Genomic DNA, 132,663 nt, shown 5'->3' with positions numbered 1-132,663 from the left:
AACAAATCAAAGCTTCTCCCTCTCTCCCTTCCTCTCTCTCTAAAAAAAAAAAAAAAAAAAAAAGCCTGACCAGGCAGTAGCGCAATAGATAGAGGAGCATCGGAGTGAAACGTAGTGGACCAAGGTTCAAAACCCTGAGGTCGCCGGCTTGAATGCGGGCTCATCTGGCTTGAGCAAGGGGTCACTGGCTTAAGCATGGGATCATAGACATGACCCCATGGTCCCTGGCTTGAGCCCAAAGGTCGCTGGCTTGAACCCCAAGATTGCTGGCTTGAACCCAAGGTCGCTGGCTTGAGCAAGGGGTCACTCGCTCTTCTGTAGCCCCCCAGTCAAGGCACATGTGAGAAATCAATCAATGAACAACTAAGGTGCCACAACAAAGAATTGATGCTGCTCATCTCTCTCTTCCTGTCTGTCTGTCCCTATTTGTCCCTCTCTCTGTCTCTGTCACACACACACACACACACACACACACACACACACACACACACACACACACACACAAAGACTGGTTCCTTCTGAGGCTGTGAGGGGCAGTTTGTTCCAGGCCTTTCCCCAGCTTCTGGTGGTTTGTTGACAATATTTGGCAATCCTGGCTTGTACTTCTCTGCCTTTATCTTTACATAGCATTCTTCCTGTGTGTCTCTGTGCCCAAATTTCCCCTTTTTATATGGACACCAGTCAGATTGGATTAGCTCACCCTGATTACCTCATCTTAGCTAATTAGGCGTGCAACAACCAGACTTCAAATAAGGCCACATTCTGAGGTACTAGGGGTTAGGATTTCAACATATGAATCCGCATGGGACATAAATCAACCCTACATCCCCCACCCACCCCTCCCACACCTCAAAATTCAGCTTCCTGATGCTGGGGCTGGTACTGTGCTGGCCACACTTCTTCATTGCCTACTGCTCCCTGCCAGGCTCTGCCAACAGAGGGCATTAGAGAGCAGCCGGGCTGAAGAGAATCTGCTGCCTGCTTCCCAGTGGCTGGCTGTTCCACTATCACAGGAAGGCTTCTTCACCATCTCAGCCACAGTTCCTTAGCATCAGCTAAAAACAGTTTGTATATTTTGCAGTCTTCGCAGAACCAGCACCTGTAACCCCTTTTAGAGACACCAGCATGAGCTGGCATGGGCCCCTCCTTAGAGGGATGGGTTTTAATTCCTGGGGACTGCTCCTTCAAGTTTGTTTTGTTTTGTTTATTGATTTTAGAGACAGAAAAGAGTGGGTGGAGACAGAGAGAGAAACATTGATCTATTGTTCCACCTATCCATGCACCCATTGGTTGACTCCTGTATGTGCCCTGACCAGGGATTGAACCTGCAACCTTGGTACATTGAGAAGGTACTCCAACCAGCTGAACTACCCGGCCAGAGCAAGCTTCTGTGTTTTAATAATTCCAATTTTTCCCTTTGGTCTCCCAGCCCTAAGACTGGTGGCTGTTTTGGGCATCTCTGGACTCCTCAGAAATTTTTTGTTTCACTTGGTTAGTTACCTACCCACCTAACTTTAAAGTGACAGTGTAGCTCTATACCTGTGTTAATTCTTTAGAGTAAATTCTCTCTGTTCAGGTAGCAGAGGTGGTTTCTGTAAGGTATTTTTCCCTGCTGAGGAAGAAGGAAGGGGCCTGAGCCACCAAGTATGGAATAATAAAAGGCTTTATTGAGTACAGAGCGCATCCCGTCCGATGAGGTTCCCTGGTCCCGGGGCACAGAGGCCAGGGAAGTCGCGCGGATGAAACCGGTGTGGGATATTTAAAGGGTCTCTAGGGTGGTCGAACTAGTATGACATGGTGAAATCTCACTGGCTGGCAGACGGTTGCTTTTTTTTTTTCTAAAGGGACTCCTGGGAAGTTTCTTTTGGCACGCTTGGCTGTGGGCAGTCCTAGCCAAAGTTCCCGGGTCTGGGTTCCCCACGTGGCCGTCCCCCATTGCCCACCACCCTACATTCCGATATTTTTGTGTTAATTAGGGGCACCACTTATTTGTATGGCTACTTCCTGCTGATTAGGGGCATCGTGGGGAGGGGGAGATCGGAAGGTGGTGGCTTTGAGGGGTGTCAGGAGGAACATCTGTTTGGCTGTGATTGGAGAAATTTTGTGGGTGCGGCCCTGTAAGGATAAAAAAAAAGAGGAGTAATAGGGGGATTTGCAGGGTCCAGCCTTTTGGTGAGCTGGAGATGGGTAGGGTCCAATGGTTCCGACTGCCAGTGGTCCTGCATGGAGGCAAGTTTGAGGCAAAACTGCATGTCAGGAGTGGTGTGCGAAGGGGAAAAGAAGGGGTCCCATCCACTCCCATAACCGAGACCCGTGAGGGAACTAGAGGTCTAGCAGGGGTCCCCAAACTTTTTACACAGGGGGCCAGTTCACTGTCCCTCAGACCGTTGGGAGGCCGCCACATACAGTGCTCCTCTCACTGACCACCAGTGAAAGAGGTGCCCCTTTCCGGAAGTGTGGCGGGAGCTGTATAAATGGTTTCAGGGGGACACATGCAGCCCGTGGGCCGTAGTTTGGGGATGCCTGGTCTAGAGTGTAATGGCAAAACAGAGATGGCAGCTCCCATGTCCACAAGAAATGAGATGGACTTACCTGTTCCTGCAACATTACCCTGGGTTTGGTGAGGATGATGGGGGTCTCCAAGTCCAGGCCGTGTCAGCCGTCCATGATGTCTAGGAGTTCAAATGATGGGCCTGTCTGGCTAGCTTGGCCTTCCCATTCTGGCGGCTTGTCCTCCACATAGAGATGCTGAAGAAAAGGCTGTTGCCCAAAGGGGCAATCACTCCGCCAGTGACCGGGCTACTTGCAGTCAGGGCAAGGTTCAGTGGGCAGCCGCAGGCAGGGACACTGTCAGGACCAGTGACTCTTTTTGCCATATTTAAAGCAAGCTGCTGGTGGGATTCCTCTTTGCGGCCTGGACTTGGGTCGGGCACCTCCTGTATCTTGCTCCTGTTGCTCTGCCGGCCTCAGGCTGCCACGAGAGCCTGGGTTTGGAGCGTTACCTTCTGCTGCATGAGGGACTGGCGAACAGCCTTGGCCTGTTTCTACTAGTTGAGACTATTAAAAACTTTAAATGCCATGCTCACAGGTTTCAGATAGGGGTTTGGGGGCTTGGAATAAGAGGAGGGGGGCTCGTGGGGAGCCCGGCACCCAGATGGAGCCAGAGGCAGGACAGGGCCAATGGCTGGCAAAGGGTGACTTGATGGAGGAGGGGCTTAAGAACATAGTGGAGAAGGGAGGGGGCCTCTGGCCAGCAGGGGAGGAGAAAGAGAGACTGGTATTTGCAGGTGAATGAGAAACAGGATCCTGCAAAGGGAGGGGGCTCTTGGGGGGGAGAGACCCAAGCGAAGAAGTCCGCAGAGGGACCAGAGAGGGGTCCTGAGAGGGGCGCCCCGGGGGTCAGGCAGGAGTGGGAGAGAGTTGGGGGTTGGGCAAAGGAGGAAAGATTTGGAGTGGAGGGTTTAGGTGAGGGTTCTCTGGCCAAAAAAAGGGTTGCATGGTGGAACAGGCAGCACCAAGATTAGGACGGGAGCGTGAATAACTAGAAGCCCTGAATGTAAGGGATCTCCAACCAGTTCCCAGTTCTTTTGGCGATAGTTAAATTGGTGAGGGTGTTAAAACCAAAAGTCTCTTCTGATAGATACGTGAATTTACCAGGAATTCTAAACTGCCCTCTTGATGTCCTGCTTATCTGTCAGACCTCACCCTTACTTACTAGATTATCGCCCCTAAGGCAGAGGAATTCCAAGAAGCTGGCAAGCTGCCCCAAGGAGGAGCATTTCCAGACATACCAGGACTTTTGATTCAACACCCACTTGCTCGAGATTCTCTTTTACCCTATAAAATTTGTCTCCTAGCTTGTACTGGTGCCCTTCTCCCCAGAGAAGTGCCCAGCAGGGTTCCTTTCTTCTTTCCAATAAAGCCTGTTACTCTGCTCTTTTAGGACTCCCATGGATTCCAACATTTGGTGCCAAAACCCAGGACAGGGTACTAACTGCCTGGATGATCCCTCTTCGCCATCCAAACTTACAACCAGGGAAGCAATGGGCAGCGGCAGCTCATCCCAGGCTTACTCCCTGATTCTGTTTTGGATGTGTAATTGTACAAACAGATTGATTGGACATGTAATTGTACAAACAAAACGTTGATTGGCTGGCAGTCTAACCCTGTCCTGAACCCCTGCTGGACCAGAAAGATAAGGAGTTTCTCCCTCCCCTTCTCCAGTTGGCTTCTCTTTTCCACAAAATTTTCTCTGGTCGGACGGTTTTCTCTGACACGCCTCACATTTTGAGGGGTTTGACTTTCAGTCTCAGTAGACTGCATGGAAGACTAGGCGCCTAGCCAAACCTCTCCACTCTCTCTCTCGGAGCTCCCTGACAGGTGGTGACGACCTCTATCAGGGACGTCCCCCCTAGAGGAGATTTTCTCCTCTTGTGACAGTGACAAAAGGCGAGGATGCCCCCTCTTGATCACCTGTCTCCACTATGGGCTCTTCAGAGTCTAAGCCTTCCAACCAGACCCCTCTAAGATGTCTCATAAAAAACCTCACTAGGTTGGGCCTCTATGACCTTAAGCCAAAAAAACTCATTTTCTTCTGTAACACAGCATGGCCCCAATACAAATTAGACAATGACTCCCATTGGCCTGAAAACGGGACATTCAATTACAACATACTAAGAAACCTAGATAATTTCGGCCACCTGATAGGGAGGGCATCATAAATTCCTTACGTGCAGGCTTCCTTTTACCTTCACTCCTGTCCTTAATTTCTGTGCCACCTATTCTACACACAGGCCATTTTTTTGGCCAAAGAAACCTCACCTAAAGCTTCTACTCCTAATATTTCCTTCTCCACGGACTCCCAACTCTCTCTCTCTTCTGCCTGACCCCCGGGGGCACCCCTCTCTCAGGACCCCTCTCTGGTCCCTCTGAAAATCTCTTTCACTTGAGTCTCTTCCCTCCATAAAGCCCCCTCCCCTCTCTTCTCTGAATCCTCTTTTTCATTCACCTGCAAATATCATTCTCTCTTTCTCCTCTCCTGCTGGAAAAAGAGACAGCTATGCCCTTCTCCCCCTCGTCCTCTCCCCTCTCTTCAGAGCTCCAAATCTTTTTTATTTTTTTTTCTGTATTTTTCTGAAGCTGGAAACAGGGAGGCAGTCAGACAGACTCCTGCATGCGCCCAACTGGGATCCAACTGGCATGCCCACCAGGGGGCGATGCTCTGCCCATCTGGGGTGTCGCTCTGCTGCAACCAGAGCCATTCTAGTGCCTGAGGCAGAAGCCACAGAGCCATCCTCAGTGCCCGGGCCAGCTTTGCTCCAATGGAGCCTTGACTGTGGGAGGGGAAGAGAGAGACAGAGAGGAAGGAGAGGGGGAGAGGTGGAGAAGCAAATGGGCGCCTCTCCTGTGTGCCCTGGCCAGGAATCGAACCTGGGACTCCTGCATGCCAGGCCGATGCTCTACCACTGAGCCAACCGGCCAGGGTAGAGCTCCAAATCTTTTTTACTCCTTTAACCACGTGGTGCCACCACTAGCACCTCAATCTTCTCCTTCTCCTGCAGATTCTGAACCTCCTTCTTTCCATCCAACTGCTCACACTGTCCATCCGTCTGCTTTCTCTCTTCCTCCCCTCTATGCTGGCAACTCCTTGCCATCTCGAAAAGCTTAAGAAAGCAGAGTTGTCTATTGAGCAGTGTGGGTGAGTAATCTGTTTTGTCTCTTTGTCTGTCAGAGAATATCTCTAGTATAATTTTATTTGAAACAAGTAAAGCACCCTCATTTAAATTCCTTAATTCAGCCTGACCTGTGGTGGCACAGTGGATAAAGTGTCAACTTGGAAACACTGAGGTTGCCAATTTGAAACCCTAAGCTTGCCTGGTCAAGGCACATATGGGAGTTGATGCTTCCTGCTTCTCCTTTCTGTCTGTCTGTCTGTCTGTCTCTCTCTCTCTCTAAAATGAATAAATAAAAAATATTTTTTAAAAAATTTCCTTAATTCATAACGTGTATCTGAAGTCTTTGTTTAACATGTAACTGTGTCTGTTTCTAAGGCCTTAAACCAATAATTATACTCCTCTTAAATCAAGGCTTACTCATCCCACCAGACTCTCCCTGCAATACCCCCATCCTTCCTGTTCAAAAACCTTCAAGAATGTATCACTTCATACAAGCCTTACACCTAATCAATGAGGCAGTAATTCCCCTCCATCCAGTAGTCCCTAATCTCTACAAGTTACTGTCACACATTCCCTCAAACACCACTCACTTCATGGTCCTAGACCTCAAGGATGCCTTCTTTACCATTCCCTGACCTTACTTTCTGTTTGCATTCACCTGTACTGACCCAGACACTAATGCAGCCCAGCAACTTACATGGACTGTCTTACCCCAGGGGTTCCAAAACAGCCCACACCTGTTTGGGCGGGTGCTAGCTCAGGATTTAGCAGCATGCAATCTCAAAACTAGTACTCTTTTACAATATGTAAATAACCTACTCCTCTGCAGCCCCTCCCTACCTGCCTCAAGGAGACACACCACCACCCTTCTTAACTTCCTCGCAGTAAAGGGATATCGTGTCTTCTCTGCTAAGGCTCAACTTCATTCTCAGTTCGTAGCCTATCTAGGCATCGCCTTGACCCCCACCACCTGAAGTCTTACCCTAAATCAAACTCAGTCTCCAACCACCTACCACTGCAGATCAAATCCTTTCTTTCCTTGGTCTAATAGGCTTCTTTAGACACTGGATTCCCAATTTTTCTCTCTTAGTCAAACCCCTCAGTGAAATCTGAGCATGGCTTTTAAGGTCTATAACGGCCAAGCGAGTAACAGAAAAGGCAAATAAGTCCCAAAAGAAGTCAGGAAATACCAGCTTTTGGCATACTCTCTTAAAAGGCTCCAGCACCCTGCCTGACCTGTGGTGGCGCAGTGGATAAAGCGTCAACCTGGAAATGCTGAGGTCGCCGGTTCGAAACCCTGGGCTTGCCTGGTCAAGGCACATATGGGAGTTGATGCTTCCTGCTCCTCCTCCCTTCTCTCTCTCTCGGTATTTCTCTCCTCTCTCTCTCTGTCTCTCTCCCTCTCTCTCTCCTTTCTAAAAAAACAAACAAACAAACAAAGAAAAAAAACATTAAAAAAAAAAAAAAAAGGCTCCAGCACCCTAAAGGGCTTCATAGGATTCCATCAGGGCCCTCCTCCAGAGTGGAAAGAAAGGTCATTGAACTGAAACCTGTGAGGCTTCCCAATCCCACTGGTTTACATGTCTTTGCTGTGGAAAGAGGGACATGAGAAGGTAAGCTGCCTCCTTGCTCCATGGAGGGAGGGCTCAGTCTCTTCTAGCCCTGCTCAAGCTACCTGTGACCTGACCTTGCCCAGCATGCTGGGAATTGCCACTGAAGGCCCAAGGACATCATTCACGAGCCTAAGGTATTTCTTCCAAGTAGCAGATAAGCTAATCTCATTTCTTGTAAACACAAGGGTCATGTACTATGCCTTGCCTGAATATTTTAGTTTTATTTATCCCTCGAAGATCACTACTGTGGGTATTGACAGTCTGAATTTGTTGCTTTATTTAATGTATAGTATCTCCTTTATTCCTCTTGTCTCAATGCCCCATGCCTATTGTAGGCTAGAACCTACTGCTAATTCCAGCTAGAAGCAGTGGTCACTATGACTTAAACTCTAACTAGAAATGTAACCACCTTTCCCCAAGTACTTGCAGGATTTATAGGTCACTCAGCAAACTGTTCAAAGACTGTCCAAAAGGTGCTTCCAGCATTACATCACCCAAGGACTGACTTTCATGTGGACAGGTCCATACACCGTGATCCTGACAACTCCCACTGCTGCTAAAGTAGAAAAACGGCATAACAACTATATGTGTCTCCCTACTAACTGGACAGAAACCTGTACCCTAATCTATCTCACCCCAAATATCAACCTAATCCCACCTCATGAGCCTCTTTCAATTCCTAGTACACTACCCATCAATCTAAGGACAAAACGAGCTGTACAGGTAATTCCTCTTCTTGCTGCTTTAGAAATCTCTACAAAAGTAGGTCTAGGGGCAGGGGGACTGACCACTTCCCTGTCTTATTCTTACTCTCTCTCTCTCTCTGAAGCCGAGAAAATTCATGAAAAACAAACCGAGTAATAGAATCAGTGGTTTCACACAAACTGGGTATCTTAACTATTGCCTTTCATTGGTCCACTCACTCTTCTATTTATTTTTCTAACTTTTGGACCCTGCCTCTTACGTTTGTTCACTAGTTTCTTACAGAACCGCATGCAGACCTTCGCCAATCAGAAAATTGGAAAAATCTACTTAACCCTACACACCAACCCTGAAACCTGTTCTCGCGAAACAGAAAAATCTGGAACTCTATAAATACATCTCTACTCCAAACAATGGTGGAAAAATCCCTTGTTCTCAATGCTAGCACCAATTATAGAGCCAATCCTAATTCTGTGCCTAATATTAATGCTTGCCTCTGTCTTGATCAAGTTCCTGCAGGCCCCAATGAGAGAAATCTCCAGGATGACCTACAATCAAATGCTTTTACAACCCCAACTCCAACTACCGGGGGGGGGAGTTCATGAAGGAGGCACCAATAGGGATAACAGCAGAAAGTAGCTCCAGAAAATGGCCAGTCTGAGACAAACCTTCTTCCTGAACCCCATACACTTTCCTTCCCCCCACCTCTTTTTCTTTTTATCATACCACAGAGTTGAGAAATGATAGATACGTGAATTTACCAGGAATTCTAAACTGCCCTCTTGATGTTCCGCTTATCTGTCAGACCTCACCCTTACTGGATGGACTATCGTCCCTGAGACAGAGGAATTCCAAGAAGCTGACAAGCTGCCCCAAGGAGGAGCATTCCATACATACCAGGACTTTTTTTTTTTTTTTCCTTTTCCTTTTTTCCGAAGCTGGAAAGGGGGAGGCAGTCAGACAGACTCCCGCATGCGCCCGACCGGGACCCACCCGGCACGCCCACCAGGGGGCAACGCTCCGCCCATCTGGGGCATCACTCTGTTGCGACCAGAGCCACTCCAGCGCCTGGGGCAGAGGCCAAGGAGCCATCCCCAGCGCCCAGGCCATCCTTTGCTCCAATGGAGCCTCGGCTGTGGGAGGGAAAGTGAGAGACAGAGAGGAAGGAGAGGGGGAGGGGTGGAGAAGCAGATGGGCACCTCTCCTGTGTGCCCTGGCCGGGAATCGAACCCGGAACTTCCACACACCAGGCCGACGCTCTACCGCTGAGCCAACTGGCCAGGGCCCATACCAGGACTTTTGATTCAACACCCACTTGCTCGAGATTCTCTTTTACCTTATAAAATTCATCCCCTAGCTTGTACTGGTGTCCTTCTCCCCAGAGACGTGCCCGGCAGGGTTCCTTTCTTCCTTTCAATAAAGCCTATTACTCTGGTCTTTTCGGACTCCCATGGATTTCAACACCTTCAGGAGGCTACCTGGTCCAATTATCCAGTGGGTTCTGTGGCCTGGCCACAGCAGAGAAAAAGAACAGTTTCTTCTTCATTACCGAGGGAGAGATTCTGGAAAAGGCAACTCCAGGAGTGTTTTTGGATTAGGTTTAGATTCCTGTGCCTCCATGGCCGCCCTCAGTCCTCAGAGTGGTCAGAGTTGAATATTGGCATCCTGCAACTCAAGCTCTGGCCACTGGATGGATAAAGTAAAGTGGTTGTGCTCAGGATGTCTTCACAGGTACACACACACTCGGAAAGGAAAGAAGTCCCTGACGCAGCTGCGGTTTTGGACAGGGAGTCTCGGAGGAAAAAACTGAGGAGAGGTTGGAGTCAGGGGACTTAATGCATCATGTGCCAAAGTAGGTGGTAGGTTGGAGGTCCTGGTTCTTTCTCGGAGGGGAAGGGAAGAGGAGCGGTCCTTGCGGACTTCAACACCTCCCAGGTTTTTGGCACCAAAATGTAAGGTATTTTTCCCCGCCAAGGAAGAAGGAAGGGGCCGGAGCCACAAAGTGTGGAATAATAAAAGGCTTCATTGAGTACAGAGCGCATCCCGTCCCACGAGGTTCCCTGGTCCCCGGGACACAGAGGCCAGGGAAGTTGTGCGGATGAAGTCGGTGTGGAATATTTAAAGGATCTCTAGGGTGGTCAAGCTAATATGATGTAGTGAAATCTCACTGGCTAGTGGACAGTCGCTTTTTTTTTTCCAAAGGGACTCCTGGGAAGTTTCTTTTGGCACGCTTGGCTGTGGGCAGTCCTAGCCTAAGTTCCCGGGTCTGGGTTCCCCACATGGCCGTCCCCCACTGCCCACCACCCTACAGTTTCCGCCTCCCAAATGGACACTTTCACACAATCCAACACCACAATTCCTGGTGTTCAGGCTCCAGTAACCACACCCCACTTCTTGGAATTGCCAGTAGCAGCATGGGGTTTGAGGGGCTGGAGAATCCTCCAAACTCTATTCTTGTCCCTGAGGTCTGAAAAGCACACTTTCCTCTCTAGGTCCAGCTACTTTATCGTCTCCCCCACCAACACCACCTGCCCTCCGGCTTCTACAGCCCCGACTGCATGCTATAGGAGCCTTGGCTGCAAACAAAAGTCTGAGCCTTTGTACCTTCAAAGTATCTGGAAAGTTCTGTGTTCAACTGTTACATCCTAGGAGACAGGCCACAGCAGATACAAAATAAATTTTACAAGTTTTATTGCAGACCTGCACAGGGACTGCAGGCAACCCATGCAAGGGAGCACTGCAGCCCCCCAAACCTGCACAGGGATGCAGGTAACCCACACAGGGGAACACTGCAGCCCCCCAAACCTGCGCAGGGACTGCAGGCAACCCACGCCTCCGAAGAGACTGGAGCACTGCAGCCAACCAAACCTGCGCAGCCAACAAACTGCGCAGGGACTGCAGTCCCCCAAACTGCACAGGGACTGCAGCTCCGAGCTTCTAAAATGGCTCCTTTTTATAGGGTGGCTATTTAGGATGAGCAAGCATCATACAGAAGCTGATGTGGCTGTTAGTTATTGGCTAGGGAGGTCGTGCGCAGTTACGGGGGGGGGGGGTATTACTCAGTGGAAAATTTCAAACATAAACTTCTGATAAGGGTCTCTGACTCAATGCAGGATGTTGCTGAACTCTTTGTTCTCAGTATCACAGGGACCTTGTACACTCTTGGCAGCCCCAGCATGTCAGTACTCCCTGAATCTAACATTCCCCCATCTCTTTTGGACATAAATCAAATCCTTGATTCTTCATCAGTGGGGAGAATGGTATAAGGCTAGGGCTCATGAGAATTTTCTACTTTAGCTGTAGCTATAAGCTAATTGGGTCAGGGGTCCTCCCTAGTATGTGCTGGCACGCTGATAGTGTGCCCTTAGTACTACAAGCTTTACGGACTAATTTCTTTCTGCCTTGCATTTTTCTTCTCTGTACTAACTTCTTACAACTTGCACAAACCTTCTGCAACTTACACAAACCTTCTGCAACTTACACAAACCTTCTGCAACTTACACAAACCTTCTGCAACTTACATAAACCTTCAACTTTTATGCACTTTCTTATCCAGAAATAACTGGCCTTCATAACAACTTGCTTTTCCTTTTCTTTTCAAAAGTACCTCTACACCTTATACCTTCTATTATTTTTTTTCTTTTCTTTTCTTTTCTGAAGCTGGAAACAGGGAGAGACAGTCAGACAGACTCCCACATGCGCCCGACCGGGATCCACCCGGCACGCCCACCAGGGGCGATGCTCTGCCCACCAGGGGGCGATGCTCTGCCCATCCTGGGCGTCGCCATGTTGCGACCAGAGCCACTCTAGCGCCTGAGGCAGAGGCCACAGAGCCATCCCCAGCGCCCGGGCCATCTTTGCTCCAATGGAGCCTTGGCTGCGGGAGGGGAAGAGAGAGACAGAGAGGAAAGCGCAGCGGGGGGGTGGAGAAGCAAATGGGCGCTTCTCCTGTGTGCCCTGGCTGGGAATCGAACCCGGGTCCTCCGCACGCTAGGCCGACGCTCTACCGCTGAGCCAACCGGCCAGGGCCACCTTCTATTATTAAAACCATACAATTCCTTTCTAATTTATCAGAATTCTTAATTCCTAAAAACCTTAACCTTCAGCAAAGACTAAGTTAGTACTAAGTAATCCTCTTTTAAAGATTGCTTTTTGGAGGTGTCCTTTTCCTAAGTAGCCTATTGGACACATGACCAATATTCATAGGTTATTCTATAGTGGTAACTATGAGCACATACATAACTTTCATTTACCTTGTAGCTTCTCTCTCAGCCAAGGGACTTACACCCCTTTCTGTATGACTCATAGCAGTACATGCATCAAACCTTAAGATGACTTACTTGGCTTTCCTTTACCTTAGTTTCCCTCCCTCCCCAAAGTCTCCATGCATGGACCAGTTAACTTCTGGTTTGTGGCTGAAGCAGGGCATGCTGTCCTTCTCAGGGTCAGCTTACAAGGGTTGGCAGGGTCAGTCTTCGCTGTCCACAAAGGTGTTTCTGCTGGGACTGCAAGCTTCAGCCGGCTGTGGTGGACCCAGGCGGGTATGCCTTCTACCTTGGCAGTAGTGGGAGTTGTCAGGATCATGGTGTCTGGACCCGTCTACGTGGGAGTCAGTCCTTGGGTGGTGTACTGCTAGAAGTGCCTCTTGGACAGTCTTTGAACAGTTTGCTGAGTAACCTATAAAACCTGCAAGTACAAACAGTCTCGAGACTCCAAAGGTTTCAAATCAGCCAAATTCTGTTTCAAACGGCAACTGCCGGAGGCTGGCCAGCTACCAACGTCTGCTGCAGCCCACTCCGTGAGGAGGGGTCTTACACGGCCAATCTCGCTGGGGGCCTCCATCTGTTACATCCTAGGAGACAGGCCACAGCAGATACAAAATAAATTTTACAAGTTTTATTGCAGACCTGCACAGGGACTGCAGGCAACCCATGCAAGGGAGCACTGCAGCCCCCCAAACCTGCACAGGGATGCAGGTAACCCACACAGGGGAACACTGCAGCCCCCCAAACCTGCGCAGGGACTGCAGGCAACCCACACCTCCGAAGAGACTGGAGCACTGCAGCCAACCAAACCTGCGCAGCCAACAAACTGCGCAGGGACTGCAGCCCCCCAAACCTGCACAGGGACTGCAGCTCCGAGCTTCTAAAATGGCTCCTTTTTATAGGGTGGCTATTTAGGATGAGCAAGCATCATACAGAAGCTGATGTGGTTGTTAGTCTTTGGCTAGGGAGGTCGTGCGCAGTTACGGGGGGGGGGGGGGTATTACTCAGTGGAAAATTTCAAACATAAACTTCTGATAAGGGTCTCTGACTCAATGCAGGATGTTGCTGAACTCTTTGTTCTCAGTATCACAGGGACCTTGTACACTCTTGGCAGCCCCAGCATGTCAGTACTCCCTGAATCTAACACAACCAGTACTAAGAACAACTGTTAGAGAAGCCAAAACCTGCCCTGGGGACAAGAAAGCTTGCCGCCCCTCTCTGCCGAAAGATGGAAAAATGCTTCCCAGTCTTTTGAGTCTCCTACCACATGAACAGTAAAGCAAAATGCAGTATCTAGAAAAATTATACTGCCACACCAAGAGGCTGAGAACTACCTAAATCATACTGACACACCCTTTAGCACACTGCTTTGGGGACCACAAATATGGGACAGTTTCTGCTCCAGAAACTCCAGGTCCTAGTTGAATGGGTACTTTTCCCCTCCTTTACACCTCCCCTCCCACCCTGTCAGCCCCACCTTGTCCTTTCTTCTGTATGAAAAAGGGGCTTTCAAGCTGAGGATTACAAAATCAGTTTGGTACATAACCATTAGCATGTTTAAAAAGATTTTATTTAGCCTGACCAGGCAGTGGTGCAGTGGATAGAGCATCGAACTGGAATGTGGAGGACCCAGGTTCGAGACCCAGAGGTCACTAGCTTGAGTGCAGGCTCATCTGGTTTGAGCAAAGCTCACCAGCTTGGACCCAAGGTCGCTGGCTCGTGCAAGGGGTTACTCGATCTGCTGAAGGCCCATGGTCAAGGCACATATGAGAGAGCAATCAATGAACAACTAAGGTGTCACAACGAAAAACTAATGATTGATGCGTCTCATCTCTCTCTGTTCCTGTCTGTCTGTACCTATCTATCCCTCTCTCTGACTCTCTCTGTCTCTGTAAAACAAAAAAAAACAAAAACAAATAAAAAACATACTAAAAAGATTTTATTTATTGATTTTTAAAGAGAGAAGATACAGAGAAGGGGGGGAGGAGCAGGAAGCGTCAACTCACAGTAGTTGCTTCTCCTATGTGCCTTGTCTGGGCAAGCCCTGGGTTTCAAACAGGCACATCAGCACTCCATCCAGTTTGAGGCTTTATCCACTGCACCACCACAGGTCAGGTAACAATTAGCAATTCAAAAAAATAACAAAATGAAATAGAGAATGTTGCAGTACAATATAAAATAAAATTTTTCCCAAACCTGGTCTAGGGCAAATATTTTTTTAGCTGATGTAATTCAGTCTCCTTCTGGAGAAAAAATAGCATTCATGGTTAAATGCTTAAGCAGGCCCTGGCCGGTTGGCTCAGTGGTAGAGCGTCAGCCTGGCGTGCAGAAGTCCCGGGTTCGATTCCCGGCCAGGGCACACAGGAGAAGCGCCCATTTGCTTCTCCACCCCTCCCCCTCTCCTTCCTCTCTGTCTCTCTCTTCCCCTCCTGCAGCTGAGGCTCCATTGGAGCAAGGATGGCCCGGGCGCTGGGGATGGCTCCTTGGCCTCTAACCCTTTGAGTAGTACAAACGTTCATATATGTCCTCATGCCTCCTGACCATCCAGAGTATGATCATACATGTGTAAGGCAACATGAAAAAAAGGCAATTATAGCCTGACCTGTGGTGGCGCAGTGGATAAAGCGTCGACCTGGAATGCTGAGGTCGCCGGTTCGAAACCTGCACTTGTCTGGTCAAGGCACATATGGGAGTTGATGCTTCCTGCTCCTCCCCCCTTTCTCTGTCTCAGTCTCTCTCCTCTCTAAAATGAATAAATTTTTTTTAAAAATTTTAAAAAAGGCAATTGTATGTGCTTCTTGTTTCTTTAAATTGGTTATCAAACAAACATGATTTTAAGTTAATAAAACTGGAACTGAAACTAATTTCATTTTTTGAAAAAATACTCCCAAGGGTCAACGAGCATGAAAAAAAACTCACTACTCGCCCTGGCCGGTTGGCTCAGTGGTAGAGCATCGGCCTGGCGTGTGGAAGTCTCGGGTTCGATTCCCGGCCAGGGCACACAGGAGAGGTGCCCATCTGCTTCTCCACCCCTCCCCCTTTCCTTCCTCTCTGTCTCTCTCTTCCCCTCCTGCAGCCGAGGCTCCATTGGAGCAAAAGATGGCCGGGCGCTGGGGATGGCTCCTTGGCCTCTGCCCCAGGCGCTAGAGTGGCTCTGATCCGGACATAGCGATGCCCCGGATGGGCAGAGCATCGCCCCCTGGTGGGCAGAGCGTCGCCCCTTGGTGGGCGTGCCGGGTGGATCCCGGTCGGGCGCATGCGGGAGTCTGTCTGACTGCCTCCCCGTTTCCAGCTTCAGAAAAATACAAAAAAAATAAAAAAACAAAACAAAAAAAGCCCTCACTACTCAAAGGGTTGATGGCATGAACAATTTTCCTGGGAAATTAGCAACCCTCCCATCCAGCTCTTTTTAGTTAGGAGCTCAGTCAAGTTTGGCCAAACAGTGTCTCTCTGACAGTTTCTTCCTATAAAATGACACTTCCAAAAGGAACCTCGAAACTGGCCCACCAGGGGCCTTCCTTTGCATGCAAGATTGTAGTAAGATTTTTCTTTTTTTTCTATTTTGGATTGTTATTTATTCATTTTAGACAAGGGAAAGAGAGAGAGAGAGAAGGGAGAAAAAGCAGGAAGCATCAATTCCCATTTGTGCCTTAACCACTAGGCAAGCCCGGGGTTTCCAACAGGCACTTCAGCATTCCAGGTCGATACTTTATCCACTGCACTACCACAGGTCAGGCAAGACTTTTCCATTTGCTCATAACTAACATGACAGAAGCATACAGTAAAAGTAGGTATGTTTCAGGAGAGCTGTTTTGGTAAAGCCTCGTCAGCCCTCAGGAGGCACAATCTCCAGAGTTATCACAGGATGCCCAGTCACCCACCAGAGGGAGGAGGGAAGTGGTTTTTGTCAGATTTGGGTTCTGAAAGATTCTGAGAGGGCATCTGCAGACAGCAAGGATTGAGGATTGGTTGCTGTCTCAGATAGGAGATTAGAAGCAGCAGGGATTAACTAGGAATTGGGTGCTGTCACGATGCAAGAGCAGTGGTGGGATTCAAACAATTTAACAACCGGTTCTCTGCCTTAATGATCGTTTTAAGTATAAAAAAAGATATACTGAAAGGTAGTTTACTATTTCATGCACTTAATACCTAAATAAGAACAATAAAAGAGATACACAAAACTAGATTATAAGAAAGTTTTAAAATATTAATGAAAAAATATTAAATAATGCCTGACAAAAAACAATAAAACTGTTATTTAAGATACTTCCATATTGCTTCTTTTTTTAAAAAATATTTATTTATTCATTTTAGAGAGGGAGAGAGGGAGAGAAAGAGAGAGAGAAGGGGGGAGGAGCAGGAACCATCAACTCCCATATGTGCCTTGACCAGGCAAGCCCAGGGCTTTGAACCGGTGACCTCAGCATTTTGGGTCACCGCTTTATCCTCTGCACCACCACAGGTCAGGCTTCTTGACTGGTGTCCTCACTTACAATTTTTTTCATCTATGGATAGAACGACTACTACATATTATGGGCGTCTAGAATACGCTGTTGTGCAGATGAAGGTTAAAAAGGAGTAAGGAATGGCCTGACCAGGCGGTGGTGCAGTGAATAGAGCAGTGGTAGGCAAACTCATTAGTCAGCAGAGCCAAATATCAACAGTACAACGATTAAAATTTCTTTTGAGAGCCAAAATTTTTTAACTTAAACTATGTAGGTAGGTACATTGTTATTAACTTAATTAGGGTATTACTAAGCTGGCCTTTGCTAAAAACGTCCTCAATCTGATTGAGGTACGTTCGCTGAGGTCGACCCCTTCCAACTCTCCCATTCACACTCGTCTTGTATACTTGTTTTGTCTATCTCCTTTCGTTCATCCTCTCTATATGTCCAAACCATCTCAACATGCCTTTCTCAATCCTCGACACTATATCTTCTTTCACTCCACAATGCTCCCTAAAATTAACTTAATAAACTTTACTTAAAGTTTTAAGTCTTAGGCCCTGGCCGGTTGGCTCAGTGGTAGAGAGTCGGCCTGGCATGCAGGAGTCCCGGGTTCGATTCCCGGCCAGGGCACACAGGAGAAGTGCCCATCTGCTTCTCCACCCCCCCCCCCTCCTTCCTCTCTGTCTCTCTCTTCCCCTCCCGCAGCCAAGGCTCCATTGGAGCAAAGATGGCCCAGGCGCTGGGGATAGCTCCATGGCTTCTGCCTCAGGCTCTAGAGCAGTGTTTCTCAACCTTTTTTGTGCCATGCCCCACCTTAACCTTTCTAAAATTTTTATGTCCCCTCCTATGTAACATACATAATTTTTAACATTAAAAAATTGATTTGTTCACTTAATAAACATAAATGATAGGTTCTAGGAAGAAATCACTATGAAATTGTTAACAAAACACAGTAAGTAAAATTTCAAAACATATAATGAAAAACAGAAATTTAAATTCCAAATAATTTTAATACAGATTTTTCTATATTAATTTATTATTTTAATTTAGTGTGATCCTTGTGCTTGATGCTTGCTGCACATTTTATATTAGGTTCCAATTTGGTTAGCTTTAGTCTCAAGTCTCCACGTTGTGTTATATCCAGCCGATTTCTTTTTTTTACCAGTAAATCATTTACAGCACTAAATCCACATTCAGCTAAAAATGAAGATGGAAACGGTAGCAATAGTTTTCTTGCACATTTGGTTAAATTTGGGTATTTGATTTCTGTTTCCTCACAAAGCCATGCCATCGCTCCTTTGATATTAAATAAAGCTTTAACTGACTCATCATTTTGCAATTCTGCGAGTTCTTCTTGATACTGTATATTTGATATATCAGACAAATCCACTAACATTGGCTGCATCATCCATGTTGAGAAATCAATTTGTTTTAAATCAGAAAATCTTTCTTTTAAATCAGCTGATAGAATATTCAAATTGTTAGATTCAAGGAGTACTGACATGCTGGGGCTGCCAAGAGTGTACAAGGTCCCTGTGACGCTGAGAACAAAGAGTTCAGCAACATCCTGCATTGAGTCAGAGACCCTTATCAGAAGTTTATGTTTGAAATTCTCCACTGAGTAATACCCCCCCCCCCCCGTAACTGCGCACGACCTCCCTAGCCAATGACTAACAGCCACATCAGCTTCTGTATGATGCTTGCTCATCCTAGACAGCCACCCTATAAAAAGGAGCCATTTTAGAAGCTCGGAGCTGCAGTCCCTGCGCAGGTTTGGGGGGCTGCAGTGCTCCAGTCTCTTCGGAGGCGTGGGTTGCCTGCAGTCCCTGCGCAGGTTTGGGGGGCTGCAGTGCTCCAGTCTCTTCGGAGGCGTGGGTTGCCTGCAGTCCCTGTGCAGGTTTGGGGGGCTGCAGTGTTCCCCTGTGTGGGTTGCCTGCAGTCCCTGTGCAGGTTTGGGGGGGCTGCAGTGCTCCCTTGTGTGGGTTGCCTGCAGTCCCTGCGCAGGTTTGGGGGGCTGCAGTGCTCCCTTGTGTGGGTTGCCTGCAGTCCCTGTGCAGGTTTGGGGGGCTGCAGTCCCTGCGCAGTTTGTTGGCTGCGCAGGTTTGGTTGGCTGCAGTGCTCCAGTCTCTTCGGAGGCGTGGGTTGCCTGCAGTCCCTGCGCAGGTTTGGGGGGCTGCAGTGTTCCCCTGTGTGGGTTACCTGCATCCCTGTGCAGGTTTGGGGGGCTGCAGTGCTCCCTTGCATGGGTTGCCTGCAGTCCCTGTGCAGGTCTGCAATAAAACTTGTAAAATTTATTTTGTGTCTGCTGTAGTCTCTCTCGCTGGGATGTAACAAAATGATTGACAATAACAAGTAAAGCGGTATCAGTTCACATTTTTGGAGCCAATGAAACTGTTTAAAGTTTTTGTTGTTAATATGTTTCTGACATAATTCAATATTGGTAATGAAACCAAATATCTTTGCTTTTGCATCGACAAGAGTTTCATTTGTTCCTTGAAGTTGCTTATTTAATATATTTAGTTTTTCAAAGATATCGGCTAAATAACTCACAAATGCTTTACCATCTATTGTTAACAGATATTTCATTTCAGGTTTGTCGTTTAAAAAATCACTAAGAGTATCAAACAGTTCCATAAATCTTTTCAAACAGTTTCCTTTAGATAGCCATCTTACTTCAGTATGAAGTAAAAGTCTCACATGGTCTTCATTTTGTTCTTCACAAAATAGCTTGAAAAGACGCTCACATTTGGCACTAGCTTTAATAGCATTAACACACTTTATTACTGTATGTAATACTTCATTCAGAACAGGCGAGATGTTTTTAGCTACCAAGTTTTCCCTATGAATAACACAATGCACAAGAATCATTTCTGGATTCACATCTTTCATCAATTTTAAGCAGCCATTTTTCTTGCCCATCATATTGGAAACACCATCTGCAGCACAAGATGTTATATTTTTAGTTGGTATATCATTGACATCTAAGTAGTTTTTTAGCTTATTATATATATCTTTGGAGGTAGTGGTGCTTTCTAATCTTTTACAGAACAACATTTCTTCAGCAAAATGTCCTTTATCAATATATCTTACGTAAGTTATCAATACTGCCTCACTGTCTCTCAAAGTTGATTCATCCATTTGCAAGGAAAATTTTCTTGTTTTCAGCTTTTCAATAAGTTGTTTTTCAATATCCTCACTCATTTCGTCTATTCTTCTGCTAACAGTATTGTCACTGAGTGGCATAGCTTTTACATCTTTGTCATCTTTTTCAAGAACCGTTTTAAGAAATGCTGATATTGACGGTTTTATTAAATTATCTCCTATAGTGTGATTTTCTCCAGTTTTAGCGATGAATAAAGAAATTTGATAACTAGCCTCAAGAACACGATTATTAGTTGAAGTATGAGCAGTAAATAAAGACTTTAATGTTGTTCTTTTTTCAAAATTTTTCTTTAAAGTTTTAAAGTAACTCAAATCTGAATTAATATGAGCACTATGTTTCGCCTTCAAATGCGCCTCAAGACGACCTCGTTTCATTGATTCGTTGGTCAAGCATTGCTGGCATAAAAGACAAAAAGGAATCCGCTCATCGTGAACAGCGGGTATGAACCCAAATTTTAAATATTCCTCCAAATATTGACGAGTTTTTTTCTTGCTTGCACCACTCATTTTACTATGGGCTATAAGAAATAAAAATAAGATCAATTAAAAACTAATATTAGGCCTGACCTGTGGTGGCGCAGTGGGATAAAGCGTCGACCTGGAACACTGAGGTCGCCGGTTCGAAACCTTGGGCTTGCCTGGTCAAGGCACATATGGGAGTTGATGCTTCCTGCTCCTCCCCCTTCTCTCTCTCTCTGTCTCTCTCTCTTACTCCTCTCTCTCTAAAAAATCAATCAATAAATAAAAAAACTAATATTAAAATATGTGTTAAAATATATTCAATGTGACATAGAGTAAACGTATACTAAAAATCCATATTTATTTAAATGTATATAACACATTTACTACACTACCACCGCAAATCAAAAGGTATCTATATTTTTTCCACTTGACAAAATTTTCTGGAAAGTTATGCTTCTAAAATTAAAATTGTCATGCATGCACTATTATAGCCCCAATAATATTTATAAAATATTAGTGCTTTCTAGCCCCGATGCAAGAAGTACTTAATAAAGAGTTTAATATTGATAAAAATAAAATCAAATACTTACCAATTATATCTATACAATATATATATGTATATTTATTAAATCAATGAGCTTTTACAACAGTTTTGACTGACACTTATTTCAAATTAACACCAACTGAATGATGTGAAACACTACAGAAGTTGCGATGGGCCAATTAGGTGAGAATAACTGCGTTGTTTAGCGAGTTTTTAAAACGTCTGGGGTTCCCCGCAGTAGACGGCACGCTCCGCGGTGAACCCAGGACGAAGTTTATTTGACGATGCCAATCACCCAGTTGATATTTTGGTCTCATCAAATGAAATTATACTTAATAATTATTTACCGCAATTATTTAAGAATTGCATTTTTTGTTAAATTTGGCACCAATATCTAGCATTGCATATAAATGGCCCGGGGCGAAAGAGTTAAAGTCGTGTCGAGTCCATTTTCAAATTGCCCCCCTTAACTATCGAATTGCCCCCCTGTGGGGCGTGGGCCCCACGTTGGGAAACACTGCTCTAGAGTGACTCTGGTTGCAACAGAGCAACGCCCCAGATGGGCAGAAAATCGCCCCCTGGTGGGCATGCCAGGTGGATCCCGGTCAGGCGCATGCGGGAGTCTGTCTGACTGCCTCCCCGTTTCCAACTTTGGAAAAATACCAAAAACCCCCAAACAAACCAAAAAAAAGTTTTAAGTCTTAAACTATAGGTACATTGAATAAAACTTGATATCATACTTAATAACGATATTATTTATTGATAAAATTAAATTGTAAGGTATCCATAAAATTAAATCATGACAATGACTGACAAACACTAATGTGAACAAGCCTTGCATCTCCTTGGAAAGTTTGGGTAAGTCAGGTTTGTATGTTTTTAATTTTAGGTATGATTCCAGGTTCTCATCAATAAGACGACTTCTCAACTTATTCTTGATAAGGTTCATGCTTGAAAATGATTGTTCGCATGGATATATAGACCCAAATAAGGAAAGAACAGCAAACGCTAGTTTTTTCAGCTGATTATATGAGTCAGGAATACTATTCCAGGTGTTAAAAAATCAACATATCTTCCTTCTCCAGGTCTTTCAAAGCAGACCACTTGTGCTGTGAACTAAGTTCACATTTGTTTTTCTCCAATATTGCTATATCAGCACAAAGACGTTCAAATTTCAAGCTCCACAATTCTTTGTTTTTTAAATCCAGCAATTGCATTTCAAAGTTGCAAATGTCAATATTAAAGGGAGAAAAATTGAATTCTGCTACAGGAGCATTAAGAGGTTTTTTAACAAAGGCTAAGTCAGTTTGCTGTTTCTGAATTCCTGAAACCTGTTGAGAAAAGCTTCCCTCATATTTAAAAGTAGGGTTTTTTGGGGTTTTGTTGTGTTTTTTTTACAGGGACAGAGAGAGAGTTAGAGAGAGGGATAGATAGGGACAGACAGACAGGAATGGAGAGAGATGAGAAGCATCAATCAGCAGTTTTTCTTTGCGACACCTTAGTTTAGGGGTCCCCAAACTTTTTTTTCCCCAAACTTTTTACACAGGGGGCCAGTTCACTGTCCCTCAGATCATTGGAGGGCCAGACTATAAAAAAAAAATCTATGAACAAGTCCCTAAGCATACTGCACATATCTTATTTTAAAGTAAAAAAACAAAACAGCAACAAATACAATATTTAAAATAAAGAACAAGTAAATTTAAATCAACAAACTGATCAGTATTTCAATGGGAACTATGCTCCTCTCACTGACCACCAATGAAAGAGGTGCCCCTTCCGGAAGTGTGGTAGGGGCCAGATAAATGGCCTTAGGTGGCCGTATGCAGCCCGCGGGCCGTAGTTTGGGGACCCCTGCCTTAGTTGCTCATTGATTGCTTTCTCATATGTGCCTTGACTGCGGGCCTTCAGCAGACCAAGCAATCCCTTGCTTGAGCCAGCGACCTTGGGTCCAAGCTGGTGAGCTTTTTGCTCAAACCAGATGAGCCCACGCTCAAGCTAGCGACCTCGGGGTCTCGAACCTGGGTCCTCCGCAACCCAGTCCAATGCTCCATCCACTGCACCACCGCCTGGTCAGGCTAAAAGTGTTGTTTTGAAATAGCAAGTGTCAATATCAGAATTATTTTCTTGGCGATGTTTCAACAAGCTCGGAAAGTGAATCAAAGTTTCTCTTTCAAAATCTTGAGCAAAAAGAGATAATTTGTTTTTGAATGAAATAAGTTCTTCTAACATTGAAAAAATGCTGTTTCCTTTCCCCTGTAGTTTACGATTAAGCTGATTTAGATGAGACGTAACGTCTACCACAAAATAATATTTTTTGATCCACTGATCGTTCATTAGTTCTGGATAGTGAACACCCTTCTCAAGGAGAAATGCTTTAATTTCTGTTAATAAAAGGAAGCAAAACATTTCAAAACGTTTCCTCTTGATAATCAATGTACCTTGTTATGCAGCAGAAGATCTGTGTATTCTCCATTTCAACTAAAAATCCTTTAAATTGGCAATAATTAAGAGCTTTAGCTATAATGGAGTTGATAATTTTAATCACCAATTCCATAACTGCACATTTCTTCTGGAAATGTCTGTGCACAAAGCGCTTCTTGATGAATGATGCAATGGTAAGTAAGTATCTTGTGATTAATTTTTTTTTTTAAATAGCAACAAACCCGTTTCTTACACCAATCATACTTTTTGCCTCCTCTGTTGAAATTGAGACAATTTTATCAAGTGGAATATGTTATTCCATACACTCAATTACAGCATTTGCTATATCCTTTCCACATTTTTTACCTTTGAGTGGCAATAATCCTAAAAGTTCTTCTTTAGGACCTGTAGATGAAATAAATCGTACAAAAAGCAAAACTTGCACTGTATCATTTATGTCACAAGACTTGTCAACTGCTATTGATAAAGTTGAAACCAGTTTAAGATCTTCAACTTGCTGGATGGTTATATTTGAAGACATTTTGATTGTTCTATCTTTCACTGTTTTAGCAGACAATGGTAACTCTAATTTTTTTTAGAATATTTGCCTTGTCCTTAAAATCCTGAAACAGCTCTTCGGATGCATTTATAAAACAACTTTTTATGTATTCATCGTCTGTATATGATTTTCCTCTCTTAGCAATCTCTTGACTAACCACAAACTTGCAATATTAACATTGTTGGAAGATTGCATCCAGTAATTAAATACAGAACTTGATTTTTCTTGACTCTTCTGAAGTTTCTCAACTGCTTTCTTCCTTGCATCCCCGACAGGATATTTAGTACTAAATGACATGTATTTAGATGTAAAGCATCTCTCCAAATTTGATTTCTTGTTATGGGCCAATTTTTCCTGACAAATAACACAGGTTGAAAGGCCATTTAAGTTTTGAATAAACGTGAAAGTCGAGGTCCATTCAACTTTAAATTCACGGTTTTCGTCTGCCATTTTTCTTTGTAGCCATGTCTGACAGGGCACCTAAAAAAATGTTTCTTTTTATAATAATAAAGCCACCAACACAAAATAATTACAATTCTTAAATTGATGACAAAAATACCTGTAGGATCTGCAGCTGGCTGGAAAAATACAGGTAACTTTATTCTTCGAATAGGAGGTACTTTTGTCACCCGTGCGCGGTTTGCAAACGCGGCCAGCACTAACCACTGCACATGAGACAGCTGACTGACTGGCTCACTCAACTCGTGCATGAATCGCGCATGCCTCCACCACACTGCGTGTCCTGCAGCCCGCCTGCGCTGTGTCTCCCGTCGCATGACAGACAGACAACCCCCACACGTACCTGCGCGCCCGCACGTGGTATTTTGTGGAAGAGCCACACTCAGGCCAAAGAGCCGTATGTGGCTCGCGAGCCGCAGTTTGCCGACCACTGGGATAGAGCATTGGCCTGGGATGCAGAGGACCTAGGTTTGAAACCCCGAGGTTGCTGGCTTGAGTGTGGGATCATGAGCCCAAGGTCGCTGCCTTGAAGCCCAGGTTGCTGGCTTGAGCCCAAGGTCACTGACTTGAGTAAGGGGTCACTGGCCCAGCTGGAACCCCCCTCCACCCTGTCAAGACACATATGAGAAAGCAATCAATAAACAACTAAGTGCCAAAATGAAGAATTGATGCTTCTCATCTCTCTCCTTTCTTGTCTATCTGTCCTTGTCTGTCCCTCTCTTTGTCTCTCTCTCACTAAAAAAAAAAAAAAAAGAGAGAGAGTAAGGAATGTAAATTTGTGATTTTCACATTGGGCAGCTGCCCAGGCACCTACCTTAGAGAGAACCTTGATCACAAGTGCCATTTTAACAACCTGCCGCAAACCAGCACGACTCATAATTGTCCAGGTCCAAGTCCTGAGGGAGAACAGTAGGGAATGAAGAAATAAACAGAGAGAGAAAAAGAATGAAATCAGAAGGTCTTCTGGTGGCTGATGATCTACCAAAAGGCACCTACACCCCTGGTGAGCTTTATTTTATAGTGCAGAGAGCAAAGTCATTTGCAAAACAAGCAAGTCTCTGATACAAAGTCACATATCAAGGTACTAGAAAGCCCGGCGGTCATACGAAATGACCGCTGTTCTAGATATTATAAATTGTAATTAAAATGATTTGTGCAAAGGTGTCTGCTAATTCAAACTGAATTACCCAGGGCAGGCGGCGAGGACGCCCCTTTGCTTAGTGCCCCACGGGGTTTCCCCCTTCTACTTGCTTAATTGCTTAAAGTAGAGTGCAATGAAGGAAACCACTGGCGGTACATTTCTTTTTTTTTTTTTTTTTTTTTTTTTTACAGAGACAGAGAGAGAAATAGACAGGGACAGACAAACAGGAACGGAGAGATGAGAAGTATCAATCATTAGTTTTTCATTGCGCATTGCGACACCTTAGTTGTTCATTGATTGCTTTCTCATATGTGCCTTGACCGCGGGCCTTCAGCAGACCGAGTAACCCCTTGCTTGAGCCAGCAACCTTGGGTCCAAGCTGGTGAGCTTTTGCTCAAACCAGATGAGCCCGCGCTCAAGCTGGCAACCTCGGGGTCTTGAACCCGGGTCCTCAGCATCCCAGTTCGACGCTCTATCCACCGCTTGGTCAGGCATGGCGGTACATTTCTTAAGAGCCACCACTAGCCTGACCAGACTGTGGCACAATGGATAGAGCATCAGACTGGGATGTGGAGGACCCAGGTTCGAGACCCCAAAGTTGCCAGCTTGAGCACGGGCTCATCTGGTTTGAGCAAGGCTCACCAGCTTGAGCCCAAGGTCGCTGGCTTGAGTAAGGGGTCACTCGGTCTGCTGTAGCCCCCTGGTCAAGGCACATATGAGAAAGCAATCAATGAACAACTAAAGTGCTACAACAAAGAATTGATGTTTCTCATCTCTCTCCCTTCCTGTCTGTCTGTCCCTCTCTCTGATTCTCTCTGTCTCTGTCACACAAAAACAAAAACAAGCAAACAAAAAAGAGCCACCCTAGCTCAATAAATAAAGGTGATTTAAATAATAAAATGTTAATCCACATGTCAAAGATCTCTTTGTACACAACATTTCTTGTGTAGATCTTTCCATCATTTTTAAGCTCGCCTTGCAGAGGACCATCAATTATTTTTAATTTTATGTCCGTTCTTTCACGAACTCTTGACCAGGCAACATAAAGTTGACCGTGTCCAAATGCAGGCTCAGGTAAAAAAATGCCAACACGCTTAAGCGTTTGGCCCTGAGACTTATTGATGGTCATAGCAAAGGCAAGTTTTACAGGAAATTGTCTACATCTCAATTGAAACAGCAACCCTGTTTGAGATGGAGCCAAATCAATTCTTGGCATGACATGTATTTCACCTTTAGAGGAGCCAGTCAAAGACTTAGCTATTATGACTGTCTTCTGAGGGATCAAGTATATATAATTGAGCAAACTTTCTTTTCCCGTCAGAAGGATGCAAAGTTCCAGTTTGATGGTAAACTTGACCATGAAGTCGAAAGCAATAAAGTCCTGGTCCAGGCAAGTCAATTGGTTTGTTTCTCATGGACGCAAAATCAAACGAATGGATCAAATGCTATCCATGTACTGTTTGCTATTTGGATGCTGATTAGTCAATAATTTATTCAAGAGTGGTGGATAATTCTCAATTAGTGGAACTACAATGTTTCCGTACTTGCAACATTGAGAAAATCTTTGTCGAATCGATTAGTTTCTAACTTGAAGTTTAAGGACTGACAGTGTTCACATTTAATATTCATGTTACCAGAGGAATGCTCAAAAATTAAAGTTTCTCCGTTTGAAACTGTTTTAATCCTTTTTGCGTTTCGGTCAGCATTACTCTGTCGTTTTTTTGCATTTCTCTCCTGCCTTTGTTCAAGGGACTCATGTTGTCGAGACAGGCTTTTTTGTCTTGCATCTGAGGCAAGCCTTGTTTCTCTATGCTCATCAGTCTCATTTTGCCGAGAAAGACGCATTTGCTCTGTGACTGAAGCAAGCCTTGTCTTTCTCTGCTCAGTGGTTTCTTTTTGTCGAGAAAGCCGTTTTTGTGCAGCTTTAGCTCCTTTTCTCTCCTCTTCAGTGCTGTATTTTCTAGGAGGCATTCTTAAAAGAAATTACATTAAGACATAGTTTTTATGTAAAACAGATGATTGCCAATGCAAACAAATGTTCACCTTCCCCCTGACCCGCTAAATTTGCGTTCAGCCATGGCAACTTCACCCCATTGGCTAGTACAGTTACGCAAGCAATCAATAAGCTATGGGCGACAAACAGACACTTAAGCCGCACATAATAAAGATAAACAGGAATCCTCTTAAGAGTGCACCATCCCCCACCATGCAACAACCCAGGGTGTGGGGAAGAGCTTGGCTTTCAGAGGGTGTGGGGAAGAGCTTAGTTTTAGACTAAACCCTAGACTGTAAGGACTTTGTCAGTCTCCCACAACAACCAGCTCACTGAACTCAACAAAAAATTAGGTATCGCTGACCTGTGGTGGCGCAGTGGATAGAATGTCAACCTGGAAATGCTGAGGTCACCAGTTCGAAACCCTGGGCTTGCCTGGTCAAGGCACATATGGGAGTTGATGCTTCCAGCTCCTCCCCCACTTCTCTCTCTCTGTCTCTCCTCTCTCTGTGTCTCCCTCCCCTCTCTAAAAAAAAAAAAAAAAATTAGGTATCAGGTTCGGCCAAATCAGTGCAAACTGGGAATCCCACCACTGGGAAAGTGGTGTAGCACTGGGGTACCACACTAATAGTTAGGAGTTGCAAAGCCTCTCTGGGGAGTCTCTGGTGAGAAAACAGCAGTGGCTAAGAGACTGGGTCATCATGACCTCTGCACATGACAACTGTTGCACATCTTTGGGAGAAAGCAGGCCTCCTGCTAAATTTGCTGCAGGCTTCACCTGCATCTCACCTCCCAGCCTCTTTCAGTTCCACTTATAAATATACATCTGAGTGTATTGGTTCTTTGTGTGTGTGTGTGAGAGAGAGAGAGAGAGAGACAGAGAGACAGAAGAGAGAAAAGTGCGAAGCATCAACTTGTACTTGAGTCACTTTAGTGTCTTGACTGATGGGGCTAAAGCCAAGCCAGTGACCCCTTGCTCAAGCCAACAACCTTGGGCTTCAAGCCAGTGATGATGGGGTCATGTCTGTGATCACTCAAGCTGGTGATCATGCTTTCAAGCCCGCGACCATGCTCTCAACTTGGGTGAGCCCATGTGCAGACCGGCAACCTCAAGGTTTTGAACCTGGACTTCAGTGTCCCAGGTTGATACTCTATTCACTGCACCACCACCTTATCAGGCATATTGGGTCTTGATATAAAATGTATTTCTTGATTTTTCTCTTGAAGCACCGCTATACTGTTGTAATGTAACCAGCGAGTTGGTTTCACAGAGACACCAAGGTAGGTTACAGAAGAAATTTTAGAAGGAGCTTTATTAAGCAGTTGGTGCGTGGGGTATATCAAACCCAAATCGTGTAGCCAGGAACACAGTTTTGAGGCTGTTTTTTTGTTTTGTTTTGGTTTTTGTTTTTTATAGAGGCAGAGCGAGAGTCAGAGAGAGGGATAAATAGGGACAGACAGACAGGAACGCAGAGAGATGAGAAGCATCAATCATCAATTTTTCGTTGTGACACCTTAGTTGTTCATTGATTGCTTTCTCATATGTGCCTTGACCACGGGTCTTCAACAGACCAAGTAACCCCTTGCTCAGCCAGCGACCTTGGGTCCTAGCTAGTGAGCTTTGCTCAAACCAGATGAGCCCACGCTCAAGCTGGCGACCTTGGGGTCTCGAACCTGGGTCCCCCGCATCCCAGTTTGATACTCCATCTACTGCGCCACCGCTTCGTCAGGCTTGAGGCTGCTTTTAAAGACAAAATCACATACTGATTGGGGGAAAAGGAGGAGGAGCATGGTACAAAAGTCATTAATCTTACTAACAAGCTCATTGAATTTTATTGTCTTGTTACAATGTTTACCTATAGGATCTATCAAAAGGAAAAACATTCCTACACACTAAGACCAGATAACACAATAGTGATAAATGTTTCACATACCTGGCAGACATTCCCAAACCTTCTAGGATTTACAACCTATCCCTGTCACCACAATCATGGGAAATGTTTAGTTTAGGATAAGGAGAGAAGCTAAATGAAGTTACTTTTGCTAAGAACGTTGGGGTTAGCTTATTATAAGGTGACCAATCGTCCTCCTTTAGGGAGGATAGTCCTTCTTTTGTAAGTTCTGTCCTCCCTCAAAAAGTGTCCTCCTACATTTCCTCCTTTTTGATATTAGAAGACTAATCTAATGTTCGTATTTGATCGGTGCAGAGTTGACCCATTGCATGTGATATGACGTATTTATATCTAAATGAGTACTTTTTTTACAGTTATTATTAAAAATTAATAGGCATGGCCCTGGCCGGTTGGCTCAGCGGTGGAGCGTCGGCCTGGCGTGCAGGGGACCCGGGTTCGGTTCCCAGCCAGGGCACATAGGAGAGGGGCCCATTTGCTTCTCCACCCCCCCTCCTTCCTCTCTGTCTCTCTCTTCCCCTCCCGCAGCCGAGGCTCCGTTGGGGCAAGGATGGCCCGGGCGCTGGGATGGCTCCTTGGCCTCTGCAGCGGGCGCTGGAGTGGCTCTGGTCGCGGCAGGGCGACGCCCCTGAGGGGCAGAGCATCGCCCCCTGGTGGGCGTGCCAGGTGGGTCCCGGTCGGGTGCATGCGGGAGTCTGACTGTCTCTCCCCGTTTCCAGCTTCGGAAAAGTACAAAAAAAAAAAAAAATTAATAGGCATGTAAGCATAATTATAATATAAAATATTACAAATGTTTTTTTAATTTTTTTAATTTGTTTATTTTTTTACAGAGACAGAGAGTGAGTCAGAGAGAGGGATAGACAGGGACAGACAGACAGGAACGGAGAGAGATGAGAAGCATCAATCATTAGTATTTTGCTGCACATTGCGACACCTTAGTTGTTCATTGATTGCTTTCTCATATGTGCCTTGACCGTAGCCTTCAGCAGACCGAGTAACCCCTTGCTGGAGCCAGTGACATTGGGTCCAAGCTGGTAAGCTTTGCTCAAGCCAGATGAGCCCGCGCTCAAGCTGGCGACCTCAGGGTCTCGAACCTGGGTCCTCTGCATTCCAGTCCAACGCTCTATCCACTGTGCCACCGCCTGGTCAGGCACAAATGTTTTTATTATGCATTTATCATATTATAGTGTATTACTGTTGCAATAAATAAAATGTGTCCTTTATTTATGATATTGTTTTCTTCAGTTTATTTTTGTACTTCTTTCACTGTAAAAAAGTTGGTCACCTTAAAGTCTAAAGTTAGTCCCTGCTTGCTTTACAAGTTTTGCACATACAAAGAATTTCAAAATGATGATTATGAGAAAGCATATAAAATGTCACAGAATACAGGGTTTTCATGCAAGGGGCGGGGCTCGTGATTCCTTTGTCTAGGTATATGTCCTTCTCGTGACTCCAGGATGGGAGAGTGAGTCAGGATTAGTGTAGGAATTTTTAATTAAGGTACATAAACATTGTTCCCTAAAGGTTTTTGAGAAAGGAGAAGAGGAAGGGGTTTTCAGATAGGTTCTATCTTCTTTGCTCTGTTTAGCAAGTGGCATCAGTCCTTCCAGAGAACTATAGGAAATAGTTAAACTATGACTAGCTGACTTTTGCCCCTGCAAGCTCTTCTTCTTGCATTCTTCTTGTTTTTTCTTCCTCAGAAAGGAGGGGTAAGAGGGCCTGACTCTTCCTTTTAAAATACTGTTAACAATTTTGCAGTTCCTTGGCACTTTATCACAATACGTGCTCTGCTGTAGGTGCTCCAGTCTCAAGGTTCTGATGGCAGCTGGGTCAGTGGTGAGTAGCCTTCATTTGCTCATAGTTGCAATGGGTTTGCCCCTTGTAAGTCCGGTGTCCGTGGCCATGCAAGTTCACATTGGATTCGAGCAGACAATAAAGAAATTGTGGAGCCAGAAAATGGTGGACCATTCCATTTATTAAAGTCTTGCGATAGTGGACTAGCAAGCAGGCAGGGAAAACTGCTTCCCTCTCTCTCTGAGCTCTCCAGAAAAACAGGCTAGAGGAAAAAATTTTCTCTGGCAAACAGTAGCAAACAATGGCTCATCCCAATGGTGGTGGGCAATCAGCAATTTGCAATCTACCACCCTAAGGGTAAGCACCCCCAGCCTTACATAGACTATACACACATGGTGCTTCTCCGTGCTCATGCACCAATCAGGCAAAATACAAGTGAACAAAACTAACACACTTTTTACACATTGTTTGCCCAACACCCCTCAATCCCAAACCTTTCCTCAATGGATTAACAAGAAAGCCAGTAACAGTGAAACTTAAGTGGGGAATGGAGTACAAAGGCTACCTAGTATCTGCAGATAGCTATATGAACACGTAGCTTGCAAACACAGAAGAATACATCGATGGAGCATTGTCTGGACACCTGGGTGAAGTATTTTTTTAAGACTTTATTTATTCATTTTAGAGAGGAGAGAGAGAAAGATACATAGATAGAGACAGAGAAAAAAGGGGGAGGAGCAGGGAGCATCAACTCCCATATGTGCCTTGACCAGACAAGCCTGGGGTTTAGAACTGGAGACCTCAGCATTCCAGGTTGATGCTTTATCCACTGCAACACCACAAGCCAGGCCTATGTGAAGTTTAATAAGTTATAATATATCTGGGGTGTTGAAGAAGAAAAAGAAGATCGGAAAATGCGAGAATAGTATCTTTTGTGGGAATTTTTCTTTTTTATATATATTTCTAGAGAATAAAAATTTGCTTTCCAAAAAAAATAATATAATAAAATAAAATGTATTTTTTACTGTGAACCAAAATTAAAAAAAATAAGACAATATCACAACTGGTAAACTGTGGCCCAACCTTTATGATATCTTGGCATGCATAGAAAATGATTATTTGTTCAACAACACAAATGATACTTGTCTGCTTACTGGTGCAAATAGATGAAGTTTCCTGGGAGTCTATAGGGTCCTGGGCCCTCTCACCTTGGACCCTACATGGCTGTCCTGGTGGGAGGCAGTAGCTCAGGCATACCCACACCCCTACTTAGCACACTGCTCAGGTCTGGAGAATAGGAACAGTTACAGTTCATGAAAAGGAGCCATTTCTGGAAACGGGCGGAGTCCATATGGACTAGAAGGCAGGGAAGGTCTGAGTTCTGAGACTTGGGCCCAGGCAGGGACGTAGTTCAACAGTGAACTGCCCTTCAACTGTTCAGTGTGAGTACTGGAAACCACTGGCCCCCTCTGCAGCCTGAGAGGAGCCCTGAAGATGTGTTTTTATAAAGTTCGCAAAAGTTGGAAGCAGCTAAGCCTGCTGTCTTTCTCCATTTTGACTTCCTCTTTATCACATTTCCCATCCTGTCAGGAGGCCTCAGTATGGCCACAGCACTGTGTGTGTATTCATGACTGTGTGTTTTAGTCTGTGTACCCTGAGAAAGAAGATACCTATTAAAAAGGGCTCTTTTAAACAGGAGAAGCCTGTTGTGCAAACTGCACTTCAGAGAGAAACCTGCACTGAAGTACCTGCCTGCACTATGTTTCTGCTATGTGAGCCAGCCCTTATAACAGAGGTTCTGGAGCCTGACCTGTGGTAGCAGAGTGGATAAAGCATTCATATGGAATGCTGCAGTGGCCAATTTGAAATCTCAGGCTTGCCCAGTCAAGGCTCGTACTAGAAGCAACTAGTACGAGTTGAAGCTTCCCACTCCTTCCCCCTCTTCTCTGATTCTCTCAAATCAATAAAATCTTTTTTTTTTTAGAGAGAGTCAGAGAGAGGGATAGATAGGGACAGACAGACAGGAATGGAGAGAGATGAGAAGCATCAATCATCAGTTTTTCGCTGCGACACCTTAGTTGTTCATTGATTGCTCTCTCATATGTGCCTTGACCAGGGGCCTTCAGCAGGCCAAGTAACCCCTTGCTCAAGCCAGCAACCATGGGTCCAAGCTGGTGAGCTTTTTGCTCAAGTTAGATGAGCCTGCGCTCAAGGTGGCGACCTCGGGGGTCTTCGAACCTGGGTCCTTCCGCATCCCAGTCCGCCGCTCTATCCACTGCACCACCGCCTGGTCAGGCTCAATAAAATCTTTTTAAAAAGTAAGCCCTGGCCGGTTGGCTCAGTGGTAGAGCGTCGGCCTGGCGTGCAGGAGTCCTGGGTTCGATTCCCGGCCAGGGCACACAGGAGAAGCACCCATCTGCTTCTCCACCCCTCCCCCTCTCCTTCCTCTCTGTCTCTCTCTTCCCCTCCCGCAGCCGAGGCTCCATTGGAACAAAAAGATGGCCCAGGCGCTGGGGATGGCTCCTTGGCCTCTGCCCCAGGCGCTAGAGTGGCTCTGGTCGCAACAGAGCGATGCCCCGGAGGGGCAGAGCATCGCCCCCTGGTGGGCAGAGCGTTGCCCCCTGGTGGGCGTGCCGGGTGGATCCCGGTCGGGTGCATGCGGGAGTCTGTCTGTCTCTCCCCTTTCTAGCTTCAGAAAAATACAAAAAAAAAAAAAAAAAGTAAATACAGAAGGTTCTGGCATCCTATTTTAACCAGTATGACTGAGGCTTTACCATCCAATCAAAGCTGCTTGCCTCCAGCAGCTTCTTCACCAACCAATTAGAGTGACTACATTCTGACCAATAAGGACAGTGCATTTTGGACCAATCAAACTGTGAAATTTGGAGTCCTTGTTTGTGTGAGGATGGGCCAATCAGGGACCAGAGGCAGGGACTTCTGTCTTTATAAGTCAGTTCCCCTCTAGCACTTCCCATTTCCAGTAAAGATTGCATTTTCCTGGGTGGAATGAAAACACCCAACACCTCTTACCAGAGGAGACCAGCTAAGGCTGGGTTCGGAAATCTATGGCTCGTGAGCCAGATGTGACTCTTTTGATGGCTGCATCTGGCTCGCAGGCAAATCTTTAATAAAAAAATAATAACGTTAAAAATATAAAACATTCTCATGTATTATAATCCATTCATTCCCTACTGCTCATGTTCATGGTTGTGGGTGGCTGGAGCCAATCACAGCTGTCCTCCAGGACAACACCAAATTTTTATTGGATAATGTGTAAGGTACACAGGTTGTTGTGAGGTCAGGAAGTAAACTTCCCTCCTTTTAATCAAGTAGTCAGCTAGCTAATTGCAGAAACCCTTTTGACGAAGAAGATGGCTAAAAGAAAAAAAGATGAGAAGTATCGTAGTTTTCAGCAGGAATGGACAGAGGAATTCACCTCTGTGGAGAGAGCAGGTTCTGCAGTGTGTCTAATATGCAATGATAAAATTGCATCGATGAAAAAGTCAAATATAAAGCAGCACTTCAACACACACCATACTACATTTGCATCAAAATATCCAGCAGGGGCCTGACCTGTGGTGGCGCAGTGAATAAAGTGTCGACCTGGATATGCTGAGGTCGCCGGTTCGAAACCCTGGGCTTGCCTGGTCAAGGCACATGTGGGAGTTGATGCTTCCAGCTCCTTCCCCCTTCTCTCTCTCTCTGTCTCTCTCTCTCCCTCTCTCTGTCTTCTCTAAAAATGAATAAGTAAAATAAAAAAAAATAAAAAAATATCCAGCGGGGGACAGCAGGAAGAAAGCATGTCAAGAGCTACTGTGCAGAGTGCAAGCTAGTCAGCAGCAACACCGTGTTTGGATCCAACAAGGCGACTGGAATTCGGCTAGCTTTGCTGGTGCTTTAGCAATTGTGAGAAATGGAAAGCCATTCACAGATGGGGAGTATGCCAAAACATTCATACTTGATGTTGCCAGTGAACTTTTTTTTTTTTCTCTGAAGCTGGAAACGGGGAGAGACAGTCAGACAGACTCCCGCATGCGCCCGACCGGGATCCACCCGGAACACCCACCAGGGGCGATGCTCTGCCCACCAGGGGGCGATGCTCTGCCATGACCAGAGCCACTCTAGCGCCTGGGGCAGAGGCCAAGGAGCCATCCCCAGTGCCTGGGCCATCTTTGCTCCAATGGAACCTCGCTGCGGGAGGGGAAGAGAGAGACAGAGAGGAAGGAGAGGGGGAGGGGTGGAGAAGCAGATGGGCGCTTCTCCTGTGTGCCCTGGCCGGGAATCAAACCCAGGACTTCTGCATGCCAGGCCGACGCTCTACCACTGAGCCAGCCAGCCAGGGCCGCCAGTGAACTTTTTGATGACTTTTCGGATAAAGACAAGATAATCAAACGAATAAAAGACATGCCTCTGTCAGCAAGAAATGTTCACGATCATACCATCATGATGGCAAATCAAATTGAGGCAACAGCCTGACCTGTGGTGGCGCAGTGGATAAAGCATCGAACTGGAACGCTGAGGTCACTGGTTCAAAACCCTGGGCTTGCCTGGTCAAGGCACATATGGGAATTGATGCTTCCTGCTCCTCCCTTCTCTCTCTCTCTCTCTCTCTCTCTCTCTCTCCCCTCTCTAAAATTAATAAATAAATAAAGTCTTTAAAAAAAATTGAGGCCCTGGCCGATTGGCTCAGTGGTAGAGCATTGGCCTGGCATGCAAGAGTCCTGGGTTCAATTCCCAGCCAGGGCACACAGGAGAAGTGCCCATCTGCTTCTCCATCCCTCCCCCTCTCCTTCCTCTCTATCTCTCTCTTCCCCTTCTGCAGCCAAGGCTCCATTGGAGCAAAGTTGACCCAGGTGCTGGGGATGGCTCCATGGCCTCTGCCTCAGGTGCTAGAATGGCTCTGGATGCAACAGAGCAACACCCCAGACAGGCAGAGCATCGCCCCCTGGTGGGCATGCCGGGTGGATCCCAGTTGGGCGCATGCGGGAGTGGCCGTTTCTGGCCTCGGAAAAATACAAAAAAAAAAAAATTGAGGCAACACAAGTGAACGACATAAATGCAGCACCATTCTTTTCTCTCCCTTTGGATGAGTCAACAGACGTAAGCCATTTATCCCAGTTCAGTGTGATTGCAAGGTATGCTGTCGGTGACACACTATGTGAGGAAAGTCTTGCTATTTTGCCTATGAAAGAGACAACAAGAGAGGAGGATTTATTCAACTCTTTCACTGAGTTCGCTAAAGAAAAAAATCTGCCCATGGATAAACATTTCGGTGTGTACTGATGGTGCTCCGTGCATGGTGGGGAAAAACAGAGAATTCATAGTGTTTCTTCATGAACATGAAAAGAGACCCATACTAAGTTTTCACTGCATCCTACATCAGGAGGTGCTTTGTGCTCAGATGTGTGGCAAGCAGCTTGGTGAGGTGATATTGCTGGTCATTCGGGTGGTCAACTTTATTATTGCCCGAGCTTTAAATGACCACCAGTTTAAAACACTGCTGGATGAAGTTGGGAATAATTATCCTGATCTGCTTCTGCACAGCAATGTGCATTGGTTGTCAAGAGGGAAGGTGCTCAGCTGTTTCACGGCTTGTGTGAGCAAAATCCGGACTTTTCTTGAAATGAAAAACATCGAGCATCCTGAGTTAGCTAACACTGAGTGGCTCCTGAAGTTCTACTATCTCGTGGACATGACTGAACATCTGAACCAGCTCAATGTGAAAATGCAAGGCATTGGAAATACAGTCTTATCCCTTCAACAAGCAGTTTGCATTTGAAAACAAGCTGGAACTCTTCATCGCCGACATTGAAACAGGTCATTTACTACACTTTGAAAAACTGGGAGAGTTTAAAGATGCATGTGTAGCATCTACCGGGTACAAGAACAAACGTCGGAGACTTTCAGGAGTATAGATGTAACTTTATTGGCCAGTTTTACCTGCGCAGGGGCAAATTCCCGAGGTGTCCAGAGCCACCGTGCTCACAAGGAGCTACAGATAGGAATCGTACCTAGCGCTCACAGCTAAATCTTTTTATAAGCTAAGCAAGCAAGCCTAATACAGCAGCAGATGTGGCGGTAACCTATTTGCTAAGGGGGCTACACATAGCATAGCAACAGGGGCTGGGGTCTAGCTCATTGGCGAATTCCAAACCTAAACTTCTGATAAGGGTCTTTTAACCAATAGAATGCAAACGTTTGTCTCTTTTTCTTTTTTTTTTTTTTCTTCTCTCTCAGCTTCCCAGAGTCCCTATCTGTCTCTGCTTCTTGAACGATCTTAGGCATGTTACTCCTAACAGAACAGAAGCAGGACCTACCTGTAACCCTTAAGTTCCCTGTTCCATTAGTTCCCTACTTATTTTCTAATCTTCTCTTGGTCCTTACATTCCCTACTCCTATTAGGGCATAAATCAAACCCTTGATTCTTCATCAGAAGGAAGGATGGTGTAGGTAGGCTGAGACAGAACTATCACTTTTACAGTCTCGATTCTTTCCTTAATAAATGTAAGGAGTTTATTAATAACTACAGGCCCAATAGTGAGAGCTAACAAAAGTATCAGTAATGGCCCAGCAATTGTAGATATAAGAGTGGTTAGCCAAGGGGAGGTTCTGAACATAGAGGCATACCATCCTGGGTTATCTTCTTCTAAGTTCATATTTTTTAATCTGTTTGCAAGTACCTTGATATTCTCTCTAATTACTCCAGAGTGGTTAGCATAAAAACAGCATTCTTCTCTTAGAGCAGCACACAGTCCTCCTTGCTCGAGGAGGAGGAGGTCTAGTCCTCTCCTATTCTGAAGGGCTACCTTGGCTAGGGAGTCTATTTGCTTCTCGAGGTATATTACCTGGTTTTGGAGAAGTGTAATATCTTTGGAGAATGTTTTGGATAGCTGTCTGAGGGTAAGTTCCCTTTGGATGAGGGATGCTGTCCCTACTGCTGCTGACCCTACAATTCCTATGGTAGCTATGATAGGGATAAGAAGTGGAGCTCATTTTTCCTGCCTCAGGGGAGCCACAAGGAATTCAGGATTTCCCCTATACAGATATACCTGTGGAATAATGTAAGCACTTACACAAAGTTCAGGATGAGTGGGGACTATACACTTGAAGATGCCTTGAGTACACACAAACCATAGTCCTTCAGGTGCCTTCGTCACTTTCAGGTCCTCTAGGGTGGCGAGTAGGGTTTCTTGGTTAAGGCAATAGTCACTGTAATTGGAATTACCTAAGGTGAAATTTGCTAAGAGGTAGCAGGTTCCTTTCCCATGGAACTCTGCTAAAGTGAGAGATCCTTCTGAGACACAATCTTTCATCTGATCCTGGTTCCGGTCCCTTGTAAGGGTTACTGTAGTAGGAGCCAGTTCCCCTTCCCTCAAGGAAGGGCTCCAAGCCCTACATAGAAAGAGAGTCTGGGACTAAGGCAAAGCCAACAAGATTCTGTAATTTCAGCCTGTGTCTTGTTAAAGAAGGGGAATACCTTATCCAATAAATCTAGGGCATACGTCTCTTGGTGGTATGGTCTTCCCAGTAACGGGCTGGGAGTGTAAAAAGGCAATTTATGGTCCTGCTCCTCTGGCTCTATTGGGAAAGAGTCTACAGTAGGAGTCGTGGTAGCTCCGCTCTGGTCTAGGCCTGTCTTACTGTCCGGGAGTTTTGGTGCTGCCTGAGTGTATGCTGCTGGGAGGCTGACAGGGGGCCTAGGTGGCAGCCCGTTCCCTACTCCTATTAGGAAAGGTCTGTTCTTTGTAGGAAGCTTTCTAATGGTGAAAAAGGTACCAGGATCATGTCTAGTTACATATAATCTTAGCCCCCAGGTTTTTCCTGAATTCCAACTTGGGTCTTTAGGCTTCTTAATAGTAATGATAGTAGGGTTACAATTATCTTTAGCACAGTCCTCATCCCAACCATCATTGGGCCTTCTTCCCCCTAATCTAGTTCCTAATCGAAAGAGACTTATGTCTGGGTCTGGTTTCGGTGGACTCCATTGAAATTCACTGACAAGTGTTTCACAACCCCACGCTTTACAAAAATAATCTGAGTGAGACCCGCAAATTCGGCGCTGTCCGGAAGGGGGTTCAGGGCAGGCATAGTGTGGAGTATACCATAAAGCCCTATTTTTAACATGAGGTGCACACTTACTACCTGCAGTGTATGAGCTAGGCCAGTTATCTAAGAGCGGGCTCCTGTCTGAATCAGAATGTCTCCAAGCTGCTGGTGAATCACAGAATTTTTCTTCAAAAAACTTTGATAAATCAGCTTGGAGTGTTATGGAGGTGCTACTATCCCAGGTGTTATTCTGTGCTATAACTGCGCCATCTGCTGTCCTGATTAAAACCCATTCCTGCAACTCTAGTCCCTTGCTGGGTAAATAATAAAAAGTCATCAGTCCTAAGTGGAGGAGAAGGTGAGCTTTAGAGGCTCTCCAGGGGTCTGTTTGACTTGCCATCTCCGGGATCCTTCGTCAGGTGGTTGGGCTGATTTCACGTGGGAGAGATGAATCCAATAGGGCTTTTCTGCTATCCGGACTACAGAAGGGGTACTGAGCAACACCTGGAATGGTCCTTGCCACCGCGCCTCTAGGTTCCCTCAATGGTGGTTGAGAACCCAAACCCACTGTCCAGGGTCCGGTGGCGACAACCTCTGGGCATTGTCTTCCAATGCTGCAGCTCTCTGTTCCCGCAGCTCCCTTACTTCTCTCCGAATCTGCTGCAATGCCTGTAGGGACTTGAGGAAAGTATGATTAGACATCTCTATTTCCTCTCTGGTGAGCTGGGGTACCATTGGAATGGGTTGTCCAAACATAAGCTCATAGGGGGTCCATTTATTAGTGTTAGGTGTACACCTAACCCGGAACAGGGCAAAAGGGAGTAACTCTACCCAGTTTTCGCTGGTCTCCTCTCTTAATTTAATTAGAGTTTCCTTTAATGTCCTATTCATTCGTTCTACTTGTCCTGAACTCTGAGGCCTGTAAATACAATGCAATTTCTAATCAATTCCTAGCCTCGTAGCTAATTCCTGGGAAATCTTAGAGATGAAAGCTGGTCCATTGTCAGATCCTATGGCTATAGGAATTCTATATCTAGGGATGATCTCTCTTAGCAGGATCTTGTAAACTGTGGAAGCAGTTTCACCCTTGGTGGGAAAGGCTTCCGTCTATCCTGTAAAAGTATCTATTAACACCAGTAGATACTTATATCCTGCCTTTCCTGGAGTCATTTCTGTGAAATCTATTTCCCATAACTCTCCTGGGCACTTTCCCCTATATCTAACTAAAGGGGGGAGCTTCTTGTTTATAGCAATGACCTTAGCACAAGCCTTACATCTAGAAACTATGGATTGCATGATATCCCTAAGCTGGGGTCCCCTGTAGTACTTCTTAATTAGTTGTTCTATCTTATTTTGCCCTAGGTGGGAACTTGCATGGACTTCCTTTGCAATCTCTCCTATAACTCCCTGGGGTAGGTAGAGTCTAGTGTCAGGTAGTTCTATCTACCCCTGCTTATTTCTTTTACCCCCTAATTGCTTTCCCTCTTGCTCTTCCTCAGGAGTATACTTAGGGTTGGGAGGCAGCACGGGTTGAGGCAAAAGCGGTAGAATGTCTGCAGTTCCTTCTTTTGCAGCTTCTCTGGCAACTATGTCAGCAAAACGGTTTCCTTGAATAATTGGAGAGTCCCCCTTTTGATGTCCTTTGCAATGAATTATGGCTACTTTAGAGGGAAGCCAAATGGCATCGAGCAGGGCTAAAATCTCAGTTTTATTCTTAATTTCTTTTCCCCCTGTCGTTAGCAAGCCTTGTTCTTTGTAAATGGCACCATGAATGTGAGCAATGGCAAAGGCGTACCTGCTGTCCGTGTAAATGTTGGCCACTTTGCCCTCAGCTATCTGGAGGGCCTATGTAAGTCTAATTAGCTCTGCTCGCTGTGCAGAAGTACCTTTTGGTAATGCTCTCTGCCATAAGACACTGTCCTGGGTAGTTACAACTGCTCCTGCATATCTTTGTCCATCTTGGACATAACTGCTTCTATAAGTGAACAGCGTGAGGTCTGCCTTCTCATAGGCCTGGTCCCTGAGTTCCGGTCTGGCCCCTGTGACAGTGTCCAATATCTGTCTGCAGTCATAGACCACTGATGGGTCTGGCAACGGTAGCAAGGTGGCAGGATTCAAGACTGCCGTCTTCAAGAACTGCACTGCTGGGGGATTCAATAACTGTGCTTGGTACTGTGTCAATCGAGCATTGGAGAGCCACCTATCCAGTGGGGCACACAGCACTTGTTCTAGATAGTGTTCTCCAATAACCTGGATGTCCTGACCTAATGTCAGTTTGTTGGCCTCCTTTTTTTTAAAAAAAAAATTTTTTATTTATTCTTTTTTTTTAGAGAGGAGAGGGAGAGAGAGAGAGAGACAGAGAGGAGAGACAGAGAAAGAGAAGGGGGGAGGAGCTGGAAGCATCAACTCTCATATGTGCCTTGACCAGGCAAGCCCAGGGTTTCAAGCCGGCAACCTCAGCATTTCCAGGTCGATGCTTTATCCACTGCGCCACCACAGGTCAGGCATTGGCCTCCTTAACTAGGATTGAGGTAGTAGCAAGTGCCCTTAAACAGGTTGGCCAGCCAGACGCTACGGGGTCTAGCTTCCTGGATAGGTATGCTACAGGCCTCTTCCATGGCCCAAGCTCTTGGCTGAGGATTCCCAAGGCTATCCCTCCCTTCTCAGCAATGTACAACTGGAAAGGTTTGGCCATATCTGGTAGGGCCAATGCTGGGGCAGCTACTAGGGCCTCCTTCAGTGCCTGGAAAGCCTTCCTTTCCTTGTCTGTCCAAATAAACTGTTCTTCTTTGCCCCATGTCAATTCGTGGAGGGGCCTGGCCAGCTCTGCAAATCCTAATATCCAGAGTCTGCAATATCCTACTGCTCCCAGAAATTCTCGCACTTGCCTTGTGTTAGTGGGTTCTGGGATCTGCAACACAGTTTGAATCCTTTGACTGGATAATGTCCTTTGTCCCCCTTGTAAGTTATATCCCAAGTAACTTACAGTTTGGGTGACAATCTGGGCCTTCTTGGCAGAGACTTGATACCCCATCTGCTGGAGATCCTGGAGTAGGTCTAAGGTGGCCGTCTTACATTGCTCTTCTTCGGCTGCAGCGATGAGGAGGTCATCCACATATTGGAGCAACACAGTTAAAGGGTGGGCAGCTCGAAACCCCTGCAAGTCCTTACACAAAGCTTCATTAAAGATAGTGGGAGAATTCTTAAACCCTTGAGGAAGCCTGGTCCATGTATACTGTCCCACTAGTCTATTTTCCGGATCATTCTATTCAAAAGCAAATATCTCCTGGCTCTTGGAGGCCAATGGAATGCAAAAGAAAGCATCCTTCAAATCCAGTACTGAATAATATGTACAAGTAGGGGGTAACGAACTTAGCAAAGTGTAGGGATTTGGCACCATTGGGTGAATAGTCTCTACCTGGGCGTTTACTTCTCGCAGATCTTGCACCGGGCGATAGTCCTGGGTCCCAGGCTTCTGGACTGGGAGCAAAGGTGTGTTCCAGGCTGACTGGCATTCCTGGAGGATACCTGCCGCTAGTAAGCGCTTCAGATGCTGTGCTATGCCCTGCTTAGCTCGTGCTGGTATGGGATATTGCCTTACCCGCACGGGGTTACCAGTGCTCAGCAACTGCACAATGACAGGTGGCTGATGAGCGGCTAAGCCTGGTGGGTTGGTTTCTGCCCACACCCCTGGCACCTTTTCCCGTATTTCCTCTGGGACCCCGATGACTTCATCCTTACCTTCCTGTAGGACTGCCATCAAGTATTCTTCAGATATGGGCACCGTTACCTCGAGACTGACTTTTTCCTTCCCCTCCAGGGAACTGCTGTCCTCTTGCTTAAAGGTTATCGTGGCTTGAAGTTTCTGCAAGAGATCTCGGCCCATGAGAGGATAAGGACAATCTGGAATGACTAGAAATGAGTGAGTAATAGTGCCTCTACCTAAATTTGTGATTCTTGCGGTGGTCCGTGGATAAGCTACTGCTTTTCCCGTTACCCCTATTATTTTTGTATTTTCTTTTTGTATGTGTCCTTGTGGCTTCTTTAAAACTGAATAGGTGGCTCCCATGTCAACCAGGAAGTCTATTGGCTTTCCTTCGACTGTTAGGGTGACCATGGGCTCCTGGGAGCCGACAGAAATGGAGCCCTGGCCCCGTCAGTCCAAGGTTTGGAGCAAGACCTCTGGATCTTGCTTTAGCTTCTGACTGTTAACCCGTAACTTTGGGCAATCTCTCCTCCAGTGTCCTTTCTCCTTGCAATAGGCACACTGGTCCTTGCCTGTTTGCTTCCGTGGTTGACCTTTCTCTTTGCCTTTTTGCTGCTCTCCTTTTCCCTTCTTCTCTGACTTATGAGCTGCAATGAGGATCTTGACAGCTGCTCTCCCTAGTTCTGAGTCATCCCTATTTATATATACTTTCTGAGCTATTTCAATTAGCTCACTTCTATTTTTCCCTTCAAATCCTTCTAATTTCTGAAGCTTCTTCCTAATGTCTGATGCAGCTTGCGTCACAAAAGCTATATTTACTAACCTGCGATTCTCCTCAGCTTCTGGATCTATAGGGGTATAAACCCGGTAGGCCTCTATTAGCCGCTCTAAAAATGCGGCGGGGGATTCTTCCCTTCCCTGGATAACCTCACTTACCTTACTGAAATTAGTGGGTCTCCTGGCTGCTGCTTTTAAACCCTGCAACAGAGCCCGGCGATACTGGAAGAGTGCTTCCCTTCCCCCTGAGGTATTCGGGTCCCAGGCTGGGGGCTGTTTGGGAAGGACATTCTCGGCTTCCCCATCCGTTCCCCCGTCCTCTAAAACTGCTTTTGCTGCTTCTCTCATTATTCTATTTCTTTCTTCTGTAGTAAAAAGAGTTTGTAAGACCTGTTGGCAGTCATCCCACGTTGGCTGGTGGGTCCTAAAAACTGTCTCAAGCAAGGATATTAGTCCCTGCGGTTTCTCAGAAAAAGGAGGATTTTCCCGCTTCCAATTGTACAAATCACTGGTGGAAAAAGGCACATAGATGAAGCGAGGGGGCACTCGTGGACCAGCATCTGGTGCCGGCGGCGCTTCCCGGAGCGGTAAAATGGCCGCGCTCCCCTTGGCACCTCCTGCAGAAGGAGGCAAAATGGCGGTGCCTCCTGCAGAAGGAGGCAAAATGGCGGTGCCTCCTGCAGGAGACAAAGGCAAGATGGCGGCATCTCCTACCGAAGGAGAAGGCGAATAAATCACCCTTCCTCGGGTGTGTGGTGGACTCAAAAATCTACTTACGTCCTGCTGCGTGGAATCAGGTCCTCCCTGCCGCCGATAGGGAGGAGGGAAATTTACTGGGTCTAAGGGATCCTCCAGTGGTTCAGGCAAGACAGGGTAAATTCTAGATGACGGTACAGTGGACTGTACCGGGGAATTGGTCTTCTCCTTTTCCTTCCCACTGCCTTTCCCTGCCCTCTGGTTACTTGCAGTAACACATATTGCCCTTCTCTCTCTCTTGCCATTCTTTATGTACTTTCTGATATACCCTGGCTTATCTGTGGTAATATCAACCCACACATCTATATACAAATATTGGTCTGGATGGGGCACCTGGTAGATAATAGCTCGGACAGCAAACACAATAGGAAGATCAAAAGTTCCCTCAGTGGGCCACCCTACGTTGAAGGCGGGCCATTCTGACTGACTCAAGGTCCGGAGGGTCTCTCAGTCCAGAGGTGGCCCTCCGTACCCCTGGGCTCTTTTCTGAAAATCAGAAAAGTTGTTTAGCAGGCACTCAAGTGGAGAACTGGGTACAGACTCTTGTTGTCCCATTCTTCTGTATCCCGCTTTGTCTGCTTCTAAACCTTCAAGAATTAACAAAACAATTATCAAAATACCCCAACCAATAAGCAAAAAAAGGCTAGAGTAAAAGATTGTCTCACACTCAATTCAGGCATTCACACACAGACAAAACGCAGCGCAGCGCGGCGCAGAAATTCCTAATGTGACCGGTCACTTCTAGAGTTAACTCCTAGAGTTAACAATTCCTTTCAGAAAACGGTGTCCCATTCTGAAAGCCCTGGGTAGGTTACCAGCGGCATCCCACCTACTACCTCAGGTTTATATGCTCCGGAGCTCAAAAACAAAACCAAATGAGGATCCTCAAAGAGTACTTACTCAACTCGAACTGTCCCTCTGGTCTCCGACCAAAAACTCCACCAAGGGAAATCCCGGGCGAGCCCCCAGAGATGTAGCATCCACCGGGTTCAAGAACAAACGTCGGAGACTTTCAGGAGTATAGATGTAACTTTATTGGCCAGTTTTACCTGCGCAGGGGCAAATTCCCGAGGTGTCCAGAAACACCGTGCTCACAAGGAGCTACAGATGGGAATCGCACCTAGCGCTCACAGCTAAATCTTTTTATAAGCTAAGCAAGCAAGCCTAATACAGCAGCAGATGTGGCGGTAACCTATTTGCTAAGGGGGCTGCACATAGCATAGCAACAGGGGCTGGGGTCTAGCTCATTGGCGAATTCCAAACCTAAACTTCTGATAAGGGTCTTTTAACCAATAGAATGCAAACGTTTGTCTCTTTTTCTTTTTTTTTTTTTCTTCTCTCTCAGCTTCCCAGAGTCCCTATCTGTCTCTGCTTCTTGAACGACCTTGGGCATGTTACTCCTAACAGAACAGGAGCAGGGCCTGCCTGTAACCCTTAAGTTCCCTGTTCCATTAGTGCCCTGCTTATTTTCTGATCTTCTCTTGGTCCTTACACATGCACAGCAAGTGACCCTGCTCAACATCATCTTGAGCTCCAGTAGCTAGCGAGCTTCCAATCTATCTCCTACAGTCATTCAAAGCGCGCTTTGGAGAGTTTCGTGAGTGCATCGTCTTTTTAAGTTTATCACCCATCCACATGAGTGTGCAGTGAACAGCGCTGACCTGAGTTACATCCCCAGTGTCTCCGTCAGAGATTTTTGAGCTACAAGCTGCTGACCTGAAGGCCTCAGACATGTGGGTGAATAAGTTCAAATCACTGAATGAAGATTTGGAAAGACTTGCATGACAGCAAGCCGAGTTGGCGAGCAAACACAAGTGGGGAGAAATGAAAAAACTTCAACCTGCAGACCAGCTGATTGTCAAAACTTGGAACGCACTTCCCATCACACACCACACACTGCAGCGTGTGAGTATTGCTGTACGGATAATGTTTGGCTCTATGTATGCATGTGAGTAGTCTTTCTCACATCTAAAGAACGTTAAGACCAACCTACGATCACGTTTAATGGATGGAAGTCTCAACGCCTGCATGAAGCTTAACCTCACCACCTATCAACCAGACTACAAAGCCATCAGCAAAACCGTGTAGCACCAGAAGTCGCATTAATAGTAAGAAGTACTTCATTCAACATTGGTTAGCAACGGCATAACAACATTTTTAAAAAGAATTCAGAGACTTATTGTACTTTAAAAGTGTTGGTCTTACATAAAATGCACACATTTACTTGTATTTAGTGGTAAACATATTGTATGACTCTCACGAAATTACATTTTAAAATATGTGGCGTTCACGGCTCTCTCAGTCAAAAAGGTTCCTGACCCCTGAGCTAGGGGCAAAGCACATCTATGCAGAACGTCTCTACCCAAGTGAAACAACTATGAGTTGATGCTTCTCATCTCTCTCCCTTCCTGTCTCTAAGAAAATGTCAAGTAGAGGGATCCTGAGGTTGGCCACTATGTGTCAGGAAATCACATTTGCCTCAAATGAAACTCTGCACTCTCAAGATTAATGATGCACTAGCACCTCCACGTGGGCAGTGAGACAGTCACATTCCCCCTTAAAGTTGTTGGAGGTGGAGGAGTTAACCTAACTACAGATGCCCAGTTCCAGCCACCCAGTGCTGAGTCACAAGCTAAAATGAGTCAGCTCTTTTGTAAGCTGCAGGCCCCACCCACATTGTGCCTCATTTCGTTCAATTGTTTTTATTTTTATTTTTTTGAGAGAGAGAAGAGAAAGGATATCAATTTGTTATTCTATTTGTTTATGCATTCATTGGTTATTTAATTTCGTTCAGTCTTGTTGAAATCTTCCAGTAAGGACCTTACAGGACGAGCTGGAACAGAATGCAAAGCTAGAACATTCTAGAGGGAGCAGCGCCACCTGGAGGCCTGCTGTGGTGGAGGCAGCGGTGAGGTGGGGGCGTATTGCACAAGGCAATGAATTTGGTGAGGGGTAATAGGGAGATTCTTACCGCCCACCAGTGAGGGTCTGGTTTTGATGTTATGAAGAGGATGGCAGTTTTCCCTGACTTCTCTGCCAGCCAGTCAGTCAGTCCAACAAGTCCTGGAACAGAGATTTGGTCTTGCACTTACATATGTAACCAAATCAGGGGTAAAGTCACATAGTAAATGCCTCATAATGTTTGTAGAAAAAGTAAAGATGCATGTTAGGTGACTGGGTAGCACCTCACACACCAGGTTAAGGTTACAGTCCCCATTCTGTGTGTCGTTTTTACAATTAATTTCCCTGGTGATGATCCCAACTGTTTATTCCCGTCCCTCTGAGGGACTACACGGGGAGTGCACCGGACATTAGTTATGCAAAGTAGTGAGTCAATCCAGCCCTATGGTTTGGAAAACTAGAAATTCCAGAATACACCCTCATTAGCATACGGAGAGGTTGAGAGAGCACTGCCTTATGGGATTGTAGTCTTCAACTTGTTTGTGATGCAGGCGAAACTAGGAGGGAGAGGGAGTAAACTCTTACCACGTGACACTCGGAATCAAGTGGTTGGGCCAGCCTCAACTCAAGAGCTATGATTGGCTGACTCTAAATACAAACGACGCCACAGAGGGCGGGCCAGAGAGGGGCGCAAGCGCACTGCGTTACGAGTCTCGGGACCCTTTTCCGAGAGATTATGGCGCTCAACAAGAATCACTCGGAGGGTGGCGGAGTGCTCGTCAACAACACGGAGAGGTGAAAATACTGCGGAAGGAACCTGGAGGACCAAAGGGAGGGCGTCAAGAGTGTGGGCAGTGGAGAATAAAACTGCAAGCAGGGGAAACTGATGGGGTGCGGCGTGGTGGGTCGGTAACGGTTGGGGGCGGGGCTGGAGGAAGGTGGGTGGATCGCGGGGGAGGGAACGGAATTCATGATCAGCTGTGGGATGGGGGCAGGGCGGCTGAATGGGGAATCGGTGGCTTGTAAGTGATGAAAAGCGCCTCACACAAAAATAATTGCGATTTATTGACTGTTTACTATGTTAGCTACGTGTCAGTGACTGCCCTTGTACTTTATTTAATACGTTATCATACACATTTTACTGTTTCTTTTTTTTAGTGTTTATCTTATTGATTTTTAGAGAGAGGAAGGGAGAGAAAGAGACAGGAACATTGATCTTTTCCTGTATGTGCCCTGACTGAAGATGGAACCTGCAGCCTCTGCACTTCAGGACGATGTACCAGCCATCCAAACTATCCAGCCAGGGCTATACACGTTTTACATGTAGCGAAACTTAGGCTCAGGTAGATTAGGTAACTTGCCTGAGGTCACCGAGCTGTAAGGAACAGATGGAATTGCAAGAAAGGAATCTTGACTCCAAAATAAATACTAGAGGTGAAACTACCAGTATATTCCAGAACTGCTCAAACAGGCAAGAGGTAAAATAAATAGAAAACGTTTGTCAAGTGTCTTAACACATCTCTTGGCATGTGGTCCATTCTTAAAAAGGCCTGTTTTTGCCTCTTTTTCTTGAATACCTGTTGGCATAGGTAACTTCCCAAAGCAGAGATATCCCAATTTCAAAATTTTTCTAACAACCCCCTTGTTGTTTTTTGTTTGTTTGTTTGTTTGTTTTGGGGGTTTTTTTTGTATTTTTCCGAAGCTGGAAACGGGGAGAGACAGACAGACTCCCGCATGCGCCCGACCTGGATCCACCTGGCACGCCCACCAGGGGGCGATGCTCTGCCCCTCCGGGGCGTCGCTCTGTTGCACCAGAGCCACTCTAGCGCCTGGGGCAGAGGCCAAGGAGCCATCCCCCGCGCCCGGGCCATCTTTGCTCCAATGGAGCCTCGCTGCGGGAGGGGAAGAGAGAGACAGAGAGGAAGGAGACGGGGAGGGGTGGAGAAGCAGATGGGCGCTTCTCCTGTGTGCCCTGGCTGGGCATCGAACCTGGGACCTCTTGCACGCCAGGCCGACGCTCTACCACTGAGCCAACCAGCCAGGGCCACAACCCCCTTGTTAATTCTGTCTCTCCTCTAATGTCTGGGTTCCTTGGATGGCTTCTCTGTCTCCTTGCTCTTTGGGCATTAAGACTAGATTAACCAGCCCTGGCCGGTTGGCTCAGCGGTAGAGCGTCGGCCTGGCGTGCGGGGGACCCAGGTTCGATTCCCGGCCAGGGCACATAAGAGAAGCGCCCATTTGCTTCTCCACCCCCCCCCCCTCCTTCCTCTCTGTCTCTCTCTTCCCCTCCCGCAGCCAAGGCTCCATTGGAGCAAAGATGGCCCGGGCGCTGGGGATGGCTCCCTGGCCTCTGCCCCAGGTGCTAGAGTGGCTCTGGTCGCGGCAGAGCGACGCCCTGGAGGGGCAGAGCATCGCCCCCTGGTGGGCAGAGCGTCGCCCCATGGTGGGCGTGCCGGGTGGATCCCGGTCGGGCGCATGCGGGAGTTTGTCTCTCCCCGTTTCCAGCTTCAGAAAAAAAAAAAAAAGACTAGATTAACCAGGAGAGGGCTGGATAGTTCAGTTGGTTAGAATGTCTGATACGCCAAAGTTGCGTATTAACAAGGTTGCATATTGCGGTTGGGTTCAAGCCTGGGTCAGGGCATATACAAGAATCATAAACACTGCCTGGTCAGGCAGTGGTGCAGTGGATAGAGTGTCATATGGAGACACAGGACCCAGGTTCGAAACCCCAGCATCGCCGGCTTGAGCACAGGCTCACTGGCTTAAGCAAGGGGTCACTCGCTCTGCCATAGACACCCCCCACCCCCACCCTCATCAAGGCACATAGGAGAAATCAATCAGTGAGCAACTAAGGTGCTGCAAGGAAGAATTGATGCTTATCTCCCTTCCTGTCTGTCTTTCCCTATCTGTTCCTCTCCCTGTCTCTCTCTCTCACACACAAAAAGGAATCATAGCCTGCCCTGTGGTGGCATAGTGGATAAAACCTCAACCTGGAATGCTGAGGTTGCCGGTTCAAACCCCTGGGCTTGCCTGGTCAAAGTACATATGAGAATTGATGATTCCTGCTCCTACCTCCCTTCTCTCTCTTTGTCTCTCTCCCCTCACTAAAATAAATAAGAAAAAAATCACAAACACAAATGGAACAACAAATTAATGTTTCTCTCTCTTTCTCTCTCTCTCTCTCCCCTCAAAAAATCAATTAGAAAGAAAGAAAGAATCAGACCAGGCATCCCTGGTTGATCTATGCTGAGCCTGAAGCTCTTGAAGACAGAAGGAGCTTAGGAGGAACCTGAGTTCCCAGAAGAGACTTAGTTGGATCAGAGCCTTGTAGCCAGCTAAACAGGGCCAACACCCAGACAAGGGCCTGTCACCGGAGAATGTTTGATGCGTCAGAGGAGAATGCCTAGAGTCCTATGACCTTAGAATGCTGATTTTCCCTCCATCTTACCTGCTCACAGTTTGCCAGACCATCCTGTTCCTGGTAATGACCTCTTTTCTCTGAGCTGTACTTCTCTTTGCTGGTACCAGTCATCTTCCCTCTTACCTATCTCCAGTGAAGAAAGTTGTGATATTGGGGAGGAAAAAGAGGACAAATGGGACCACATGAACTTAGACCAACCTTGTTATTTTATAATCAGAGAAACCTCACATGCTTCCATTTTGTAGCCTCTGTGTGTGAGCCAGTCCCTGGCCTAACAAACATTTTTTTTTTTTTTTTTTTTTTTTCTGAAGCTGGAAACGGGGAGAGACAGTCAGACAGACTCCTGCATGTGCCCGACCAGGATCCACCCGGCACGCCCACCAAGGGCGAGGCTCTGCCCACCAGGGGGCGATGCTCTGCCCCTCCCGGGCATCGCTCTGCCGCGACCAGAGCTACTCGAGCACCTGGGGCAGAGGCCAAGGAGCCATCCCCAGCGCCCGGACCATCTTTGCTCCAGTGGAGCCTTGGCTGCGGGAGGGGAAGAGAGAGACAGAGAGGAAGGAGAGGGGGAGGGGTGGAGAAGCAGATGGGCGCTTCTCCTGTGTGCCCTGGCTGGGAATCGAACCCGGGTCCCCCACACACCAGGCCGACGCTCTACCACTGAGCCAACCGGCCAGGGCCCTAACAAACATTTTTTATGCCATTTGGAAACATCTTCCAGGACTGTCTTTTTTTTTTTTTTTTTTTTGCATTTTTCTGAAGCTGGAAATGGGGAGAGACAGTCAGACAGACTCCCGCATGTGCCTGACCGGGATCCACCCGGCACGCCCACCAGGGGGGGGCGCTCTGCCCACCAGGGGGCGATGCTCTGCCCATCCGGGGCGTTGCCATATCGCGACCAGAGCCACTCTAGCGCCTGAGGCAGAGGCCACAGAGCCATCCCCAGCGCCGGGGCCATCTTTGCTCCAATGGAGCCTTGGCTGCGGGAGGGGAAGAGAGAGACAGAGAGGAAGGAGAGGGGGAGGGGTGGAGAAGCAGATGGGCGCTTCTCCTGTGTGCCCTGGCCAGGAATCAAACCCGGGACTCCTGCACGCCAGGCCGATGCTCTACCACTGAGCCAGCCGGCCAGGGCTATTTTTCTTGTTCTCTCAGTGAGACTTGTCTGAGACAATGTACCAGTATCTGTCCTCTTAGGCCTCCTACCTGGCTTAGGGCTCAGTGCTGCTAAATAGTGGTGTGCTTTATTTCAGAAAATGCCTCAGTCTCATTTCTGAAAAAATTGTATATGCAATAATTTAAATTTAAATTAGTGTTTAAAGCCTGGCTAGATAGCTTAGATGGTTGGAACATCATCCTAATACACAGAGCTTGCTGGTTCAGTACCTGGGTAGGGCACATAAAGAAACAGATTGGTGTTTCTGTCTCTTTCTCTCTCTCTCTCCCTTCCTCTCTCTCAAATCAATAAATAAATTAAAAAACATTTCTTTAAAGTTTAAATTAGTGTTTAAAATTTCATGTGGAAAGCCCTGGCCAGGTAGCTCAGTTGATTAGAGTGCCATTTGATACACCTAGGTTATGGGCTTGATCCCCTGTCTGGGCACATACAAGAATCAACCAATGAATGCACAAATAGATGGAAAAACAAATTGATCTCCCCCCACTTCCAAAATGAATTAAAAAATAATAATCATACATTTTCATTTTTGATATTTTTAAATTGATTTTAGGGAGAGAGAAATGTTGTTCCACTTATTTATGCACTCATTGGTTGATTCTTATATGTTTCCTGAGCAGGGATTGAACCCACAACCTTGGCGTTATTGGGATGATGCTCTTAGAGTCTAACCAACTGAGTTACCTGGCCGGGGCTTCCTTTTTTTTTTTTTTTTTTAAGATTTTATTTATTCATTTTAGAGAAGGGGGGAGAAAGAGAGAGAGAGAAAGAGAAGGGGAAGGAGCAGGAAGCATCAACTCCCATATGTGCCTTGACTGGGCAAGCCCAGGGTTTTGAACCAGCGACCTCAGCATTCCAGGTCGACACTTTATCCACTGTGCCACCACAGGTCAGGCGAGCTTCCATTTTTGATTTGAAAAAAACAACAAAAATTTTTCTCACTAAAAACAATTATAATAAAATTTCATGTGTAAAATAGTGAACCTTTTCAAGTCATGAATCCCTTTGAGAGTGATGAAAGGTATAGCTTTTCCCAGAATAATGCGCATACAGGATTATCTCAAGGGCTTCAGAGAATGACGTCCCTGCAGACTCAGCTTGAGTACCTGAAGGCACCCTGAAGTCAGCCCTTTTGTAATGTGTAGTCATGTCTTAGAATGTTTGTATGTTAAGATTAAAAAAATAAACCAACACTGACCTGTGGTGGCGCAGTGGATAAAACGTCGACCTGGAAATGCTGAGGTCGCCAGTTCGAAACCCTGGGCTTGCCTGGTCAAGGCACATATGGGAGTTGATGCTTCCAGCTCCTCCCCCCTTCTCTCTCTCTGTCTCTCTCTCTTTCTCCCTCTCTGTCTCTCTCCTCTCTAAAAATGAATAAATAAAATAAAATAAAAAAAGAACACTTAAAAAAAAAATAAACCAACAAAAACAAAACCTATCATAAAGCCTCAGAATAGAGTTAACTCAGATAATCTAACCCGATTTGATGGATAGTGGGGTCACCAGAGCCCTGGGGCTCTGCTGTTGTGCTGGCCACTTGGGCTCTATGACAGGTTTGGGGAAATTCTGTGGAACCTCAACTTGGTCGTCTCTTCCATCACTATAGTAATGGTTTCCTTGCAGCAGTGTTGAAACTATTACAGATGACATCCCAGGTACCTGCTTACCAGAAGGGTCCAGTCCCTGGGGTAACAGATCATGGCTGCAGATTGTCTCATCAGGGCCTTTTCTCTTTCTCATCATAGCATCCTCATGTCCTATGACCAGGTGGAACTTACATTCAGTGACATGAAGAATGTTCCAGAGGCCTTCAAAGGAACCAAGAAAGGCACTGTCTACCTTACCCCTTACCGGGTGAGTTGCATAGCACAAGGGTTGGTTTGGAGGCTTGTGGCTCCTGCAGACTGTTGTGAGTCTTAGGTCAGCCTCAGCTTATGAGTCTACTGGCCTCTGAACGAGGTGAATGTTAGTTCCTCACTCCATGTGTTTTTCTGCCACATGCCTCTGGGTTCTAGAACCACCAGGCTATTTGGGCAGCTAAATTGACCGCAGGGCAGTGAGTCCATGCAGGTTCTAGAGCTGTTGCTAAAAATCTCTGTATCTGGATGCAGCTGCTGGAATGACCTAGGCCTGGAGGAGAGAGGCTATTATTATTTTGATTTCTATAAGAGCAGCCTAGGAGGCTTTTGCACATCTAGAGTGATAAATGTGGTAAACAAGATACTACTAGCATGGCCGCAGCCTCTGCACTGGGCAGAGAGCCCGGCAAAACCCTGCAGAGTAAGAAATGCCAAACTGCACAATATGCCCTGCCTGCAAGTTACCCAGGCAGATACTGAGAGACTTCCAGAGAAATACAGATGGATATTCTTGGAAAAGAGTCTGTAGTTACCCAAAAGTTAGACTTAAATGGTTAGAAAAGGAGCATATCTTCAAGTATTAGTCACCAGGATTTAGTGGAGAAAGGAGAGGCTCAAACCCCATTTCTGGTGGTTCATATGGCATCTTTAGGCACTGAAGTTGTGAGTTTGAAACAAGATTCTCCAAGCACGGATGTAAGACTCTTGCTGTTTGGGCCCTGGTGGGTTGCTCAGTGGATAGAGCATCGTTCCCATGCGCTGAAGTTGGGGATTCAGTCCCTGGTCAGGGCACATATGAGAAGCAACCCATGAGTCCACAACTAAGTGGAACAATAAGTTGATGTCCCCCATCCCTCTTGCTGTTTGGACAGTGAGTCTGAGGGAAGGTTACAACAGCCACCTTGTCCTAGGCTTTACCATCCCCGCCACTCCTTCACTCGCAGTTCTGCAGAGCTCAGGCTAGACCTCTCCCTTCAGGAATCCTTCCCTGCCTTGCCCCTGTCTCTCTGCCCTAGCTTTGCAGGCCCTGTCACTTCTGTACTGCATCTGCTATCTCCTCACCACCACTTAAATCCTCACATGCTGTCTGTGAGTGGCACATTTGTCCTGTGAATACATGTGTCCAGTCTCTCCATGTCAGGACTTTTCTTAAAAGCTCTCTTTAGGAGCGGCTGGTGCAGAGTTCCGTGGCTGCTGGACTCTGACTTGAGCTGCCTGCCCAGTGCTGGTGTGGACTCATCACACACAGGAAGTGATGGCCCAGTGGGCCATGGTTTGGCTGGTGATGGTTCTCGTCTTCTCTTGTCGCAGGTCATCTTTCTGTCCAAGGGGAAGGATGCCATGCAGTCCTTCATGATGCCATTTTATCTGATGAAGGACTGTGAGATCAAGCAACCTGTGTTTGGTGCAAACTACATCAAGGGAACAGTGAAAGCAGAGGCAGGAGGTGGGTGACGGGGGCTTAGGGACATGGATGCGGTTTCCAGAGGGGTGCTCTGGAGCGCCTCTGATTGTTGCCTTGGAGATGTCCTCTTTGGTCCCTTATTATCTTAGCCTATCCTCTTCCTGGCTCTGAATCAGCTTCTAAAATTAAAAAATGGCAGTTCAGGCCCTGGCCGGTTGGCTCAGCGATAGAACATCAGCCCAGCGTGTGGAAGTCCCGGGTTTGATTCCTGGTCAGGGCACACAGGAGAAGCGCCAATCTGCTTCTCCACCCTTCCCCCTCTTCTTTCTCTCTACCTCTCTCTTCCCCTCCCGCAGCCAAGTCTCCATTGGAGCAAAGTTAGCCCAGGCGCTAAGGACGGCTCCATGGCCTCCACCTCAGGCACTAGAATGGCTCTGGCTGCAATGGAGCAACGCCCCAGATGGGCAGAGCATCGCCCCCTGGTGGGCATGCTGGGTAGATCCTTGTTGGGCACATGTGGGAGTCTGTCTGCCTCCTCGATTCTAACCAGAAAAATACAAAAATAAATAAATAAATAAAATGGAAGTTCACATCACCTTTGTAGAGAGTGAAATCAGCAAAATGCGTGCATGCTAAGTAAAAATACTTATGTGCTGGGGAATGGATTCAGATTTTAGGTGTGAAAGGGCTTTCCCTGGAACCAGGAGGAGCCAGCTGCCCCTCTGTGATGCCCAGGAGGTCCTGCTTGGTGGCAGGCTCTTTCACAGACACCAGTGAGCTCTGTGTCCAACTCACCTCCCCCGCCAAACACGCCAGGCTTACAGTTCTTGAGGAGCTCACAGTTCCCCTTTGGCAGAAGCCAGGGTAGAGGGGCCAGGGATCTATCCTTCAGCCCTCTCGGGTTAAGTTCTGCTCTGAACTTGACCGTCAGCGGTTGTTAACTGGATCTGCTCCTGGGAAGCTGCTTTAATGGGAGTGGGAGGCCCTAGGGCAGCTATACTTTCAGTGCTGAGTAGGAAGACAGGCTTGTTCCAAGAAGGAAGAGTCCCTAGTTCCAAGCAGTCATGGGCAGGAGGCATGCAGCCTACAGTGCTGGTGTGGAGGCAGCTGGTGGGGATGTTCAAGTCCTGATCAAATTGAGGCACTGGAGAGCTGGCCACATCCCCACAGGCCTCCAGGACATTGGACATGAACCTGAAAAGGACAAATAGCCATCTCTTCAGAGTGATTTATGTTCTTTTCTTGAACTGTTGCACTCTTTCTTAGGTGGCTGGGAAGGCTCTGCGTCGTACAAATTGACCTTTACGGCAGGGGGCGCCATCGAGTTTGGACAGCGGATGCTACAGGTGGCATCTCAAGGTATCAAGACTAAAAATTAGGGACCAAGGACACAGTGAAGTATGTGGTTTTTGTCCATTTGAGTTTACATTTTGTTTTGTTTCTAAGCACTCAAGAGACAGGTCTCTGGGCCCTGGGCTGACCAGGGCTGGGAGTTAGGAAGGAAGCCTCTAATTAACACCACTCTACCCTGGACCTTATCAGCTGGCTTTCCCCTGCCTGGGGCAGGTGTGGGACTTGTTGATGAAGCTCTGTGGACTCAAGAACATTTTGCTATGGCCTCATAAAAACAAAATGGCCAACAATTACGCTGCCCTTAGACAACCATTGTAAACCACTGAGAAATGTGTACAGCAGATATCCTCCCGTTGTCCCCGCCTTGCCCAGGCCCACTCTTGACCTCATCCCTGAGCCCTCCTCCTTCCCTCCATCCCCTATCAATTCCTTCCCCAGCTCTGACCTCTCCCTATCCTGACCCCTCACCTCGTTCTGACCAAGGCTAACGTCAGTGTGGGTGGGGAGTGGATAAGGCATGTCTGCTGGGCACATCCTAGGACCCTGAAGCTCCCCTCACAGGGGTGGGGCCACCCTCTCCCCAACTCCAAGGCCTGAGAAACTCACTTCTCTTTCCCCTGTACTTATAGCCTCCCGAGGCGAAGCCCCCATTGGAGCCTACGGGTACTCCTACCTGCCCAGCGGGGCCTATGTCTTTCCCCCGCCAGTCGCCAATGGAATGTACCCCTGCCCTCCTGGCTACCCCTACCCACCACTCCCACCTGGTGAGTGTCCTTTGCTGACCACCCCTCATCCCACCCACTAACCAGCCCCACCCAGGCCAGGGTGGTGTAAAGGGGAGACTTGTTCTATGACCTGCTTCAGGACTAACAGGAGTTGGAGAGGACTGGGCTTCTCACTGGGTTCCTGTCCCTCTCTTGCCAAGCAGAGTTCTATCCAGGACCTCCCATGATGGATGGGGCCATGGGCTATGTGCCGCCCCCACCACCACCCTACCCTGGCCCCATGGAACCACCAGTCAGTGGGCCTGATGTCCCCTCTACTCCTGCAGGTGAGGCCCCGGGCTGTTCAAGCAGCCCTGGGAGATCAGTCCTCCCCCATGGCTGCACAGAGAGTGTCAGAGAACGGCCAGAGGCTGGCTTGGAGCCCCAAATGGTGAATGACCCCTGGCCTAGGGCTATCCCATGGGGACTGGCAGTGCGATGGCCTCAGGGCAAAGAGCTAGATCCTTGCACTCTGCTCTTAGCTAGTTGTGTGCCCTGGGACCAGGAAAGTCTCCCTCTGTACCTCAGCTTTCTCAGCTATAAGCAGATGGTAATAGTACCACATAATGGGGTTGTGAGGAAATGTGAATGCTGTTTTATTATAGACCTGGTCCCAGCACCAGCTGCCCTGAGCGGCATGGGGTGGGGGTGGGGGGGTCATGGGGCTGAGAGCCACAGTAGGGGTGCCTGGAAGAGTGGGAGGCTTATCCCTCATGTGTTTGCTTTCATAGCTGAAGCCAAGGCTGCAGAAGCAGCTGCCAGTGCCTATTACAACCCGGGCAACCCACACAATGTCTATATGCCTACGGTGAGCAGGGTGGTCACAGTTGCCTGGGATTTAGGAGCGGGGAAGGCCTTGGCTTGTTTTGAACCTCTTATGGTAATCTTTCCTTTCTTCTTTCCATAGAACCAGCCTCCGCCACCTCCCTACTACCCCCCAGAAGATAAGAAGACCCAGTAGACCCCTCACCCCCTGCCTTCTGCCTGTCATTGCTCTTTCCTTCCCTTCCCCTTGGAGCCGAATCTGGGATGGGGGTGATGGAGGGGAGGCCTTGTTCTTCCTCCAGGTTTGATTATAAAACACCAGGAACTGGCATTGACATAAGGGAGCGGCTCCTTGACTCGGAGCTGTGCCTTCAGCTTCCCACACTGGCCCAGAGCTCACAGTGCTTGTGTTCGGCGTATTTCCCTCTCGGTATCTCTGGGGCTCTCCTCAGGAGCGCCAAGCATCCCCCGCGTTCCTGTCTTGCTCTAGTAGCTTCTACCCACAGAGGGACTCTCTGGCCACCTCCTCTGCCGCAGTCCAGCTCCCTTGTTTTGGTAGCCACTTTATCCTCAGCCTCCGGCCCTCCTGAGGGCCCTGTCAGCCCTGCTCTTGTTCCTGCACTCTGGTCTGGACCTAGCCGTGGAGGCCACCTTCCGCCAGACTGTCAGGTCACATTCCGTTTCCAGCCAGCATCCAGCCCCAGTCACACCTGCCTTCCCTTGCCCTGTCCTTGGTCATTCTGTTGCCACCACTGTGTGTCTTGGAGCTTTAACATGAGTTTCCAGGGGTGGATAACATCAGGACCAGGATGCTGAGGCTCAGGTAGGGAGCCCTCTGCTTCCCTGCTAGTGTTCCTGGAATTTGTTTCCTTTTGCCTTTTCTCTGCCATCTAGAAGGGGTTTCTGGAACTAGAGAACACATGTCCATTCCAGCATGCCACTTGGGGCTGCTAGATGGGCTGGAACAAAGGCCACTGACCCCGGGACCTGGCCTGGTTGCGTGCTGACCACAACCTTTAGGCAGTCTCCAGCCTGCCCCCTTTAAGCTCCCCTCCTAGTTAGTGATATGGCCCCTGGATGCACTCAGATTTGCTCTCATTTGCTCCTTGGACTGGCTGTGAAATGAGGAGATGGTTATTTAAAGAGAATTCCCTATTTATTTGACAAAAAAATCCAGTTAATATATTAATATGAAATAAACCCTGTTTGCACCTTGATATGTTTGCTGAAAATGTGAAGTAGTAAAAATGAAATAACTGGACTGTGTTTGTCTTTGTGGTGACCAAAATGAACCCTGGGAAGGAAAGCTATATGGCTGTTGAGGGCCCCATAGAGGCTCAGGAGACAGTGTTCCCTGCTTGTGTGAGTCCCTTGTTCTCATGGCCCATTTGGGCCCAGGAAGCTAAGGCCTCTCCTGTCTCTATTCCCTGGTGGTTACTCAGCACCTGTGCCCACCCACTGAGTCCCCTGGGGCATGGTGCAGCCCAGCAACTGCCCTGGATGGGAGGCTTTGGAGGCAGGGACAGGTTTGCTAATGTGTGCTCAGCACCTCATGGAAATGTGGCCCAGGCAGGCCCCAGACTTGGCCAGGAGGGGCATGTCTGGCTAGTGATGGGAGCACTTCTGAAGCTTGGCAAGGCTGGCCCCTGCAGGACGTGCTCCCTGCCACCCTCCTTGTGAACCTTAGTGCCCAGCAGGGGAGAGTAAGAAAGCCAAAGTCTGTGCCCAGATCTGCCCACCCACCTTGTCCTGGAGGAAGGCCCTGGGCATGGCATCAGCAGTTCTCAGATCTGAGAAAGCTGAACACTTTCTGAAAGTAAAGTGTCCACTTTCCTGCCTCTTTTGGAACAAGGTGCGCTCTCAACAGAGGCTGGGCACTGCCTCTCAGTCACCCTTCTCGCCAGCCCCGCTCAGGAACTGCTGGGGTTGGCTAAATCCCCTACAAGGACATTTGAAGGGAGCACCCTCCTGACTGTCCTTGTGGGGGCAGGGGCCATAGGGCTGTCCCTGCCTGGTGCAGCTTGGCCTCGTCACCTTGGTGGAATGTCACCTGTGGAGTAGAGCAGGCTGAGCAGTTGGCTATAAGCCTATGCCCTGCCCACTCCCAACTCAGGTTTGGGGCCCATGCAGGAAGTCTATGGGTGAGAAGCCACCCATCCAGGGTGACTTCCCTCAGTCCCTAGCCCAGGTCAGTACAGCACCTGGGATGGGGCAGGGCTAATGTCTGGCCTGCCTGACGTGCCCTGCTGGAGAGCACTAGATCCTCCCCAGAGCCTCTGTGGTAGGATGGGGTGAGGCAGGCCCGCCCACTGCATCTACTTCTGCCTCCAGCCTTGGAGAATTCCTCCCAGGATCCCTGCCAGGTCAGTGCAAGGAGGAAGGTGCAGAGGCCTGAGGGGACCTTTAAGGTGATGAAACCCTGACCTGACCCTCTCCCTACCCGCCCTCCTTTGCCCCTCCCCTGGCACAGGGTGGCAGCCCTGAACTCTTTGCATAATCCTGTGGCTTCACTATCTTCACCCGGCAGCAGCAGGCACAGCAGAGGGGAAGGGCAGAGCTGACCACCATGGCGACACTCAACCATACCCAGCAGCGCCCTCCCCTCTTGCGCCAGGCCATCAAGATAAGGCGCCGCAGGGTCCCAGAGCTGCAGGATCCCCTGCCCCAAACCACTCAGGAGGTAGGAGTGACCTCAGTGGGGAGAAGAGCTGGCCTGGGTGGGGCTCTGCAGTCTTAGCCAGGGCCTCACCTCTCTGGGGCTGGAGCTGAGGGTGTGGTCACCTCCCTTGCCTACCCTGTCCCCTGGGCAGAGCCTTCTGGGTCAGCAGAGCAGGGTGTTTTCTGGGCCACCCGTTGTCCTTAGGTCTGGGGTCTGAGGTCCCTCTCTCTGGTGGACCAGATTCCCACCCCACTCTGCTCTTCCAGCTCCAAAAGCACCATCTCGGTTAGGCAGGGAGTGCCCCTGCTGGGGCCAGACTGCTTGGGGACCAGCTGAGCAACCTCCAGCCTTGCTGATATGACCCCCCAGTCTCCCACCTCCGCTGCTGGGCCTCACTTCCGCCGCTGGGTGCGAGCGTGGCCCCGATAAGCAGTGCTGTTTCCTCTGGGGAAGTAAAGGAGGTGGGGGCCCCGGGTGCTGAGAGCATACGCTGCTGGGGCAGCTGAGCGCCAATGGAACTCACCAACCACAGGCCCGGGAATGAGGAAGGCAGCCCAGGGGTCAGAGCCCCAGGAGGCCTGCTGTGGGAACAGGTGTGCGGCACTGGTGGGGTTGGAGACGGGAGCCCCACAGCCCAGGGCCTGGGCCTGTTCTGTGAGGAGCCGTTCCTGCTGTCCAGGCCCAGGCCTCTTGGGCACTTTGTCTTTTCATCTTGCTCCCCAGATCGAGCCTCCATCCCACCAGTTCTCCCCTGAGGAGGTAAGAATCGGAGTGTTGGGGGCACAGAGAGGTGCTGGGAAGCAGCCCCATGTCCTCCCAAACAGCCCCCTGGGCTCCCGGCCAAGGCTGATGCCAACAGCCTCCTCTGCTCTCCTGCATGTGTGGCATGTGGTGTTGATGCCTAGGGATTGGTGGGGCTCAGAACTTTTGGTGGGTGGACAGGGACCCTGAGGTGACCCTGCTATGTCTCAGCGGGTCCTGCTCTATGAGGAAGCTCTCTACACCGTCCTGCACCGCCTGGGTAAGCCTGAGCCCAACCACGTGCAGGAGGCCTCTGAGCTGCTGCGATACCTGCAGGAGGTAAGCCCAGTCCCCATCCCGCCTGCCCCACCCTGTCCTGCACCTGGACTCAGGACTCCTAGCTCCCTCCCTGGCCACTCCCCCGGCCTTGCCCCAAGCCTCCCGCACTCCCACCCACCAGGCCTTCCACGTGGAACCCGAGGAGCATCAGCAGAGGCTACAGCAGGTCCAGGAGCTCCAGGTAACCCTGGCCCAGGGTCATCCTGGGCAAGGACAGGGACTGGGAAGCCCAGCTCCCTCTGGGACTCAGGTGCTCCCATCTCTCTCTCCAGAAGCCAATATTTTGTCTGAAGGCCACGGTGAAACAAGCCAAGGGCATTCTGGGCAAGGATGTCAGTGGTGAGTAGGTGGTGGGGAGCCTGAAGGCCTCCTTCCTGGCTCATTACTCTCCCATCACAACCTGTCCCAGCACTCATGGTGGGCGCTCCACTCTCCCGAATGGCCCCCAGGGCTGCCCCAGCACTGATGGCTCCTTGACTTAAGAGTCTAGGGTGGTGAGGGGCTCTGCTCTCGGGGTGGGGAGTGGTGAGGAACCCTCCCAAGGAGCCCAGCCAACACTCTGGCTGCCTTGTCCTCCCATCTTCCCCAGGATTCAGTGACCCCTACTGCCTGCTGGGCATCGAGCAGGGGGTGGGCATGCCTGCAGGCAGCCCTGGGTCACGGCGGCAGCAGAAGGCTGTGGTGAAGCACACCATTCCTGAGGAACAGACCCACCGCACCCAGGTCATCGCCCAGACACTCAACCCTGTCTGGGACGAGACCTTCATCCTGTACGTGGTCCTGTCCCAGCCCCCACTCAGTCTGGGGCTACTCTCCATAGTATGGGCCAGTGAGATCAGCAGGACTTCCTGGCTCGGGAAGGGGCCTGGCTTGACCAGAAGAGCAGCCTACTCCTGCAGCAGGAGAAATGGATAAGACTGCAGTGGCATAAATGCCATGTATGCTAGTGGGTGTGGAAGGTCAGCACAGCTAGGTTGATTTAGCCTTAACCTTAAATGATGAAGCCTTATTTAGGAGGGGTGTGTTGGGGAGGGGAGAGGAAGTTTAAAGAAAGGGGCTAAGCCTGACCAGGCAGTGGCACAGTGGATAGAGCGTCAGACTGGGATGCAGAGGACCCAGGTTCAAGACCCCAAGGTCGCCAGCTTAAGCGCGGACTCATCTGGTTTGAGCAAAAGCTCACCAGCTTGGACCTAAGGTCGCTGGCTCAAGCAAGAGATTACTCAGTCTGCTGTAGCCCCATGGTCAAGGCACGTATGAGAAAGCAATCAATGAACAACTAAGGTGTCGCAATGCTCAACAAAAAACTAATGATTGATGCTTCTCATCTCTCTTCGTTCCTGTCTGTCTGTCCCTGTCTATCCCTCTCTCTGACTCTCTCTCTGTCTCTGTAAAAAAAATATTTTAAAAAAGAAAGAAAGGGGCTAAGATTCCACAGTGGGTGATACTACTAGGGACGGCAGCTTTATGGGACAGGCAGTGGGCGGGGTCGCCTGTGGCCTGCACAGCGGTTCTGCCCTTCATGGCCTCAGCCATGCCTTTCTCCCTACAGGGAGTTTGAGGACATAAGCAACTCGAGCTTCCATCTGGACATGTGGTGAGGAAGGTGCCCTGCTGTGGCAGGTGGAAAAGACGAGCGACAAGGGGGTAGGGGTGAGGGTGTCAGATCCTCCAACCGAAGGGGTCAGGGGCTCCTAGGACCCCCTCTCTGCCTCCAGCTCAAACTGCTGCCCCACCAGGGACCTGGACACTGTGGAATCTGTCAGGCAGAAGCTTGGGGAGCTTACAGATCTGCATGGGCTGCGAAGGTGAGTGCCAGGGGCCCCCGGGGAAGGAGTCGGGGCTCCTTATACTCCCCCAACCACATGCATACTGGTTGCTGGGCTGCAGGTTCTGTCCTAGCCTCTGTGACCACAGGTGGGGTCACATGCCATCCTGACCACTTCAGGCTCTTGACCCATCTCCCTCCCTCATGTATCCTGCCTGGAACAGGATCTTTAAGGAGGCCCGGAAGGACAAAGGCCAGGATGACTTTCTAGGGAATGTAGTTCTGAGGCTACAGGTAAGTGGGCTGGGGAAAGAGGCCCAGGAGAGAGGCAGGAAGGGGGTTTGTGAGGGGTTTGGGGGAGTGGTTCCAGGTCTACACCAAGCTGAGCTTGGGGGTCTGCCGCCACACCTTCCTGTCCCCACTCATGGGCATGGGCATCTCCTGACTGCCTGGACTGCCAGGACCTGCACTGCCGGGAGGATCAGTGGTACCCTCTGGAGCCGTGCACTGAGACCTACCCAGACCGTGGTCAGTGCCACCTCCAGTTCCAGCTCATTCACAAGCGGGTAGGTCTGGGACCAGGGCCAAGGGCCTCCTGGTAGACCAGCTGGGTTGGACGAACCACAGCGGGCATGGGGTGCTCTGCTCACGGTCGCACTGGCCCGACTGCAGAGAGCCACGGCCGCCAGCCGCACCCAGCCCAGCTATACAGTGCATCTCCACCTGCTGCAGCAGTTCGTGTCCCACGAGGTCACCCAGCACCAGGTACTGCCCTTCCAGTGCTGGGCAGGGCCAGGGTCTGCCTGCCAGGCCCTGATACCTCTCTACTTGTACCCTCAGGCAGGGAGCACCTCCTGGGATGGGTCATTGAATCCCCAGGCTGCCACCATCTTATTTCTCCATGCCACACAGAAGGACCTGTCTGACTTCCACCAGTCCATGGCGTGAGTGCACCACTTTCTCCCTCCCTGCCTATCCCCATTGGGGTTGGCAGCCCAAAGTCTAACCCTTGAGAGATTTCTGTGTGGCCCAAACTGCGTTTTCAGTTTTGAGTCAGTTACAGTGAAAATCTGGAAAGTCCCCTACAAATTCATCCCCTGCTTCTCATCCAGTGTCAGAGCTGTCATTTGGCTGGGCTGCACTTGGTCAGAGCAGAGTAGCATGTCCTCCCCAGACTGTCACAGGCGCCATCAGGCCCACTTCACTCCCTGACATCACCTTAGTCCTTCTGGGCATTTGAGTTCGCTTCTCCTGCCCCAGACCCTAGTCCCACTTCTTAACACCATTGCCTTCCAATAGAATAAACAAAAAAAACAGTTTTTGTTTTATTAGCAACTTTTAGATACATATGCAAAAAATAGCCATTTGAAAGAAGCTTGAAATGGAAAGTCTGAAAGAGTCTGCCAAGAGAAGGGGCTAATATTAGAAAGCTGATTGGTAAAAAAAATAAAATAGAATAAACACCATTGTCTTCCAGTCAACAAATCTATGCACTGAGGTTATGGAATCTGTGTTGAGGGCCTGTCACATTCCCAGTGCCATAGCAGATTGTGGGACCTAAGAGGGGGCATGTGTGAGCTCACAGACATTTCAGTGCACGTGAGGAGTCAGAAGAGGGCACACTGGGTGCTGTTCTGGGCTGGGGCTAGACATTGGCATTTGGGTCAGGGGTAGGAAGAGGCAGCTCTAAGACTGTGAGCAGGTAGGTATTCCTGGACAGGTGAGGGATACAGGTGAGACTGGAGACTGGAACAGGCAGTAACAGGCTCCAATGGTGAGGGTCTAGTTCGCCCCACTCTACCCCACCCCTGGGGCCCAAGCTTGTCATGCAGGTGCTGCTATGTTCCAACAAGAACAGTAGTACCAAGGCTTGTCCTTGGGTGGCTCTCTCCCCACCCCCTCCTGCATCCTTTCACTCATGCCTGGTCTCAGCTCCACCGTCACCTCTGAGAAGTCTCCCCTGAACTGTCTGTCTCAAGGGAAGTTCCAGCCAGTGTTATCTGCATGTGCATGAATGCTCACATCACCAAATCTGATTTTCCAAAAGAAGCAAGAAAGCCTGAATTTTTAAGTCACAAATATCCTAATTTAAAAGATGGGTGATTAATTTACATGTTTGAAAAGCACTATTGGGCCAGACCTGCGATGGCGCAGTGGATAAAGAGTTGTCTCGAAACACTGAGGTCGCCAGTTTGAAACCCTGGGCTTCTCCGGTCAAGGCACATAATGGAAGCAACTACTACGAGTTGATGCTTCTCACTTCTCCCCTCTCTTTCTCTATCCTCTCTCTCTAAAAATAAATAAATAAATAAATAAATAAATAAATAAATAAATAAATAAATAAATCTAAAAAATAGAAAAGCACTATAGAAACAAAAATATCCTATGGGTTACTTTCAGTCTCTACGGGTCCATGGGTAACTCCAGGAAGCTTTGGGGCAGGGGGAAGCTCTGGCCCTCCCCGAAGCTGGGTGAGCAATGGGAAGGGAAGTGCCCAACGTGGCCAGGCTTCTGTCTGCCGCAGGCAGTGGCTGGCCTACAGTCGTGTCTACCAGAGCCTGGAGTTCCCCAGCAGCTGCCTCCTGCACCCCATCACCAGCATTGAGTACCAGTGGATCCAGGGCCGGCTCAAAGAGGAACAGGTGGGCTCGGGCAGGGCGACGGGAGCTGAGCAGGCAAGGCCCAGAGAGGGGGAGTGGCTGAGCCCCATCAGCAGGGCTGGCCTCACAGCATGTTCCTGGCCTGCAGTTAGAAGAGCTGACCACCTCATTCAGCTCCCTGCTGGCCTATGGCCTCTCCCTCATCCGGAGGTTCCGCACTGTCTTTCCCCTTTCCGTCTCCGACTCCCCAGCCCGGCTGCAGTCTCTCCTCAGGTCAGTGGGATCAGGGACAAGGGGACAGCTGGGGCACATAGAGGGGTGAGGAAGTTGCTGGAGGAGTGAGTGAGTATAGGGTAGCAAGTTGTCTGACTCCACAGGGTCCTGGTACAGATGTGCAAGATGAAAGCATTCAGAGAACTGTGCCCTGACAGTGCCCCACTGCCCCGCCTGGTGACTGAGGCACTGCGGGTATGGTACCCACCCTGGGGATGGAGAGGGCATGTGTCTGGGTCAAGCAACTGCTAACTGCCTCTTTGCCCATAGACTGGCACCGTTGAATGGTTCCACCTGAAGCAGCAACACCATCAGCCCATGGTGCAGGTGAGGGGCTGTGCAGGGTGGAAAGTAGGTCATCTGCTTCCCCCAGCCCTGCTCAGCTCACCTGTATCCCTGCCAGGGCATGCTGGAGGCCAGCAAGGCCTTGCTGAGCCTGGTACAGGACATCATTGGCGACCTGCACCAGTGCAAGCATATGTGGAACAAGATCTTTCACAAGTGAGCAGGTGGCTGGGTCAAGAGGGAGTTAGTTGGGCAGGGGCTCAGAATGGGGATCAGAGGGACCCCCAATGTGTGTCATGAGGTCACAGCCACTGCCTTTCCTACAGTGCTCTTAAGATCAACCTCTTCTCTATGGCTTTTCTGGAGCTTCAGTGGCTGGTGAGTCTCTCCCCATGTCTCTAGGCCTCTCTCTCCGCCCCTGCTCTGAAGCCCTGCCCACCACACCATCCCTTTACAGGTGGCCAAGCGGGTGCAGGACCACACAGCAGCAGCAGTGAGTGTCCCCATGTCCCCAGAGATGGGCGAGAGTCTGTTTCAGCTCTACATGAGCCTCAAGGATCTCTGCCAGCTGGGCCCAGTGCCCTCGGAGAGGTGAGCAGCAGGCAGGCTGTGGGTGGGCAGGGGACAGGAGAATCCAGAAGAGCCGGCAGCCTGCGCTGGCCCCGGCCTTCCCCCGGTTGAGTCCTGGCTTTCCCCAGAGACGGAGTCCTGGCGCTCGAGGGCTTCCATCACTGGTTCCAGCCGGCCATCCCCTCCTGGCTGCAGAAGACATATAGTGTCGCTCTTGCGCGGGTGCGGCGTGCTGTGCAGATGGACAAGGTGGGGGCGGGGCCGGGGCTGGGTTGGGACCTGGGCTGAGGTGGGGCCAGCTTTAGGGTGGGGCTTCAGGCTCTGCTGCGACTTGAGGATGTGCAGAAGCAGGTAACTGGCGAAAGCATGCTTGTAACCCTGGCTGGATAGCTCAGTTGGTTAGAACATTGTCCTGAAGTGCAGAGGTTATCGATTCGACCCCTGGTCAGAGCACAGATTGATGTTCCTATCTCTCTCTCCCTACTTCTCTCTCTAAATATCAATAAAATAAACATTAGAAAAAGAAAGAATGCTTTTAGGCTGGTTGTTTACAGACAGAGCCTTGCTTGCTCTCCTGTAGCCACTTGCTTGACTCTGTTTGCAGATGGCAGAAGCTCTGAATGCCTGCAGGAGGAGGGAGGAAAGTAGGGACATGAATTTGGCAAGTCCTGAGCCCTCCTTTCTGAGTGCTCTCCTGTCTCCCAGCTGGTGCCCCTGGGTGAACTGACCAAGCATAGCACATCAGCTGTGGATCTGTCTACCTGCTTCGCCCAGATCAGCCACACTGCCCGGCAGCTGGACTGGCCCGACCCAGAGGAGGCCTTCATGATCACTGTCAAGTTCGTGGAGGTGCTGCGTCTTCCACGTGCTCTTCCCCACCTAGGACAGCCTCATTCTCACCCTGCCCTGTTTCTCCCAAACAGCTTTCAAAGGCCTAGGTCCTAAATCCCCCAAGTCACTGACATTCCTGTGCCTTCACCATTAATCATCTCCCCACCCTAGGACACCTGTCGGCTGGCCCTGGTGTATTGCAGCCTAATAAAGGCCCGGGCTTGTGAGCTCGCTGCAGGCCAGAAGGACCAGGGCCAGGCTGCCAATATGGTAAGGGCCCAAGCTGGGGTTGGGCTGGGGTGGGGATACAGACTGCCCCACCTACCACTATTCAGGAAACTCTACATATCTGTGCTCATGCCTGCCCCCAGCTGTGCGTGGTGGTGAATGACATGGAGCAGCTGCGGCTGGTGATTGGCAGGCTGCCTACCCAGCTGGCATGGGAGGCACTGGAGCAGCGAGTGGGGGCTGTGCTGGAGCAAGGGCAGCTGCAGAACACACTGCATGCCCAGTTGCAGGGTGCTCTAGCAGGGCTAAGCCATGAGATTCGCACTGGAGTCCGCACCCTAGCTGAGCAGGTACCTTATCTGACCTGCAGTGACCTCGCCCCACCCATCCTCAGCCTGAAGCGCCCCCACCAGAACTTGCCCCAACCCTTTCCTGGATCTAAACTCAGGCCCTGGCCTTTCCCCTACTATTTTGTGTCCCCAGCTGGAGGTGGGCATTGCCAAGCACATCTGGAATCTGGTGGGTGTCAGGGAGTCCGTCCTGCTGGAGGATGTGAGTGCCCTTCCTGCTCGCTGACCTTTGCAAACTCTATGGGTCTAGGATTGCAAAGGGGCTGGGGAGGGGGGTGGTAGGAAGCCAAAGGTCATAGAGTGTCAGAGATAGTTAAATCCCTTAGACTTGGGCAAGGAACGTTCCTTCCCAGGTCTTGGTTTCTTCCTTGGATGCAAAAGGGGCAGGGTTGGGACAGTCCACGGGCTCTCCCACCATTGACTGTTAGTGTGGGGGCTGCAGTGGAGCAGGATTTGAACTCTGAGCCAAACAGACGTGGGCACCCATTTTTCTCGGCTGCCTACCAGCATAACTGCCCTATTCACACAAGCCAACTGACCTCAGTTTCCTCATCTGTCAGCAGAGATAGTAATGCATACCTTTGATGTTTTGGGAGGTAATTCATCAACTATTTAGGCACTCAGTTTGTCCTAGGCATTGATTTAAGTACAGGGGATATATATAGTGAACATCATGACAAAAATCCCTGCCTTTCTAGGGTTTACATTCTTGTGGGGGAGATGAAAGAAGAACTAAGTATATATAAAGAGGGCTGTGGCTGTAACTAAATAGGTGTGGTTACATATGCGAATATGGACACACACATGGAGCCTTAGATAATCCTAAGTGCTAAAGAGAAAAAACACAAAAGACATGGGAAGTGTCAGAGGGTTGTATTTTTAAAATATTTTTTTTAGATTTTATTCATTTTAGAGAGGAGAAAGAGAGAGGAGGAGGGAAGAAGCAGGAAGCATCAGCTCCCTTACGTGCCTTGACTAGACAAGCCCAGAGTTTCAAGGGGCAACCTCAGCTCTCCAGGCTAACCCTTTATCCACTGCGCCACCACAGGTCAGGCCAGAGGGCTGTATTTTTAGATAGTGGTCAGGGAAGGCCTTACTCAATGGGAGATAGCTGAGTCAAGACCTAGAGGAAGCAAGAGGAGCCAAGGGGCTTTCTAGGGGAGGGAACAGCAAGGGCCAAGGCCCTGAGGCGGGACCATTCCTAGCAGATTCAAAAGGCCAGTGTGACTAGAGCCAGCTGTGGGCAGGGCCAGCTCCTGCAGAAGTTCCAAATGCTGTACACAAAAGTTCCTAGTCCTGTTCCCTCTCCCTGGTCAGGCAAGGGAGCTGGGGTGGGAACTGAATGGACCAAAGCTGGATGTACTGCCCACCCCTCTCCCCAGGCCATTCTACCCCTGATGAAATTCCTGGAGGTGGAGCTCTGCTACATGAACACCAACTTGGTGCAGGAGAACTTCAACAGGTCTGTAACAGCTGCCTGGCCCTGTGGTGCCTACCGCTTCACCTCTCCTCCACCTGCCCCTCCCTCCTGGCATCCATTTGCAGGGGAGGATGTCACCAGCCTCTGCTTAAATGCTTGCTGCAGGGACAGGGAGTTGACTTACTACCTGCCTATCCTTTCTCCGTTAGCTCCAGGCCACCTTCCTGCTTTGCAGACTGCAGTCATACTCTTGTAACGTTACAGGCAACTGGTGTTCCTCTCCCAGGATTGAGAGGCACTTCTAGTTTGAGTCTTTCTTAAAGCAGGGGCTCAGCACACCAGACAGTAGGGAATGAGGTCAAGGGCATGGGATCGGGATGAGCTGGATTCAGACTCCAGCTTTACCACTGATTGGTGGATAGCCTTGAGCAGATTACTTAAGTTTTCTGTGTGGATGATCATAATTCTGGCCCCTCTTAAGGACTAAATGAGTCATGTGAAGTGCTAAGAGCAGTGCCTGCACAAAGGAAGTGGTCTGTGTACTGCAGTGATGATGACAGTCACAATGATGATAGGTCCTCTGGCCCTGAGGCGGCTGCTGGCCCCTCCCCCTAGAGCTCTGCTCTGATACTAATGATGCAGTGGGGCCCCATGAGAGCCACTTAGGCCACAGTATGCCAGTTGTTTGGCTCTGATTTTTACATAAAACAGAATTTGATCTCCACTAAGGTAGGAGCTTTCCTTTCTACTGTCTCGCCCTTATAACAGTGTCTGGTACATAATAAAACTGTTGAATCCACGTCATATTAGCCCGACTTCCCTACAGGGACCCTTTAAATATCTCCCACGTGGTTTAATCCTTGTGACTTCCCTGGCCTCCATCTTTCCTCGGGGCCAGGGAAGGGCGGGAGATGCGCTGTACTCAATAAAGCTTTTTGTTATTCCACAAAAAAAATAATAAATTAAAATAAAATAAAACTGTTGAATAAACTACTTTTTTTTTTTTTTTTTAATTTTTTGTATTTTTCTGAAGCTGGAAACGGGGAGGCAGTCAGACAGACTCCCGCATGCGCCCAACTGGGATCCACCCAGCACGCCCACCAGGGGGCGATTCTCTGCCCATCCTGGGCGTCACTCTGTTGCAACCAGAGCCATTCTAGCGCCTGGGGCAGAGGCCAAGGAGCCATCCCCAGTGCCCGGGCCATCTTTTGCCCCAATGGAGCCTCAGCTGCGGGAGGGGAAGAGAGAGACAGAGAGGAAGGAGAGGGGGAGGGGTGGAGAAGCAGATGGACGTCTCTCCTGTGTACCCTGGCCGGGCATCGAACCTGGGACTTCTGCACGCCAGGCCGACGCTCTACCACTGAGCCAAACGGCCAGGGCCCTAAGCTAACTACTTTTAATGTAAACCTTCCCCATTCTTTTATTATTAGTAGTAGCAGTAGTATTCACTTTAAAGGGAGAGAAAGAGAGAGAGAGAGAGAAAAGATTGGGGGAGGAACAGGAAGCATCAACTCCCGAATGTGCCTTGACCAGGCAAGCCCAAGGTCTTCAAACCGTTGACCTCAGCATTCCAGGTTGATGCTTTATCCACTGCACCACCACTGGTCAAGCAAACGTCTCCCCTTCTTTTATTATTTATTTATTTATTTTATTATTATTTTTTTGTATTTTTCCAAAGTTGGAAACGGGGAGGCAGTCAGACTCCCGCATGCGCCTGACCGGGATCCACCCGGCATGCCCACCAGGGGGCGATGCTCTGCCCATCTTGGGGTGTCGCTCTGCCGCAATCAGAGCCATTCTAGCACCTGAGGCAGAGGCCACAGAGCCATCCCCAGTGCCCGGGCCAACTTTGCTCCAATGGAGCCTTGGCTGCGGGAGGGGAAGAGAGAGACAGAGAGGAAGGAGAGGGGGAGGGGTGGAGAAGCAGATGGGCGCTTCTCCTGTGTGCCCTGGCCGGGAATCGAACCCGGGACTCCTGCACACCAGGCCGACACTCTACCACTGAGCCAACCGGCCAGGGCTTTTTTTTTTTTTTTTTTGTATTTTTTCAAAGTTGGAAATGGGGAGGCAGTCAGACAGACTCCCACATGCGCCCGGCAGGGATCCACCCGACATGCCCACCAGGGGGCGATGCTCTGCGCATCTGGGGTGTTGCTCTGTTGCAACCAGGGCCATTCTAGCGCCTGAGGCAGAGGCCATGGAGCCATCCTCAGCGCCTGGGCCAACTTTGCTCCAATGGAGCCTTGGCTGTGGGAGGGGAAGAGAGAGACAGAGAGGAAGGAGAGGGGGAGGGGTGAAGAAGCAGATGGGTGCTTCTCCTGTGTGCCCTGGCCGGGAATCGAACCCGGGACTCCTGCATGCCGGGCCAATGCTCTACCACTGAGCCAACTGGCCAGGACCATCCCCCATTCTTTTTTTTTTTTTTTTCCATCCCCCATTCTTAATTACACATTTTTTTTGTTGTTGTTCTTAACTGCCTGACTCCACTTTGATATGTGAAATTTCAGTCAATTCAGGTAGTTATTAGGCTTGTGGCTTGGTTGCTATTATTTTCTCCCAACAGGTAGATACTTATTCACGTGGTATGCTGAAATTCTATTCATTTTGGCTACTGCCATCCTTTTTTTTTTTTTCTTTTGTGTAAGAGAGAGACGGGTAGGAAGGGAGAGAGATGAGAAGCATCAATTATTTGTTGTGGCACCTTAGTTCATTGATTGCTTTCTCATTTGTGCATTGATGGGGGGGCTATAGCAGAGCAAGTGACCCCTTGTTCAAGCCAGCGACCTTGGGTTTCAAGCCAGCAACCATGGAGTCATGTCTATGATCCCACGTTCAAGCCAGCAACCCTGCACTCAAGCTGGATGAGCCAGCACTCAAGCTGGTGATCTTGGGGTTTTGAACCTAGGTCCTCTGTGTCCCAGCCTGATGTCAGGCTGGCCCCTGCCATTTTGACTCAGGATTCTGCCACTGGGGGACCAACCTCCCCCACACCTTGTTTGTTGGGGTTTGATAATTCTGAGAAGACATTCACTAGGTTGGGAGACATGTTAGATAGACTGGCCTTCTTTGTGCCCCCCTCCCTCCTTGCCCTTCTTCCCTCAGGAAATCAGCCCTTCTTCCCTATGCTGCCTGCCTGTGGCACTGGCCCCAGGCTCACTTGTGAAGCAGGTGGAGGGTTGGAGTGGGGAGTAGCTGTGGATGGGCCTGGGTCCTGTGAGGCCAACAGGACCCAGGCCCATCCTTTCTCAAAAATATCTATGCTTCTTCCTCTTCCATCTTCCTGTCCTATGTCTGGCATCCCTGGGCACCTCACCCCAGCCTTCTGACCCTGCTCTGGACCCACACACTCATGGTGCTGGTGGAGGTGGCTTCCTCCCAGCGAAGCTGCCCCCTGGCCTCTAGTAGGCTGAAAATTGTGCTGCAGGTAATAAAACCAGTGACAGCAATAATAACCTTGATGAGAGTGTGTGTGGGGTCACATCTGATGTCTGTCTATTCATCCTCTAGAACCTGGAGATTTGCTTCTATGCAGAGGGCTGTGGTCTGCCGCCTGAGGCCCTGCACACAGCTACTTTCAAGGTAGAGGACTTTTGGTGCATCTAGGGTAGGGGGATCCTGCCTTCCTGGGCTCACCTGTGTCCAGGACCAGCTTCATAATTACAGGACCGAGCACCAAATGAAAATGGGGTCCTCTTTTTCAACAATTATTTAAAATGCTAAGATAGCAACAGCAGAGCATTAACCCAAACATGATATTCTCAGCATGGTGGAGGTGGTGTTATGCAACCACATGGGTAGCACACCTGTGAAATCTGTACCTCTGGCTGCCTGCCAGGGCAGTGCTGGGGGAATGTTCCCCTGCTTGTGGTCCCAGAATGCCCAGAGCTTTCCCTGCCAAATCACTGTCTCCTTATTGGGCTGCAAGCTTCTGAAGGGCACCACTGGGGTGTGATTGTGACAGTTCAGGTGACTTCTCGGCTGGGCCTCGTTCTCAGGCTCTGCAGAGGAACTTGGAGCTGCAGGCAGCCTCCAGCCAGGAGCTCATTCAGAAGTATTTCTGTGCCCGCCTCCAGCAGCAGGTGAGGCTCCCATCCTCTGAGGCCCTCACTAAGCACACGTGGCCCCGCCTCACAAGCCTTGCTGCAGCTGAAGCTGCCTGTACGCCCCACTCCTAGGCAGAAACCACCTTTGAAGAGCTAGGAGCTGTAACAGTCAAGGCCTCCTACCACAACTCCGAGCAGAAGCTGCGTGTGGAACTGCTCAGTGCTTCCAGCCTGTTGCCCCTGGATTCCAATGGTGAGTGGAGGCTGCTCACTGGTCAGTCTCTGTCCCTGCCCTGCTCTCGGAGTCCCTGAGAGATCTGCTCGCCCAGTGGGAGCATTCTGCATTTTCTCTGGATTACCAGGAGAGAGCAGTGCTGCTGAGTGGGGCACAGCTGTAGGGAGTCAGGTTGGTTGGAGGGCTGGGATATTGTTAGCAATTGTCCCCTCCCTTCGCCATTTGCCAGGTTCCAGTGACCCCTTTGTCCAGCTGACCTTGGAGCCCAGGCACGAGTTCCCTGAGCTGGCTCCCCGGGAGACCCAAAAGCACAAGAAGGACCTTCACCCGCTGTTTGATGAGACCTTTGAATTGTGAGTGGGTCCTCATGCTTGCAGTGCTTCCCCAGCCCTGAACCTGCCTTAGGCCTGGTCCTCCTGGCTGGGGTCAGGAGACTCCCCTGAGACGAACTCACTTGGGTCCCAGGGAGGGGCACTTGGGACAAGGGTTTGCTGGTATAGGTCCCAAAGCTGGGAGGGGCAAGATGGTTGGGAGAAGACTCCTACATATGTTGCTTCCAGGAAAGGGTCCTGAACCAGAAGTCTTCTGTTCTCTAAGACAGGTGAGCCCGGGTACACTGGGCCCCCTGGTTTAAAGCATCAGCCCACAGTCAGAGCAGGCATCTTACCTCATAGCCCATACTTTGCAGTCCTTCCCCACTCCCCTATCCATCTGGGCATCATTCTCCCAGGCCTGGCCTGAGGACCCAGGAGGTGAACCCATGTGTGGGGGGTGGATGGCAGTGTGTGGGGCAAGCAGCTGAGCCCAACTCTTTCCCCGACCCAGCCTGGTGCCTGCTGAGTCGTGCCAGAAGGACTGGGCGTGTCTCCTGCTCACGGTGCTGGACTATGATACACTGGGGGCTGATGACCTGGAAGGGGAGGCCTTCCTGCCACTGTGCTCAGTGCATGGCCTGAACGAGACAGAGCCTGGGGAGGTGCCTCAGACACGCCTGCCCCTCACCTACCCTACAATCAACGGTAGGCCTGAGCACGCGGAGTGGCGGGGGGCAGCCCTGCACTGGGGATTTAAGGGAGGGGCAGCCTGTGAAGGTTCAGACAGGGGCCCCCAGAGAGGTGAAGTTGGGGGTCAGAGGAATCCCTCCTTAGAGGTAGAGCCAGCGTGGTGGCTTGTGTTGCTGAGATCTCTGGGTCTAATCAAGAAACCACTATAAGGCCCTGTCCGGTTGGCTCAGTGGTAGAGCGTCGGCCTGGTGTGCAGGAGTCCCGGGTTCAATTCCCGGCCAGGGCACACAGAAGAAGCGCCCATCTGCTTCTCCACCCCTCCCCCTCTCCTCCTCCCTCTCTCTTCCCCTCCCGCAGCCAAGGCTCCATTGGAGCAAAGGTGGCCCGGGCGCTGAGGATGGCTCTATGGCGCTAGAATGGCTCTGGTTGCAACAGAGCAACGCCCCCTGGTGGGCATGCCGGGTGGATCCCTGTCGGGCTCATGCGGGAGTCTGTCTGACTGCCTTCCCGTTTCCAACTTCAGAAAAATACAAAAAAAAAAAAAAAGAAACCACTATAATTTAAGCTAGTGTAGTATGACTTTCTCTGGTGGGGGAAGGTCACCAATTTTACCTGGGGAGAGGGGCCAATCTTGATAACAGGCATAGGTCATGTTTGTGCACTTATGAGCCAGTTCTGCATACGTGACGTATATTGACTTTTACAGCACCCCATGAAGCAGATACTATTATTGCTGTTTTACAGGTGAATAAACTAAGGAACAATTAGGTTCACTGGCTAGTTAAGATTCTTTTTTTTGTGTGGCAGAGACAGAGTCAGAGAGTGGGACAGATAGGGACAGACAGACAGGGAGATGAGAAACATCAATTCTTTGTTGCGGTTCCTTAGTTGTTCATTGATTGATATCTCATATGGGCCTTGACAGGGGGAGGGGTGGCTACAGCAGACCGAGTGACCCTTTGCTGGAGCCAGTGACCTTGGGCTCAAGCTGGTGACCTCGGGGTCTCGAACCTGGGTCCTCCACATCCCAGTCCAACACTTTATCCACTGCACCACTGCCTGGTCAGGCTCCTTTTTTTTTTTTTTTTTTTTTCAGAGAGAGAGAGACGGATAGACAGGGACAGACAGACAGGAACGGAGAGAGATGAGAAGCATCAATCATTAGTTTTTCATTGTGCGTTGCAACACCTTAGTTGTTCATTGACTGCTTTCTCATATGTGCCTTGACCACGGGCCTTCAGCAGACCGAGCAACCCCTTGCTGGAGCCAGCAACCTTGGGTGCAAGCTGGTGGGCTTTTTGCTCAAACCAGATGAGCCCGGGCTCAATCTGGCGACCTCGAGGTCTCGAACCTGGGTCCTCTGCATCCCAGTCCAATGCTCTATCCACTGCGCCACCGCCTGGTCAGGCTTTTAAAAAAAAAATTTTTTTTTTTCTTAAGTGAGAAGTGGGGAGGCAGAGAGACAGACTTCCACAAGTGCCTGATGAGGATCCACCTGGCCTTCCCACCAGGGGTTGATGCTCTGCCCATCTGGGTCATCGCTCCTTTGCAACCGGAGCCATCCTCAGTGCCTGGGCCAACTTTGCTCCAATGGAGCCTTGGCTGTGGGAGGGGAGAGGAGGGGAAGAGAGAGAAAAAGGAGAGGGGGAGGGGTAGAGAAGTAGATGGGTGCTTCTCTTGTGTGCCCTAGCCAGGAATCAAACCTGGTACTTCCACACACCGGGCCAAAGCTCTACCACTGAGCCAACCAGCCAGAGCTGCTAAGATTCTTATATATATTAAAAGGCAATAATAGTCATGCCTGACTAGGCAGTGGCACAGTGGGTAGAGTGTCGGACTGGGACACAGATGACCTGGGTTCGAAACCCCAAGGTCGCCAGCTTGAGTGTGGGATCATAGACATGACCCTATGGTCGCTGGTTTGAGCAACGGGTCACTAGCTCTGCCTTAGCCCCCAGTCAAGGAACATATGAAAGTAATCATTGCCACAATGAAGAATTGATGCTTATCTCTCTCCCTTCCTGTCCCCATCTGTCCCTCTGTCAAAAAAAAAAAAAAAAAGTAATAGTCGCCACCTGAAGCACATCTTGGCCTGGAGGCAGTGAGAGTGTCTCTAGGCTTGTCCGTCAGGCTGTCTTGTGGGCGTGGCTGGTGTGGATCCATCACTAGTTCCCAGGTTGGCTGCAGACTGCAGAATGGGCAGTGCTGTCCCTCTACTACTCAGGCACTGACTCTCCCCCACAATCTGACCCCCAAACACCTCTCTTCACAGAGGACCCAATCCTGCAGCTGCTGGAGAGCCGGAAGGGTGACCATGAGGCCCAGGTGTTTGTGAAGCTGCGGCGTCAGCGAGCCAAGCAGGCCTCCCAGCATGCCCCTCAGCCAGGACGACAGCAGTGGAGGTTGGGGATGGGGTTGGGTCCTTGATAGGGACAGGCTTTGCTGGGAGGTCTAGGTCTTCCCTACCACGGTGCAGCCCTCCAGCCTGGCAAAACACTTGGAAGGGCCCTGCCACATCTGGGAGCCCCAGCATGCAGATGGCCCAGAGTACAGATCCTCTCTGGTTTCCTGCCAGAGCAGGATCCCAAAGTGATGGGGGCACGATTAGCAGTAATTATATTCCCTCCTCCCTTCCTCCAGGCTTGGCCTAGAATTCTCTGTCAAATCCCAGCACCTGGGGGAGGACAGGCAGCTGCCTGCATCTCCTGCCTTTTCTCCTCTCTGGGTAAAGCTCTTCTGGCAAAGCTGGGTCTCAGCCTTCTGTCCCCCAGCATACCTATTCCAGCCACTGGGGTAGGGGCCAGGCTCCCTCAGGCCTCTTCAGCACCTCCAGCCTCCTGGGGAAGAGTGGACCCTGACAAAGATGAGGCTGCAGCTGCCCTGGGTGGGGGGTTAGCTATAATGAAGGGAGCCCAGAGTCAGGGACCTTCTGGCTCTGCTAGGTGAGAGCTGGCAGGCAATAGGACTGGCATGGAGGGGCAAAAGCAGAAAGGACAGCTTGGCCAACCATATCTACTGAGGACAACTCCTGGAGCCAGTACCTGCCATCTAGAAACTTTCTTAGCAAAAATAAAAAAATATATAACCCATTGTCCTCTTAGAAAATACTGTTGGCCTGAAGTGGGGTCCAGACCAGTCAGGTCATGCAAACCCCTTCCTAACCAGCCCTGATCCTTACTCCCCCATGTTAGAGCAGGACGGAAGGTTTGGGAGTAACTGATACAGAAGCAGGTGCTGGGGCAGTTGGTATTACTAGTATGTGGCCCAAGGGCTTTGAACAAAACCCTACCGGGCACATCCATTTCTGTGGTTGCTGCCTAGCACTGGAACCCCAGAAGGAGCATCATGAGTGGGGAGCCTTGCAGGGAATTAGGCTGAGGCTAAGTGGCTGCTCTAAACAGCAGGGCTTAGAGTGGGGTCCCAGCCCTGCCTAGGGGGCAGTGACCTGTGTGGTGGGAGTCAGAGCCTGGGGCCCAGTTATAGCTATGTGACCTTTGTCACTTAACCTCTCTGAGCCTGCACATACATGATTAGGGGAGGTCTGAGATAGCTACATACTCCCTTTCAGCTCTGAGCCCGAGACCCACACAGGAGCCCATTAGCTGTGTTTTTTCACAGCCACCTAATAGGCCAGCTGAGAGCAGGGGAAGGGATGCTGGCTCAAAGGCTGAGACCCTCAGCCCTCAGCACAGGGTGGAAAGCAGGACACCTCCTCTGGAGCCCGTGTTTCTCTAATGTTTTTATGAAAAGACACTAGGGGCCCTGCTGTCTTGGAAAAAAACAACCAGTGGCCACTGTCAACATAGCCCTAAAGAAATGAGTCGTGGAGCTGGGAGGTCTCCACTTCAACCAGAGCAGGCTTGGCACAGAGTACTCGAGCCCAGAGAGCCCTTAGGCCTCTGCAGCTGCCAGCCACAGCCTGGGGGTGGGGGCATGAACTATTTCCTTGGCTGGAGCCTCAGCTGGGACAGCTGAGCAGGCCCAGCTCATTGTCAGAGACCTCACCTGAGGCCGCGCTCCACTCCATGCAAACAAGCTACCACTGCAAGTTTATATTTTATTTCCAATAGATTTGGAGCTTTGTTGATTTTTGCATTTTTGTAAAAAAAAGTTTTCACTTAATTCATTGAAAGCCCTCCTCCTCGTGCTGAGCCCAAAGGGGCTGGGGCCAAACCCTTTGCAGCTCTCTTGCCCCCACCCCAGGCACCCTGCGCTGGGAGTGGGTGGCTTCCTTGTACCCACTCCGCCCTCCCACCCTGCTGCATTTCTCTGTACAGAACAATTTTTAAAATGGAAGCTAAGACACACTATACATTGGACAGGCACGCACACACATGCACACAGGCGTCTGCTCCGAGCAGGGGCAGGACGTCAGCTGCACTCAGAGAGCACCAAGGAATGCATACGCAGCCCCTCCTGCCGAGGAGGGCAGGGCTTAAGCCCCCCTGGTCCTCACAGTCTACAGCTCCTCCCTACCAATTGCCCTGCTAGCTGCCAGAGGGAGGGGGTGAAGAGCAAGAGGGTGGGGAGACTGCTGAAGGCAGCTGGGAGTAATGGAGAAGGCAGTGCCAGCCTGGTAGGTGGCCCTGGGGCCAGGAAGGCTGCTCTGGGACCCAGGGGAAAGGACTGAGGCAAACTCCCTGTCTCTGGAACCTGGTAGACTCCCAGGCCTTGCCCCTCGAGGGGACTTCAAGGGCCCAGGGTTGGGAACAGGGCTACTTGGGCTCGCCAGCCCCGCACTAAACACACATTTGGTAAACTTAGGAGCTAGGCTGGCCTGGACCTCCAGCACACCCTCTCAGACCTCACAGCCAGGTACCAGGTCTGCCTGGAGCCTCCACAACTGTGGCTCTCGCCCTGGCCTGGGGAGGTGGGGTGAACAGGGCCTACCCTGAAGGCTTATGCCCTACCCATGGCCTCTCCTAGCTTCCCATGCTTCCCTGCTCAAGCCCCAAGAAGTTAAAAATCATTAGTTCCTACATAAAAAAGAGACAGATATAGATTTCCTGTCAAAAGGCTGGTGGGAGAGGAAAGTGGAAAAGGGAGGGAGTGCACAGGGGGAGGACTGCAAAATAGTTTTTTTTTCTTTTAAAAAGTGCTTGGTTAATCTGTTTTAAAGTGTGTGTCTATATCTATATACAGATATACACACACTGTTCACACACTGGCTGCCCACACATACCTGCATACATACAGAAATGTATACATATACATAATCATATACATACACATATACATACATACATACATACATACATATATATATATACACTTTTAAAAGTTCTAGGTGGGAAGATGTGAGCCAGGCTGGGCTGGGCCTGCAAGGTCACGACTGGAGGGTGTGAGTGTGGCCCGGCTGGCAGACAGGGCACTCACTGCCCTTGGCACACAGCTCGCACAGGACAGTGTGTTGGCACGGCAGCACTGCTCGGGTCTGCTCCTGACACTTAAGGCATTTCACCGACTGCATGTGGAACACGGCCTGCGGGGAAATTGACACTGGTCACTGACCTGGTCTCCAAGGCTGGCATGGCCCTGGGTCAGAAAAGTCCCTCAACTCTTACTTTAGCCCCCCTGGGATGAGGAAACGGAAGTACAGAGCTCAAGGGTCATGCTCGCAGACCCCAGCTGACAAGTGAGAGAGCAAGATTAGATTCAGGCCGATGACCTCAAACCTCCCAATTTCTGCTTTAGGCTTTGGCTGTGGGGAGTCAGAGCCCGAGGGAGGGAAGAGCCAGGCTGCTCAGCAGCCCCCATCCTGAGGGTTTTTCCTCACACTGATCTTGTAGTGACCCTAGGTCACCAAATGAGAACAGTGGGGCCTGGAGAGGGTAGTGGGATGCCTGAGGTTACATGGCCACATGTGGGTCTTTGCTGCCAAAGGCCTATCAAGGAAAGAATTCCTCCTTCTGTGTGAGGCTCCCCTGGGCTTCCAGCAGGGCATCTAGGAATGCAGAAAGAGTAGCCCTGGGGACTAACCATTCTGGTATGTCTGTTGGTTCACACAGAGCTCAAAGGTGGAAAAGTAGGATGTGACTTAGGGCCCAGGCATACTAATACAGCTCAGGTTGGTGCCTATCCTTAAATATGCTGGGGTGGGCATGGACCCACCTCCCACTTTCTCATCTTCCCAAGTGAGCAACATTTTCTTCCTAGCTCCCCTCCAGCAGGCCAGCATCTTGTGTTGGCCCAGCTGCTGGGCAGAGGCTCTCAGGAGGGTGGCCATCCCTGGAGCAGTATGGACCAGCCAGAGTCCAAACACTGGATATGGCTACTTCTACCCCTACCCAGTGCTCCCCTAACCTCCTGCGCTGACCTTGTCCACTTGCTCCAGGCGGGCCCGCAGCTGCTTTTGGAGGGAGTAGAGGGTGGAGAGTGAGAGGGCCTCCAGGTCTGAGAAGGTGGGCAGGGCCTGTGGGTCGGGCCCTGAGTGCAGTTGCTCCAGCTCCTCCTGCAGCTTCTTCACCTGCACCTCTAGCGCGTCCCGTTGCTCGCGGGCCAGTTCGCACTCAGCACTTGCCATGCTGGCCCGCTCACCAGCTTCCTCTGCCTCCTTCTTCCAGGCATCACAAGCCTGTGGGCCAAACACGCACCAACTCATCACAATGGCCCTGGCCCCCTGCCCCCACCCCCTGAAAGTGTATATCTGGGAGCCTGTATAAGCCACTGTGGCTGCAGGACCTGCTGGGAGCTGGGTCAGCTGTCTGGGGAGGGGCAGGGAGGAAGCCTGCAGAGAAGAAAGGTCTCAGGACCTGCGAGACCCTCTGTGAGCAGCGAAGGGGGCTGGGCCAGCACAGCTATCCCTGAACAGAGGGCTCGTCTCAGAACCTGAGCCCTGGAGAGCCAGGGCTTCTTGGAAGAGGCAAGCAGTGCTCTGGGACCAGATCACATAAACAGCTCATAGAGTTCCAGGTCTGGGACCCCAGTCACCCCAAGAGCCTGATAGGGGGAAAGAGAATACAACTGAGTTTCTGCTGTTTGCCAGGATCCCTGGCCTCCTCCACCCCCTGTGCCCTGTGTAAAAGGGGCATGAGCTCTGGGGAGGGTGGGCGTGGGGGTTCAGTACCTGCTTGGCCTGCTTCCAGGACTCTTCCCACTGCTTGATGGTGCCATTTGCTTCATCTAGCTCTTGTCGGAGCCGGGCCAGCTCAGCAGCCCCAGGCCCTGACAGGAAGGCAGGAGAAGTGCCTGGGGAGAAGCTTCCAGAGGCAAAGTGCTCCCAGATGCTGCTGTTCATCCCGTTCAGACCTGCACCAGGAAGGGGAGGAAGGTCAGCACTCTGGAAGGCCCTGCCCAGGGCTTCCAGGGGTTACTGTGCCAGGCTCAAGCAGTGTAGGGCCTGAGAATCTGGCAGGGACATGTAGTTGCTGCAGCTGAATGAGACCTATTATGGTGCCACCTGCTACCTATCAGCTGCCATTTAAATTTAAAGCCTCAATATCCTCCTCTGTAAAATGGGGTAATTCAGACTTATGGAGTGCTGTAAAGAGAGCAGTCTGTGAAGGTAATTTGTGATAGTGACTTTAGGCTAGAAAGAAGGGAGCCTTCTTGCCTGACCTGTGGTGGCACAGTGGATAAAGTGTCGACCTGGAAGTGCTGAGGTCGCCGGTTCGAAACCCTGGGCTTGCCTGGTCAAGGCACATATGGGAGTTGATGCTTCCAGCTCCTCCCCCCTTCTCTCTCTCTGTCTCTCTCTCTCCTCTCTAAAAATAAATTAAAAAAATTTTTTTTTTAAAAAGTACGGAGCCTTCTTGGTGTGGGGCTTAAGAGTTGGTTCAGGAGAAAAGACAGACCAGCGTAGCCCAATAACAGCAGAGCTGGAGCAGAAAGAGCTCTGGGAGCCCAGGTCCAATCTTCTGTGTTACGACAGGAAGTGGCTGAGCCAGTACAATTAAGCTGTCTGACTCCCACGGCCTCCTCTTGCTAGTCCTCTACATTGCACGCTCATGCACCCCCCACTCACTCATCCACCAGACATTTGCTGACACCCTGTGTGCCCCTGCTCTGTGGCTCTCAGGGCAACCTGTCTTCCAGAGCAGAACCGTATCCACCTCTGGGCTCATTCTGCCCACTATATTGTTCTAGTGTTTTCTTTCTGGCTTCCTTTCCCACTAATCCAGCCAGGATGTTCCAGAACCAAAAGGATTTAAGACAGCGTTGCCTAAACAACACCAGTGCACCCAACAATATGATGGACATGGTCCTGTGTGGAGATCCTGTGGTGTGTGCCGCCTTTGAGCCCATCTGCCCTGGCCCGGGGGGGGGGGGGGGGGGGGACCCAGGATCCCTGTACTGACACTGTCCCAGCAGCAAAATCTGCCTGCACACCTCTACTCCACACTTGGGTGGCATCTGCTCTCTTGGGGAGGAGCCACTCCTGAGAGGTCCCTCTATTATTCTGAACCCTAGCCCCAGCCCTCTGACCCCACACAACAGTTCTAAGTATGATCTAATGTCTGTTCCCACTGCCTTCCCCAGAGATGATGGCACCAGGCCAGCAGGAATTACTGAGCTCACGTTGTACCTATAAAATTGCTCAATAACCACATGGGGAAGGAATGGATGTGTGGCCAGGAAGCAGAACTACTGGCCTCCAGAATATGGAACAAGCCTGATAAATATAAGACTAAGCATCTGAAGCTGACAGCATCAACACAGAACAGAAAAGACACCTTGTAAACTGGAAAGTGCTCGGGGATGTAAAGGATAGCACAGGGAATGTAGTCAGTAATACTGTAATAACCACCTGACCAGGTGGTGGCGCAGTGGATAGAGCGTTGAACTGGGATGCGGAGGACCCAGGTTCGAGACCCCGAGGTCGCCAGCTTGAGCGTGGATTCATCTGGTTTGAGCAAAAAGCTCACCAGCTTGGACCCAAGGTCGCTGGCTCGAGCAAGGGGTTACTTGGTCTGCTGAAGGTCTATGGTCAAGGCACATATGAAGAAGCAATCAATGAACAACTAAGGTGTCGCAATGAAAAACTGATGATTGATGCTTCTCATCTCTCTCCATTCCTGTCTGTCTGTCCCTATCTATCCCTCTCTCTGACTCCTCTCTGTCCCTGAAAAAAAAAAATACTGTAATAACTAGGTATGCCGCCAATACTTTGTAAAGTATAGGGTTCTCTAATCACTATGATATGCTGTACACCTGAAACTAATACAAAATATCAAATGTAAATTGTATTTGAAAAATATAAAGAGAGAGAGTGAGAGAAAGAAAAGGAAGAAAAAAAAAAAAAGAAAGAAGGAAAGAAAAAAAGAAAGCAAAGGTGTGAAGAAATCACCATGCTGCCCTAATATATGGAGATTAGGGAAGGTCCCAAACCTGGCCCAAGGGCGGATTGATGGCTCAATGTGACCAATGCCCTCTGGGGAGGGGATTTTTGAGCTTCTTGATTAGCTGCAGGGGGCAGGGAAGTTAAGAGCAGCTACTGTTTACAGAGAGGAAGCAGGTTGGGTGCTGTGCTGTTTTACTGTTACCTTGGTGAATATTCACACCAGCCCCGGCATACAAGAGATGAGAACCCTGCACATGGTAGCTACCAGATCCTGCAGGTCTGCACACCACGCCTCTAACCACTATGGCTTGACCTGCCCTCCAGAACTCCCAGTCCAGCCAACAGCCTCAGGGCTGGAGCTGGGTCTCCCTGGTGCCTCTGCCCACTAGGAAGGCTACCCTGAGCTCAGGCTGAGATGTTCAGACCTCTCCTTTGACCTCCTGTGAATTTGGCTGTTGCAATCCACCCCTGGGAGCTCTGGGTACATGAGCAGAACCAGGTCCTGACAGCTCTAAGCCATTACTTACTGCGCACTAGCCCTGTCTTCTTTCTTGCTTCATTTAAGCCTCACAACCACCTTATGACGTGGGTGCAGCCATTATTCCCACTTTATAGCAGAAGAAACTAAGACAGAAAGGCTGTCATTTGTCCAGGATCACACAGTTGAGGGAATTGTGAGACAGGGACCTGATTCACCTCCAGCCCCAGAACCCCTGCTCTAACCTCTGCTCTGCACTGCCTCTAGCCATGGACACAAAGCCCAAAAGACACTTTCCAAAAGGCCAGGTCTCAGTGGATAAAGCATCGATCTGGAACACTGAGGTCGCCAGTTCAAAATCCTGGGCTTGCCTGGTCAAGGCACATATTGGAGTTGATGCTTCCTGCTCCTCCCCCCTTCTTTCTCTCTCCTCTCTAAAATGAATAAAAAAAAAAAAAGTCTCAAAAGCCCCAGTCTCAAGTGAGCCACATCTCTTCTTACCCAAAGATCCATGTGATGCTGAGGTTCCCAAAAACGTGTTTTCTGCCTGGCTCAGGTGGCCCTGGGGCTGTTGCAGGAAATGTGAGGAGAGACTAACAGGAGGGGATGGGGATGCTGAGTGGAAGGAGGCAGAGCTGCCCAAGGAGCCAGGGATGTTCACGGGTGCAGAGCTCTGCAGCAAACTGCCACCTGCAAGAGAGGCCCAGGAAAACAGGCCAAGTGAGGGCAGGGTGCCACGTGGGGCCACACCAAACAGGGGTCTGCTCTGTCTGCCCAGCCCAGGCCAGGCAGACCCCTAGGAGCCCTCCCACCACACCTGGCCCACCCATAGCCCAGTACCGATGGTGATGTTGCCCGGGTGAGGCACTGTGCTGTTATCGAAAGTCTTCTCTAGGGCAGCCACCCCAAACTCATTCAGGTCCAGGTCATCCAGGGCAGACTCTAATGATAGAGCAGTCACAGGGTCTGAGCCTCCCAGCCTCCCAAGGGGCATGCAGTCCAAAGCTCCAGGCCTTGCCTCTTAGACCAACCTGTCCTTGACTACCTCACTGCCCACCCTGCCTCATCTGCCTGCCTCCTCCCTTTAGTCTCTGCCTGTGCTGGGGCTGCTTCTCTGACACAGTGACCCCTAATGCTGTCTGCCTAGCCAAGTCCAACTCAAATGTCTCTTTCTGAAGCCGCCTTTGATACCCCCAGGGGAAATCAAGTCCTAGTCCAGGGTTCCTGCCTTGGACAGAGGCACTGTCTCCTGATGTTATGATTCGTATGTCTCCCTCCAGGAGCTCACTAAAGCCAGGCTTGGCTCTGGGCCTTCAGTGGCTGATGCACACTGCCCTCTGCGGAACTGGACCATGAGGTGGGAACAGTGTCCCTCCCTGAAGTCAAGAGCATGTTTGCAACCCCAGTCTTTGCACTAGGGCCTGGCACAAAGTTGTGCCTATAAATGACTGCTAAAAGAGAAAAGCAGTGACTTCTAATGACCAGGACAGCTGTGCAGGTTGTTAACTGCACCAGGAAACCTAGTTGAGGGAATGGATGCAAACTGAAGGATGTTCTGTCGTGGAATGATAGTGACTTGCCCAGGGGAAGAGGCATCTCTAATTTAATATAAGGGATAGTCTTGGCCCTACACCTTGGGTTTGTTTCCTCTTTAGCTCAAAGACCCAGAGTGCTACCCTGACTCCCCTCAGTCAGATGTCTAAAGTAACCAGCATGCTGGTTTGAGTCTCACTCCCAAGACCTAGTGTCTCTGACTCCAGACCCAGTCCTGGACTTGGCAACAGAAATGACCTAATTACCTATGACCGACTCTACCGTGTCGCTGGTGGGATAGAAGGGCAGAGCATTTGCATTCATGCCAGGAACGCTGCTGGAGCCCGCGGGGCTAGGGGGGGTAGCTGCCAGGCTGGAGGTGATACTAGAAGAGATGCTTGAAGTCAGGGGGCTGCCCACGGGGAGGATGCCCAGCATGTCCTGCAACGAGAGAGTGAGGAGAGGCCATGGGATGCCCGCCCAGGAGGCCATGGCCAGAGGCTAGAGAAGGAAACTGGGTGGGGTAGAAGGAAATGGGCATTACAGCCCCCTTGCTCTGATGGGGCCCCACCCTCTCAACACCTAATCAAGAAGCTGGAGTTGGAGGGGTGTGGCTTGGAGGCAGCAAGGCCCACCCAACCCTACAATCCTGCATAGGGGAAGGCAGAAGTGAGGTCAGTGCCTGGCACCATATAGACACTCAATATTTTCTTTACTGACATTTAATGAGAGTCTAGGAGGTGAGGGGCTCCAGGGCCTGACCCCATCCTCTCTGGATTGGGGCTAGGGCCCACTTTCGTCCTGCCCTCTGCTTTGTACCTCCCACTCTCTGCAGCCTCCTGGGGCTATAGACCTGTCCTGTCCACAGCAGGTGCTAGAAGCAGGCTGAGAGTTCAGTACCTGTTTGGGCTGAAGCAGAGACTGCTCTTGACTCCTGGGCTCTAGCGAGTGGGGTTTTAACTTGGCCTGAGAGAGAAAGGTCAGAGTGCAGATGAATGTGGTACAAGCCCAGGAGTCCCCCCAAGTATCATCAACCTGCCATGGCTCACCGAGGCTGCAGGTACCAGGGCCAGGTTGAGGGCAAAGACCTGTAACCCCCTTATACCCCGCTCTCCCTCTACACTCTTAAGCCTTTCCCTACCCTAGGAGTCAAAGGGGGTGCTCCTCTCCTCCCAGGTGACTCCAAGCCTCAAAGTTCAGTTATGAACTGCTTCTGTCATGCTCCCCAAGGCCCTGCCATGTCAAGGCAGCATCGGGCAGAAGACCCAGGCTGCATCCCTGTTCCTCTATTAGCAGCTCTGTGACACTGGGAAGGGTGCTCAGTCTCTCTAGCCTTCCTGTCTTCATCTGTAAAACAGGACAGCCTTACTCACTCTGCTCAGGCTTGAGGAGGCTGAGGACAGAGCTTCCTAGCTCCAGATTATGCTACCCATTCCAGGGCACCCCTCCACGGAGAAGGCTAACCTCTCTGGGCTGACCTTCTCATCCCTTACCTGGCATTTGAAATTTTTCAGGAACTCAGCTCCCACCTGGTCTTCCCTCTCGAAGCCAGGAGCCTTCTTATAGCTGCCAGGGGCGAGGCCAGACTCCCCAGGGAAGACAGTGCCTTCCAGGTTTGAGGGCTTCCTCATGGAGCCCGGGGGGGAGCCACAGAGATTAGATGGGCTGCTGAGGCTGCTGTTTCTACAAAGGAGCTGCAGAGAAGGGAGTGGGCTGGTGGGTAAAATGTAGGCTGGGGCACAGGGCCTGACCCCATCAGAATGCCCTCCAGCCCCTCCTCAAAGGGAGCTTCTTCAGCAGGGGGCTCACTTCCATTTCCATCTACCAATGGAAAGCAACCCCCACCCACGAGACCCAGAACCTCATGAGGGAACAGTGTGTGTGTGTGTGTGTGTGTGTGTGTGTGTGTGTGAGAGAGAGAGAGAGAGAGAGAGAGACACACACACACACACACACACACACACACACACACAGAAGGCTCTGTTCTACCAACTCTACCCAGGCTTACTAACACACGCTCTGGGAAACACTAACCCCTACCCACCACCCACTTTTGATAGAGAAAAGAACCCCAGGGCAGAAAGGAAAGAACCCCAAGGCCTACTCCACAAGCACAGGCTGAGGGGGTGGAGTGGGGAGCATGAGAGGCAGGTGCTGGCTCCTAGGTAGGTGTGGTGCCCACCCACCCCCTGGACAGGCACGTACGGCGCTGAGGTCAGGGGCATGCGGGCTGGAGGGGCTCACGGGCACTGAGTCTCCAGCAGCAGATGGCATGTACAAGACAGGTCCCGGCTGAGTGGGACTAGACATAGCTGAGGAAGGCTGCAGGTCATCATTGAGGGGTGGCTCTGCAAGAGACAGCGTCAGGGTGTCAGCAGACTCCTGAGCCAGAAGTGCATCTGGGTCTCTTTCAAAGGACTATGCATCCCCTGTACATAGAGGGAAGGGTCCTACCTTATTTCTATTAATACCATGTGCTAAGCACTTACTAGGTGCCAGGCAAGTTGTATTAATTGTGAATCTTCACAATGACTGTAAGACATAAGTAATATTATGGTCTATACAGATAAAGAAACTGAGGCTCAGAGAGGCAAGGTCAAGACTCCCAAGGTGATAGAGCTAGGAAACAAGAGCTGGGATGAGAACCTCAATTTGTAAGACTCCAAAGCCTGAGCCATAAATCAGGTCTCTGTGCTGCCCCCATTGGTGGCCCCAGTGCCCAAGGCTAAGGCCCACCTCTGTGCTAAGAATATGCATCCCCCTCCCAAGGCTGTGAGTGTATTTTTCACTCCAATCCCCGAGAGAAGGTGTGAGCTGGGGAAGAGGTGAAAGACAGCCAGCATGGGGACTCAGGTGGTCACAGGTTGTAACTTGAGCTCCGTCTGAGACTGGCAGTAGTGGTCCGGAGTGCAGTGTGGAGAGCTGAGCTGCCCTGTCTGATGCGGTGGCCCAGAGCCACATGTGGCTGGTAAACACTTGGAACATGGGTGCTCTGAACTGAAATGTGCAGCAACCATTCAAATACATACTTCCAATGACAGTTTGAAAAAAATAGTAAGATATCTTGATGATTTTCTTACATGGATTATTTTTGAAATGATATTTTATAATGGATTAAATAAAAATATAGTGTTCAAATTAATTTAACCTGTTTCTTTTGCTTCATTTAGAATATCTAAAATGACGTAAGGGAGTTGCATGATATCTTGATAGGACAGCTCTGCTCTGGGCAGGGCTCAGCAGCACAGAATGCCATGTTCAATTAGTGATGCCTGCCACCTGTGTGGCATGGGATGGTTCCTGAGATCTGCCTTGTAGACTCTGGGAGGGTGCCTCCCCCTGCCTGAGCCTGAGCAGCATGGGGTGAGGGGAGGGTAAAGAGGACACTGCCTCAGGCCAATGAGAGCAGCTTACGTTCTACGTGGGCAAAGGCGCAGAAAGGTCCTCGGGGACAGCTGCCCGATTGTTGCATGTCGTTGCACTTGGTGGATTTATAGATCTGGAGGGACAGGGCAGAGTAGAGGTGGGTCAGGCATGGGCAGAGAGGGACAGGCAGGAATGGGTGCCTTAGCGTACTAATCTCTCTTCTCCTCCCCATTCCACACCATTTCCAGTTCTCCCTACCAACTTCCTTAGTCAAACCCCTGAATCAGACACTGCCGTCCCATTCTGAGGACACCCTTCCTTGTGGAGTCAAAGAACCAACTAGCCCTGATCAACTTCTCAAAGGGATCTTGTCCATGCTGCTCTTCACTCAGGGTCTTGGTGACCTCCAAATGTGCCTCTGGGCATTAGGAGAGCCAAGATTATAGGTAGTACCTGCTCACTCCAAGGCCTGCTCGGTTGAAATTTAGGTTGGGACCTATACTGGGTCTAACTTTCCACCCTGCTGTCCATAGCCCACAAAAGGTGGTCTCTGTCCATGTGTCTATCTTAGGTGTCCTGGTCTCCATGGGATGAGGGGAAGGGGCAGCATGTGCCTCTATGTACCTTACACAAGATCTTGACATACTGATATGGCTCAGGGCTACACCAAGGGGCCAGTGGGCTGGGGAATTGCATTAAGGAGGCTGCTTGTTACCCTAAACTCTGGTCTGGAACAAGGTACCTGTTTGGGGCTTTCTTATTTTTTTATCCAGATGTCACTGGATTAAGCACCAGTTCAGTGATGCAAAACCCAGAATGAAAAACAAACAAACAAACAAAAAACCCAGAATGGGCAGGGCATCAGGCCCAGCCATGCCCTTTCTGTTAGGAGGCCTGGGGAAACAGACTGGGAACAGAAGGCTACTTGGTGAATGTGGGCTCTGAACAAGGGATGTTGCCAAATTAAGGGGCAAGTCTCCTTTAGGTACTGCCAGTTGGGAGCTTGTGGCTTCAAATTCCTCTCCTAGGGTGGGCCCTGCCTTGCTTCCCAAAGAGACTGCGGACATTCACTTGCCCCTGAAAGGACCGGCCCGCCTCCCAGGCTCACCTCCGGGTGGAACTGCTGCTCCGTGCGGGTGTGGCAGTACTGGCAGACATCCCCATTCTCACACTTGCCAGGGTCTCCCCACTCATCCCCGTGTTTCACGTTTGGACACGGAGACGACCTGGTCCAATGAGAGGATGAGGTCACATGGATGCTAGAGGGAGAGGCCAGGATCTGGGGAATGCCACTACAGCCCTGCCCCACAGAGCCAGAGGCAGGCTCTGCTGCTTTGCCCAGCTCTGCTCCCTCAGCCATAGCCTCCTACCAAGTACTATGCAGCCCAAGGACAGCCAGGCTGTAGCCACCACACACTTTCTATGCCATGGCGTGGCCCTAGCAGATGCCCCTCTGAGTCAGAATTGAAGGGCATCAAAGATGGCTGCACCCCAGCCCCTCCTCATTTCATGAGTGGAGGATCCAGGCAGGCTTCTCATTTTTTTGCTACTCTGACTATTCCTCCTTGTACCTGGGCCTCCCTGCTTTCTGAGAGCAGTGGAAGCAGACCCAGCTGTGCTCCCATCCCTGCCACCCTTCCCTCCCCTGGCTGCCCTGCTTGGGCCAAAGGACCTGTATTTGTGTTTCCGGGGGCTCCGCCGCCGGTCCTTGCTGTTGTGGTAGTATGGACAGGCATAACCCTGGCGGCACAGCCGTGGGGGCTTCTTGCACGGCTCCGTCTTATAGTTCCCCAGCACATAAGCGGTCTCTGCTCAGGGGCCAGAGGAAGAGGTCAGGTGGGGAGGAGAAAGGGGGAAGGAGAAGCCACTGGAAAGGGGTCAAGGAGCTAAGGTATGAGCAAGGCACCCTTTCATGGGCCAGAACTGAGATGACCCAGGACAGAGATGAGGTGAATGTTCTCCTTCACTGGGGATACTCACAGTTCACAAGGTGAGAAGGACACCCTTAGGAGCTTCAAGACTACATGTACTTACATACAAGCACAAGTATGTATGTGTGAAAGCCCCGTGAGAAATCTGGGGTGCATCTAGAATGATGGTTAACAGGACAAGGCGTGCCTGGGGAAATTCCCCTGGATGTGCCCCCAAATGACCAATGACAGGGCTGTGTATGGCTGGATGTAAGGTGGGATGAGGGCCGAGCACCTCCCAGAAGTGGTGTTGAGCCAAGTCCTTAGGACACCTATGGGCAGAAGAGTGAGGACAAATGTCTGGTGGGAGGGGCCTGGCCATTTGTGTGGCCACCGTTACCTTGCCACCGTGGCTCTTCACTGAGGATTTTTTCTATCATGGCATGGCTTACGGCCCCCGTGGATTGACCCTCTATGCTTCCTTCCACTGTGGTCTGGCCATTCTGCAAGGCTTCCATGGCCTGGAGCTCCCTGGGAGGAGAGAACAAGACAGAGAGAGCGGGGAAGGGGCATGAGGGGGAAGGAACCAGAGTGCCAGCCCTGCACTCTTAGCTGTGGTACTCGTGTCAGAAGCCAGGCCACCACCCCAGCCCAAGCCTTCAGTCCAGAGTGGTATCCAGCCCACCTGATGTCATAGACAGGGGAGCGGAGGTCATGAGGCCCATGGGCAAAAGCGCAGTGCAGGCCGTTTTTGGTGCAGTTGCCTTTTGAGTCTGTCTCGTGGATGCAGATGCCAGTTTTGTAGTAGCGCAGGTGGTACCTGCGTTCAGTGTCCCCTGTGGTCCTGTGCAGGAATGGGCACCTGAAACGGGGCAGGGGGGGGTCACTAATCTGTGCCCCCGGCAGCCTGGGCTACCAGTCCCCACCCTTTCCTTACGACTGGACAGTGCATTAGTGGTAGGTCAGGGAGGCCAGCAGTGATAAACCCTGCTGCAGTAACAGAACCACCCCCCATTGCCAGTCTGGTGCTGTAGCCTGAAGGAGACCCGAGAGGGCCTGGTATCCCCCCTCTAGCCTGCTCAGCAAGTCCTCTTGAAGGCTGCCCAGAAGAAAAGCTCTGGGGGGTGGGGCGTGTAGGGGCAGTGTTCCTGGGAGAAGAAATGCTGCCTAGCTCAGGGGTTCTCAGAGGAGTAAAAGGTCTTGTGCCCTAAATGCATCATTAGGCTGGGAAAAAGGTCAGCAAGCCTTGACCTTTGCGAGAGAGAGCAGCTGCAGAAGCTACCTCTACAAGGTTGAAACAAATGACAAACAGGGTAAATAAATGTTCCTTTTCAGTGATGTTCCCTGGTTTGCCACCTCCTTGTCATTTGTGTTGCTTCTTTAGAGAGCATTGTGGTAAAATTTCTAGGGTCAGCACAGTGGAAAACTGGAGAGGCTCCTTCTCTGGAAGGAACTGTATGAGATAAGATAGGTGATGGCAGGCTGCAGAGGATCCTAGGTACCTGCAGGGGACCATGACAGAGGCCCAGGGAGCCACTTTGGTTCAGATATGACCCTTATGCTTAGCAGAAGAAAGTCCTGTGCATGGTTTCCCACAAGTGGAAAGGAGAAGCCCCCCACTTCCCGAGGCTGGCAGGATCTGAGCTCAGGTCCAGACCACAGGAAGGAGGGCCAAGCTGCAGCATGCCCCCAAAAGCAGCCTTGGGCTGGTTTCTCAGACTCTGCCTGGCCTATTCTGAGGCATCTGACCCAGAAGACGTGGGCTCCTCTGAGGGCAGGCTGGGGGGCACTCACTCGTCGCCCTCTGGGCAGAGGCCTGTGGCCTCGTCGTACTTGGTGCAGTAGACGTCAGGGCTGTAGTTGAACGTGCCGTCCCGACGGCGGACAGACCGGCGTCGTCGCTGGTTCACAAAGTGCCAGTGGAAGCAGGTGTAGGGCCGATGCTGAGTGCATTTGTGTTGCACAAAGAGCGGGCACTGCTCTGTGCGGAATTCCTTCAGGTACCTGCAGGGACAGCCCCCACATAAGGTGGGCCAGGAGCAAAGAGTGAAGCCCCTGTTTTCCAGCAAGAAGTTGGCCATCAAGTCCCCTGAGGGTGCTAGCTTCATGGGGCCACCAGAAGAGGTCCAGAGAAAAGGCTGGACCTCAGCATGTGGATCTCTCCCAATGCCCAGGTACTAAGCCAGCCTGAAGGAAAGAAACCATAAACCCCCAAGGGCCTCAGCTGTCAGCTGTCTGCCATGGTAACCAGTGGAGAGTTTCATCAGTGGCTGGTTCTCTGAGCCCTCCCTGAGGTTTCCCAGCAGAGGGCTGCAAACAAGAGCATAAGGAATCTTCCTCAAACTTCCCGGGGGTTCTCTGCTGCCCAGATCTGCCTGCCAATTCCTGGAGGCCTCACCTGTCCCACGAGCTGTGCTGGGCTCCAGGCTGACAGCCAGGGAGGCTGCTGCTGCTTGGAACTGAAAGCCCAGGTACAAAGCATCCCTTTTGACTACTGACTCAAATTACTGTCCTGTCTACCTACCTCCTCCCAGAGGCATTTCCTAGCACTACCCAGGTTAAGAAAATCTCTCAGCCCTGCCTGTCCATAGTCATGTCACAAATGACTAACTTGGGGACTGGGGGCTCTGTCTGTCCTTTTGGCCTCCTCCCAAACTTTCTCTGTCTTCATTGTTCTGCATGTAATAGCCAAGACATCCCCAAAGCTCCTCTCCCATACATCATCCAGTGGAGGGCCTCAGATTCACTTACCCCCTTACAAAAACACTCTGTCCTTGTTTACTCTATGTTGTCAGGTAGAGGGGTTTCTTAGATTTGCCCCCCACCCTCACCCCAAAGGGAACAGGCAGCAATGCAGTTCCCTGCCCATTCCCTCAAACCCTACACAGGCAACAAACAGTTTGATAGCATCTGATGCCAACAAGGAGGAGGATGCTTCTAGAAGTTGCATAAAGCTGTGTGCAAAAGGAAGTATAGAAGGACAAACAACCTGACCTGAAGCAACGGTCCAGGCTTAGAGCAGCGCCTAGAGCTGGAGGACATGGGACAAAGGCCAGAGAATCTAGCTCATGTCTGGCTCGTGCCAGGATACTTGAAGCCTTACTAGTCTTCACTTACTAGTTAAGTTTTCAGAGTCCTGCTGTTCATCAGGTCATATTTACTGAGCACCTACTAGGTACAGGCATGGTAGTGGGGAATGAGGACACTGACAAAGCAGGTCCTTGTCCTTAGAAAGCCCATTTCCATGGGAGAGACACCAGTAACAGATGGAATCAATCAAGTGTGGGAAAAGTTATGAAGGAGGCTTGCTCAGGGCTCTTTGGAAAGCCAGAGCAGGATCCTTGAGACAGAGGTATGGGAAAGGGAAGGGGAGGTGCTAGTTAGTGGGTGAAGAATGTGAAAAAAATGGAGTACATCTGGGTCTATGAGCTCCAAGTACCCCTGCAGGATGGCAGTGGGGTAGGAGAGAAACCAGAAAGGGGCAATGAGATGCAAGAGGATCCAAATTTCAGGGACATCATCGCCAGGTCCCAGGTACATTCTGAGACACTGGCAGAAACCTGGAAAATTCCCGAGGGCCTGATGCTCTCCTGTCCCCTTTGGCACTAGGACAAAAGGTCCTTCCTTCATCCCGTCTCCTTCTCTGTCTGCTTAGATGGAAAGTTACAACTCATGCTCTACACAGGTACCAAACCCTGGCACTGAGTCGGGACACCCATCCCCCAAAGCACGCTGACCCCTCCTGGGCAGGACATACTTACTCTTCCTGACTCTGGCACCCACTGAAAGACTAACTCAGGAGGAAACAGGTAGAAAATAAGAGAGGAGGAAGCTGAGCCCAGGACCAACAGCAGAGAACGAAGAATGGTAAGGATTATAAGATTACACACCAAACATCAGGTAAACTGGAATTTTAGGCAGACCAAAGATTTTGTGGGACATAACAAAAAATTATTCCTTGTTTATCTAAAATTCCAATCTAACTGGCATCCTGTATTTCTGGCAACCCTAACAGTGGTGCCTGTCTGCTTGGTGTCAGTGCCTCAGTGAACACCCAGGGAGGCAGTCAGGTAAAGAATTTACGATGCGGTCATTCTGACTTTATCCTGTCAGAGAAAGAGAGGTCCTGGTGAGCCTGCTTCTTTAGGGCAGCCATGTCCATAGTACCATAATGCCAGGGCTCCACAAGGCCAGCCAGCAAGGGTGCCACAGAGCATACAGAGGCAACATATTATGTCATTTTAAGCCTCTACATTTCTACTCCCACTGAGATAGGTCAGGTTCCTTTTTTTTTTTTTTTTTTTTTTTTTACAGAGACAGAGAGAGAGTCAGAGAGAGGGATAGACAGGGACAGACAGACAGGAACAGAGAGAGACGAGAGGCATCAATCATCAGTTTTTCGTTGTGACACCTTAGTTGTTCATTGATTGCTTTCTCATATGACCGTGGGGCTACAGCAGACCAAGTAACCCCTTGCTCGAGCCAGCGACCTTGGGTCCAAGCTGGTGAATTTTTTGCTCAAACCAGATGAGCCTGCACTCAAGCTGGTGACCTCGGGGTCTCGAACCTGGGTCCTCCGCATCCCAGTCCAACGCTCTAACCACTGCGCCACCACCTTGTCAGGTGGTCAAGTTCCTTTTAATAAACTGGTCTCACTTTGGGCCTCTCCTGTCTAGTTCATCCTGCATAGTGCTCTTTTCCCTAGAGTCCAAATTTAATCCTCACTTTACTAAAAGCCTTCAGGTTCCCCCAGTAGCCACTGATAACCACCATTCGGCTAACATTCCAGGCCCTAAACACAACTGGCCTGGGTTGTGTTTTCCGCCTTATTTTACTGAATTCCTCTCCATTCTGGCTGGTAAAAGTGGAGTCCTTGCAAATAGAGCTTTGACTTCCGTCCTGCCTTTGCTCATGTCCCCTTCCTTATTTGCAGAAATCTTCAAGGCCGAAGTCAATGGTAATGAATCTTCTGATGCCACCTCTATGAAGCCTTTTTTTCTTTTTTTTTTGTATTTTTCTTTTTTGTTGTTGGTTTTTTTTTTCTGAAGCTGGAAATGGGGAGGCAGTCAGACTCCCGCATGTGCCCGACCGAGATCCACCCGGCACGCCCACCAGGGGCGTCGCTCTGTCGCAACCAGAGCCACTCTAGTGCCTGGGGCAGAGGCCAAGGAGCCATCCCCAGCGCCCGGGCCATCTTTTGCTCCAATGGAGCCTCAGCTGCAGGAGGGGAAGAGAGAGACAGAGAGGAAGGAGAGGGGGAGGGGTGGAGAAGCAGATGGGTGCTTCTCCTGTGTGCCCTGGCCGGGAATCGAACCCGAGACTTCCGCACGCCAGGCCGACGCTCTACCACTGAGCCAACCAGCCAGGGCCTGTATTTTTCTGAAGTTGGAAACAGGGAGGCAGTCAGACGGACTCCCGCATGCGCCCGACCGAGATCCACCCGGCATGCCCACCGGGGGGCGATGCTCTGTTGCAACCAGAGCCATTCTAGCACCTGAGGCAGAGGCCACAGAGCCATCCTCAGTGCCTGGGCCAACTTTTGCTCCAATGGAGCCTTGGCTGCAGGAGGGGAAGAGAGAGACAGAGAGGAAGGAGAGGGGAAGGGGTGGAGAAGCAGATGGGCACTTCTCCTGTGTGCCCTGGCCGGGAATCGAACCCGGGACTCCTGCACGCCAGGCCGACGCTCTACCACTGAGCCAATCAGCCAGGGCCCAGAAGCCTTTCTTAATTGACCTGTTCCTTCCCCTCCTGCCATTATCACCAGCTCTAAGTTTCTGCAGCACCTTTTTTTTTTTAGAGTTAGAGAGAGGGATAGACAGGGACAGACAGACAGCAATGAGAAATGAGAAGCATCAATCATTAGTTTTTCGTTGAGCATTGCAACACCTTAATTGTTCATTGATTGCTTTCTCATATGTGCTTTTACCACGGGCCTTCAGCAGATCGAGTAACCCCTTGCTCGAGTCAGCGACCTTGGGCTCAAGCTGGTGAGCTTTTGCTCAAACCAGATGAGCCCGCGCTCAAGCTGGCAACCTCGGGGTCTCGAACCTGGCTCTTCCGCATCCCAATCCAACACTCTATCCACTGCACCACTGCACCACTGCCCGGTCAGGCAGCACTTTCAACATTTCTTATACCCCTTATTCTGCATTGCATATTAATAATGTGTATATTTTTCTCTACTACTAGATTATAAAGTCCTTGATAGCAAGTTTGGAGGAACTCAATACAGTGACAAGCTTTGCTGAATGACTATAACGAGAAATAAAAATGTCTCAGCAAGGGCAAAGTCCACAAAACAACACCAATAGTTTCATGATGCTACCAGCAGGACAGAGCATTGACAGCTGAAAGCCTAATCCTATTCCCTTGTGAAAAGCATTACAGTGCAGGGAAGTTGTAACTCAGCAGGTAGGGCAGACTGTCCTGCAGAAAAGCACTTCAGGAAAAAAGGGGCTGATGTTTGAATCTTGGAAGCAGAGAGCCCACTTTCAACCAATTACAATGAGATAAAAGAAATTTTTAACCTTTTGCTTAAAGTTATTAATGGAAGTTAACATCCACTACCTAGGAACCAAAATATTGGGTCAGAATTTCCCATTCTCCCTCTCCCCCTCCAACCTTGTGTTAATGGGCAAAGCAGTGCCCAGAAGGCAAGGGGAATACCACTTAGAAATCACTCTTACACTGGCTGGGTAGCTCAGTTGGTTAGAGCATCACCCTGATACACCAAGGTTGCAGGTTTAATCCTCAGTCAAGGCACATACAAGAATCAACAAAGGAATAAATGGAACAATAAATCAGTTTTCTCTTTTACTCAAAAACCAATTAAAAAAATTTAAAAAGAGCCTGACCTGTGGTGGCGCAGTGGATAGAGTGTCGACCTGGGAATGCTGAGGTCGCCGGTTCAAAACCCTGGGCTTGCCTGGTCAAGGCACATATGGAAGTTGATGCTTTCTGCTCCTCCCCCTTCTCTCTCTCTCTCTCTCTCTCTCTCTCTCTCTCTCAAAAAACTAAATAAAGTTAAAAATAAAAAATTTAAAAAGAAACCACTCTTTTGTACTTTCATGGGTTGAAATGAAACAAATTTTCGCTAAAAATGCACAACTGTCTCCATTAAACTCTAATCCATCTTTTCATTTTAAAGGTTTGAAAACACAAGACTGAAGAAACTAAATAGACTGTTCAACCAGCTCTGAGGAAAACCCATGATGTCCTGAGGTCTAATCAAGGAGGAAAGACTCACCAACTACCACCTCCCTGAGGAGGGCAAAGGGTTCAGGGCCATAGGACTAAATTCTTCACACTCTTACCTTCCAGGAATACACCCTCGCATCCAAGGATAAAAGCTAATGAACCTAGATGACCTCAAATCAAGAGGACTCAAGTGACCTATTGTGGCCACGAGTCAAGAAACCACTCAGGCCCTGAGTACATAAGGTATCTGATCTGTGAGAGAAAACCACACCTCTGACCAGTATAAGGGCTCCAGAAAGCTGGGAGGACACTGTGACTGTTCAGAAACTTGCCTTGACTGAGGAGCAGTGAGTGCCTTTCTGCTTGCCCCACTAAGTGCTGGCTTTAAATCAAAACCATCTTTCACTCTTTTCTAGAACATCACATTATCCTATTAATGGTTTATTTATAAATGTGAAAGATTATGAAAATTACATGCCCATTTAAAGGACAAAATCACCTTGCATCCTATCATTAAAAACATAAACCTTTTGGTAAATTGTCTCCCAGTATTTTTACACAGATAGGATCATAATGTACCATACATAGTGCTAAACTGCTTTACAAAAACTATTAATACTGTCCTCTGAAAAAAAAATTTTTTTTAATTCTTTTTATTTATTTATTTATTTATTCATTTTAGAGGGGGGGAGAGAGAGAGAAAGAGAGAGAGAGAGAAGGGGGAGGAGCAGGAAGCATCAACTCCCGTATGTGCCTTGACCAGGCAAGCCAGGGTTTTGAACCCGCAACCTCAGTGTTTCCAGGTTGACGCCTTATCCACTGCGCCACCACAGGTCAGGCTGTCCTCTGAAAATTTTAAAAATCAAATACAGGCAAGGTCACTGGTTAGATACCCTGGGCTTGCCTGGTGAAAACACATATGAGAAGCAACTACAAGCTGATGCTTCCTGCTCCCCACCACCACCTTTCTCTCTCTCTCTCAAATCAATAATTTTTGTTTTCAGTGAGAGGAGGGGAGGCAGAGAGATAGACTCCCGCACCCCAACTGGGATCCACCACCCAGCAAGCCCACTAGAAGGCTATGCTCTGCCCATCTGGGCGTTGCTCTGTTGCTCAGCAACAGAGCTATTTTAGTGCCTGAGGCAAGGCCATGGAGCCATCCTCAGTGCCCAAGGCCAACTTGTTCCAACCGAGCCACTGCTTCGGAAGGGGGGGGGTAGGAGGGGTAGAGAGAGAGAGAAAGAGAAAAGTGAAACAGGAAGGGGTGGAGAAGCAGATGTGTGCTTTTCCTGTGTGCCCTGACCAGGAATCAAACCCAGGAAATCCACATGCCGGGCTGACCCTCTACCACTAAGCAAACCAGCCAGGGCCAATAAAATCTGACCAGGTTTGAAACCTGAGGTTGCCAGCTTGAGCACAGGTTCATCCAGCTTGAGCTCATGTTCACCAGCTTGAGTGTGGGGTCACTGAATAAAGCATGGAATCATAGACATGATCCCATGGTCCTTGGCTTGAGCCCAAAGGTCACTGGCTTAAAGCCTAAGGTGGCTGGCTTGAGCAAGGGATCACTTGCTTTGCTGTAGTTCCCCCTCCCAGAACAAACAACTAAGGTGCCACAACAAAGAATTGATGCTTCTCATCTCTCTCCTTCTGTCTGTCCCTCCCTCTCTCTGTCTCACAAAAAACAACAATAGAAAAACTAGATGCTTGTATCTGATTTTTTTTTTAAGATTTTTAAACCTTTTTTAAAAAATTAATTGATTTATTTATTTTTACAGGGACAGAGAGAGTCAGATAGAGGGATAGATAGGGACAGACAGACAGGAAGGGAGAGAGATGAGAAGCATCAATTTTTCATTGCGACACCTTAGTTGTTCATTGATTGCTTTCTCATATGTGCCATGACCGTGGGCCTTCAGCAGACCGAGTAACCCCTTGCTCAAGCCAGCGACCTTGAGTCCAAGCTGGTGAGCCCATGTTCAAGCCAGATGAGCCCGCGCTCAAGCTGGCAATCTTGGGGTCTCGAACCTGGGTCCTTCTGCATCCCAGTCCGACACTCAATCCACTGCGTCACTGCCTGGTCAGGCCAGGCGTTCAGTTTTTAAAAAATCAAATAATAGGCCCTGGCCGGTTGGCTCAGTGGTAGAGCGTCAGCCTGGCATGCAGAAGTCCCGAATTCGATTCCCGGTCAGGGCACACAGGAGAAGCACCCATCTGCTTCTCCAACCCTCCCCCTCTCCTTCCTCTCTGTCTCTCTCTTCCCCTCCTGCAGCGAGGCTCCATTGGAGCAAAGATGGCCCGGGCGCTGGGGATGGCTCCTTGGCCTCTGCCCCAGGCGCTGGAGTGGCTCTGGTCACAACAGAGCGACGCCCCGAAGGGGCAGAGCGTCGCCCCCTGGTGGGCGTGCCGGGTGGATCTCAGTTGGGCGCATGTGGGAGTCTGTCTGACTGTCTCTCCCCGTTTCCAGCTTCAGAAAAATACAAAAAAAAAAAAAAAAAAAAATCAAATAATACTTTCAGCCTAACTGGGCAGTGGCGCAGTGGATAGAGCATCGGACTGGGATGCGGAGGACCCAGGTTCAAGACCCTGAGGTTGCCAGTTTGAGTGCTGGCTCATCTGGTTTGAGCAAAGCTCGCCAGCTTGGACCCAGGGTCACTGGCTCGAGCAAGGAGTTACTCTCTCTGCTGTAGCCCCCTGGTCGGGGCACATATGAGGAAGCAATCGGTGAACAACTAAGGTGTAGCAGCGAAAAACTGGTGATTGATGCTTCTTATCTCTCTCCATTCCTGTCTGTCTGTCCCTGTCCCTCTCTCTGACTCTGTCTCTGTAAAAAATAAAAAATAAATAAAAACAATACTTTCAACATTTATTGAATTATCTTTATTTTATGAAATTCTAAAAAGCTAGCAAAGGCCCTGGCCAGGTAACTAAGTTGGTTGGAGCCTCATCCCAATATACCAAGGTTATGGGGTTGATCCCTGGTCAGGACACATATGACAATCAACCAATGAATACATAAATAAGTGGAATAGCAAACTGATGTTTCTCTCTCTCTCTTTTTTTTTTTTTGGTGACAAAGACAGAGAGAGACAAAGACAGGGACAGATAGGGACAGACAGGAAGGGAAAGAGATGAGAAGCATCAATTCTTTGTTGTGGCACCTCAGTTGCTATTTGATTGCTTTCTCATATGTGCCTTGACCAGGAGGCTACAGCAGACCAAATATCCCTTTACTCAAGCCAATGACCTTGGACTAAAGCTGGTGAGCTTTGCTCAAACCAGATGAGCCCGTGCTCAAGCCGGTGACCTCGGGGTTTTGAACCTGGATCCTCCGCCTCCCAGTCTAATGCTCTATCCACTGCGCCAATGCCTTGTCAGGCTCTTTCTCTTTCTAAAATCAATCTAAAAAAAAAAAAAAAAAAATCAATCTACAAATAATTTAAAAAAAAATTTTTTTTTTAAACAGCAAAAATTAGGCTACTTGGAATTGGAGTGCCTGCCCCACTAAACCAACAGTGATGATACAGAAAGGATTAACAATAAATTCTATTTTTTGTGTTGTTATATTTTTGTATTTTTCTTAAGTGAGAAGCAGGGAGGCAGAGACAGACTCTCACATGCACCCGACTGGGATCCACCTGGCAAGCCCACTAGGGGGCAATGCTCTGCCCACCTGGGGCCATTGCTAACCAGAGCCATTCTAGTGCTTGAGGCGGAGGCCACCAAGCTGTCAGTCCTCAGTGCCTGGGCCAACTTTGCTCCAGTAGAGCCTTGGCTGTGGGAGGGGAAGAGAGAGATAGAGAGGAAAAAGAGGGGGAAGAGTGGAGAAGCAGATGGGCACTTCTCCTGTGTGCCCTGGCCGGGAATCAAACTCGGGACTCCACATGCAGGGCTGACGTTCTGCTGAGCCAACCGGCTAGATTCTCATTTTTATTTTTCAATATTTATTTTAGTGATTTTAGAAAGAAAGGGAAAGAGCAGGAGAGAGACAAGAACATCTGTTCCTATATGTGCCCTTACTGGGGATTGAACGGGCAACCTCTGTGCGTTGGGACAATGTTGTAGCCAACCGAGCTATCCGACCAGGGCTGAGAATAAATTATTTTCAACTTCAAGGAGACTAAGAAGATTAAGAATAGTAAATTAGCCTGTCTAGGTGGTGGTGCAATGAAGTGTTAGCCTGGGACACTGAGGACCCAGGTTCGAAACCCCGATGTCATCAGCTTGAGTGAAGTGTCGCTGGCCTGAATATGGGATCATAGACATGACCTCATGGTCGCTGGCTAGAGCCCATGGATGCTGGCTTGAGCAAGGGGTCATTGCCTCAGCTGGAGCACCCCTCTTCAAGGCACATATGAGAAAATAATGAATTAACAACAAAGGGCCTGACCAGGTGGTGGCGCAGTGGATAGAGCGTCGGACTGGGATGCGAAGGACCCAGGTTCGAGACCCCGAGGTCGCCAGATTGAGCGTGGGCTCATCTGGTTTGAGCAAAGCTCACCAGCTTGGACCCAAGGTCGCTGGCTTGAGCAAGGGATTACTCAGTCTGCTGTAGCCCCATGGTTAAGGCACATATGAGAAAGCAATCAATGAACAACTAAGGTGTCCCAACGAAAAACTAATAATTGATGCTTCTCATCTCTCTCTGTTCCTGTCTGTTTTGTCCCTATCTATCCCTCTCTGACTCTCACTCTGTCCCTAACAAAAAAAACAAAAAACGAAGGTGCCGCAACGAAGAACTGATGGTTCTCAGCTCTCTTCCTTCATGTCTGTCTCTCTCTCACCACGGGATAGCTTGGTTGGTTAGAGCTTTGTCCCAAAACATAGAGGTTACTGGTTTGATCTCCAGTCAGGGCATATACAGGAAGAGATAGATGTTCCTGTCTCTCTCTCCTGCTCTCTAGAAATAAACTAAAAAAATAATAATAATAAAAATTTTTTTAAAATACTAAATTACGAGGCCCTGGCTGGTTGGCTCAGCGGTAGAGCGTCGGCCTGGCGTGCGGGGGACCCGGGTTTGATTCCCGGCCAGGGCACATAGGAGAAGCGCCCATTTGCTTCTCCACCCCCCCTCCTTCCTCTCTGTCTCTCTCTTCCCCTCCCGCAGCCAAGGCTCCATTGGAGCAAAGATGGCCCATGCGCTGGGGATGGCTCCTTGGCCTCTGCCCCAGGCACTGGAGCGGCTCTGGTCGCGGCAGAGCAACGCCCCAGAGGGGCAGAGCATCGCCCCCTGGTGGGCAGAGCGTAGCCCCTGGTGGGTGTGTCGGGTGGATCCCGGTCGGGCGCATGCGGGAGTCTGTCTGACTGTCTCTCCCCGTTTCCAGCTTCAGAAAAATACAAAAAAAAAATAATAATAATAAAAATAATAATAAAATGAATAAATAAAACAAAAAATACTAAATTACTTATCCAAGTGAGTGTAATATATATAACTATATATATAATATGCACATATTTTAAAATTTGTTTAAAATGTTTTCTATTTTTTTTTATTTTTTATTTATTCATTTTTTAGAGAGGAAAGGGAGAGACAGAGAGAGAGAGGAGAGACAGAGAGAGAGAGGAGAGACAGAGAGAGAGAAGGTGGGGAGGAGCTGGAAGCATCAACTCCCATATGTGCCTTGACCAGGCAAGCCCAGGGTTTTGAACCGGCGACTTCAACATTTCCAGGTCGACACTTTATCCACTGCGCCACCACAGGGCAGGCAAAATTTTTTCTCTTTTTTGGCGAGCTTTAGGTAAATTAATCACAGTTCTAAATTCAGTTTTTGACTTTAATTAAGACACACACATTCTGTTTTGACATCAAACATAACCCAGAAACCACACAATTTTGTAAAAATAACACCGCTGGAACTTGCCAAAAAATAACTTTAAAAAGGGCCCTGGCCGGTTGGCTCACTGGTAGAGCGTCGGCCTGGCGTGCAGAAGTCCCGGTTCAATTCCCAGCCAGGGCACACAGGAGAAGCGCCCATCTGCTTCTCCACCCCTCCCCCTCTCCTTCCTCTCTGTCTCTCTCTTCCCCTCCTGCAGCTGAGGCTCCATTGGAGCAAAGATGGCCCAGGCGCTGGGGATGGCTCCTTGGCCTCTGCCCCAGGCGCTAGAGTGGCTCTGGTCGCAACAGAGCGACACCCCGGAGGGGCAGAGCATCGCCCCCTGGAGGGCAGAGCGTTGCCCCCTGGTGGGCGTGCCGGGTGGATCCAGGTCGGGTGCATGCGGGGAGTCTGTCTGACTGTCTCTCCCTGTTTCCAGCTTCAGAAAAATACACACACACACACAAAAAAAGGCAAGGCCAGGCCTGACCAGGTGGTGGTGCAGTAGACAGAGTATCGGAATGGGATGCCGAGGACCCAGGTTCGAGACCCCGAGGTCGCCAGCTTGCTCATCTGGTTTGAGCAAAAAGCTCACCAGCTTGGACCCAAGGTTGCTGCCTCGAGTAAGGGGTTTACTTGGTCTGCTGAAGGCCCGCAGTCAAGGCATTTATGAGAAAGCAATCAATGAACAACTAAGGTGTCGCAACAAAAAACTAATGATTGATGCTTCTCATCTCTCCGTTCCTGTCTGTCCTTGTCTATCCCTCTCTCTCTCTTTCTCTGTAAAAAAAAAAAAAAAAAGCCTGACCAGGCGGTGGCGCAGTGCATAGAGTGTCGGACTGGGATGCGGAAGACCCGGGTTCGAGACCCCAGGGTTGCCAGCTTGAGCGCAGGCTCATCTGGCTTGAGTAAAAGCTCACCAGCTTGGACCCAAGGTCGCTGGCTCGAGCAAGGGGTTGCTCGGTCTGCTGAAGGCCCACGGTCAAGGCACATATGAGAAAGCAATCAATGAACAACTAAGGTCTTGCAACAAAAAACTGATAATTGATGCTTCTCATCTCTCTCCATTCCTGTCTGTCTGTCCCCATCTATCCCCCTCTCTCTCTGACTCTCTCTCTGTGTCTCTGTAAAAAATAAATAAATAAGTTAAAAAAAAAAAAAAGACAGGCTTTAAGCCTATAAACTGGCTTTTAGCCAAAGAGCAGCTGTGATAAGGCCAGAATGAACCCCCTAAAGAACACTGAAACTATCCTAAAACAGAGATACATATACAGAATCTCACACAGGTACCATAGGCACTTAGGTAAGAAAATGTTTTAGGATTGGGGAGCCACCCACTGGCAAATGATTTCACCCACTCTTCATTGTGAGAGGTCTGACAACTGAGAGCTATCTTCGCCCCAAGAACTAAGGAGAATCATGAATGCTACAATGTTTTTTTTAGCTGTAGAGATAGAGATAGAAAGGGACAGACAGGGAGAGAGATGAGAAGCATCAAATCTTAGCTGTAGCACCTTAGTCGTTCATTGATTACTTTCCCATATGTACCTTGACAGGGGGACTCCAGCTGAGCCAGTGACCCCTGCTCAAACCAGCAACCTTGGGCTCAAGCCAGCGACCCTGAGCTTCAAGCCAGAGACCTTTTGGCTCAAGCCAGTGACCATGGGATCATGGCTATGATCTCTTGCTCAAGCCAGCAACCTTGGGCTCAAGCCAGCAACCTTGGGGCTCAAGCCAGCGACTATGGGGTCATGTCTATGATCCTATGCTCAAGCTAACGACCCGCACTCAAGCTGGTGAGCCCATGTTTAAGTCGGCAATCTCGGGGTTTTGAACTTGGGTCCTCTGCATCCTAGGCTGTTGTTCTATCCACTGTGTCACTGCCTGGTCAGGCATGAATGCTACAATGTTGATGTATAACTAAGTCCTATGTGTCTGTCCCTAGTTCCTTCTTTCTATAATTGTTCCCTTGCCCTAAGGATCCCAGAACTGGTAAAACTGAGGAGAGAAAAGTTCATGTAAGCCTCACTCTTGCCACTGACTTTGGAGACTATCTGAGGAGTAAACCCTGGTTCATTATTCCCTAAATTAGATAACATCTTGACTTTAATTCAAAGTTTTTTTGGACACAGATGGAGTGAAAAACTTCCAATTTGATGAACATTTTAGTATTACATTTAAATCGATGTGTTATTTTGCACAGTTTTCTGTACAACAAATTCTTTGGTCCTAAGAAAGTGGATTCATTTACAGTACAAATCCATTGTGTAAGATACAGGTAGTCTGGTGGAGGCTATACAAGAAATGACGACTGAAGTAAAATTCAAACGGATGCAAAAGAGAGGAGAGTGCTCTGAGGACAACCCTAACCCATATGTGACTTATGAACTAAAGAGTTTACTCCCATGTGGTGTCAAAGAAGGCATCTATCTGTTTAGGGCTGCTGAAGGAAGTAGCAATGCAACTGAAACTTGGGCCTTTTTCAGATACTGGTAAGAATAGTACTTATATTGTGCTAAGTTCCAGGCATGGTTTTAAGCATTTTGCATATATTACTCACTTATTCCTCATAATGACTTCACGGGACAGGTACTATTGCTATCCTCCAGAAACTAACACACACTGAGGAAAGTCACTTGCCCAAGGTCCCCTAGCTAGTAAATAGAAGAGCTGGTCTTTAAACCCAGACAGTCTGGCCTCTGAGTCAGTACTCTTAAACATCACACTATTAACTATGCTTCTCTTAACTGAGCTAAAGGGAAAACAAGAGTAGCAGCAAATAAGCATAAATGACCCGGAAAGCTGTTCAAAATATGTCAGCGAGTTTTTGACAGGGCATAATTATAATTACAGTACCATAAGTTACTAAAAACAGAAATGTTGGCCCTGGCCGGATGGCTCAGTGGTAGAGCGTCGGCCTGGCGTGCAGGAGTCCCGGGTTCAATTCCCAGCCAGGGCACACAGGAGAAGCACCCATCTGCTTCTCCACCCCTCCCCCTCTCCTTCCTCTCTGTCTCTCTCTTCCCCTCCCGCAGCCAAGGCTCCATTGGAGCAAAGTTGGCCCGGGCACTGGGGATGGCTCTATGGCCTCTGCCTCAGGTGCTAGAATGGCTCTGGTCGCAACAGAGCAACGCCCCAGATGGGCAGAACATCGCCCCCTCGTGGGCGTGCCGGGTGGATCCCGGTCAGGTGCATGCAGGAGTCTGTCTGACTGCCTCCCTGTTTCCAGCTTCAAAAAAATACAAAAAAAACCCAAAACAAAACAAAACAAAAAACCCCAGAAATGTTCATTTTAACATGCTCTACTCATTTTAGATGAGTAGATACTGATTATAAAGGACTCCCAGTTCAATAGAAAATTTAAGGTTTTTTTTTTTAACTTTTTAAAAAAGATTTTATTTATTCATTTTAGAGAGAGGAGAGAAAGAGAGAGAGAGAGAGAGAGAGAGAGAGAAGGTGGGGAGGAGGAGCAGGAAGCATCAACTCCCATTATGTGCCTTGACCAGGCAAGCCCAGGGTTTTGAACCGGCGACTTCAGTGTTCCAGGTTGACACTTTATCCACTGCGCCACCACAGGTTAGGCCTCAAACTACAAATTGGTTTTTTGTTTTTGTTTTTGTTTTTTGTATTTTTCTGAAGCGACAGTCAGAGAGACAGTCAGACAGACTGTCGCATGCGCCCGACCGGGATCCACCCAGCACGCCCACCAGGGGCGAGGCTCTGCCCACCAGGGGGCGATGCTCTGCCCCTCCGGGGCGTCGCTCTGCCGCGACCAGAGCCACTCTAGCGCCTGGTGCAGAGGCCAAGGAGCCATCCCCAGTGCCTGGGCCATCTTTGCTCCAATGGAGCCTTGGCTGCGGGAGGGGAAGAGAGAGATAGAGAGGAAGGGGGGGGGGTGGAGAAGCAAATGGGCGCTTCTCCTATGTGCCCTGGCTGGGAATCGAACCCGGGTCCCCCGCACGCCAGGCCGACGCTCTACCGCTGAGCCAACTGGCCAGGGCCAAAATTGTTTTTTTTTTAATAAGAAAATACAGCCTGGCCGGGTGGTGGTGCAGTGGATAGAGCGTCGGACTGGGATGCCGAGGACCCGGGATCGAGACCCTGGGGTCGCCAGCATGAGCGCGGGCTCATCTGGTTTGAGCCAAGACTCACCAGCTTGGACCCAGGGTCGCTGGCTCAAGCAAGGGGTTACTCGGTCTGCTGAGGGCCCGCGGTCAAGGCACATATGAGAAACCAATCAATGAACAACTGGGGTGTCACAATGCGCAACAAAAAACTGATGATTGATGCTTCTCATCTCTCTGTTCCTGTCTGTCTGTCCCTGTCTATCCCTCTCTCTGTCTCTGTAAAAAAAAAACAAAAAAAAAAGAAAAGAAAATACAGCCTGACTAGGCAGTGGCACAGTAGATAGAGTGTTAGACTGTGATGCGGAGGACCCAGGTTCGAGACCTCCGAGGTCATCAGCTTGAGCAAGAGGTCACTCAGTTTGCTGTAGCCCCATGGTCAAGGCACATATCAGAAAACAATCAATGAACAACTAAAGTGCCACAACGAAAAATTGATGCTTCTCATCTCTCCCCCTTCCTGTCTGTCTGTCCCTATCTATCCCTCTCTTTGACTCTTTGTCTGTCAAAAAAAGAAAAAAAATACAAGTACAGGTTTCTAATTCATCTAATGTTCTTATGTTCGGATAGATGTGATTTACACAAATTCTAAAGTGGCAGGCTAACAAATGTCTGGCACCTCTTAGCAGTAAAAGTGGTATCAAAATGCTAAAGTAATGTTCTTACCAAAATTAATAAAAACTGGCCTGACCTGTGGTGGTGCAATGGATAAAGCATCAACCTGGAACGGTGAGGTTGCTGGTTCAAAACCCTGGACTTGCCTGGTCAAGGCACATATGGGAGTTGATGCTTCCTGCTCCCCCTCCCTTTCTCTCTTTCTCTTTCTCTCCTCTCTAAAATGAATAAATAAAACCATTTTAAAAAAATTAATAAAAACGTAGATACTATTTAAAAGTTTTAAGTAATAAAAAAAACGCCAAAAGTTTTTATCAACCTCTTCTTTTCTAAGCAATGGAGTTAGTTTTGTGAATGGGCCAAAATTTCACAGGAGGGTGGGAACATGGGCCTTTCCCTCCTCATTATAAGTCATTCTATTAGGACTTATGGTGGCCATATGGTGTTTCAAGTACTAATAGGAAACAAATGAGTCAACTTAAGAATACAAAAAGCAAATTGTGATGTAAAGGATAAGGAAAGGGAGAAAACATTTCAATAAGCTCAGATATGACAGGATGATACTGTCACAGGCCTTAGTATCTTATCTCCTAAATAAATTGAGCCACCAACAGGAAAAAGGTCACCTCACAGAGAACACTATGAGATTTCTTTTTTTTTTTTTTTTCTTTTTTTTTGTATTTTTCTTAAGCTGGAAACGGGGAGAGACAGTCAGATAGACTCCCGCATGCGTCTGATCGGGATCCACCTGGCACGCCCACCAGGGGCGATGCTCTGCCCACCAGGGGGCGATGCTCTGCCCCTCCGGGGCATTGCTCTGTCGCGACCAGAGCCACTCTAGCGCCTGGGCAGAGGCCAAGGAGCCATCCCCAGCGCCCGGGCCATCTTTGCTCCAATGGAGCCTTGCTGAGGGGGAGGGGAAGAGAGAGACAGAGAGGAAGGAGATGGGGAGGGGTGGAGAAGCAGATGGGCGCTTCTCCTGTGTGCCCTGGCCGGGAATCGAACCCGGGACTTCTGCATGCCAGGCCGACGCTCTACCACTGAGCCAACCGGCCAGGGCCACTATGAGATTTCTTAAGTTGCTAGACTCCTTTCCATCTCCTCCTCCTCAGCTTTTGATACTGCTGTCAAATTCTACACACTGGCAAAGAAAAAAGGGGTGCAAGTTGAGGGATTTTATAGAGAAATAATAAAAAATTTGTTGTGATTATCTGAACTAAAATATTACAGCCACTATCATTTTAAATGCCTAAAACACATGGCCTGTCCCTAAATGCCCATGTGAACATTAAAACAATCATCATAATACCTGAAGAATGGAATCTATTACATTTTAGCAGAAGAGCAACCTTCTCTTTTACTTCCCACGCACATTAGGAAATAAAAACAATTCATTTTACAAAGGCTTTGGGGAAAATATGCTTGTTCCTTACAATGGCGGTCAACTCACAGACAATTTAAAGTACAACTACCAACAACCAGGAGTCTCAAACTTGCTGAGTATTCAATTTCAAAAGCATCTCCTCAGACTTACAACATGGGTGCTTTCATTCAAATGGATACACACGGACTAAACCATTGAGCTAGCTGGGAAAAGGCTAGCTTTCCATAAACTGCAGGCTTTCCCACACTGAATGATGCTGCCAAACCCCGAGGGCCCATGTGCTTTAGTAGTACGGACTCACATGCATTGATTATTTAAAACCTCTTTCTTAAAATATGGAGATGTAATTTACATAACATAAAAACTCAGCATTTTAAAGTGTACATTACTGTGTTTTTTAGTTTATTTACCATGTTATGTCCCAGAACATTTCCATCACCCCATAAATATCCCCCATACCTATTATCATATGCACTGATATTACTCAAAGTTTCTCTATAGACCTGTTATCCATGTGGGTATTTAAGATGGTTGGTTGAGTGAATCTATAGAGTATCTCTACAGTAAGAAAACAAGAAAAGTGCACTGTCCAGAAGGATACTAAACCCAAATTCTTGGCATTTTTAGCACTTAGGCTAATGTAATTTACACACACACACACACACACAAAGAATGGCAGAAAAACTGACATTCAATATCCATCTTCACATAACACATCCGTGTGCCCTAAATTTAACCAAGATGTTAAAAGAAGACAATTGACTAAGATTAATCATAGCTGTCCATAGTTGCAACTTCAAACTCCGGAAGATGAAACAAAAACAAAAACAAAAACAAAAAAAAGGATAATAAAATAAAAAATAAAAACAGATCAAAATACAGAAGTTGCATATGTGGGAAAACCTCCTTTGGTATCAAGTATAGCTGGATTAAAAAAAAAGGCAACAACAAATGAAAAACAATCATTAAGCAAATAATGCCCCATTTAAAAAAATAATGCCTAAACCAATCCACTATTCAAGTAATGTAGCTATAAATGCAAACTTACTTTTATCACTCTTCTGACCTACAGTCTCTCCTAATGAGAACAATAACTTTTAGGCAAAGGTCAGGCAGAAAAAGCCTGCAGCTGTGTGGTGCAGGGCTCTCATTACCTAAGCGAGCTCATGGCTTCTAAGACACACAGGAAGGAGACCTCACCTTCAGGCATCAGGGTGTTGAAAGCGGGAGGAAGTAGGTCCACGAGGGTGTCTTGCTTTTGTGCACTTATCTGGGGTGCTATTTCCAGAGAAGGAGTTCCTTTATAGAGTGTGCCCAAGATGGATTTCTCTAAGTTGCTCTCAGAGTTGTCCAGCTGCCCTCACCAATAAGTCACAGTCTTTGTAGGTTGATAGAAACCACCAGTCAAAGCAGATGCATATGGATTGTGGGGAAGCCTTCTTTAGTATCTAACATAGCTGGATTAAAACAAAAAAACTTAACCATTAAGCAAATCTTCACTTTAATCATTAATTTAGGTGAGATAGAAATATTAACTAGGTGCTAAGCTAGTTAGCATGGGCACTTAACACTTATAAATAGAGATTTTGTGGGCTTGACTACAGACCACAATGTCCTAATTATGGTTTTGCAAGAAATTAGTTCTACTTAATTAGTAAACAAGATCCAAATATATTTATCGGTAATTTAACTCATTCTTGCTGAGGTTGCTAAGCAATGCATCCAGTGACTTCTGCTGTGCAACAAGTTGTACTCTACCAACGTATTTACAATTTTATTGCAATTTACAAAAATGATTTAAAAACATATTCATTTCCTGGATTTTCTAAAACACAATCAGATGCAATCAAGCTAAGTTCATGACACTTATATAATGCAGAAACTAATAAATTTGCCTCAAAATAGTTAGTTATGGAAGTAGAGCTACATTATCCTTGTTTAAAGATGCCCAGAAAACAGTCCTAAATTACAATGACACCTGGCTATATGAAGCTATAAAATATTTATTCTCTTTCTACCTGTAAGAAATCACTCAGTGGCCAAGAAACTACAAGAAACCTTCATGGAACTCGAATTTCACTTTCCTTTAACACAGGGCATTAAGAAGTTTGAGAATTAACTGTAGGTAAAGGAATCTAAACATGGTTTAATGTCTTTGCAGCTCTTATAGTCAAAATAATATAATTGTTAAACAGTAAAAAGCCCCAAATTAGCTAAATTTTGTAGATATATTTCAGGATGTAATTGCTCCAAAATTTCCCATTCTTAAATCTGTTTTTATAAAACTCATCTAATATATAAGATGGCCTTGTTCTGAATAAACCTGGATGAAATTTAGTCTTTATGAAGTAAAAAGACAAATTACCTAACAAGAGGTCACATGGTTCTTGTATTGGAAGAGTACCAATACATGCATATTATCATCTTAGAATGCTAATCACATACTTGGAATTCCTCAACAGAGGAAATTCTGCTAAAACCATTTTCTAAAAAAGTCGGATTCCTCAGGTCTAGGACAAATGCCTGCTGAATGGATTATCTCAAAATTTCCCTTAAATCAAGATTATTCAAGAGATTAGAAAAAACACCAGTAAAGTAATTATCCTTCAAACTATACTATGAATGATTCTCTTGGCTTAGAAAAAGGAGAGCTCAAACTCTAGGACTTTAGTTGTGGGACAAAATAAAGGGAAAAAGGCATACAGAAGGGAACCAATGCCTGCAGGAAGGCAACTTTTGCCTTTGGTGCATTCGATTGTGTTTGCTAAGACTGTCTGCCATGATGATGAGTGGAACTCGATTACTCCAACGATTACTGCATGTCACATAATCTCTAATAATACAGGTACAAAAAGTACACAAAAATAATGCAATTCATGTGTAAGGTTAAAAATTTTTGACGGGTAAAAAAATACAAACATTGCCCTGGCCCGTTGGCTTAGTGGTAGAGCGTTGGCCCAATGTGTGGATGGATGTCCAGGTTCAAATCCTGGTCAGGGCGCTGAAGATAGCTCCATGGAGCCTCCGCCTCAGGCACTAAAAATAGCTCGGTCTTGAGCATGGCCCAAGATGGTCAGAGCATCGGCTCCAGACTGGGGTTGCAAGGTGGATCCCGGTTGGGATGCATGCAGGAGTCTGTCTCTCTATTTCCCCTCCTCTCACTTGGAAAAGAAGGGAAAAAAATACAAACATTAAAAAAAAAAAAAACAACAACCAAGGGCTCTTTATCTGTATTCAATGATAAGATCAAAACAATAGCTAAGGCCATATTCAGTTTGGAACAAATTGTGGAAATCCATCCTGCAGTGGAGCATAAAAAATATTTTTGAGCTGGGCAGCTCAAAAATATTTTAACAAATACTGAAATCAATATAAAAATGTTCCCATGCTCTAATCCTAACCCCCAAAGGCAACAAATGGGTTCATTTTAAAAAAAAATCAGACTGAACAACTGTATTGATGCCATCACCTGATACTCCCTGCTCCTCAGACCTGGGAAGACAAAGAAATGAAGTTTTTCCAACCATCACAGCTTGTGAATGCCCACAAATCTACCAAGGAAAACACACCACACCACACCACACACACAAATATGTAACAGAAAAGAGATGAGAACAGCTACAATCTCCAACCACCCAATCAAATTTAGTTTCACCCACTACTGTTGATATTCTAAGTCATCTCAAGAGCCAAGCCTGATTACTCTGCACTTATCCCACAAGGAGTAGTTGCTCAGCAAGTGAGCATCAAGAGGACAAAGACTAAAACGTTAACATGTATTTACATACAGCTGCTCACTTGTTTCATCTGTCAATTCCATAATGATCAGAAAGCCTTTCCAACGGACTCCTCACTATTCTCAATGACAACACAACACAGAAAGAGGTTGCTGAAACTAAGACTCATGTTACTCAAGTGTTACAGGCATTTAGCAACCAAAGATTATAAAGTTCCAATTATGCCAAGTCTGTAGGTTTCCATATCAAGACTACTGACTGACCACAGCATTCAACTAATTACTATTCTCTAAGGTAAAACCATCTCACCAAAACATTGGAAGGACTGCAGAAAGAACTCCAGTAAGAAAGGATCAGCAAAGCCACTACACATTAGAAAAGTTATTAACATGAGTCTATTGTCAAGAAATAGCTTCAAATGATTTCAACCAATTACAGAGAATTTCACAGAAACCCACACATTTCCTGAAATTAATGCTCCACTTCCCCAGAACAGTTTCCCAGTGGGTTTTACTTCTGTGACGAGCTCCTGTCTACTTTTAGTTCGTTCTACTCAGATGCTTCCTGCTCTTGGTTCACCAGGCGGCTCTTAAAGGTTGTTGAAGCTACCAGGTTTCAAATCTACAGCAAGCCCAAGGTATATTTGGAGATCCTGCTAAACATGCACATGGCTCAGGAACCCACAGGGATGAGAGGCACTCAAAGAGCATCAGGGAAACCAACAATTTGCTTAACATGGAGAGCTCGCCTCTTTCAATCTTTATCCCAAAGCACCTAGCACCTGGTAGTTGCTTAATGTGCCTTCAAACGCAATGGAAAGGAAGACAGGGACCTACACGTAAATGCAAACAGATTCCAAGAGGTTTTCCACCTTACTGTACTGGACTCTCAGCTTTTGGGGCTTTCCCTCTGATGCCACATTTTGGTTGGGCCTGAGGATATATACTCAGACCCCATCATGCTCAGGGTCCCGGTCTCCGGGTTAGGTCAACTAAGTGGAAAACATACGGGCTTTAGAGGGGTCAAAAAGCCTGGACTTCACGCTAATCGTCACTCATAGCTGGTTCTAGGGTTGGCCCCTAAGGAACTCCTACTGGTCATGCCTTGGACTTCTTATCGCTCCGCAAGTGCCTGGTGCTGTGCTTTATGATCTCAGGAACTATTAGGCCCCAAAGGCCTGGCCTAAGATGTGTGTACTCCGCACCCCAATCTCCCGCCTTCCAAACTCAGCGGCGGGGACCGACTTTCCCGCCCCACGGCCGGACCAGAGATTGGTGGCAGTTGGAAGTAGCTGGGACCAGCCCCAGCAGGTTGAAACCGGTCTGGGCCCGGCCAGAGGAGAAAAAGGGGGAGGGAGAGGCCGCCTCGCGCTCTCCCTGCGCGCGTGACTCACGCTGGCCGCTGACGTCAGGCGTGCGCGCGCGGCGGGGGGGGGGCGCTCTACGTACGTGTAGTGCTGCGGTTTCTCGGGCTGTGCCTGCAGCACCTGAGCGGTAGCGGCCGGGGCCGCCGAGGAAGCTGCGGAGCCGCCGGGCCCGGGGCCCTTCGACATGGTCCTGTCTTCCTGCCTCTTCGCCGCTCCCCTTTTATTATTCAGTCTGCGCGGTCCGCGCCGAAGACTCAGTGCGCCTGCGCCGCGCCACGAGAACGTGAAGACCCCCCACATGGCAGCAAGGATTGCTGGGAGTTGTGGTCCTCGGTTCGGCTGGAATTTTACCGTCGATAGAGAGTTGCTGCCAAAGGAACGGACCACAGTACCCAGGGATCCATGCAGACGGTGTCCCGGATGTTGAGGACCCGCGACTACTTTTGGGAATTGCAGTCTGGCCGCGTTTCTTCTTAGCGTGGTTCCAGTTTCGTAGGGGTATTTTTTTCTTGAAACTGGAGTAGTTGGGGCCCAGAGGTAGGGAGGCTGTGACGACTCCTGTGAAACAGTTCCAAGTGTAATTTTACTACCAACATTGTAATAATTACCTCGCCTCCAAGCTTTCTATAGTTTGGGCTCAGAACATACCGGCCCGGAACAGTGCTTGGGAATCTGGTATCATCCGTCCTATCTCTGGGCGTTTGTGCTTCAGGCACCTGGAGTGCGCCAAAGTACTTAGTCTGCAGCGGGACTAGGGACTGGGCATGAAGAAAAAGTAGGCCTGCTAGAAATCAACTTGAGAAAGCTTTGCTAAAGAAGAGCTACATGACACAATCCTCTGCCCCCGCGTTTTTGTTGGGGCGCTCCATAAACCTTTAGCGACCCGAAACCTGGAACTCCACGATTTCTTTCGCTTTTCAACTCGACACCTGGCCTGACGAACTTGTTTCCAGTACATTTAGAGGCCAAAGACGAACTTAATTTCTGTCTAGAATAGTCTCAGGTACACTGGCAAGTTGCAAGGGTGTTGAGAAGCATCACATTGTGCCAGAGGAAGAGCCTAGGTTTGAGTACGGGGTGCAATTTATAATCTACTCCAGTTTCCTTTTCTGAACATCAGTCCTTCTATTTGGAAAAATGTTTCCCCTCCCTCCTTCCCACCAGTGGAGCTAAGTTATTTTGCTTTGTAGCCTTTGCGAAATAAGCCAGTTCCCCCAGACCTAGGCATTTGATGCTGTGAGCTTTACAAAATTATTTCATATATATATTTTTTATTCATTTTAGAGAGGAGAGGGAGAGACAGAGAGAGAGAGAGAAGGGGGGAGGAGCTGGAAGCATCAACTTGACCAGGCAAGCCCAGGGTTTTGAACCGGCAACCTCAGCATTTCCAGGTCGAAACTTTATCCACTGCGCCACCACAGGCCAGGCCTACTTCATAGATATTTTAACGCTTTTGTTAACTAATGATCATTCCATTTAAATAACACATTCCGAATAAAGTTAGGAGTGAGGGAGGGTGGGTGAATGGAAAATTGTTAATGTTTAAGAATCACACATATTTAATTCCTACTTGTAAGAATGAGATGGCACTCCATCACCAGATGTGCAGGCTTTATTAGAGGAGAAAGACCTGTGGGGGCACTCCTCCAGAAGAAGTGCACCGAGTTACAGACTAGGGGCGACTTATATAGAGCCTGAGGGGATACTGAGGCAAAAGTCCTGGTATGTCCGGAATGCTCCTCCTTGGGGGGGGGGGGGGTTCAAGCATGTGGGTGTTGAATCAAAAGTTCTGGTATGGCCTGATCTGTGGTGGTGCAGTGGATAAAGCGTCGACCTGGAAATGCTAAGGTCACCAGTTTGAAACCCTGGGCTTGCCTGGTCAAGGCACATATGGGAGTTGATGCTTCCAGCTCCTCCCCCTTCTCCCTCTCTGTCTCTCTCTTTCCTCTCTAAAATTGAATAATAAAATAAAATTAAAAATTAAAAAAAAAAAAAAAGTCCTGGTATGTCCGGAGCCCCTCCTTGGGGTGGCTTGTCAGCTTTTTGGAATTCCTCTGTCTCAGGGGCAATAGTACAGTAAGAGTGAGGTCTGACAGATAAGCGGAACATCAAGAGGGCAGTTTGGAATACACATATCTATCACTACTAACCTCATTATCACAAACCAAATTGTCTTCCTGCAAAGTTAAGAAACTGATATTTCTTGTACAGGCCAAACAGTTAACCACTAGGGGCATTAGAAGATGAAAAATTACAAAAGGACAAATAAAAGTTGGAGTGTATTGGGCCTGACCAGGCGGTGGCGCAGTGGATAGAGTGTGGGACTGGGATGTGGAGGACCCAGGTTTGAGACTCAGGTCGCCAGCTTGAGCGCGGGCTCATCTGGTTTGAGCAAAGCTCGCCAGCTTGGACCCAAGGTTGCTGGCTTTAGCAAGGGGTTACTCAGTCTGCTGTAGCTCCATGGTCAAGGCACATATGAGAAAGCAATCAATGAACAGCTAAGGTGTCACAATGAAAAACTGATGATTGATACTTCTCCATCTCTCTCGTTCCTGTCTAACTCTCTCTCTCTGTCTCTGTTTAAAAAAAAAAAAGTGACCCTGGCCGGTTGGCTCAGTGGTAGAGCGTTGGCCTAGCGTGCAGGAGTTCCGGGTTCGATTCCCGGCCAGGGCACACAGGAGAAGCGCCCATCTGCTTCTCCACCCCTCCCCCTCTCCTTCCTCTCTGTCTCTCTCTTCCCCTCCCGCAGCCTAGGCTCCATTGGAGCAAAGATGGCCTGGGCGCTGGGGATGGCTCTGTGGCCTCTGCCTCAGGCGCTAGAATGGCTCTGGATGCAACAGAGCTACGCCCCAGAGGGGCAGAATATCACCCCCTGGTGGGCATGCCGGGTGGATCACGGTTGGGCGCATGCGGGAGTCTGTCTGACTGCCTCCCCGTTTCCAGCTTTGGGAAAATGAAAAAAAAAAAAAAAAAGAGTGTATTGTTTTAGTCCTTTTTTATATATATTCATTTTAGAGAGGAGAGGGAGAGACAGAGAGAGAGAGAGAGAGAGAGAGAGAGAGAGGAGAGACAGAGAGAGAAGGGGGGGAGGAGCTGGAAGCATCCACTCCCATATGTGCCCTGACCAGGCAAGCCCAGGGTTTCTACCAGGCGACCTCAGCATTTCCAGGTCGATGCTTTATCCACTGCACCACCACAGTTCAGGCTGTTTTAGTCCTATTATTAATTCTCAGTTTGGCTTTTACATTATCCCAAAACACTCAAGTGTGATATGAATGAGACATACAGTTCAGCATTGGTCAGGTATCCCTGTTGGTTAGAACTGGACACCAAGGTTGTGGGTTCTACCTCAGGTCAGGGCATATATAAGAATCATCCAGCCTGACCTGTGGTGGCGCAGTGGATAAAACGTCAACCTAGAAATGCTGAGGTTGCTGGTTCAAAACCCTGGACTTGCCTGGTCAAGGCACATATGGGAGTTGATGCTTCCTGCTCCTCCCCCCTTCTGTCTCTTTCTCTCTCTCTCTCTCTCTCTCCCCCGTTCTCTATAATGAATAAATAAAATCTTAAAAAAAAAAAAAGAATCAACCAATGAAGGCATAAATAAATAGAACAACAAGTCAATGTTTCTCCTCTCTAAAAGCAATAAATAAATAATATACTTCATAGTACTAGATTTTTTTTTTTTTTTCTGAAGCTAGAAACGGGGAGAGACAGTCAGACTCCCGCATGCGCCCGACCGGGATCCACCTGGCACGCCCACCAGGGGGCGATGCTCTGCCCCTCCGGGGCGTCGCTCTGCCTGCCACGACCAGAGCCACTCTAGTGCCTGGGGCAGCCCAGAGGCCAAGGAGCCATCCCCAGAGCCCGGGCCATCTTTGCTCCAATGGAGCCTTGGCTGCGGGAGGGGAAGAGAGAGACAGAGAGGAAGGGGGGGGGGTGGAGAAGCAAATGGGCGCTTCTCCTATGTGCCCTGGCCGGGAATCGAACCCGGGTCCCCAGCACGCCAGGCCGACGCTCTACCGCTGAGCCAACCGGCCAGGGCCGTAGTGCTAGATTTTAAATAAGTGCTCATCTTGAGCTTCAGAATAAGTGTGTACTGGTAGAATTGGGAGATATCATCCAAGCTGCTTAATTTACAAAAGAAACTGAAAGACAGGTTAAGTATCATGCACAGAGTTACTCAGCAAGCCTGTAACAGAACAGGAACCAGAACATCACATTTTGCATTGTTTTGATTATATAAACATTGGCAGTTCTCCATTTTCTTTGTTGTTCTCCCCCACACACACCGCAATTTAGGAAAAAGAAAAACTAATCTGTATGACTGCCAAGTAAGAAGGGCAAATTATTTCCATAAATTGGCCTTAAATAGGTGAGTGTAAACCCATACTGCCTGACCAGGCGGTGGCGCAGTGGATAGAGCGTCGGACTGGGACACGGAGGACTCAGGTTCAAAACTCCGAGCCCTCCAGCTTGAGCACGGGCTTATCTAATGTGAGCAAGGTCACGAGCTTGAGCCCAAGGTAGCTGTCTCGAGCAAGGGGTCACTTGGTCTGCTTTAACCCCCCCACCCCCCGTCAAGGCACATATGAAAAAGCAATCAATGAACAACTAAAGTGCCACAACAAAGAATTGATGCTTCTCATCTCTCTCCCTACCTGTCAGTCACAAAAAAATTTTTTTAACTGATTTTGGAGAGAGAGGAAGGAGGAGCGAGTGAGAGAGAAACATCAACTTGTTGTTCCACTTATTTACACAGTCATTGATTTTTGTAGGTGCCCTGACCAGGGATTGAACCTACAACTTTGGCATAACAGGATGATGCTCTAAGCAACTGAGCTACCTGGCCAGGGCAATAAAAAGATTTTAGTAACTCAATTTTTTTTTAATTTTTTTATTCATTTTAGAGAGGAGAGGGAGAGAGAGAGAGAGGAGAGACAGAGAGAGAGAAGGGAGGAGGAGCTGGAAGCAGCAACTCCCATATGTGCCTTGACCAGGCAAGCCCAGGGTTTTGAACCGGCGACCTTAGCATTTCCAGGTCGACGCTTTATCCACTGTGCCACCACAGGTCAGGCAGTAACTCAAAATTTTTGGTGAACCCAGAGTACAAACTATTTGGTAGAATGTCTAAGGCTCTATTTCAATTTATGAGCTTTGTTTGGTCTTAACCTTAAGTTTGTTTTGGTATATTATATACCTGAACCACTGGAGTACTGAATATTGCAATCCATTCACGACATTTATTTAGGCAAGGATAGGAATTAACATTATTTATTTATTTATTTATTTTTTACAGAGACAGAGAGTGAGTCAGAGAGAGGGATAGACAGGGACAGACAGACAGGAACAGAGAGAGATGAGAAGCATCAATCATTAGTTTTTATTTATTTTTAATTTTTTTTATTTTTTCATTTTTCTGAAGCTGGAAACAGGGAGAGACAGTCAGACAGACTCCCGCATGCGCCCGACCGGGATCCACCCGGCACGCCCACCAGGGGCTACGTTCTGCCCACCAGGGGGCGATGCTCTGCCCATCCTGGGCGTCGCCATGTTGCGACCAGAGCCACTCTAGCACCTGAGGCAGAGGCCACAGAGCCATCCCCAGTGCCCAGGCCATCTTTGCTCCAATGGAGCCTTGGCTGCAGGAGGGGAAGAGAGAGACAGAGAGGAAAGCGCGGCGGAGGGGTGGAGAAGCAAATGGGCGCTTCTCCTGTGTGCCCTGGCCGGGAATCGAACCCGGGTCCTCCGCACGCTAGGCCGATGCTCTACCGCTGAGCCAACCGGCCAGGGCTATCATTAGTTTTTCATTGCGCGTTGCAACACCTTAGTTGTTCATTGATTGCTTTCTCATATGTGCCTTGACTGCAAGCCTTCAGCAGACCAAGTAACCACTTGCTGGAGCCAGCGACCTTGGGTTCAAGCTGGTGGGCTTTTGCTCAAACCAGATGAACCCGCGCTCAAGCTGGTGACCTCGGGGCCTCAAACCTGGGTCTTCCGTATCCCAGTCCAATGCTCTATCCACTGAGCAACCGCCTGGTCAGGCGGAATTAACATTTTTATGCATTTGTTTGCTTTTTTTTTTAATTAATTTATTTATTATTTTTTTTACAGAGACAGAGAGAGAGAGTCAGAGAGAGGGATAGACAAGGACAGACAGATAGGAACGGAGAGATGAGAAGCATCAATCATTAGTTTTTTGTTGAGCATTGCGACATCTTAGTTGTTCATTAATTGCTTTCTCACATGTGCCTTGGCCGTGGTCCTCTGCATCCCAGTCCGATGCTCTATCCACTGCGCCACCGCCTGGTCAAGCTTTTTTTTCTTTCTTTCTTTCTTTCTTTTTTTTTTTTTTTTTTTTTTTTTACAGGGACAGACAGACAGGAACAGAGAGAGATGAGAAGCATCAATCATCACTTTTTCATTGAGACACCTTAGTTCATTGATTGCTTTCTCATATGTGCCTTGACCCGGGGACTTCAGCAGACTGAGTAACCCCTTGCTCAAGCCAGTGACCCTGGGTCCAAGCTGATGAGGTTTTCTTTTTTGTTGCTCATGCCAGATGAGCCCTCGCTCAAGCTGGCCTCGGGGTCTCGAACCTGGGTCTTCTGCATCCCAGTCCGACACTCTACCCACTGCGTCACCGCCTGGTCAGGCTAATCAGGCTTTTCTTTACTCTTAATGTACATGCAAATGCTGTCGTAGGACTATTGCCATTTTGTCTGTAGTAATTTCATTCAGTTGAATTACATAATTCAAAACTATCTGCTTAGAGGTTATTTCTTGTTTAAGCATATTGAAATCACAAAGCATTTTGTGACCGCCTAATACAAAATGGTATTCATTCATTGTTTGATTTTTGTATGTGCCCTGACTAGGGATTGAATAAGCAACCTTGGAGTATTGGGACAACACTCTAACCAACTGGGCTACCGGTCCAGGGTGAAATTTGTTTCTTTTTTTTGTTTGTTTGTTTGTTTGTTTACAGGGACAGAGAGTCAGAGAGAGGGCTAGATAGGGACAGACAGACAGGAATGGAGAGAGATGAGAAGCATCAATTATCAGTTTTTCGTTGCGACTCCTTAGTTGTTCATTGATTGCTTTCTCATATGTGCCTTGACCGTGGGCCTTCAGCAGACCGAGTAACCCCATGCTTGAGCCAGCAACCTTGGGCTCAAGCTGGTGAGCTTTTTGCTCAAGCCAGATGAGCCCGCGCTCAAGCTGGCGACCTGGGGGTCTCGAACCTGGGTCTTCCGCATCCCAGTCCGACGCTCTATCCACTGCACCACTGCCTGGTCAGGCGACATTTGTTTCTTTCTAGCAATTATTTACCCCTCCCTACCCTCCCTACCCTACCAAACAAAAGAACTGCTTTTTTTTTTTTTTTAACAGAGACAGAGAGAGTCAGAGAGAGGGATAGACAGGAACAGACAGACAGACAAGAATGGAGAGATGAGAAGCATCAATCACTAGTTTTTTGTTGCGCATTGCGACATCTTAGTTGTTCACTGACTGCTTTCTCATATGTGCCTTGACCATGGGTCTTCAGCAGACTGAGTAACCCCTTGCTCAAGCCAGCGACCTTGGGTTGAAGCTTGTGAGCTTTTGCTCAAACCAGATGAGCCCACGCTCAAGCTGGCAACCTCGGGGTCTCGAACCTTAGTCCTCTGCATCCCAGTCCGACACTCTATCCACTGCGCCACCGCCTGGTCAGTCAAGAGCTGCTTTTTGGTTAAAATATTTATGAAAGGTAAATAAAATACTTGGTAATATAACATGATTTACTGAATTCTAATTCTCATTTATATTATGTATTTAACTGTCCAAATGTTAAAATGAATTAAAACATCTGTCTGGAATAATTTGTATGAGTTTTTTTTTTAATTTTTATTTTATTTTTTTACAGAGACAGAGAGAGAGTCAGAGTGAGGGATAGACAGGGACAGACAGACAGGAACGGAGAGATGAGAAGCATCAATCATTAGTTTTTTCGTTGCACATTGCGACACCTTAGTTGTTCATTGATTGCTTTCTTATATGTGCCTTGACCGTGGGCCTTCAACAGACCGAGTAACCCCTTGCTGGAGCCAGCGACCTTGGGTCCAAGCTGGTGAATTTTTGCTCAAACCAGATGAGCCCACGCTCAAGCTGGCGACCTCGGGGTCTCGAACCTGGGTCTTCCGCATCCCAGTCCCACGTTCTATCCACTGCGCCACCGCCTGGTCAGGCTATATGAGTTCTTGAATAAAACTTGGAAACAAAAAAAAACAGATTAAAACTACTAAAAGGTTGCCTGACCTGTGGTGGCGCAGTGGATAAAGCGTCAACCTGGAAACACTGAGGTTGCCGGTTCAAAACCCTGGCTTGCCTGGTCAAGGCACATATGGGAGTTGATGCTTCCTGCTCCTCCCACTTCTCTCTCCCTTCTCTCTCTCTTCCTCTCTCTCTCCCCCCCTAAAATGAATAAATAAATAAATAAATAAAATAAAATAAAAAAAAAAACTACTAAAAGGTTAATGAAAAGTAAATAATCACAGAGAACATATTTTACACTGGAAAATATTTACAAAAATTTTATTAAAGTAACCTCTTCCTTCATGGACTGCATTATTTGATGCAAATAAAGTTAGGCTTCTGGCCATCTGAACACTTTAGCCTTGATGGGGACCAATGCAATCTATTTGCATTGACTTTAATATAGTAGAGCTTTGGAACCAAGGGAAGGATCCAAACATAGCTTCATTTTATCCAATGAGAAGAGCCGCTTAGTGCTAAACTCTGATTCGTCCATGTCTCTTTGCTTTCATCCAATCGTTAGGTCACTTTAATAGCCAATCAGCAGCCTAGATATCTACCAATCAGAGGACAAGGCCGAAGCACGGTCTTTGTGTCGGGGGATGTCAACGCGTCGGCGAAAACTCCGGCCAATAGAAAAATTCGTTAGTGTATGTAAATGAGGGTCCTATGACGCAAAGACGCAGCGTGAAGCGTGGATATAAAAGCAGAGGCATCGGGGGGGGCTTGGAGCAAAGTAGCTCGGTTGTTGGTTGGGTGTCGTTGTTTAACTTCTGTGGACGATTGCGGCTCTAACTTGGGTACTAGAAGCGGCGGGGCGAACGAAGAAGCATCCTAAGACGTTGGTGTTAGGTAAGTGTTCCTGGATTTACCGGTGACTTGAGGCTGCGCCAGCCGTTAATGCCACAGGTCACGGCCGTTGGGGGGCTGAGTCTGGCTGGCGGCGGGTGGAAGGTCGGGAGGTTTTACCCTGGGCCTGAGTTCTGGAATCGGCTCTCTTTCACGTCGGTAAGTGATAGATCCCGGCGCCGGGTTCCGGGCAGCGGGGCTTCCGCCCGCTGAGGAAAGGAAGTGACTCTTCCCTGCGCTGCCCCTCCCGGGGGGAGACTGGTGCTACTCGCAACCTGAGTCGTTAGGGGAGGGGGAGGGGGAGAGGAGGAGGTGGCGGCAGCCTCTGCCATCTGCCGCCGCGAGGTGGGGTGCGAAGAGACGGGAGGGTAGGGGCGCCGAGCCTGTCCCGTTCCCCCCACTTCTATCTCTTGGCGAGCGTCGCGGCTCTGGAATCACGGCTGTCGTCTTTAGGGGAAAGAAAATGGCCCGAACCAAGCAGACTGCTCGCAAATCCACGGGTGGGAAAGCGCCTCGCAAACAGCTGGCCACTAAAGCTGCCAGGAAGAGCGCCCCCTCGACCGGCGGGGTGAAAAAACCTCATCGCTACAGGTAGGCTACGAGGCAGAGGGAAAACAATGACTCGGCGGTGCTGATTGGTGCGAGAACGGTTCCTGGTAGGGCGTCGGCACTGTCAGTTAACTAGTGTCCGTTTATATCTTCCTGCTCAGGCCTGGGACCGTTGCGCTTCGAGAAATCCGTCGTTACCAGAAATCGACCGAGCTTCTGATCCGGAAGTTGCCTTTCCAGAGGTTGGTGAGGGAGATCGCCCAGGATTTCAAAACTGACCTGAGGTTTCAGAGTGCGGCCATCGGTGCGCTGCAGGTAAGACGACAAAGGCTGTGGTAGGTGAGAGGGGCTTGAGGCTGGTTTCTCCTGTCTTCGAAGGGATTTTAATAGTGTGACTCTTGTCCTCAACAGGAGGCTAGCGAAGCGTACCTGGTGGGTTTATTTGAAGATACTAATCTGTGTGCCATCCACGCTAAGAGAGTCACCATCATGCCCAAAGACATCCAGTTGGCTCGCCGGATACGGGGGGAGAGAGCTTAAGCGAAGGCAGTTTTTACGGTGTTTTGTAGTAAATTCTGTACAATACTTTGGTTTAATTTGTGACTTTTTTTGTAAGAAATTGTTTATAATATGTTGCATTTGTACTTAAGTCATTCCATCTTTCACTCAGGATGAATGCGAAAAGTGACTGTTCACAGACCTCACTGATGTGAGCACTTGCTCAGGAGTGACAAGTTGCTAATATGCAGAAGGGATGGGTGATACTTCTTGCTTCTCATGATGCATGTTTATGTTAATTGACTTGTTGGGTAGCTATTAAGGTACTAGAATTGATAAATGTGTACAGGGTCCTTTTGCAATAAAACTGGTTATGACTTGATCCAAGTGTTTAACAATTGGGGCTGTTAAGTCTGACCATGCATCACTGTGATAGAATGTGGGCTTTTTCAAGGGTGAAGATTCGAGTCTTAACCACAGTGTAACTTACAGTTTCCTTAAAAAGAAAAAAAGTAAACCTGGCAGCTATAGAATACACTATGTGCATTTATAATAGCTATTTTATATATTGTAGTGTCAACATTTTTAAATTAAATGTTTTACATTCACGTGGGGAGTCTTGTCATTTAGGTGTGTGTAATTTAGGGTTCAGTTGGTTTTCTAACTAGACTGCACTTGTTTTCATAAGTAGTAAAATGCTTTGTGAATTATACCTTGCATAAGTCCTCATTCTACCACATGCTATAACTAATCCTCTAGCTGATAATGCAAACACTAATGGGGGGGATTTTATTTATAAGGGCTCTAGAATACAAGTTATTCACACCAGCATCATCTAATATTCTGAACTAGTTAGTGCAGCTTTTGTGTTGTGGTTGGTCTCATAACTAGATATGAGTTTTTCTTCTATCAAGAGAAAACAATACCCCGGTTCTTTTCCTTGTGGAGTTTGTATTATAATAACCCTTAGAGTCAACTTGGGGGGGGGGCACATACCTCCAGCTTATTGGACCTCTGCCAGTTAAGATGGCATCCAGTTAGGTTACATCTGGTATGTAGTCCTGGAAAAATCACTTTATAGGGATGGTCTTCCAAGTGGTTTTTAAATTTATCCTTCTATCGAAGTTTTTAGGTCAATTATGTATGTTGACTAAATTTACAAATAAACTTGTTTATCTAACTAATAGTGTCAAAAACCTAAATTGAATGTACAAACTGTTAATACATCCTTTATCCTAGGTTCTTTGTATTCTAAAGTTCAAGTTTAGCTTAGATTTTGCTTGGTGTAGACAGTAACCTTTTAGTTACAAAAATAGTTATAGAAACATAAAAAAAGATCCTCTCCTAAGAATTTGCAGTGTGGGCTTAAGACAAAGTATCAATATGCTTCCCTCCCCATATTGTCAAGAAATAAAATAATTTATTCCAGGGTGCAAAATAGGCCAAGAAAAGTTTCTTTAAAATGCTAGGGCTCAAATTTGGAATCTGTCCCATGAACCTCTGAAATATGTTTATCAATCTCTTCATACATAAGGTTAACACAATTCCAGAGGTAGAAACTTTCTGGTCTGAGTCACCTTTTAAGTACAAAAGGTTTTCTTGACCAATGATGGCCAACAAGCAAGGCATGGGCACAAGAACCACCAGTCAGACAAAAATATTTGATACATTTGAAGCTGTAGCAAAACATTTGTGCCCTAATGGTTTGTTTTTCTAGGTGAAATTAGTTTGAAATTTAAGGGGCTTGTGAAGGGAGACAAACTAGATCAGGCTTGGGAGGCTTGGTAACTTGAACATTACACAATGTCAAAGGTGGGGTGCAATATGGTGAACTGGTCTAGAAGATTCATGACCAGTCTGGAACAGGTACCAATACTGATAAACTCACATTGTGCATTTCAAGGATGTTGGAAGTCCTAGACATTGGTATGTGCTCTGGAGTGTAGTAGTGTCCAAACAAGGAGAAACAGCTGTGATGAGTCAGCTTCAGTTACCTGTGGTAACCCAAGTCGGTGATAATTGAACCTTCACCCCAATCTGCATCCCTATGCAGAAGGTTCTTTGATTTTTATTGAGCAGTTTGGAATCTGCTGCTTAAATTGTGCAGCTTGAGGGCCTGACCTGTGGTGGTGCAGTGGATAAAGCATAGACCTGGAACACTGAGGTCGCCAGATCAAAACCATGCACTTGTCTGGTCAAGGCACATATGGGGAGTTGATGCTTCCTGCTCCTCCCCCCTTTCTCACTCTCCTCTCTGAAATGAATAAAAAAAAAAATAGTGCAACTTGCATTTCCATACTTTATTTTGAATGCTCTTAACCAGAGGGCAAAAATATTTTTGGTTCTAGGAAGCTGGTCACACAGGATATCCCTGGATATGAGGTGATGGAACAATCAGTAAGGAGAAAAGCAAGCAGTTGGAGCTGATGAAGGAATCCTGTGCCCTTGATGAACAAATGAAAATAAAGTTTTTGAAGTTGACGCTTGTTAATGGTTTTCATTTGAATGATAATGTCTTTCACAAAATTTCTTGTGGGAACTGACCAAAAATGTCTTGCCTTCAGGCTCAGCTGGGGGTCGGGGGGAGGATATTCAGTAATGAGACAGGCACACCCCCATCTTTAAAGGTGTATATATCACGGTTTGCTCAAGACTGCCAATTTATGCTTGTTGAACCTCTGTATTAGTAATGTCTTCACTGTCAACTCTCCCAATTAGGCCAGACCAGTGTGGGCCGGGTATGTTGGCTGGAAGTGCCAGGGGTCTGACAGGGCTCCCTCTGGCTCCCAGGAGATTCTGAGCCAGGCTATCACCTTTGTCCTGGAGCCCTTAGCCTGTGCCTTTGAGAAGTTAGCCGAAGGGCTGTTTGTGAACATACTGGCCAGACCTGACCAGTGGTGGCGCAGTGGATAGAGCATCGGACTGGGATGCAGAGGACCCATGTTCGAGACCCCGCCAGCTCGAGCGCGGGCTCATCTGGTTTGAGCAAAAGCTCACCAGCTTGGACCCAAGGTCGCTGGCTAGAACAAGGGGTTACTCGGTCTGCTGAAGGCCTATGGTCAAGGCACATATGAGAAAGCAATCAATGAACACGAAAAACTGATACGAAAAACTGATGATTGATGCTTCTCATCTCTGTCCCTGTAAAAAAAAACAAAGGGCCCAGGATCTTTCCCATTAGCTCCTCACCTCCTAGCCCTGCGCCAAGAGTGTTAGCAGAGGGGACAACATGGAATTGGGTCCAAGGCCCAGGCATCTCAGGCCTGTGGGTCCTACTGCAGCACATAGGCCTCTCCTTTCCCAGAACTCTGCCTTTGGCCAGTCTCAGTTCTCCTGCCCACCCCAGGTGGCCTGTAGCGCTGTGCAGCCTGCAGTGCCCAATGTGAGATGCAAAAAGAGATGGCTACAGCCCTGAGCTGTCAACTGCATGTTGAATCTGGATTCGCATCCTGGCCATTAACAGGGTGGTCCCCAACCTAGAGGGCAGGAACTTCAGGGACATGGTTGCAACACCAAATAAAGACATGGCCTGCTTCTGACCCCTCTAAGCAGGGGCACCTGAGGTCAGGGGGAGAAATGAGAAGCTCTTCGTGCTCTAAAGGCAAGATGTGAATCTTACCTGCCTCTAGAGTTGGGCCTGGCATATGGCAGAGGCTTCATACATATTTGCTGACCAACCTGAATGGCCCTGGCAGCCCCACAGCACAGCTGGCTGGATCTGCTCCTGGCACGTGTGGCAAAAAATCAGTTCAGTTCCCAAGAGATCTGATTGCTGGCTTGGCTTCCTGAGAGAGTTCCATATGGGAAGTGGGGCTCCAGCAGTCTGGGACAGCAGCTGTCCCTCCTGTCCCCTACCTACTAAGTGCATGAACCACTTAAGATCTTTTTTTCTTTTTTTTTTACAGAGAGAGAGAGAGAGGGATAGACAGGGACAGACAGACAGGAACGAAGAGATGAGAAGCATCAATCAATTTTTCGTTGCGCGTTGCGACACCTTAGTTGTTCATTGATTGCTTTCTCATATGTGCCTTGACCGCGGGCCTTCAGCAGACCGAATAACCCCTTGCTTGAGCCAGCGACCTTGGGCTCAAGCTGGTGAGCTTTTGCTCAAACCAGATGAGCCCTCACTCAACCTAGTGACCTGGGGTCTCAAACCTGGGTCTTCCGCATCCCAGTCCGACGCTCTATCCACTGCGCCACCACCTGGTCAGGCAAGATCTTCTTTTTTTAATTTATTCATTCTTTTTTTTTTTTTTTTTTTTTTTTACAGAGACAGAGAGAGAGTCAGAGAGAGGGATAGACAGACTGGAACGGAGAGAGATGAAAAGCATCAATCTTCAGTTTTTCGTTGCGACACCATGGTTGTTCATTGATTGCTTTCTCATATGTGCCTTGACCGTGGGACTACAGCAGACCGAGTAACCGCTTGCTCAAGCCAGCGACCTTGGGTCCAAGCTGGTGAGCTTTGCTTACTAAGTAGATGAGCCATTTAATAAGATATATTTTTTAATTTATTCATTAATTTTTTATTTTTTAAATTTTTTTTTATTTTATTTTTTAACAGCGACAGAGAGAGTCAGAAGAGGGATAGATAGGGACAGACAGACAGGAACGGAGAGAGATGAGAAGCATCAATCATCAGTTTTTCATTGGGACTCCTTAGTTGTTCATTGATTGCTTTCTCATATGTGCCTTGACCGCAGGCCTTCAGCAGACTGAGTAACCCCTTGCTCGAGCCAGTGACCTTGGGTACAAGCTGGTGAGCTTTTTTTTTTAGCTCAAGCCAGATGAGCCCACACTCAAGCTGGCGACCTCAGGGTCTCGAACCTGGGTCCTTCCGCATCCCAGTCCGACGCCCTATTCACTGCGCCACCACCTGGTCAGGCTATTTTATTTTTTTTACAGAGACAGAGAGAGGGATAGATAGGGACAGACAGGCAGGAACGGAGAGAGATGAGAAGCATCAATCATCAGTTTTTCATTAGGACACCTTAGTTGTTCATTGATTGCTTTCTCATATGTGCCTTGACCGTAGCCTTCAGCAAACCGAGTAACCCCTTGCTCGAGCCAGCGACCTTGGGTCCAAGCTGGAGAGCTTTGCTTACTAAGAGGATGAGCCACTTAATAAGATCTTTTTTTTTTTTAATTTATTCATTCTTTTTTTTTTTTTTTTAATTTTTAATTTTTATTTATTTATTAATTTTAGAGAGGAGAGGGAGAGACAGAGAGAGAGAGAGAGAAGAGAGACAGAGAGAGAGAAGGGGGAAGGAGCTGGAAGCATCAACTCCCATATGTGCCTTGACCGGGCAAGCCCAGGGTTTTGAACCGGCAACCTCAGCATTTCCAGGTCGACGCTTTATCCACTGCGCCACCACAGGTCAGGCTTTTTTTTTTTTTTTTTGTATTTTTCTGAAGTTGGAAATGGGGAGGCAGTCAGACAGACTCCCGCCTGCGCCTTACCGGGATCCACCTGGCATGCCCACCAGGGGGCGATGCTCTGCCCATCTGGGGCATTGCTCTGCTGTAACCAGAACCATTCTAGCGCCTGAAGCAGAGGCCATAGAGCCATCCTCAGCGCCTGGGGCCAACCTTGCTCCAATGGAGCCCTGGCTGCAGGAGAGGAAGAGAGAGACAGAGAGGAAGGAGAGGGGGAGGGGTGGAGAAGCAGATGGGCGCTTCTCCTGTGTGTCCTGGCCGGGAATCGAACCTGGGACTCCTGCATGCCAGGCCGATGCTCTACCACTGAGCCAACTGGCAGGGCTATTCATTCATTTTTTTTTTAATTTTTTTTATTTGTTTATTCATTTTATAGAAGAGAGAGAGAGAGAGAGAGAGAGAGAGAGAGAAGGAGGGAGGAGCAGGAAGCATCAACTCCCATATGTGCCTTGACCAGGCAAACTCAGGGTTTTGAACCGGCGACCTCAGCGCTCCAGGTTGATGCTTGATCCACTGCGCCACCACAAGTCAGGCCTTTTTTTGTTTGTTTTTTAAGAATGTATTGCCCTGGCCGGTTGGCTCAGCGGTAGAGCGTTGGCCTGGCATGAGGGGGACCTGGGTTCGATTCCCGGACAGGGCACATAGGAGAAGCGCCCATTTGCTTCTCCACCCCCCACTCCTTCCTCTCTGTCTCTCTCTCCCCTCCCGCAGCCAAGGCTCCATTGGAGCAAAGATGGCACGGGCGCTGAGGATGGCTCCTTGGCCGCTGCCCCAGGCACTAGAGTGGCTCTGGTCGCGGCAGAGCGACGCCCCGG

The 132,663-nt window shown here is 48.7% G+C and overlaps 4 protein-coding genes, 1 long non-coding RNA gene and 1 pseudogene across 9 annotated transcripts; 4 read left to right on the top strand and 2 right to left on the bottom strand.

The window, feature by feature from the left end:
• Positions 1-11,132: 11,132 nt before the first annotated feature.
• Positions 11,133-12,218, bottom strand: LOC136404441 (uncharacterized). The gene is made up of 3 exons (XR_010751248.1): positions 12,023-12,218; positions 11,518-11,612; positions 11,133-11,477 (listed from the first exon to the last, which is right to left on the bottom strand). It is a non-coding gene; the product is annotated as an uncharacterized lncRNA (long non-coding RNA).
• A 19,405-nt stretch (positions 12,219-31,623) lies between these two features.
• Positions 31,624-32,074, top strand: LOC136403303 (small nuclear ribonucleoprotein F pseudogene; annotated as a pseudogene).
• A 15,931-nt stretch (positions 32,075-48,005) lies between these two features.
• On the top strand, positions 48,006-59,336 carry WBP2 (WW domain binding protein 2). Of its 2 annotated transcripts, XM_066381238.1 has the most exons (8): positions 48,006-48,129; positions 53,675-53,783; positions 55,100-55,235; positions 56,460-56,552; positions 57,176-57,310; positions 57,475-57,597; positions 58,042-58,118; positions 58,218-59,336. In XM_066381238.1, exons 1-8 carry the CDS (start codon positions 48,071-48,073, stop codon positions 58,269-58,271), a joined length of 786 nt encoding a protein of 261 aa, XP_066237335.1. In that variant the 5' UTR covers positions 48,006-48,070; the 3' UTR covers positions 58,272-59,336. The 2 variants fall into 2 exon arrangements, with proteins under 2 accessions (XP_066237335.1, XP_066237336.1); XM_066381239.1 differs by lacking the exon at positions 57,176-57,310.
• A 122-nt stretch (positions 59,337-59,458) lies between these two features.
• Positions 59,459-78,473, top strand: UNC13D (unc-13 homolog D). Of its 3 annotated transcripts, none has more exons than XM_066381234.1 (33): positions 59,459-60,438; positions 60,603-60,755; positions 61,458-61,493; positions 61,707-61,814; positions 61,936-61,995; positions 62,087-62,153; positions 62,404-62,584; positions 63,364-63,408; positions 63,551-63,619; positions 63,804-63,873; positions 64,041-64,145; positions 64,252-64,344; positions 64,420-64,523; positions 66,104-66,221; positions 66,328-66,452; positions 66,557-66,647; positions 66,723-66,779; positions 66,856-66,953; positions 67,064-67,115; positions 67,195-67,328; positions 67,436-67,556; positions 68,013-68,156; positions 68,310-68,408; positions 68,510-68,716; positions 68,850-68,918; positions 70,099-70,178; positions 73,455-73,560; positions 73,644-73,715; positions 74,132-74,215; positions 74,312-74,432; positions 74,644-74,767; positions 75,240-75,433; positions 77,691-78,473. In XM_066381234.1, exons 2-33 carry the CDS (start codon positions 60,642-60,644, stop codon positions 77,843-77,845), a joined length of 3,303 nt encoding a protein of 1,100 aa, XP_066237331.1. In that variant the 5' UTR covers positions 59,459-60,438; positions 60,603-60,641; the 3' UTR covers positions 77,846-78,473. The 3 variants fall into 3 exon arrangements, with proteins under 3 accessions (XP_066237331.1, XP_066237330.1, XP_066237332.1); XM_066381233.1 differs by having other exon boundaries at positions 59,459-60,483; XM_066381235.1 differs by lacking the exons at positions 59,459-60,438; positions 60,603-60,755 and adding an exon at positions 60,853-61,327.
• A 149-nt stretch (positions 78,474-78,622) lies between these two features.
• On the bottom strand, positions 78,623-116,461 carry UNK (unk zinc finger). 2 transcript variants are annotated; one of them, XM_066381236.1, is made up of 16 exons: positions 116,304-116,461; positions 93,780-93,989; positions 92,671-92,847; positions 92,386-92,516; positions 91,748-91,883; positions 91,184-91,301; positions 90,124-90,208; positions 88,915-89,057; positions 88,203-88,403; positions 87,610-87,675; positions 86,976-87,150; positions 86,017-86,118; positions 85,678-85,866; positions 82,485-82,666; positions 81,735-81,992; positions 78,623-80,900 (listed from the first exon to the last, which is right to left on the bottom strand). In XM_066381236.1, the coding sequence occupies exons 1-16, from the start codon at positions 116,405-116,407 to the stop codon at positions 80,745-80,747; spliced, it is 2,433 nt and encodes an 810-aa protein (XP_066237333.1). In that variant the 5' UTR covers positions 116,408-116,461; the 3' UTR covers positions 78,623-80,744. The 2 variants fall into 2 exon arrangements, with proteins under 2 accessions (XP_066237333.1, XP_066237334.1); XM_066381237.1 differs by having other exon boundaries at positions 93,819-93,989.
• Positions 116,462-125,213: 8,752 nt separating this feature from the next.
• Positions 125,214-127,020, top strand: H3-3B (H3.3 histone B). Its single transcript, XM_066381229.1, has 4 exons — positions 125,214-125,368; positions 125,819-125,956; positions 126,076-126,229; positions 126,326-127,020. The coding sequence occupies exons 2-4, from the start codon at positions 125,829-125,831 to the stop codon at positions 126,452-126,454; spliced, it is 411 nt and encodes a 136-aa protein (XP_066237326.1). The 5' UTR covers positions 125,214-125,368; positions 125,819-125,828; the 3' UTR covers positions 126,455-127,020.
• The last annotated feature ends 5,643 nt before the right edge of the window (positions 127,021-132,663 follow it).

The sequence above is a fragment of the Saccopteryx leptura genome, chromosome 4 (genome assembly GCF_036850995.1).
Source record: "Saccopteryx leptura isolate mSacLep1 chromosome 4, mSacLep1_pri_phased_curated, whole genome shotgun sequence".
Lineage (NCBI taxonomy): Eukaryota > Metazoa > Chordata > Mammalia > Chiroptera > Emballonuridae > Saccopteryx > Saccopteryx leptura.
This window is presented reverse-complemented; position numbering and strand designations above follow the sequence as displayed.

Bases quoted from the DNA above. Each gene is read 5' to 3' on its own strand.
- WBP2 (XM_066381238.1), top strand. From the start codon at position 48,071: ATGGCGCTCAACAAGAATCACTCGGAGGGTGGCGGAGTGCTCGTCAAC. The intron at 48,130-53,674 runs GTGAAAATACTG...TTCTCATCATAG, and splicing joins CTCGTCAACAACACGGAGAG to CATCCTCATGTCCTATGACC. The intron at 53,784-55,099 runs GTGAGTTGCATA...CTCTTGTCGCAG, and splicing joins TCTACCTTACCCCTTACCGG to GTCATCTTTCTGTCCAAGGG.
- UNC13D (XM_066381234.1), top strand. From the start codon at position 60,642: ATGGCGACACTCAACCATACCCAGCAGCGCCCTCCCCTCTTGCGCCAG. The intron at 66,648-66,722 runs GTATGGTACCCA...CTTTGCCCATAG, and splicing joins TGGTGACTGAGGCACTGCGG to ACTGGCACCGTTGAATGGTT. The intron at 68,409-68,509 runs GTAAGGGCCCAA...GCCTGCCCCCAG, and splicing joins AGGGCCAGGCTGCCAATATG to CTGTGCGTGGTGGTGAATGA.
- H3-3B (XM_066381229.1), top strand. From the start codon at position 125,829: ATGGCCCGAACCAAGCAGACTGCTCGCAAATCCACGGGTGGGAAAGCG. The intron at 125,957-126,075 runs GTAGGCTACGAG...CTTCCTGCTCAG, and splicing joins AAAAAACCTCATCGCTACAG to GCCTGGGACCGTTGCGCTTC. The intron at 126,230-126,325 runs GTAAGACGACAA...TGTCCTCAACAG, and splicing joins CGGCCATCGGTGCGCTGCAG to GAGGCTAGCGAAGCGTACCT.
- UNK (XM_066381236.1), bottom strand. From the start codon at position 116,407: ATGTCGAAGGGCCCCGGGCCCGGCGGCTCCGCAGCTTCCTCGGCGGCC. The intron at 87,151-87,609 runs GTACTGAACTCT...CTCTCGTTGCAG, and splicing joins CTCTGCTTCAGCCCAAACAG to GACATGCTGGGCATCCTCCC. The intron at 85,867-86,016 runs GTACTGGGCTAT...CCTCTCTTGCAG, and splicing joins CCCGGGCAACATCACCATCG to GTGGCAGTTTGCTGCAGAGC.